The 142,134-nt window shown below is 38.2% G+C and overlaps 1 protein-coding gene and 2 pseudogenes across 10 annotated transcripts; 1 reads left to right on the top strand and 2 right to left on the bottom strand.

Annotated features, from left to right (window-relative positions):
- Nucleotides 1-38,001: 38,001 nt before the first annotated feature.
- On the bottom strand, nt 38,002-133,114 carry C6 (complement C6). Of its 9 annotated transcripts, none has more exons than XM_077896097.1 (21): nt 132,785-133,114; nt 132,226-132,495; nt 129,133-129,166; nt 103,570-103,614; nt 98,242-98,404; nt 96,521-96,677; nt 94,704-94,848; nt 90,281-90,428; nt 84,537-84,675; nt 78,506-78,706; nt 73,209-73,449; nt 67,828-67,950; nt 59,317-59,483; nt 57,678-57,903; nt 56,625-56,796; nt 56,217-56,328; nt 52,876-53,008; nt 51,760-51,948; nt 46,263-46,353; nt 43,646-43,887; nt 38,002-38,541 (listed from the first exon to the last, which is right to left on the bottom strand). In XM_077896097.1, the coding sequence occupies exons 5-21, from the start codon at nt 98,382-98,384 to the stop codon at nt 38,360-38,362; spliced, it is 2,811 nt and encodes a 936-aa protein (XP_077752223.1). In that variant the 5' UTR covers nt 98,385-98,404; nt 103,570-103,614; nt 129,133-129,166; nt 132,226-132,495; nt 132,785-133,114; the 3' UTR covers nt 38,002-38,359. The 9 variants fall into 9 exon arrangements, with proteins under 9 accessions (XP_077752223.1, XP_077752224.1, XP_077752225.1 ...); XM_077896098.1 differs by having other exon boundaries at nt 132,226-132,385; XM_077896099.1 differs by having other exon boundaries at nt 132,226-132,334.
- On the top strand, nt 113,525-141,482 carry LOC144312937 (small ribosomal subunit protein eS4-like; annotated as a pseudogene). Its single transcript, XR_013378593.1, has 4 exons — nt 113,525-113,784; nt 116,350-116,447; nt 140,546-140,913; nt 140,946-141,482. The product of XR_013378593.1 is annotated as a small ribosomal subunit protein eS4-like (transcript).
- LOC144312002 (beta-arrestin-2-like) lies at nt 119,372-129,880 on the bottom strand (annotated as a pseudogene).
- Nucleotides 141,483-142,134: the final 652 nt, after the last annotated feature.

The raw sequence follows: 142,134 nt of genomic DNA, 5'->3' as shown, positions 1-142,134 counted from the left end.
GCTATTCTCAACTATATTTTACTGTTGACCAGACCATGTCTTCCACAGACCTAGCAACTTACATCTCCTGAATTCAGGAAATAATCCCCTTTTTCTATTTTCCTTATTGAAACCGGCAGATGCTCATGTATTGGAAAGTAGAATTATTGAGTATCTAAAAACTGTGTTATTTTGCTGACCGTTGAGGAGTAGAACAGGATTGGGTACTTGGGGGGCTTAAAGGCAGGGATGAGAGTTGAGTGAATGCTATCCTGGAGCATCTGGGTGTGGTAGAGGAGGCAGCAGTGCACAAAGGGGGCAATTAGGAGGCAGGGGCTATGGAGGGGGGACTGCGAAACCAGGAGTCACAAGATATTAATACTAAAAATTTTAAAAATCGTGTGCATAATTAAAATAGAAACCATGGTGCTCTAAAATATCCTGGATAATAGATAGTCCAGAGGTGTTACTTTATTTTGTACCTTAATCTCCTGTCGGAGAAAATTTGTTCCTTTTAATTTAGACCTCGCATCTTGGCACAGCAATGGCAATTTCCCAGCATCCTCCTCAATTTCGGCTGAGCACTGGCTGTTGGGATGCTTTTAATGAGATCAATTATCATTTTGGCAACTTGACAAGACTTCCATGAGAGAAGCAGAGAGTATGGTTTGAGACAAACACATCCCTGAGCTCTTTTCTATTATTCACACAAGCTACGCAGATTTTTTGGTGGAAAACTAGACTAGAGTAAAAATTAATTGCTATATCAACAGAGTGCTCCAGGAGGTATAACCATGGTGCCTGGAAGCTAATAAGCTACTTTTCTAGGTAGCATATTCTTGAGGGAATCCCTTAGGTCTCTCCTCAAAATGGTAGATATACAAAGAGAAAGAGAGTTGATGCTAGAGTGTGAAAGGAGAAGTTTTTTTGTATTCTCTAAGGGCTCGTTTATCTTCACATCCCCACTGCCAGGGTACTGCCCTGCACTCTGTATCAACTTAATTGCCATCCATCTTTAATCATGCTTCTTTTCATGTGATTGTGTGATGTCTGCCTTCTTTCCATGAAGACTAGGACCATGTGTGCTTTGCTACCCATTTGTATCTTCCATGCTTAGCAAAGTATCTTACTGTGGCACCTCAATAGATAACCACCAACCACTTAATGAATAAATACAGGTCACCTGCCTGAGTAGCATTTGTGAAGTTCACCCCCTTTCATTTCAAAATGAAGTTTACCCAATAAACTTTCCTTTTTAGCAAAGAAAAGGCTAGATCAAATCCTTTGGCCATTTCAAGCAGTCTGAAATTACGGTTTGGTTTTAAATTTATTTCTTTAAATATCTTTCTTCAATATTTACTTATGGAAGTAAGGAGGAAAGTGGTTTTTATTAAAGAAGTGTACATAAAGAGATGTATTTATAGACTTGCATGCACTGACTAAAGTGTATCAATGTTTTAAAACTTGTCAAAATGTTTCCCCTCTATCTCCATATTACAGAGACTCTTCGTTGTCTCTTAAATACACATTCTCTTCTTCTGTAGTATTTGTAGCAATGATCTATAAAGACTCCTTTCCCCAGCTTTCCTTGCCACCAAGGAATCATGTGAAAATGCTCTGGCTTGTAGGATGTGAGTGGAAAAGTAAAGGAAATTTTCAACTTTTAACGTTTGTAGGCCCTGCTCCTAGGCTCCTAGGGAAATTATACTTTTACCAAGGTCAGAATGACTTACCAAACTTCAAAGCACCGACTCTATTCCTGCCCTCACTCAGCACACATCATACATCTGCTTCATCAGCAGATAACACTAAAAGAAACATTTCAAACTAAAGATAAGGGTAAAAGTCTCCCTAAGTTCTGTTTTCCTATCTCTGAAGCCTGCAACCTCGCATAGACTAAAACATAAGATGAAGTCTGTAATTTTCTAATAGTCCTTAATAGATGTAGCAAAAAACCTATACAACCCCCTGTTAAACATTCCTTCCCTAGAGCACTCTCTTCTTTGTGAAGATTGTATATCGCCGGCAGCTGTCCTCACTTGGGCTCAATAAAACTGTCTTCTTCTTTTTATCTTTTTAGAAATTCTAAAAGGTTTGTTCATTTTGCATCGACAGTGCTATGTACAGTTTCTTGGTCATGCCTTTAGAAGAAAAGGAGGTTGACCTCTGTTCTCCCCTGTTCCGCCCTGGGAGCTGGAATGTGGGTATGGTGGCAACTCATGCTTGTCTTGAGGATAAGGGTCTCACCTAGGGATAGCAGAAAAGCCTTGAGAAGAGCTTGTCATAGATATTGGTGAGCCTTTGTACCAGCCAGAACAGCCAAACAAAACATATATTGAGAGAAATAAACTCTGTACATAACATCTTTACTCATCTAGATTTAGGGTTGCCTCTGATTTTGACTCATCAACTTGCTCCTGTTTGTTGAAGACCACCTAAAAGAGTTAAGTCAGAAAAAAAAGAAAGAGTTAAGTCAGTGCTGGGAGCAGTGTTTCCAAATTTCTCCTCAAGAGTGCTATCTACTTTTGTAGAGTGGATATATGGAATGAGATGTGGAAATATGAGCTAGATTATTCTAGTGATGATTCAGCATACTTTACAGATTGACCTCCTCATAATCTGACTCTGGACAAGATGTTTCTGTTTTTAAAATGAAGAGGTTTGATCTAAAATGGCAGATTATTATCAAGTAAAAAATTCATTTTTTTACTCTGTGATGGACCATATGAGATGTTGTCATCATGGGGGATGGGAGATTTAAATGGAAGTACACTCACTGTGAATACCTCTCAAAAGATGCCCAGTCACGAAGGTTAAAACCTATAGGCCTGTGAGCCAAACTTAGTTACCAGAGTGTTTGTGCTTTAATTTTTTTCTTTAAATTTATGGCCAAGTGTTTTATTCAGATTTCAGATACAATAATGCTATGCAAAATACAACCCCAGAAATCCCAGGGGCATGCAACCACAAACATCTATTTTTCTTGCTCATGGATCCACAGGTCAGCTACGGTGGCTCTGCTTCAGGTTGCAGGTCAGAGTTGGGGTCTGCTCTGTGTATCTTGTCATTTTGGGATCAGAGGCTATGGTGACACATTGACTCTGGTTAAAGACATCAAGTACAACCATCACCTACTGAAGCAAGTCACATAGCCAAGCCCTTCCTTTGTGGGGTGAGGGATGCTCTTCTGCCTCGATGCAGCAGGTACATACTTCAGAACAATAGTGAAATCTCCATCATAGAGGATCTAAAAAGGGGGGTTTCATATCAAATTGGGAAATTTTACATAAGAATCTGGATGCTCAAATCTTGAAAACTGGAAGACTTATTACCTCTGAGCCTATATTCCCCTGGAAAAATGTTAGGTGGCTCCAAGTACGGCCTTCTTTCTTCAGATAGGATGTGCTCTTTCAGTTAGCCAGATTCTCCACTACCCGTGATCACCATGTGTCAGGCCTCTTTCCTCAGCCTTACCCCTCTGACCTCTGGGGGCAGTTCCGTGTATGACCTGTTGCTTCCCAGATGGGTCAAATTGCATAAAAATACCTCAAAACTCAACTGGAAAGTGTTAGGAGGTAATTTTTAAAAGAGATTTTATTTATTCATGAAAGGCACAGAGAGAGAGGCAGAGACATAAGTTGAAGGAGAAGCTGGCTCCCTGCAGGGAACCTGCTTCAGGACTCCATCCTAGAACCCCAGGATCACGACCTGAGCTGAAGGCAGATGCTCAACTGCTGAGCCACCCAGGTGCCCCAAGAGGTATTTTTTTTTTAAGTGCAAACAAATTGCCAGTAGAGAACTGTGGGACAGAGATAATTTTTGGCTGGTGGCAAATCATTAGGATAGAAAGAAGAGTTTACGGTGCTTTTACTGACGAGCAGGAATTGGAGCTGAGCCTTCCAACATGGGCAACATTTTATTATATGGTAAAAAAAAAAAAAAAGTCTTTTTCTAACCAGTGTACTGCAGGCTCTAAAGAATATGTTAGACAGGAGCATGTCCTGAGTGTCAGAACAAGGTCATAACAAGCAACATGGGAAGATGTACTTATAACTCATCTGTTTATTTTCATGCGGTCCTTTTTTTTCTCTTCTGTAAATGAGAATTAAGGAAGTTCTCCGGGGGAAGAGAGACTTTATATGAAATTATAGGAATAAAAGATAAAAATTAGTCAAACTTCATCCATTTTTTTTGTATCTATCAGCTATTTAAAAGTGTAATTTTCATAGGTTGAAATTTTTATATGTCCTCTCCTCTCAGAGTGACAGCTTGTCTGAGTCCCTTAAAAGCATGTCCTCTTTGTCCCTGAATGTTATTACATTCTGTGAAGACAACCAGCTGGTGATCTTGGGACTTAAACGTTGCTTCAGTGTGTACTGTGGCTGACATTTTAATATTTCAAGAGCTCTTACAGAATATTTCTAGGATTAATTATTTGACCAAAAGGTTTTCCTTCATCATGCATAGAAGGAATATTCAGTCTTTTGTAGGTTTTGCAAACCAGGAGGATTAAAAAGAAAAACACAATCCAATTCCCGCTCCATGCTGGGACAAGGTATGGGGTGTAGATTGGTCAGCTATTGCCACAAAACTGTTGTGTAACAAATCATCCCACAGCTCAGGGGCTTAAAACAACAGGATTTATTTTCATGGATCTGTGGATTGGCAGAGGGTAGCTAAATTCAGCAGGGCATTCTGCTGTTCTTGGCTACATTCATTCCTGTGCCTGCAGCTTGCTGGGTTCAGCTGGTCTGTGTGGATTTGTTTTGTGGGTTTCTCATTCCTCCCCCTGGGCCAGTGAGTCTTTCTCTTGGTGCTGGTGGAGGTGAAAGAGGCCAAGCCCAAACAAACAAACGCTTTCAAGCAAATGTTTGTATTGTGCCTATTAATATCCCATTGGCCAAAGCAAGTTACGTGGTTGAGACTAGACTTGCGATATGGGGGTTACTCTACCTACAGTGAGAGGGCCCTAGACAATCACATGGCAAGGGGCATGTGTATGCAGGAAGCAGTGGAGAATTGGGGCCCTTAATGCATCTACCATTAAAAGCTTGATCATCCTCTCCTTCAACAGGTGCACTGCAAAAATCAATGGTTTTGAAATTGAAATTTAAACAGACTGGGATTCATATCTTGGCTCTGTTCTTTATTTGCTCAATTTTGTCAACTCTGAAATGGGGATAGTAACAATACCTACTTCTTCTGTTGCAAAAAGTGCTTGGAACCTGGTGGGCACATAATGAATGTTAGTCCCTTTCTCTTCAAACATGCTTTCTTTCAACTCTCTTTTCATTTTGCTTTATGAGGCAGTAGTTTATTTATCAGGAGCATTTATAATCTCTATCTTTAAAGAAACCCTCACCTAATATTGTTTGGTGGTATAAATCAAATACCTTGAAGGGTTCTTTTAATCCTGCACGAGGGATACAGATGAACATATTCCACCAACATCATACCTCCCCAGGAAGAGTTCCTTCCATTATTTTTCAAAGCCTGCTCATTGAAACTCTCCCGGCATGGACATTTTTGTCAGAATAAGAGTCTAAACTGGGTTAAGATAGATTTGTGATTTCTAATGAAAGTCACACAACTCTAAAAATAAACATGAATTACAGACACACCACAGCGTTTTCTGAGCCTGCAGCAGATTGAAGTCTAAAATAACAGAGATGCTGCACGCTGAGAGCGTATGAGGTGATATGTTTGAAACCAAATTGACATTACAGAACTGGATGGAAACAAATTTGTTGTCATAGCAGAATTTTCAAGGCTGCATCAAATTCCCCTCAAATAGACAAACAAATACCATTTTCTAGAAGGAAAATGTTCAGTGCTAGAGAATATAGGCTTTGGCTAGGAAAGGATGCCAGTTTGTGTCGTTGAGGCAGAATGGAAGGATGAGCCCAAAGAAAGTTCTACTCAAACTGAAAAAAAAAAAAAAAAACAACCCTCTGGGAATATATATCCTCTCTGCTAGAATCATGAAGCCCATTGATCACATTTTCCTTTCTTGAGGCACTGAAATTTTTATTTCCTACAAGCTGAGTAGGAGCCATGCAATCATTTATTATATTAGAGATGAAAATTACCCATGATATTTTGTTTAGACTCATCAGCCATTGGAGTATATTTAGGAGTATAGAATGGAGGTCACCTGACTTTAAGCAGAGTATAGCCATTATCCAGTTAAAGTCAGAATGAGTTCTTAGCAGCTTTTTTTGTAATATCAAAGTTAAGCACAAAGATGAGAGTAAAATTTCAGCCATATCCATTAAAAAGATTAGTATTAATTAATGTGCATATACAATATTAGATAAAATTGAAAGCTGTGGAATAAGGAGAGTGCATGTGTGTCCTCAGGCCTATTCTAGTCTTAGCTCTGTAAATTAACAACTAATTGGTTTTGGACGAGTTACTAATGGGACTATCTGTCCTACCACTTCTACAGAGTTGTTTTGAGTATCAAATGAAATGATTCATGAGAAAGTTCTTTTTTTTTTTTTTTTTTAAAGATTTTATTTATTTATTTGAGAGAGAGAGAGAGAGGCAGAGACACAGGCAAAGAGAGAAGCAAGCTCCATGCAGGGAGCCTGACATGGGACTCGATCTTTGGACTCCAGGATCGTGCCCTGGGCTGAAGGCAGACACTTAACTGCTTGAGCCACCCAGGCGTCCCTAGAAAGTTCTTTTAAGATGATAAAGCGCTGTACCTATATGTGTTTAGCTGTCATGAAAACCCTCATTCTGGAGTGCTCTTGTATTTTCAGGACCTGTTGGTCTTTGAGTTTCCTTATTTATTTCTTTCAAGTCAACCAAATTTAAAGAGTTACAAGATTAGGCTGTATATACCGAGGGCTTTAGTATTATCATTCATCCTGTGTGACCTAGTTATGATTTCATAAATAAACAATAAAACAAAGTTGTCATTGCAGTGATATTTATAAAATAAAAAATTTTAAAATATTTTATTTTAAAACCCCCAATTTTTTGGAGTGCCTGGGTGGCTCAGTCATCCAACTCTTGATTTTGGCTCAGGTCATGATCTTGGAATGGTGAACTGAGCCCCACATCAGGCTCCCAGGTCAGCGGGGAGTTTGCTTGAGATTCTCTCCCTCTCCTTTGCCCCTCCCCATGCTCATTCTTTCTCTGTCTCTTTAAATAAAAGAATAAATAAATAAAATATTTTTTTTTTAAAAAAACACAGTATTTCAGCAAGGAGATAATTGAATAAATTATTGCATATTCACAACATGGACATTATAATTCTTTAAAAAATTAATGACACAGCATAATAAAGTGTTTAACTGGTGTGGCACAAGTGTTAATAGGTACAATTAGATGCACTAAGCTGGCATAGAGGCTGGCAGCATCACACATATTCTTTTCCTTTCTGAAATGTAAGGGGGTCTAAGGGCCCCAGGGGTAGAAGCCAAGGCAAATTCAAGGGGGGGATATGGAAAGCTTGGGGCAGCAATCATTTGTAACACTATGGACATATTTCAATATTTTAGTAACTGAAGTGGTTGGACTGTGCATTCCAGCTTAATATCAGCCTGTATGTAAACACAAAAGGATGGAATGTAAAAGTGTATGTAAAATATTATTGTATCAAGTTGTATATATATATGAAAAATACTGAAGATGATGTAATTATATTTTCCTCTTTTGTTTTCTCATATTACCCAAATTTTCTATGGTGAGATATTTTTTTTTTGGCACTCTGGCTATTTCCAATTTTTTGCTATTACAACCTAGAAATGACATAAACTTCTCTCATGTCTTCATGTAAAATGTGCAAGAATTTCTCCTGGCTATACCCTTTGAAGTGGAATTGCTAGATAGTAGGGTAGCCGGCTGCTCAACTACACAATATAAATCCAAAGTATTTCCCCAAGGGTCTTAATTACATCCCATCAGCAGCATAGAAATGATCCCATTGACAGCTATTCCCTTAGAATCAGTATTGCCAGATTTAATTTTTCCTAACAATAAGAGGTACATTTGTTTTTCAATGTGCTCTTGATTTGCATTTTCTCATACATTTACGAATGCCCCTTTCTATAACCTTATACAGGCAGACCTGGAAAGAAGGGGAGGACAGACTTACAACCATGTGGATTAGCATCTCCTCCTGGCTAAGCTGAGAAGCCCTATGAAAATCCCCAAGGATCTCCCCTACTCATCTGTGATGCTACTTCACAATTAGAGATTTCTTTCTCTGGGATGTGAAAGCTTTTCTGGCTCCAACAACCTTTTGGAAAATAATTAACAGCTACCTCCAAGGGACACTTACCTAGGAAGCAGCACCCGAGATGCCTTTCACACACACTGACTTGTATTATAGTCACCCCTCACACCTTTACCAGGTAGTCTTCGCTGTTTCCATTTCACAGCGAAGAAGAGTGAGAGCCAGAGCAGATGCATGACCAGAACACAAGCCTGTCTGACTCCAAAACAATGCATCTAGTCATGATCCATTGCAGCCTCCCTGTGAAGGACAGGGCCTACACCTGTATCTCCTAATCTGGTGGTTCTCAATGCTGACTGTGTTAGAATCCCTTATGCAAAGGGAGTTCTTTCACACCTTAAGCATGGGCATGGTAATTTGAAAGCAACATGCTTGAGGCTGTTGGGCTTTTCAGGACACCAGTGTCTCATCTATCAGAGGCCAAGTAGCCACCTGAGAGATTTAGAAGAGCCCTTTCACACAGCACCTGCTCAAGCCCCATGATTCTGAGGCTGCAGCTCTGTCCAAAAGGAAATGTTGGATGGGCAGGGTTTAAGTGACAGTTAAGGTCTGGATCCCCACCAGCCCCTATTATATGTAAGATTCCCCTTCCTACCTCTCTTCTTCTTCCCCTCATTCTCTTCCTCCTCCTCTTCTCTTCCTTTACGTTTTCCTCCTCTCATGTTGTCTAACCCCGTTACATTTAAAAATTCCTATCTTCCATAAAAAATCTAAAAATGTCACCTTGAAACCCCAAAGGAAAATAAAAGATCTGAAGCTCTCTAATTTCCTTTTGGTGTTTATCTTTTTTATTGAAATTTTCAAATATACACACAAGGAAGAGAGTATGTAATAAAAAACACACACATACCTTTGTGAGTTTATCAACCAGCTTCAGTTCTTATTGTTTTTTAAAGTAACTTCTACATCCAACGTGGGGCTCGAACTTAATAATCCCAGGATCAAGAGTCGCATGCTCTCCTTACTGAGCCAGCCAGGTGTCCCCAGCTTTGGTTTTTACCAACATTCTGGCATTCTAATTTCATCTAGCGCTCTCCACATATACATTTTATTTTACTTTTTTTGTTGTTTGAATATTAAAGGAAAATCACAGATATCATTTCATTTCAGTTGTAAATATTTTACTTTGTATCTGAAATCGTTTTAAAAGTGTTAAAGGGTTTTTCCTTAGGGTATTTGAACTAGTGATTGGAATGTAAGGCCAGAGAAGCAAGAACTCAGGGATTTAGGAAAGCTTTCTCAAACGTGGACTTTAACACCCTGGCAAGGACCCCAGGGAATGGGGCAATTTAACTGCGGGGTTAATTTGTTGTTGTTAGAATCCTGGAGAAAGGGCAGCCCGGGTGGCTCAGCAGTTTAGCGCCTGCCTTCAGCCCAGGGCATGACCCTGGAGACCCGGGATCGAGTCCCACATCAGGCTCCCTGCATGGAGCCTGCTTCTCCCTCTGCCTGTGTCTCTGCTTCTCTCTCTCTCTCTCTCTGTGTGTGTGTGTCTCTCATGAATAAATGAATAAAATCATTAAAAAAAAAAAAAAGAATCCTGGAGAAAGTAGTAGCCTGCACTGAATGAAACTGAAATGCTTGAGTTGCTGAGGCAGTTTGTAGAGAAAGCAAAAACGACTGGGGGATGTGAGCATCTTGGAGGAGATATATGTTATGTGAGGTCAGCAGACCCAATGGAAGATTGTATTATGTGGGCCACTCCATTCATTAAGACCACCAATGGTGGCCGAGAAGAGCAGCCATTGAGAATGCTATTTATATCCACCATCAGAAGAGGGCATGAATAGAGGAGCAAGAGGCCGGGGCAATTGCCCAATAAAATGTCATCATGATCCCTTATTCAGTCAATTTTTCCTCGCTGGGCCAATTTTCAGATCTAGAATTCAACGAGTCACAGGGTGGCTAGGTCAAAAGGAAGGATCTTACAATGTCATAGCGAATATATTACTGTGAAAATACCTCTAGTCCTAGTGGGACTGACAGTCGTTCACCTGGGTTACTGCATGCTGGCGAAATAAGAATTGCAAAATATTTTTGAGGATTCTAGGACACAGAGTCTGAGTTGACATAGAACCTCATTGGAGCCCTTCCGTTAGATTGGAGACACAGGGGAGCTAAGTAATAACTGGAGTCCTGGCCAAAGCCTGCAGTACAACGGGTCTTTTTCTTGTCACTGAGTGTATAATTGGTGTTGACACACTTGGCAGCTGGAGTAATCCTCATATTGAGTTTTTGGACTGTGGGTTAAGAGCTACAATGATGGGCAAGGACAAGTGTAAGACTGAAACTGTGTTAAACCCCAGAGGAGATATTAAATGTAAGATAATCCTGGGGAATGAGTATAGATACTGGTGTCAAACTTAAAAATCTATCCACAGATAGCGGTTCCTATCATATCCCTCTAACGAGTCAGCCTGGCCCTTGTAGAAACTTGATGAATGCTCACGAATGTAGGTTTCTTCACTGTCATCTAGGGAGCAGTCCCACTTGCAGCTGCCAGCCAGATGTGGTGTCTTTGGGGGAGCAGAGTCATAATGTGACCTTTTATCAGGCAAGTACGTTCTCTTCCATTCTCAATAAAATAGAAACAATTTGTATCCAGGTAGACAGCAATTCATTCCAAGTTTTGTCTCAGGGCTGTTAACTCTCCCATCTTCCATCATAACACACTTCAGAGATCTTGACCACCTGGACCATCTGGATATCAGCAGAACCCCACGCTAATCCATTACACTGATGTGCTGCTTGGGCAAGATGAGCGAGAGATAACTGGCATGGGAGAGATCTAGGTACTCCAGAAGGCAAGAGAGAAATACATATTTTCAGGGATCTGACACCTCAGTAAAGTTTGTGGAGGGGGTAGTCAAGGATATGTTAGAATATCCAAAGTAAAAGATTAATTGCTGCACAATGCCTGATGGTCCTCCTCAGGTTCTGGAGCCAGAGTATTTGACACCTAGGAATTGTGCTTCGGCCCATCTACAGTAACATGGAAGGCTATCAACTTTGACACAAACACCCTTGCCCCTTGGGCCACATGATCCAGTCAATGTTGTGTCCTTGAAATGTCTGAGTTGAAAAACAAGATTCATTATGGAGTTTGGAAGCCCTAGTGGAAGAATTACAATGCAAGCCTCTGGTGTTGTGGAGCAAGACCAAGCCGTCTGCAGTGGAGAATTATACACTTGTGAGAAAGAGCTCCCGAGAGTTACTGAGTCCTGGTAGAAGACTTGACCGTGAGTACCAAGTGACTGTGCACCCCTCATTCCCTACTACGATCTGGGTTCTGTGAGATCTGCTGCCTCCAAAGCCAGAGAGGCCTAGCAGCAGTCGGAAATGGTAGATCCAGAATTGAGACCGTAGGGCTCAAAACGATACATCCAAGATAGATTAGGTGGGGCTGCTTTTATATGATGGGGGCAAGAGAAATATGTGTAGGATGCAAGTGATCCAACTAGGTCTGCTTTTTACTCCTTTACCCGATTATCATTGTGAGTGGGCAAATGCAGCAACACTGTCCATAAGTCCCTAGAGAATAATATAAATTAATACATTTACCTGTTGAGGAGGGTATGATTACCAGGGTCTCAGGCCTCTCAGGAATGGGTACTATTAGCAGGTAAGCACTAAAACCTGCAGAGGATAGTTGAGGGGAAGGGGAATTGAAAATGGATGGCGAGGGGTGCCTGGGTGGCTCAGTCAATTAGCCTCTGACTCTAGATCTCACCTCAGGTCTTGATCTTGGGGTTGTGAGTCCATGCCCAGCATGGAGCCTACTCAGAAAACAACAACAAAAAAGGATGGTGTAAAAAGGAGCCAATGAGCACCAGTTGTGGCTCCAGATTAACCGTAAGGCCAGAGGCTGCCATTGGTCCTCCTCCATGTTTTACCTCAGGACGCAAGGCCCACAGGAGCTGCTCTTTGAACATGTGGGGGGATGTGGATCCATACAGGACGAAGGTGGATTGTGGCATCTCAGACACATTGCTCAGATCTCTCTTTAAGAGAGAAGCTGCTGCAAGGAGCATAGTTAGCAGACAGCCCCCAACTACTTGGGGATGGGTCACTGCATTTAGCCTAAGGCCGTTCTTGGCCTAGGCTGCTCCCAGCCACAGGTAAGCATGGCAGGGGTACAAGAGTGGAGCCTCTTCTGTCCACCGAGTGAGTCGTGGAGTGGGCCGTGTGCTCTGGGCCCCCCTCAGCCCAGCTGACTTCCTCAGAGGGGCTTTGCACATGGAGGGTCTTGTGCATCCCCCCTCCCCCCGGTAGGTCTTCACAGGTGTCAGAGCCCTACTGTGAGCAGATTCTCTCCACACTCTGGTTCCCTCTCCCCTTTTATTTTTGCCATTGACTCTTTGTACTTCTCATTTCTTCTTGGTGCCTGCTTCCTGGAGGACCCAAACTGACACAACATAGTTGTTTTATATTTAATGTAATTCATGATAGGCTTTAAAATTGATCTTGTGATTAGCCTTCTAGTTGTCCTTGTTTTTATTCTTGATTCGTTTTTGCTCCTTTTGACTGCCTTTATGTTATATTTTTAATCATTGCACCTCCATGACCTTGTTAGTCATATGGGTTTTTTTTCCTATTAATTAGTCAGTATAGATTTAGAGACTATAATCTGTACCTTAAACCATTAAGTATGATACAATTTGATACCTTTACCAATCTCTGGATACTGCAAGGACTGTAGGACATTTTAACTTCATTTATCCTACTCGTGAATCATGTAATGGTGTTTTCACATACTTTTCTCCCCATTTTTCCTCATATTTTTTAATCTTCATGCAAATGATTATGTAGTCCATATTCATTTACCCACATATTAGCCTTGCCACCTCAGTCATGTTCTTTCTAGCCAAAGAACAACATCTGTTAAAAAAAAAAAAAAAAAAAGAACAACATCTGTTATTTCTTTGAAGGCACATCTTCTAATGCTGAATTCTTGGAAAATATTTTTTTTATCACCTTCATTTTCAAAAGGTATTTTTGCCATAGAATTCTAGATGAGCAGATGTTTTCTTCCTGTCTTTTCAGAATATGACTCTTATATCACTGGCTTCCCTTATTTCTTTTCAGGAGTCGGCTCGAAGGTTGATTGTTGCTCCTTTGAAGGTTTTTTTGGTCTTAACAACATTCAAGATTTTTTTTTTTTTTTTTTTTTTTGGTCTTTGCTTTTTAGTCTCTTAACCGCAATGGACCTCCATGTCGTCTAACTCAGCATTATTTTTAGGGTGTAAATCTTAGAAGCTCAACCAAAACCCTAGGGTATTTATCAGGGCCCCTCTTTTTGTGTGGTCTTGGAACTCAACTTGTGGTAACCTCCCTAACTGCCAAAAAATTTTTGCTCATCTTCTCAACTTGTCATTTTCAGAGCTGGCAATTACCTCAAAGAGAGGAGGTCACTTCTCTCTGCCTTTCCCCTCTGCCTGGATCTGGGTACCATAGATCCCCATTCCCTTTTGGAGCTCCCTGTTGTTTTTATACAATTTTTTTTAAAACAAATCATCCAGATGTCCTAGCTCTCCTCAGTTGGGAGTTTCATCTGATAAAACCCCACTGGCATTGCAGAAGCAGAGCTCTCACATGAGACCCTCAGAGTAGTGGGTGGAGCCATGGAAATATCACTCTTCTGAGAAGAAAGCTCCTTGGTGTGGAATTGTTTTGATTTGTTCTGTTGTAAGCCACAAGTTTTCTTTCTGATAATTCTTCTCTTCCTTTAATTCAGGAAAATCATTAGCCATGTTCTCTATTCTTTAATTTTAGAACCATTAAGGTATACATTGGAGCTTCTTATCGATTAATGTTATGTAAGGATCTATTCTCCTTATGATATTTTCTAAGTTTTTATCTTTTGTTACGCTCCACATTATGCTCTAGGTAAATTCTTAACTACTGTCCTCCAATTTGCCAATTCTCTTATCAGTTAGATACTTATTCTATCTTTTCTTATATCAGTGATTGTATTTTTCATTTTTGTAAGTTTTCCTTTAGCCCTATTTACTTTTGATTTATATCTTCCTGCTTTTGCTACCTAATTATTTATTGATTTTGCCTTATAGACATGAAAGGAAGCCTCAGGGGAGATAGTGGGAGTTCACAGAAGAATAGGAGAGACCTAGGTACTACAGAAAGTGAGAGAGAAATTTGGTACTATGTTTTTTCCTTTTGAGGTGTTTGATGATTCTAAAGCCAAGAGGTTGAGAAGGTAAGCAGAACTTTTATTGGATTAATGGAGGCCAGGTAAAAATGGCAATTTCCCCCTTTATTTTCCTCACTGATTTGTTGTAGTAAATGAATTAGAACACTTTAGAATAGTGACAGGAGTGCTCAAACTATGGACCAGCTATTATTTTGTTGTTGATATTGTTATTAATATTACTAACCTCCTTTTTCTCTTCCTCCTCTTTCTTTTTCTCCTCCTCCTCCTCATCTCTATAGGGATTTTAAAATCCTTAGAAGTGTGTTTTAATATTTGATGTTATTTTGGATATATCAAAGCAATACCTACTGTTTGGTGAGCTTTATGATATTTATTTTTCTCATGTGTTTTTTTTTATTTTTATTTTTTACAAAGGATTTATTTACATTGACATATAATCACCTGAATTTACCCAATCTACCTTAGAGTCATGTGGTGTTGTATATTCTGTGGATTTGGATAAATGAGTGATGGCATATATCCATCATTATAATAACATACAGAGTATTTTCATTTCTTTAAAAAGAAATGCCTGTGCCCTGCCTATTCGACTATTCACCTGTCTTCCCTCTCCCCTCATCCCAGCAGCCACTGATCCTTTCACTGTCTCTATAGTTTTGTCCTTTCCAGAATGTCATGTTGTTGGAAAATATATGGTATGTAGCCTTTTCAGATTGGCTTCTTTCACCTTTTTGGCTTCTTTTATTTGTCAATTCACCTACCGAAAGACATCTCAGTTGCTTCCAGGTTTTGGCAATTGTGCATAAAGCTGCTATAAATACCTGTGTGTAGAATTTTGCACGGACATAAGTTTTTAAATCCTTTGAGTGAAGGAGTGAGGTTGCTGGATTGTGTATAGGGAGCATATGTTTAGTTTTGAAATAAACTGCCAAACCATCTTCCCAAGTGGCTGTGCCAATTTGTATTCCCACCAGCAATATGAATGAGAGTTCCTCTTGCTCTATATCCTTGCCAGCATTTGGTGTCATCAGTGTTCTGGATTTTGGCCATTCTGATAGGTATGTAGTAGTATCTTGTTTTAATTTGCATTTCCTTGATGATATATTACGTGGAGCATCTTTTCATATGTTTATCTGCCATCTGTATGTCTTCTTTTTTTTAAACTAGTTTTTCCAGATTTCTGTTTAAATCCAAGATAGTTAATATATAGTGTAGTATTAGTTTCAGGTGTAGAATTTAGTGATTTAGACTTAAGTGATCACTTACATATAACACTCAATGCCCATCACAGAAAGTGCCCTCCTTAATGCCCATCACCCAGTTACTCCATCCTACCACTCCCCACCCCTCCATCAACCCTCAGTTTGTTCTCTATAGTTAATGGTCTCTTATTGTTTGCCTCCCTCTATGTTTTTATCTTATTTTCCCTTTTCCTTCCTCTATGTTCATCTGTTTTGTTTGTTTGTTGTTCTTAAATTCCACATATGAGTGAAATCATGTGATATTTGTCTTTCTCTGACTTATTTCACTTAGCATAATACCCTCTAGTTCCATCCATGTCATTGTAAGGGGCAAGACCTCACTTTTTGATGGCTGAGTAATATTCCATTGTGCATATGTGTGTGTGTGTGTGTGTGTGTGTGTGTGTGTACACACACCACATCTTTTTTACCCATTCATCAGTCAATGGACATTTGGGCTCTTTCCATAATTTGGCTATTGTGGACATTGCTGCTATAAACATTGAGGTGCATGTGTCCCTTTGAATCAGTATTTTTTTTATCCTTTGGATAGCTACTTAGTGGTGCAATTGCTGGGTCATAGGGTCATATTTTTAACTTTTTGAGGAACTTCCATACTGTTTTCCAGAGTCACTATACCAGTTTGCATTCCCATCAATAGTGTAAGATGATTCCGCTTTTTCTACACCCTCTTGTGTGCTTTGAAATTTTTATTTGTAAATTTCTCTTGTGTAGGATTTATGTGTATGGGTGCAGGCACTTGTATGTGTTTTCTTTCTCTTTTGCTATGCACATGTCTCTATGTTAGTATTTTACAGTTGGCTTTACCCAATATGCTGGAGTCCCCATTGTGGAACCAGACCACCTTATTTTCGTAATATGGATCTATTATGCTGGGAGAATATCGAAGATTTATTTTCTAAGCCAGTAGGTTGGCTTGACCCAAGCTTGGGATCTTAAATGTGGCTGCTCTCTATAGATAGGATAAGCTTTTTTAAAAAGGCTTTGTTCATGGCAAGAAATCTCTGCTCATCTCTGTATTCATTTAGATCCTAGTTGTCTAAAATGTATGTGGCATTATTGTTTCTAATCAGCCACCTAGAAATTGGTCTAGATGTTTTTTTTCTGGTTCCATCCTGAAGCTCAGTCAGCCTTTGGTCCTAACTCAAACTTAATTCTCTTTCTAGTTCATGAATATCTGGTCAAGACCATTTTAAGCACAAATATAACTTTAAAAATATATGCAAATAATTTATCATTGTTATGCATTTATAATGAAGTTTTTTAAAAATGGGTAATCTTATTAATACTACTTTGATTAGAATGGAGCATTATTATTATCAACGGTAGCTATAGTAACCATGGAAATGGGGGAATGATTACCATGTTGGCTCACGTTAAGCTTGTCACCACCAAAAAGCCTCAGATTTTTTCACATGGACTGTTGCAAAGTCAGTAATTGATTTTCTACACACACAAAAATACTTTTGATGTCCACTCATATATTTTTGTAAGCAGATGGAAGGAAACAGCCATATTCATGTAGTCTCATTAAAGCTATTGTTTATAACAAAATAGGAGAAATAGATCAACCAAATTGTTCACTTTTATTAAGAGATGGGGAAGTAAATAAATTAAGTCACAACGGATGTCTTGAGAGCCATAAATAAATAAATAAATAAATAAATAAATAAATAAAATGTTATGAAAACCACAGATGCAAAAATGATAGCAAAAATTCTGAGATGTTAACTTGATAATGATTGTACTGTGGGTCCTATGCTTTCAAGATATTTCATTGTTATTTAATTATTTTGTTTTGTGGGTTACATAATGGATGGATTTTTATCCTTTCATTAAATACATTTTCAAAAATTAAGCATATAAAAGACATCAGGCATTTTGTCAAAAGTACACTACACTCATACTGTGCCAAATTTGGTTCTATATTAATGCATTTATAAATTACAAAACTGGCAAGAAACATTTAAACTGAATGGCTTCCCAGCTGAAACATAAACAAAATAAATATTTTCTTCAAGCATTAAGCAATTTCAGGAAACAGGTACAAATAGTTTTTTCTATACAATAATTTTTTCCCATTTTTGTTTTTTTGTTGAATACCCATATGTTCATACATCACTGGCAGCTTCTACTTTGTGATCATCTTTTTCTTCCTCTTTCTGTTGTATGTTCCTTAGGTGATGAGGTTGAGGGTTCTTGGAATGTATCTCAAGGGAACAATAAATGTATCAACCAAGGTAATCCAATTACTTTATTCGGATTTTAGTTGTAAGAGGTTGGATTAACCATAATTCCTGAGTCACAATACATTGTCATCGTTGGTTTAGGCATGGCTTTCCTTTTTTTTTCTAGGAAGAGTGTGCATGTGAGGTGGAGGGAGAAAGGGGAGGGTGAGGAGCTGAGGGAGGGGCAGAGAGAGAATCCTAAGTGAGCTCTGCACCCTGCATGGTGCCCAAAAGGGGGCTCAACCTCACAATCCTAAGATTATGATTGGAGCTGAAATCAAGAGTAGAGAGCTCAACCAACTGAGCCACCCAGGCGCCCCTAGGCATGGCTTTCTTTTAGCACCTTTTTTCTTGCTTATGGAATAAAATTTTGACTTCTATTTCGCATACAAATTTTTGCAATTAGAAACATGTTGCTATTTGCGCTAAGTAGCTGAATGATAGTAGAGTCCTTGAACAAGGCTTGCTTATTTTTTGCTTATGCTCAAAGGCAAAATAAGGTGTATTAAAGAACAAAAATTCAACAGGTTTATTTAAAGATCGAATTGGCTTTATTCAAAGATTCATGGATTGGTTAGCACCAATCTGACAAATAAAAGGGTCGTACAAAATGGAAGTTCTCTACAGGCAGAGGGATGCGGGACAAGGAAGCTGCTAGCAAAAGAAAAATGACTCTATTTTGAGCCTGTTGTTTCTTTTTAATGGGTGTTAGCAAACATATTTGCATCTAATTAGCATGAGCTGGTACACTGCATATAAATATGTTCTAATTGGCAGGGGAGCGATTAAAAATGCTTTAAAAATCAACTCTGAATGCCTTTCGGGGTGATGAACCCTGCGGGTACATCAAAAGAGCCCTCCTTCCCATTCTCCATGATCGTAAAGCTTGGTCTCCACCCATATTTCATTTCCTGGCTTTGATGGCATTTGTATTTGCTACCCATATTTAAAGCCTCAAAATTAATACTTGACTACTTCTGAAAATTGGGCTCCTAAACACAAAATACATCTGTGTAATGTCTGTGTGGTGCAGGCAGACATAGTACTATTGACAAGAATTCCTAAAGGAAGTTCATTTAGTATGGTAGAGAGTACTGGAATGAGCATCAGGAGACTAGTCCTTGCTTTGCTACGAATGAGTTGGTGATCTCAGCAAAGCCTCTTAACTTCTGTGAGACTTCCCTTGACTCCCTAACCTATTTTATTATCATTCGACCCAATTTTGCTCAAGTCTGAACCTTTGGTGTCTTTCTCTGGTCAGTTAGAGTCAAACTATCAGCAAGTCCAAATGATTCTACCTCCAGGTCCTAATGATTCTATCTTGAATCTAGCTACTTCTCTCTCTATTTTCTACAACAATCCAGTCCGTGCTTTGAGAGAGGGAGGGGCTGTGTACCTGAGGCCATTCACCTCTCCAATTGTAGCCCCAGCGTCTTGCACAACCCAGAGATCCCACTGGTTGCTCTGTCCCCCAGCAGTGACCCCCTGTCTGCATCTAGCTCTGACTCTTGGCCTCTCTGTAGCTGATGTTGGGACATCAGCATGTGCCCCCAGGGACGGAGGCAGGACCTCAGCTCACCTCTGTAAGATTTTCTTCTCTGAAATCCTCCTTTAGTCCTTGTGGCTTCTATAGCCCTTTTAGGCCTTGATATATGATATTTAAATGTGTTTCATTTTCCTTTGATTTTCAGCAGCGTATTGGTCTCCAAACTGCTTGAAAGTAGAAGTCAAATGAGCCTCATGTTTTGGAGAAGCTCCAGACTCTTTCTTACCTCACTTCCAGACTCTCACGTTACCTCTTTCCCCTGGGGGGCTCACACTGTCCACTACTTTCTCCCTAAGACTTCACATGTCCTCTGGCTTCTTACAGCTCTTCAGAGCTCATCATGGTCTGTAGTAACCTATTTATTAGTAATTAAAAATTTATTTTTTGTCCCTTTCATAATAATTTATGCTCCATGAGAATCAGAATCATGTTTATCCCTAATAGTGCTTTTAGTAAGCTCTCAATTGAATGAATATATAAGTACCAAAATGAATTAGTGAATGAATAATTCAAAAAAGAAAATGAGGCTTTATTCTCTTAGGGAAATTACTTACATAGTTTTTTTGTGTCCTTGTTGATGACTCCCAAATTTATACTAATCCAATATTTTCTTTATTTCTCCTATGCTTCTATTTTAAACAAATATTTTTTGATCACTTGCTGTATAAATAACTCTGTACCAGTTATTTGAGGTATACTAAGAAGATTTTTTAACATAGCTCCCTTGCTCATGTATATTGTGATCAATTTTAGTAGACAAAATTGGTAAAGCTTATAATATCCTTTAGACAAGATGTTCCAGCATACAGTAAATGCTTAGTAAATGTTAAATATATTATTATTACTTCTGCTGCTACTGTTGTTATTATTTAAACAAGTACCCCAGGTCAGGAATACTTAAAGTGCCTTCTCGGAACTGGTTTGGGCTGGTTTTCATGGGACAAGGAGCCTATGACAAAATGTGTATGAACTTTGTCACTAATTACGCTGCTTTGTTTAGCCTATTTTTTTGTTGTTGTAGCAGGACTTTGTGGATGAAGGAAGCAATTTGTTGATTTGCACCCTGGTGCCAGTTCCTCATCTTCTTGGAAACCACAATAAGTAATTCACAGACAAACAGCGTGGCACTGTGTGAGGTGATTTTGCTACAGGTGACCAGGGCACCATCTCTGGGATCTCAGGATCCACTGCCTACCCTTTCGCCTGGCACATCGTTCTCTCTTTCCACAGTGCTCTCGTTTTCCTCTCCTTATTTTTCCTCCATTTCTCACTAAGAGCAGTAAACAGTCTGAAATAATGGGTAGGAATGAAACACTTCACTTACAAAAGCACAGTTCCTGAGCTCAAGGCTAAAGTGCAGTCAACCAACCTGGAGGATGTGGTCATGGTGTCTAAAGGAGCGCACCTGCAGAAAAAGGTGCAGGTTGCCATGCAGTCTGATTGCACAGGCATGAACCTGGGAATGGGATGGAGGCAGTCAAGCCTGTAGAAGGAAAGCATAGGGCCTGGACTAGAGCCAGTATTCAAGGACCCAGGGCAGTATGATTACTGATTACAGTTGTTTGCCTCAATTTAGATCTGAAACAGTTTTCTTTTTTAAAAAATATTTTATTTAAATTCAATTTGCCAGCATATAGTATAACACTGAGTGCTCATCCCATCAAGTGCCCTCCTTAGTGCCTATCAACGAGTTACCCCATCCCCCCACACTCTGCCCCTTCAGCAACCCTGTGTTTGTTTCCCAGAATTAGGAGTCTCTCATGGTTTGTCTTCCCCTCTAATTTTTCCCCACTCAGTTTCCTTCCTTTCCCTTAAGTCCCTTTCACTATTTCTTATACTCCACATATGAGTGAAATCATAGGATAATAGTCTTTTTCTGATTGAATTATATCACTCAGCATAATACCCTCCAAGTACCATCCACGCAAATGGTGGGTATTCATCCTTTCTAATGGCTGAGTAATATTCCATTGTATATTAGACCACATCTTCTCTATCCATTCATCTTTCGATGGACACCAAGGCTCCTTCCACAGTTGGGCTATTATGGACATTTCTCCTATAAACATTTGAGTGCAGGTGTCTCAGCTTTTCACTGCATCTGTATCTTTGGGGTAAATACCCAGTAGTGCTATTGCTGGGTTATTCTTGAGGAGCCTCCACAGAGTTTTCCAGAGTGGCTGTACCAGTTCACATTCCCAGCAACAGGCAGGAGGGTTCCCCTTTTTCCACATCCTCTCCAACATTTGTTGTTTCCTGTCTTGTTCATTTTCACCATTCTCAGTGCTGTGAGGTGGTATCTCATTGTGGTTTGGATTTGTATTTCCCTGATGGCAAGTGATGCGAAACATTTTCTCATGTGCTTGTTGGCCATGTGTATGTCTTCTTTGGAGAAATATCTGTTCGTATCTTCTGGCCATTTCATGACTGGATTGTTTGTTTCTTGGGTGTTGAGTTTGATAAATTCTTTATAGATCTTGGATACTAGCCTTTTATCTGATATGTCATTTGCAAATATTTTCTCCCATTCTGTAGGTTGTCTTTTGGTTTTGTTGACTGTTTCCTTTACTGTGCAGAAGCTTTTTATCTTGATTGAGTCCCAATAGTTCATTTTTGCTTTTGTTTCCCTTGCCTTCATAGATGTATCTTGCAAGAAGTTGCTGTGGCCAAGTTCAAAAAAAATTGTTGCCTGCGTTCTCCTCTAAGATTTTGATGGATTCTTGTCTCACATTTAGATCTTTTGACCGTTTTGAGTTTATCTTTGTGTATGGTATAAGAGGATGGTCCAGTTTCATTCTTCTGCATGTGGTTGTCCAATTTTCCCAACGCCATTTATCGAAGAGACTGTCTTTTTTCCAGTGGATATTCTTTCTTGCTTTGTTGAATATTAGTTGACCATAGAGTTGAGGGTCTATTTCTGGATTCTCTATTCTGTTCCATTGATCTATGTGACTGTTTTTGTGCCAGTACCAAGCTCTCTTGATGATCACAGCTTTGTAATACAATTGAAGTCAGGCATTGTGATGCCTCCAGCTTTGGTTTTCATTTTTCAACATTCCTTTGGCTATTTGGGGTCTTTTCTGGTTCCACACAAATATTTTTTTTAATTAATTAATTTATTTATTTATTCATGAGAGACAGAGAGAGAAAGAGAGGCAGAGACACAGGCAGAAGGAGAAGTAGGCTCCATGCAGGGAGCCCAATGTGGGACTCGATCCTGGGTCACTAGGATCATGCCCTGGGCTGAAGGCAGCGCTAAATTCTGAGCCACTGGGGCTGCCCATTCACACAATCTTAAGATTATTTGTTCTTACTCTCTGAAAAAATTCCATTGTACTTTGATAGGGATTGCGTTGAATGTGTAAATTGCTCTGGATAGTATAAACATTTTCACAATATTTATTCTTCCAATCTTTGAGCATGGAATGTTTTTCCATCTCTTTTCATCTTCCTCAATTTCTTTCATAAGTTGAAACATAAGTTCAAACATAAATGTACTATTATCTAAGTTCCAGAGATTCTAGTTTAGTAGGTCTAGGTGGGACTTGGGAATTTATATTATTTATTTTATTAAGTTTTTAAAAGCTTGAGTATAGTTGACACACCAAGTTATATTAATTTCAGGTGTATACATAGTGATTTAACATCTTTATACATTATTCTGTGCTCAGCTTAAGTGTACCAATGTCACCATACAACGTTATTACAATATCTAGGAATCAATATTTTAAAAAAGCTCTCCAAATGATTTTGATGATTCCCAGGTTTGAGAATCTCCTATTGTTTCAACAATGTCTCCACTATTTGAAGGAGGTGTCATTACTTTATTCCTATATGCTTCAGTGTGTATTTCCTGAGAACAGAGACATCCCTCTCCATAACTACTTTGGTTGTTTATTGCTGTATAACAAACCAGCCCTAACTTCATGGTGTAAAACAACCACCATTGTGTATTGCTCATGGCTTCTGTGGATCAGGAATTTGGAGTGTGAACAGTGGAGATTGCTTGCCTCTGTTTCATGCTGTATGGAGCCTCAAGTGGGAAGATTCAACATTTTCATTCACATGTCTGGTTTAGGGGCTGGGATATCTCAAAATCTGGGCTAAGTTGTAACTATTGCCCAGGGTCCCTTTACGTGGACTCTTCATGTGCCATTGGTTTCCTCACAGGTATGGTGGCCTCAGTATCATCAGCTTCCATCATGGCAGGCCAGTGCACTAAGAGGGACTGTTTTTATGAATAAAGTAAAAGCTTCGAGCTTTTTTTGGGAGGCTCAGGAGGCACATATAATGTCACTTTTGCTCTATTTCACTAGTGGAAGCAGTTCGGAGCCTGCCAGAATTCAGAGGTATGAATTAGGACTGACATCTCAATGGAAGAATGTCAAATAATATGCAGCCACCTTTATAATTACTACAACAACCTAGTTTAATTAGAAAATCAACAAATCTAGCATTGATTACATTTCAATCCTCTCTTGAGTTCTTGACTTAGTCTAGCCAGGTTTGACTTCTGTCTGCTTTTTACAAGGTGTATGAAATATGTAAAGTAACTCTGGTCTCTGATCCTTGATTTCCTCATCTCTAGATGAGGCCAGTAATACCTATGTCTCTTAGAGTTTCTGTGAGGACTAAATAAAAATAGTTATGTGATGAGTCTGGTGCCTACTAGTAGATGTCCCTAATAAGCTTTAGGTCTCCCTTTCGCCTCTGAGAATTAAATGTGACTTTGAGTGCTCAGTAGGTCTGTTACTTGGGAAGCTTTAGAGGTGACTTTGGCTTTCTAAGAAATAATGAGTAGATTCATCATGAACTTAAATTCTTGCCTTACTAGGTTTCATTTCTGAAGGTTCACCTTTCCTTTGTTAGATGCACAATAAGTATATTCAACCAAGAGAGGAAACTTTCCTTTAAAAAAAATCATTTTAAAATAGAAACCTATTCTACCAATCTGTCAATATCATGAAAGTACAAACCTCAAGAAGATGATTCATTTCTGAATCAGGATACCTTTGGCTACAGGTAGCGGAAACCCCAACTCACAAAATAGCTTAAACAATAGAGAAAATGTATTATTTTATAACATGAAGACCAGAGCATAGAGACACCCCTAGTTAGGTAATTCAGTGGCTCAATGATTTCATAAAGGGTCCACAATTGGTTCTATGTCTCTCCTGGAGCCTCTTCCATATATTGGCTTAGAACACAAATGAAAATCCACTCATGATGGGAAGCTGGCTACAGTAGCTCCAAGCATCATGTTCAGACATGACGACATTCAGAAGGGACCATTTCTTCCTGCAGGGATGACTTCCTGCAGAGTGAGTCATTTTTTCTATGAAACACTGCAGAAGATGCTCCTCACCAGTCATTCATCAGCCTTGCATCAACTGCATGTGTCTAAACAACACAGGAAAGGAGATAGAACCCCATTGGTGGACTTAAATAAAGTGCTATACTTTTTCAGTCTGGTGTTAGGACTAGAACCAGCCTTTTCTGAAATTCTGGTCATTGGCAGGGGGCTGAGTAGATTTTTGTAGAGAGAGGGACAATAAATAATACCTGCTGTTAGATTTTAAGTTATATCCAAGCATTGGAAATTGGAATGAAGGATCCTTTTTTTTTTTTTAATATCTGCATCATTAGTAAATGCCAGAGGTTATTTAGAATGCAGTTTTGATAAGCAATTGGTGTGAAATATAATAGTAATGATTTGGTAATCAAGAAATATGAAGCAGATTCAATTAACTTTGAACAGCTCTTTAATATAGTAAATGTTTCAAACAACTCATTAACATTTCTAAGATTCTAAAAAAGTCTCAAATATATTAAGGAGTTTCTTATAGGATTGTTTACCATTTTTACATTTATATTCCTTTTTAGTATTAGCAGGTAAACTACGTAAGAATGGATTTTCTTTGTAACTTTTTCTTCTAATCAATTTCTCTACGAAATGATGGATGCAATTAAGAATGTATTTAGGAACCAAATATAATCACTTTCCTTTCCTAATTTTAGTTTGTTTCTGTTTTTTTCCCCAAATATAATAGTACTAATAGGCTATGTTCAAAGCCATAGCAATTCCCATTTGCCTACCTATTCACTACAATTACCATAGCAATTCCTATTTACCTTCTATGGTGTATAGAAAACTGAGTGTTCTGGAATGCAATTTGGGGGGTGAAAGATACCAACTTCTAATGTCATCATGTCATCTGTTACAGTTAATATCAGACATATAGGCTAGGTAATGAGGTAACAAATACCTTTCACACCCCCCCCCCCCCCAATCTCAGATAAGTTTGTATTTTGCTCATGCCACATACCCGTAGAAGTTTGATGGAGTGAAGAAAACCCTGCTCATGTTAATGACTCAGGGATTCAGGCTAATGGAGCAGCCACCACTTCAAATGTGCCACAGGGAAAGGGGAGTTTTGGGGAGAATTCCAGCAATTACATGTTTTGTCCAGAAGCTGCATATGTACTTCTGGTCACATTTCATTGGTCAGAACCAATTACATGGCACCCCAATCCATGGGGATCAGTATGATCCTACCAAGTTCCTGGGAGATGGAGAGCCAGCAACACTGGTGAGCAGTAATTTTGACAACTGCAAAGATATACCAGTGTGTATCACTACCTTTCAACAGAAGGGGAGACATGCCCCAAACAACAATTCATTTTTCATTATAAACAAAATGGAAATGCCTCAGTCAGGGTGGTATTCTACATCCTGATATTACAAATACAGCTTCATGAAAGACAACAAATTCTGATCTTAGGCCCTTGAACTGTGATATGGCTTTACCCTCATGTTAAGGATTATGTTTTAGGTTTTCCAAATCTACTATGTCATGGCATACTGGGAACGTGGATCAAGCGAGGAATCCTTGGAGTGTACTTACAGCTACCCAGTCTAATTTCCTCCTCGCTTTCTACTCCTGGGTATTCTGTTCACATTGCTTTGATATCATAGATTGTTAGGTTTTCAACTGCAAACACCGGGCCATCTCCATTTATTGGCATGAAGGGTGATTCATTCTAAAGAGAACTAAAGCCTTTATTGCAGATGTTGATTATCATAGTCATGCCTGCATGAACTCAGTGAACGAACAAGCAGCTATCATCAGCTTAGTCAGATATGTAGTCTGAATACTCCAGCTATTTCTCTTTTCTGAGCACTCTAAGGAGCTCTATGGCTCCTTAATAAATCAGCCTTCATGGCAACATGGGCAATAGAAAAAATGACTCGTGATAGGAAATAAAGGGTGAAGTCTAGCCATTCTTCTCCATTAGTGTTTATGATCATCATCATAATAATATCCCCCAAGTAGTTAAATACACATTTCATTCTAGACTCCTTAGTAGTTGTTTTGTGTGTGTGTGTGTGTGTGTGTAAACTCCGGTAAGTTGGCTGAAATTTGTCCCCATTTTGACATAAAGACACTGAATCTCAGAGGTTTGTCCAAATTCAAGTAGCTACTCAGTGTCTCCAAGTGTTATCAGACTTTGATAAGTTAAGTCTGACTTTATTTTATTAACTGTCCAGTTTTTCAATTCCCTAGAGATGTTATTTGTACCTGTAACTTTCTAGTACTAACTCATTGCTTTCTATTTTGTATAATACTGCTATAAAATATACCTTCAAAATCTTCCCAGTCTACTGTAAGCACCTCCAAAATCTCTGCATGATTATTGACCTAACTCTTGAGACTTAGCAGGTACTCAGAAAATGCTTGTGAATGAACAAATGAATGCATGTGAGGCCCACATATCTGGCTGAGAGCTAACACCTGCCTCTTGTAGAGAAGTCCAGACCCATGGGGCTGGCTTAAACTCCAAAGCCAATTTGCCACCAGTATGTCTATATAAACAGAATTACCTATCTTTTCACCTGAGAAGAGAAAATTTTTAGAATGACTTTCATGCCCAATTATAAAAGAAAATGCATGCTAATTGTAGATGGGGGATGGGTGACTGGGTGATGGGCACTGAGGAAGGCACTCGACGGGATGAGCACTGGGTGCTATACTATAAGTTGGCAAATCGAATTTCAGTAAAAATATATATATAAAAAAATAAACTAATGATTAAAAAAATAACTCCATATTCTAAAGGTTTGCTCTCCCAATCACTGTTTTAAAGACATTTTATGCACACACAATTTCTATAGCTGGAATAATATGTAGTATTATAGCCTTGTTGTTTACTCTTTATCATGTCCTTTAAAATCTTTTTAAAAAGAAACTTGTCTTTGGTCTCCAACTGTTCCATCATATGGAGGGCCATAATTTATTATTAGACATTTAGGTGCTGTCATTTTTTGCTATTATAAATAATGTTTTTTTTTTTTTTTTTTTTTTTTATTTTTAAATTTATTTTTTATTATTGGTGTTCAATTTACTAACATACAGAATAACACCCAGTGCCCGTCACCCATTCACTCCCACCCCCCGCCCTCCTCCCCTTCTACCACCCCTAGTTCGTTTCCCAGAGTTAGCAGTCTTTACGTTCTGTCTCCCTTTCTGATATTTCCCACACATTTCTTCTCCCTTCCCTTATTTTCCCTTTCACTATTATTTATATTCCCCAAATGAATGAGAACATATAATGTTTGTCCTTCTCCGACTGACTTACTTCACTCAGCATAATACCCTCCAGTTCCATCCACGTTGAAGCAAATGGTGGGTATTTGTCATTTCTAATAGCTGAGTAATATTCCATTGTATACATAAACCACATCTTCTTTATCCACTCATCTTTCGTTGGACACCGAGGCTCCTTCCACAGTTTGGCTATCGTGGCCATTGATGCTAGAAACATCGGGGTGCAGGTGTCCCGGCGTTTCATTGCATTTGTATCTTTGGGGTAAATCCCCAACAGTGCAATTGCTGGGTCGTAGGGCAGGTATATTTTTAACTGTTTGAGGAACCTCCACACAGTTTTCCAGAGTGGCTGCACCAGTTCACATTCCCACCAACAGTGTAAGAGGGTTCCCTTTTCTCCACATCCTCTCCAACATTTGTTGTTTCCTGCCTTGTTAATTTTTCCCATTCTCACTGGTGTGAGGTGGTATCTCATTGTGGTTTTGATTTGTATTTCCCTGATGGCAAGTGATGCAGAGCATTTTCTCATGTGCATGTTGGCCATGTCTATGTCTTCCTCTGTGAGATTTCTGTTCATGTCTTTTGCCCATTTCATGATTGGATTGTTTGTTTCTTTGGTGTTGAGTTTAATAAGTTCTTTATAGATCTTGGAAACTAGCCCTTTATCTGATATGTCATTTGCAAATATCTTCTCCCATTCTGTAGGTTGTCTTTGAGTTTTGTTGACTGTATCCTTTGCTGTGCAAAAGCTTCTTATCTTGATGAAGTCCCAATAGTTCATTTTTGCTTTTGTTTCTTTTGCCTTCGTGGATGTATCTTGCAAGAAGTTACTATGGCCGAGTTCAAAAAGGGTGTTGCCTGTGTTCTTCTCTAGGATTTTGATGGAATCTTGTCTCACATTTAGATCTTTCATCCATTTTGAGTTTATCTTGGTGTATGGTGAAAGAGAGTGGTCTAGTTTCATTCTTCTGCATGTGGATGTCCAATTTTCCCAGCACCATTTATTGAAGAGACTGTCTTTCTTCCAATGGATAGTCTTTCCTCCTTTATCGAATATTAGTTGCCCATAAAGTTCAGGGTCCACTTCTGGATTCTCTATTCTGTTCCACTGATCTATGTGTCTGTTTTTGTGCCAGTACCACACTGTCTTGATGACCACAGCTTTGTAGTACAACCTGAAATCTGGCATTGTGATGCCCCCAGATATGGTTTTCTTTTTTAAAATTCCCCTGGCTATTCGGGGTCTTTTCTGATTCCACACAAATCTTAAAATAATTTGTTCTAACTCTCTGAAGAAAGTCCATGGTATTTTGATAGGGATTGCATTAAACGTGTATATTGCCCTGGGTAACATTGACATTTTCACAATATTAATTCTGCCAATCCATGAGCATGGAATATTTTTCCATCTCTTTGTGTCTTCCTCAATTTCTTTCAGAAGTGTTCTATAGTTTTGAGGGTATAGATCCTTTACATCTTTGGTGAGGTTTATTCCTAGGTATCTTATGCTTTTGGGTGCAATTGTAAATGGGATTGACTCCTTAATTTCTCTTTCTTCAGTCTCATTGTTAGTGTATAGAAATGCCACTGACTTCTGGGCATTGATTTTGTATCCTGCCACGCTACCGAATTGCTGTATGAGTTCTAGCAATCTTGGGGTGGAGACTTTTGGGTTTTCTATGTAGAGTATCATGTCATCGGCGAAGAGGGAGAGTTTGACTTCTTCTTTGCCAATTTGAATGCCTTTAATGTCTTTTTGTTGTCTGATTGCTGAGGCTAGGACTTCCAGTACTATGTTGAATAGCAGTGGTGAGAGTGGACATCCCTGTCTTGTTCCTGATCTTAGGGGAAAGGCTCCCAGTGCTTCCCCATTGAGAATGATATTTGCTGTGGGCTTTTCAAAGATGGCTTTTAAGATGTCGAGGAATGTTCCCTCTATCCCTACACTCTGAAGAGTTTTGATCAGGAATGGATGCTGTATTTTGTCAAATGCTTTCTCTGCGTCCAATGAGAGGATCATATGGTTCTTGGTTTTTCTCTTGCTGATATGATGAATCACATTGATTGTTTTACGGGTGTTGAACCAGCCTTGTGTCCCAGGGATAAATCCTACTTGGTCATGGTGAATAATTTTCTTAATGTACTGTTGGATCCTATTGGCCAGTATCTTGTTGAGAATTTTTGCATCCATGTTCATCAGGGATATTGGTCTGTAATTCTCCTTTTTGGCGGGGTCTTTGTCTGGCTTTGGAATTAAGGTGATGCTGGCTTCATAGAACGAATTTGGAAGTACTCCATCTCTTTCTATCTTTCCAAACAGCTTTAGGAGAATAGGTATGATTTCTTCTTTAAACGTTTGATAAAATTCTCCTGGGAAGCCATCTGGCCCTGGACTCTTGTGTCTTGGGAGGTTTTTGATGACTGCTTCAATTTCCTCCCTGGTTATTGGCCTGTTCAGGTTTTCTATTTCTTCCTGTTCCAGTTTTGGTAGTTTGTGGCTTTCCAGGAATGCGTCCATTTCTTCTAGATTGCCTAATTTATTGGCGTATAGCTGTTCATAATAGGTTTTTAAAATCGTTTGTATTTCCTTGGTGTTGGTAGTGATCTCTCCTTTCTCATTCATGATTTTATTAATTTGAGTCTTCTCTCTCTTCTTTTTAATAAGGCTGGCTAATGGTTTATCTATCTTATTAATTCTTTCAAAGAACCAACTCCTGGTTCTGTTGATCTGTTCCACAGTTCTTCTGGTCTCGATTTCGTTGAGTTCTGCTGGAATCTTTATTAACTCCCTTCTTCTCTTGGGTGTAGGATCTATTTGCTGTTTTTTCTCTAGCTCCTTTATGTGTAAGGTTAGCTTTTGTATTTGAGTTCTTTCCAGTTTTTGAATGGATGCTTGTATTGCGATGTATTTCCCCCTTAGGACTGCTTTTGCTGCATCCCAAAGATTTTGAACGGTTGTATCTTCATTCTCATTAGTTTCCATGAATCTTTTTAATTCTTCCTTAATTTCCTGGTTGACCCTTTTATCTTTTAGCAGGATGGTCCTTAACCTCCATGTGTTTGAGGTCCTTCCAAACTTCTTGTTGTGATTTAGTTCTAATTTCAAGGCATTATGGTCCGAGAATATGCAGGGGACAATCCCAATCTTTTGGTATCGGTTCAGACCCGATTTGTGACCCAATATGTGGTCTATTCTGGAGAAAGTTCCATGTGCGCTTGAGAAGAATGTGTATTCAGTTGAGTTTGGATGTAAAGTTCTGTAGATATCTGTGAAATCCATCTGGTCCAGTGTATCATTTAAAGCTCTCGTTTCTTTGGAGATGTTTTGCTTAGAAGACCTATCGAGTATAGAAAGAGCTAGATTGAAGTCACCAACTATAAGTGTATTATTATCTAAGTATTTCTTCACTTTGGTTAATAATTGATTTATATATTTGGCAGCTCCCACATTTGGAGCATATATATTGAGGATTGTTAAGTCCTCTTGTTGAATAGATCCTTTAAGTATGATATAGTGTCCCTCTTCATCTCTCACTACAGTCTTTGGGGTAAATTTTAGTTTATCTGATATAAGGATGGCTACCCCTGCTTTCTTTTGAGGACCATTCGAATGGTAAATGGTTCTCCAACCTTTTATTTTCAGGCTGTAGGTGTCCTTCTGTCTAAAATGAGTCTCTTGTAGACAGCAAATAGATGGGTCCTGCTTTTTTATCCAGTCTGAAACCCTGCGCCTTTTGATGGGGTCATTAAGCCCGTTCACATTCAGAGTTACTATTGAGAGATATGAGTTTAGTGTCATCATGATATCTATTCAGTCTTTGTTTTTGTGGACTGTTCCACTGAACTTCTTCTTAAAGGGGAATTTTAAGAGGCCCCCTTAAAATTTCTTGCAGAGCTGGTTTGGAGGTCACATATTCTTTTAGTTGCTGCCTGTCTTGGAAGCTCTTTATCTCTCCTTCCATTTTGAATGAGAGCCTTGCTGGATAAAGTATTCTTGGTTGCATGTTCTTTTCATTTAGGACCCTGAATATATCCTGCCAGCCCTTTCTGGCCTGCCAGGTCTCTGTGGAGAGGTCTGCTGTTACCCTAATACTCCTCCCCATAAAAGTCAGGGATTTCTTGTCTCTTGCTGCTTTAAGGATCTTCTCCTTATCTTTGGAATTTGCAAGCTTCACAATTAAATGTCGAGGTGTTGAACGGTTTTTATTGATTTTAGGGGGGGATCTCTCTATTTCCTGGATCTGAATGCCTGTTTCCCTTCCCAGATTAGGAAAGTTTTCAGCTAGAATTTGTTCAAATACATATTCTGGCCCTCTGTCCCTTTCGGCGCCCTCGGGAACCCCAATTAAACGTAGGTTTTTCTTCCTCAGGCTGTCGTTTATTTCCCTTAATCTATCTTCATGGTCTTTTAATTGTTTGTCTCTTTTTTCCTCAGTTTCCCTCTTTGCTGTCAACTTGTCTTCTAGGTCACTCACTCGTTCTTCCACCTCGTTAACCCTCGTCGTTAGGACTTCTAGTTTGGATTGCATCTCATTCAATTGGTTTTTAATTTCTGCCTGATTAGCTCTAAATTCTGCAGTCATGAAGTCTTTTGAGTCCTTTATGCTTTTTTTCTAGAGCCACCAGTAGCTGTATAATAGTGCTTCTGAATTGGCTTTCTGACATTGAATTGTAATCCAGATTTTGTAACTCTGTGGGAGAGAGGACTGTTTCTGATTCTTTCTTTTGAGGTGAGGTTTTCCTTCTAGTCATTTTGCTCAGTGCAGAGTGGCCAAAAGCAAGTTGTATTGGGAAAAAGAGAAAAAGAGAGGAGAGAAAGAAGGAAAGAAAAGAGAAAGAGAAAAAAAAAGGGAAGAAAAAGAAAAAAAAAACGAAAAAAAAAAAAAAAAAGAAAAAGAGAAAGAAAAAGAAAGGAGAAAAAAAGGGGGTGGGGGAAGGAAACAAATCAAAAAGCAAAACAAAACAAAAACGAAAACAAAAACAAAAACAAACAAACAAAAAAAGAACCACCGGGGAGTATCTTCTGATTCTGTGTACTTTAAGTCCCTTGGCTTCTCCTGGAAGTTGTCAGTCTAGCTGGTGTTCTGGGGGAGGGGCCTGTTGTGCTGATTTTCAGGTGTTAGCAGTTGGGGGAGCTGCTGTGCCCCTGCCTGGTGCAGGGCTCAGTGGGGGTTGTTTACCCCGTGAGGCCGCAGGAGGAACAGCCCCAGTGGGGGGGCAGCTCTGGAAACCTGGATTCAGCTCCAGCAGGAACTCCGTCTGCAGGGCCTGGAGGCTCCGGGCGGGGCCGCTGATCTGCTCAGCTGGGGCAGGAGCGTCCTCGCTGTCCTGGGCCCTCCCGGCCTCTGCCTGTCCCGGGGGAGGCGGGATCCTGGGCTGTGTCCCGGCGCCCTGTGCTCCGGGGCCTGCGCTGGTGGATTCGCGCTCCCGGGCCGCGCAACCCCCTCCGCGGAGCCGCCGCCCGAGCCCCTCCGAGCTGCTCCTGGAACCGCGCACCCCCCTCCGCACGGAGCCTCTTCTTCTGCCCGAGCCCCTCCGAGCTGCTCCCGGGGCCGCGCAGCCCCCTCCGCGGAGCCGCCGCCCGAGCCCCTCCAGCTGCTCCGGGTCCCGCCGTGCGCGCTGCAGCCCTTAGGGAGCTCGGCGCACTCTCCTGGGCGCGCAGTTGCTGTTACTGTCCCGGGGAGCCCGAGGGCATCCCCGCCCTCCTGGGTCCTGCTCCAACTCCCCGCGAGCCCCTTTCCCCCGGGAAGGTCGGTGCAGCTCCTGCGTCTCCGGGACGGGGCTCTCCTGTCCTGGGGACACTCGCCCCGGCCTCAGCCCGGCTCCTCGCGGGGCCCCTCCCCCTTGGAGGCCTTTTGTTCCTTTATTTCTTTTTCCCCGTCTTCCTACCTTGATAGATGCGCGAACTCTTCTCACTGTAGCATTCCAGCTGGTCTCTCTTTTAATCTCAGGCCGAATTCATAGATTTTCAGGATAATTTGAAGGTTTTCTAGGTAGTTTGGTGGAGACAGGTGATTTGGAGACCCTACTCTTCCGCCATCTTGCTCCTCCCCCATAAATAATGTTGTTATGAACATCTTTCTATATAAATCTTTGTGAGCATGACCATCTGTCCATTGGAGTCCCTTGATTGGTGACACATACCTGTACTAACTGACATTTGACATGTGGAACTGAAGCTGTGCCGCTGTAACTTGTCAAGAAGACAAATAGGGTAACAGTGGCCTGTCTCACTTTTATAAAATGACATGGATACAACTATAATTTTGCAGGCCATTTGTGTGGTTAGAAGCTTGATGCCTCATTGATTCCATACACAATGTATTCCAAAAGAATGAAGGTGACTTTAGAGACAGCCAGCCATTTAGAATCCAATTAATCAAACTTCAGGATATTTGGTGCCCAACACCAACCACAGACATCACGATCCATCAGATTCTTGTTACTCTGAATGAGAATTTAGCAAGGGATGTGGGGATTAGGTCTGGCTTGTGGGTTCTCTTCTGAAAATAACAGAAGAGCTTGGTCTTTAAAACTAAGTAATGTTCGTGTGGAAGGCTTTTGTAAAAAAAGAGAAAGAAGAATAAAATATTCTCAAATTTAGCAAACTTTACCAAAAACTGTCAAAAGAGGAACTCCTTAGTTAAGCTTGAGTGTCACCTCACCAGAGGACTGGAATTTTAAAATCACAGTCTTAGAATTCTGCTTCCAGGTCATCTGAGGCATATAGCATGTCAACTCATCAAGTTCTTTAAACTGGGATTTCATTAATTTTGTCAATTTTTGGCAGAATTGACAAAAATTAAAATCCATATATAAAAGTTCAGTTTCCAGTTACTAAGGCTACAAGCATGAATGCTTAGTATTCGTCTCCAATAGCCTAAGAGGATAAGCTTTTTACCTTTGATCAGGAATTTATTTAATCTTCTAGGACAGTATTGGACATTCTAGGTCCAAATTCCAGGCACTTAATGTTTCAGTTTTGCTCTCTGCTGCATGATGACAATTTAATCTCTAGCTTTTAACACTTATTGTACTAAATTGCTATATTAATATTAATATCAGAATGTGAAAAATTCAACTGATAAATGGTATGCAAATATGCCTAATGCAAACTTTAGTGCACTCAAAAAATCCATTGCAACAAAGGTAACTAAGTGGTAAAAAGACCAATTAATCGTCATTAAAAGGCAAGATAGTTATAAGTAAAAGAGTGACATACTATAAAGCAAACATGACTGATTTTAATCAAGCCATATGAATATAATAGGTGGTATAAACCTTTGATTATATTATGGGGTGTAAACAGGGAACATCCCCCCGCCCTGCCCCACCCCCAGTCACTGGGCTACCGGTTGAATTGTATCTGCAAAAAAAGATAATGTTGAAATCTGAACCTCTGGTAGCTGCTCATGTGACCATATTGAGAAATAGGGTCTTTGCAGATGTAATCCAATGAAGATGAGGCCATTAGAGTGGGTCTAGTCCACATGATGGGTGTCCTCACAAGACAATGCAAATTTGGGTAGACAGGCACAGGAGGAAGACAGTGAAGATGGCCATGTCCCTATGGAGGCGGAGACTGGACTGATGCTCCTTCAAGCCAAGCAATGCTGAGGATTTCGAGCAAACATCCACAGCCAGAAGAGGAAGGGAAGAATTCTCTCCCATCAGTTTCCGAAGTAACGTGGCCCTACTGACACAGCAATTTCAGATTTCTGGCCTCTGGAACTGGGAGACAGTATATTTCTCTTGTTTTAAGTCACCCAGTTTGTGATGCTTTGTTACGGCAGCCCGAGCAAACTAATACTCCTAGCTTTCACTTTGCTCTGCCAAATTCCATTTTTCTTTTTCTCTTGTCTTAATTAAATCTGGGAAAGATCACATAGATTTCTGGTTTCTGTTTTTAAAAGTGAGTTCAGTTTAAGTTTCCAATCTCATATCCAATTTACATCTCACCTTCCCTGCCTCCAGTCAGCCAGGTTCATGCATCAGAGGACCTTGGGTGGGGAAGGAAGGTGGGTTACTCCGGCACATTTCCAACCCCTCCTAAAGGTGATGGGGAGAGGCCTGTCTCAGTCTAGGACACCTGTGTCCTCTCCATTTGCTGGGGCTGGGTCTCGTGCTCGGAGCAAGGAAGTGGACTAGGATAAATAGCAAGGGTTGTTTTCTATAATGGTCAATGATGGGGTATCACCTTTGACCCGTTCTTTCTAAATCTGGTTTTGTGCTATTGGCACCCCTGTGTTTCCTTGGTTTGGTGTTTGGCTTTACTCCTACCCACTCAGGCCCCCAGAACTTTCTATGAGAGAGGCCACTGTGTATCCTTTTGGTGCTTTCCATAGAATCACATCTAAGATGCTGGATGGCCTCAGAGTGCCTGTCTTTCCTCTTCTCTGTCCTTCCTGAGGAGGCATGAGAACCACCAACATCCTCCACTCTCTCTGTCTTGGGACTCTGCTGGAAAATGAGTGGTACTCATGTTTTCCTAGTCATGCTCCCTCCCCCCTTCTCTGAAAATGGTGACAGCCACCCTTGTCAGAACTCTGCCTTCAGCACCCTCTAGGCAGGAAGTGGTCTCATGCTCAGGAAGGAAGAACCCCTCCACACCTGCCCTCATCAGGATCCATAGCTCCCAGAGATTCCTCCTGCAACCTGTTCACAGGGGTCAGCTCTAAGACTGCACAGCATCCCACTAACCAGCAGGGGCAATACCTATATCCTTGCTGAAGATGCCCCACACCCTACAAAAGATTCTTGAGAGTCTCCAATAGCCTGGCTTTGGTAGATACTTTCTTTTTTTTTTAATTTTTATTTATTTATGATAGTCAGAGAGAGAGAGAGAGAGAGGCAGAGGGAGAAGCAGGCTCCATGCACCGGGAGCCCGACGTGGGACCCGATCCCGGGTCTCCAGGATCGCGCCCGGGCCAAAGGCAGGCGCCAAACCGCTGCGCCACCCAGGGATCCCTGGTAGATACTTTCTTCAGCCTCCTCCTCACTCAGAGGAGGGAAGGGACTTAGCAGGGGTAGTAGGACTCTCTCTATGAACACTGTATTCACCTGGATGCAGATTTCCATGGCCTCCTTCCCACCTCTCCTGCCCCCCTCCCCTCTCCAGGAAAGGTATGGGGCAGGTGTGAGAGCTGGGGAGAGTGGCTCCAACTCAGTCCAGAGGAAATGTTCTTGATTCAGTTGTTAGTGGCTTTCCGTAGAACATGGGAGTATTAAATGCCTCTTTGCCCTCATATTTGTTTTACTAACTGATCTCAAAACCTTAGCCAGCCGATCTCCAAGCCTATTAGTGGAAGATTTACTTCCTCTAAAACTCAATGGGATTCCTACCTAGTAGAAGGTGGCCATATCTCTTCATCCTCACTCTTTGTCTTGGGGGTGCTGAAGGCATGATGCTGACAAGGTGGCCTGCATTATTGTGAGACGTGGCAGGGGGGTGGCATGACAGGAGAAGATGGTTACTGACTCCTGGGAAAAGAAAAGGTCCCACTCAATTGCCATTACACCAGGAAAATGTTTCTGGTCCGAGGTTTTTTTTTTCCTTCATCATATTTGTCCTTTGATATTGCAAGATGTTTTAGATTTTGTTAACATGATGAATGAGATGGAAGGAGAGTGACATTTAATGTGTCGGGTCTAATGAGGGTGCTGCAAGTGGCTGTTCTTCATGGAGTATTTTCTGGCATAAGATGATAGGACTCACCTTTCCTTGCATTATTTTCTCCATAGTAATTATCCTCATCAAACATACTATATATTTTATATGCTTATTTTATTTTTTTATGCCTTCTTCCACATGAATGTGAGCTTCATGAAGGCAAAGGATTTTGCCTTTTATTCACTGCGAATTCCCAGCATCTTAAACAGTACTTGGCACATTGTAGGCATTCAGAATCGTCTATTGAATGAGTGCATGAAGGAAGGTTAGGTTTCAAGAATGTCTTTTACAAGTTGTTGTAGGTTTTTGTTTATTGATTAATTGAAGACAATTGTGGTTTTTGTTCTTAATTCTATTTGTGAGAATGCTTAATATTACAGGTTTCATAAGATCCTTAGAAGTCCCATCATTTTAGTGCAATGTGAACAGAAGAATTTACTGGATTGATGTGAAAGTTATCGTCTAGGTGTACACTATAGAACATCATGGGCTGGAACTGGATAGGAAAGGCTAAGGCAGGAGAGGCAGGGTGAAAGTAACACAAAAGAATCTATGTCAATAACCTATGTGCACACCAGTCTGCTGTTTGTAGCAGAATGCCCTTTTGTAGGGATTATTTTTGAACAGTAAATCTGTTTATCAGTTATTGTTTTAGGCTGAACACCTTCCAGGATACAGTATATCCACTTTCCTGTTGGCACATCGTATAGCTCCTACTTCACAGATGTTCACTGTTTTCTCACTCAATGATGATCCCATTTTGACACAGTAGAGTTGGCTTCCACCCTTGAAGCACTGGGGAGGCAACAGGCAGACACATTTGGAAACGGAGGCTGAAATGAGAGGGAGACAGTGTGACTCACCAATGTACTTTGGGGTTTGATTTTACCTAGTTTGTCCCCAAAGCAGCAGGCACTTTGGTGGCAATGAATTAGAAAGCTGGAACAAAGGCAATGACCCAAAAGACCCAACTGTGGTCGAATGGAGTGATCTGGATGGAAGAGACTAGAATGCACTAGTAAGCCAGTAAGATTCAGGAGTTGGGCTGTCCCTGACACCTCCTTCTCAATCAGTGCCCATATCCAATAGGTCAATACATCCCATCAACCTATCTCCACAATGTCTTCAGTCTGTCCTTACTGTTATTTCTCATTGGCACCATCTGAGGTAATATTTAGTTATCTTCCATTGAGGTATATGATTCATAATTCATATCAATCTTGCATTCATGAAATTTTGAAAAATTATCACTTGGGATAAACTTACCAAAGCCAAGAATATTAAATAAATTTTGAGTAAAGGGATAGAGGCTTATTTATATACATGCAGTTTCAATCAAAGGTCAAAAATCCTCTATAGTTTGACCTCAAAATCCCTTTGCAACATTGTCTTTTCTGATTTCTCCATTCCAGGTAGGGTAAGTCCCTCTCTGCTTCCCAAACAAGACCTCCATCGTGTTCTAGTTTTTGTCCTCTTGTCCATGCTATCCCCTTCTTCTGCTACACTGATGTGCTCTTTCCTACCTTCCCCTACATGTCCAGCTTCCACAGGTCTTACCTCCTCCAAAAAGTATTTCATAGCCACTTCCCCCCATACCAACTCAACTGTAACTAAAATTTTAACTAAACTTTAATAGTGTAAATTTGCTAGTATTATATCCGACATTTTTATACTTTCTTGTTAGTTAGCTTTTCATATACATCTTTTTCCCAAGTCCTAAGTGGTTTGTTTGAGAATGCAGTCATCTCTCTATCCCACTTAGCTCTTGAGGAGGTGCTCAATTAATTCTACTTCATCAACTGATTTCAATTATGAATTTGGGGGTATAGGTATAAATATTCAAAAAGAAGTGTCTTGACTGATCTGGGATAATTCATGTTGCCAGAATATCTGAGTCAGACTGAGAATCAGTAATGCTGTCATTAAGAAGTAGCTTCTTGGGGATCCCTAAACCGCTCAGTGGTTTAGCGCCTGCCTTTGGCCCAGGGCACTATTCTGGAATCCGGGGATTGAGTCCCGTGTCAGGCTCCCGGCATGGAGCCTGCTTCTCTCTCTGCCTGTGTCTCTGCCTCTCTCTCTCTCTCTCTCTCTCTCTGTCTATCATGAATAAATAAATAAATAAATCTTAAAAAAATAAAAAAAATAAAAAAGAAGTAGCTTCTTTTAGGTGGATGGCAGTTCTTTCCCATATGTCTCAACCAATGGGAGAAAATAGGGAAAGGAAGTAGGAGATACTCATAGGCATGTAGACTTCCTGTCTTTAGTAGAAAACATTTCACGGAAAAGCATGCATTCCCTTGTAAGCCCTGTCGACCAGCTAGAGAAGATTCTAGTTGTGGAAGGGCTTGCTCATTGTTGTCAACAATAGAGTTTGGTGAAGGATGGGAGACTGCTCTGTCTTTGCAGAGGATATCAGTTCCCCAAGCTTGTGGAAAGGCCATGGTCACCATTCTTTTAGGATGGTTATGGTTTAAATGCTCTTAGCAAGATTATTTTTTAGACTACCAGCACCAAAAGACCCTTCCCAAGACCTCTCACAATGCATCCTCAAGCACTCAATTTTCATGCTACCATCCTTATGAAACACTTCCAGGCCAGAAGATTTTTATCTCTCTCATAGTTCTTATTACTTACTGGCTTGCATTAAAGTTATTCATGCAATTATCATGAAAAGTTACTCCTTCAGCTACTATGAACAATTTGAAAGTACAAAACTCCTTTATCTTCAGAGTCCTCATCAGACCTTGTGCAGTGACTTCCTTATCTTGGATACTAAGGGGATGTGTGCTAAGTGGATTTTCCCTTTCTATTAGTTGATGGTGGATATTTTTAAAATTTAGGCAAAACAGTCAATGTCCAAAAAAAAAAAAAAATAAGGATAAAAATAGTTTCTTTAAGAAGCCATTTGTGTTCTAACTTTTGAAAAGTGAACTTTGTTATTTTGAAGTTTCCATTTTAAACTTTTTCTTATTTCATTTTAGACAGAGAAGGAAAAGAATAGCAAAGTACACAATGTAATCAAGAACACAGTTTAACCAAGGTGACCTTCAGTTTAACTCAAAATTAATATCCCAACTTGCCATGAGTGGGTTGGGTACAAAATACATTTTTTAGCTTTCTCTTTCTTCATACAATGCTGTGATTTGTGTATTGACAGTGCCCTATAGTGCTACTGAACAGAATTCTCTGTGACATTGACTTTTGCTCACCAATTAGAGAAGACTGGCACAGGCAGACCATATCTTTAGGGGGAAAAAGGCTTTCAGTATTCTGATTGTGTGCAGAATCAAAGAATATTTTAAATGACTTAAATCTTATTACAAAATGTTCATGTATTAGTTAGACTACCCCAGGACATTCTGCTAACTTGAGCAATATTGGTTAAGTATTCAAACTTTTCAGTGTTCTTTTCTACAAACCTAAACTCCTTAATACTGTGGGATTTAGATACATGCACAGCAAAGAGCTAATGGTAAAGGCAGATTTTGATGAAATTGTAAGCTGGAAATTATTTTTTACTCAGACCTTAAAAGAATAATTTGTGGAAAGATAGCAAAAAAAAAAAATGGATTGCAATAGAGAGTTCCATGAATATCTTTTCTCTATGACAAATATGGAAGGATCGCAGCTGACACAAACACATTCCCAAATACCTAATCTACCTATTGTAGTATGGACAGGGACCATTTTAATCTCTCTGTTTCCTTTATCTTCAGTGTGTATTTTTGACAATAATTTTCCTACACTACAAATTTCAAAGAAAAAGTTTATATTTTTAATATGAATTGGTATTCCGTAATACTTTCGGCTCTTTTCTACTACAAATTATTATTTCTAAGAGACATGTTTGTTGGGTGATGGTGTTGATCCAGCAATGAAAAATGAATGGTAGTGTTTAGCTACAAGATGATTTGATACTGATCAAAATTGAGCAACGGATACATCAGGCCCTGGGCTGCTGTCTCTTTTGTGGAATTGCCTAGTTCAGATATGTCACAAAGTTTGGAAGCCTGAGTTGCCACCATCAGATGGCATATGGGCTATGCCACCTGTGTCTACCCTCTGTCATGAATTCAATCCTGACACCTCCCAAGAGAGCTAGATCTTGATAATCAGCTGTAAGTGGATCAAGAAGGAAGTGGATTTGGGTAATAAGAGCTCTCCTCTTTTCCAGGACTGAATTAAGAGCCAAGGGGAAAAATAAGGATCTGTGTTTGTTTTTGCAAAAGTAAGGTGGTTTTAGCAAAAGTTAGATATAACAGTTCAACAAGTTTCCATTGCATATTTCATGTCTCAATCTAAGATAGTTTTTTAAAGATATGTCATAAGGAAAATCTAGCTGCCTATTTAAGTTCTGCTAAATCCTAATCTTCAGCCCATATTTATGTGTTATATAAAGCTTGGTTGAACTATTTCAGGGTCAAAATTCATCTTAGAGCAAATGCACTCACTGCTGTGAAGTTTCCTCTTCCAAGCAGTTCACAAACAAAATGCCAATAGCTAATTCATTTACCAAAAATAGAAATGCAATACCACTTCTTAAGTATCAAATTGACAGAGAAATAGAGAAGTAATAACTCCAAGGTTTGGTGAAGGTATGGAAGGCAGTCTTAATTATACATTGTAGATAGGAATATAATATGGTAGAAACATTTCTGGAAAGAAAGTTGATACACAGTTCCAGTGAAGACTTTATATTTGAAAATAATATTTACCTAGAAATTTCATTTTCTAAGGTACATCCTAAAGAAATAATCTTAGATTAAAGATTTATCTGTGATAGATTTATCTATTATAGCACTGCTTATAATAGCAAAATATTGGGAAAAATCTAAACACTTAACAGAATATTGGTTAAATAAATTACAGAATGTCCATATAGGCTTTGGCAGACATTGAAAATTACATAGCAGAAAAATATATAATGACATGAAAATGGTTTCATGATACATTAAGTGAAAAACAGCAATATATAAAAAAAGATGTAAAGGATGATACTTTTTAAAAACATTATAATCAGGGCCATCCCTGAGATGTATAAGGCCCTGAGGAAGTTTTGTTTTGTTTGTTTTGTTTTATGATTATGCCTCTCTACATAATTACAGTCACTCTGAATTAGAGTGTCAGTACCGTACTAGCAGTCTAATCTCAAGCAATCTTGGCAAAGAATATCCTGCTAGATGGTGGCTCATCACGCTGCTTTCTGGGAATGAAAGTCTAGTTCTGAGTCACGGAAGACTCCACAGGCATGGGTCCCAGAGCTACTTGGAGTATTTGGTTGACCCTATGCATGGTGAGAGAGAAGCAGTAGGTCAGAGAATGTTCCACAAAGGAGAAACAGTGCCTGAGCCCATGAGAAACCCTATCTAGGCTCAGAGTATCCTGCCTGATTAACACTGCCAGCTTGGGCTAGTCCCAGGTACTGCTAGAAGACTTAAAAACATTGGAAGAAGACGCTTCTGGTAAATAGTATCCACGAGGAACTTAGTCTAGGCTCAGGGCACTCTAGCTATTTTGTCCTAGCCAGTCCCAAATGCCAGAGGAAAATTTAGACAATTTTGCTAAATGTCCTCCAAAGCTAGGGGTGGGGAATGGTGCCTGAAGCATGAAACTGGGACAGGTGATTTTCTACTGCGGTCCAAAGGGTAGTACTGATTATACATACATAGAATGATAATTAGGAAGATTCACCCTTAAAAATGATGAAAGTAGTTATTTCTAATAGTGGGTGGGATATATTTTTATTTCTATTTAAATAACTTTATAAAATTTTTTACAATGTAAAGGAATTATTTTTGATTAAGGAAAGGTTTTTTTTTTTTTTTTTTTTTTTTTGGTTGTTTTTTTGAAAGAGTGTATAAGTGCAAATAAGTTGAACTAGCTGAGCTGAAGGTTATGTGTGAGCATTTCTAGTATGTGGTCACCACTGGAGCTTACCTGAACATTTTTCCCAGTCGTAGCAGGTGTCATAGCCACAAGGTTCTTTCTTTGTGCTATTGGATGAAAGTATTCTCCTTTCAAGACCCCATTCTAACTGTGGACCATCTTGACAGGAACCAATATGTAGAAAATGGAGTTGTTGATTATTTAAACACTTCTCAGCCAAAAACTTACAAGCTGACAAAGTAAAGTAATGGCTGGTGTCTGTATCAAACACACAGAGATCTTCTGAATAATGGCTGCCCAAGAGAGGAAAGCAAACATTTATATATAAAGACTAGAAAAACGAGATGGCAGGTAGCCAATATAACATGTAAACTTACCACTCAGTTTTCTTCCCCCTAGTACCCAGTGCACCCAGCTTCTCTTTTTTCAGTTCCTCATATCATCTTGCATGCTCTGGGGTTCATCTTACTAAAATTTCATCTTAATCTTGGTATTACTCCCAATTGTCGTCAAATCAAAGTCTGAATTCTTAAATTTTGGTAATCAAGATCTTCCACAATTTGGCTCCAATTAACTTTCCTTTCTAGAGTTATTTTCCTTTCTTTCCTAATATTCATCACCTGACAATTGTATTGATCATTCGAAAATGATACAATTACTTCTCCTTTGTTAGCATCCCATGCCCTGTTCAACCAGTGTTGCATTGTCTTCCCTGTCTTCTCTGCCTATGTGTGTTCAATTCAATTCCTGGCTACATTTTGAAGCTAACCTTGATCAACCTAGCCCATAGAGTCTGGATCCCTCAACTCTGTAACACTCATTAATTGCAACACAAGAGTCTTATATCATTAGAGAGCTTTGCAAGTGTGTTTGTACTGTGATTGAGTGCATGAGCTTTTATGTTATTCCCTGGGTAACTTTAATCTCCCTAAGTAGGTGGGTCTTTCTCCTAAGAGGTAACCAATGGCCATAGTCCTTTTGTTCCTTGATTACTCTAGATTTGAGTTTCTTCTTGGATGTCAGTTTTTGAGTTTACAATCAGGGTATCAATGTGTAAAATCATCTCTAGGAAGTAAAGGCCACTCTCTATGTGCAGAAAACTTAAGCTGTGGGGCCAGTCATTCCCACAAACACCTTCAAAGCTGTGTAAAAGAGAACTGAGGACTACAGAAAGAGGCTAGGTAGGTAGGGAAGAGCTGAAATGTAGAGAGTTCCAGAGGACAATCAGCATTCTCATGACTTGGTATCGCAAAGATAAAGACAGAAGTTTCTTCCACATTAAGTGGGCAATATGAATGTTGCATGTATTCCCCAGAAGGTCATCTGTTAGATGAGAAGATTCTAGCAGCAGGAAGCTACACGGTGGATCACTTCTGGTGAAGACTGAGGGGGGCAGAGAGGACCACATTTGCACTGAATTATGCCTGTGGAATTATACAGATAAAGACCCTAGAGTGTTCCTAAATAAATAAATAAATAAATCCCTATAACTGTTTGTTCACCTTCAGCACAGAGGAACATGAGAGCGACTTAGAGTCAAAAGTGAAGGGTAACAACTGGGCACAGTCTGTCGGCTTCCTATTTTGATGTTCAATCTTTCTCCCCCTCAGTAATTTGACTCTAACTTTATTCATAGTGCCTATGCATCCAGCAAAGAACTGCACTTCATAGCCTCCCTTGCAAGCACATGTGGCCATATGAATAAGCAAAGATTAATGAGATGGAAGTGAGTGATGGGTCTTCCAAGAATCCTCCTTAAAAAGAGAGAAAAATGTCCATTTTTTGGTCCTCTTGCTTCCTGCTCCTGCAGAGCAATCTCGGACCATGCAATAACTTTAAGGATGGCAGAACAAGAGCAGGAATGAGCCTCAGTCCTATCTGCCATGAGAGCGGTGCTGTACTAGCCCAGATTGCCTACCTCAGCATTTATTTTGTGAGATATAGAAATTAAATGTTACCTTCAGCAACACTGTTTTGAATTAAATTAAACTGAATATAGCCCTTAAATTAAGAAGCACCTTCGACTTTCCTCAGTTTGTTCATGTAAAGAGAAGGCAGTTCGGGGTGCCTGTCTGGCTCAGTTAGAAGAGCATGTGACTCTTGATCTCGGGGCTGGGATTTCGAGACCATGTTGGATTTAGACATTACTTTAAAAAAAAAAAAAGGCAGTTATAATAACAACAAAGAAGAGATAGCCATCTAGTTATGGCAGTCACAAGAGGATGTATCATTCTTCATTCTTTCTACCCCAACATGAAAAAATAAACTGACAAAGGGGTGTGTATATATGTGAAGTCCATGCTTATACCACTGTCTCTATTCTAAGATTTTGGAGTCACAACTTTGTCCTGCATTTAGGGGGAAGAGGAAGGAAGGCTTTGAGATAATTGAGTCTGAAACTAATTATGGACTGGAATAAGTCTTCACAAACAAAACTGAGTTTCGCAATAAACAACTGCCATGCAAACTTAGGGAATGGGGCTGAGAGATAATTAAGAAAGCTTGCTACTCAGTGGGGAAGAAATCAACACAGCACAGGGGGTATCAGTTATGTGAAAAATTAATATGTTCCATGTTTGTGCTTCAAGAAGCCCAGCTCCTCTATCAAGCTTGTTACACTAGAGTGGTTTTCCCATTTTCCAAATACAGTCCGTAGAGTATCTCTCACCTACAGTCTTCTTCTGGTGACATGCAAATGCATTCAGATCCCAACTGTTTTTGTCCTGGTTGACAATGGCCCTTTAATTTTGTCAAAACATCTGAAACAAAAGAAAAGGGGTAAAGAACAGTGCACAGCATGGATTCCAAGTGGTAAGTTTGGATTTAGGAGGAAAGGCAGTGGTGAAAAGTTCTCACTCAGCACCTGCAATTAGAGCACTCATTTTGCCTTTTCCAAATATGTTGTCATGAAATATTCCATCTGAAAGGTCCTTTCTAGCTCTCATGAGCTGTCATTTTCCAACCTAAAATTGCTGTTTAGTTCAGAGAGCTGAAGAAAATGGAATTGCTGAAATTTCTATTCATTTGTTCTTCAAATATTTACTGGGCTACTAAGATACTCTCAGCACTGTGTTTGGTTCTGGAAATAGTGGGTTGAGTAAAATTTTACCCAGGTCCTATGCTCACAGAGCCTAGAGTTTTATGAGGGCAGAGTGACATTAATCAAACACACAAATACAAATAGAATTGCTCATGTTATTTGTGTCATTAAAGAGAAAGCATATAATCAAGAAAATTGACGTGCAAGGAAGGTTACAAATGGCAAAATGGCAAGAAGAAAGGGAAAGTGTTTATAGCAGAGGAAACATTAGGTATGGAGGTTCTAAAGAGAGAGGCTAAATAAATAAATAAATAAATAAATAAATAAATAAATAAAGAGAGAGGCGGCATATGATTTTCCTTGAACTGCAAGAAGGCCTGCATGGTTTAAGTACAGAAAAACAAGAGCATGAAACAAGATGAGGCCAGAGAGGTGAGTGTGTGTCAGGCTGTCTGGGGTCTTACAGGGCTTCTGAAAGATTTTGCCTTTATTTTATAAACAATGAAAATGCTTTGGTGGGTCTTAAGCAGGGGGTCATATGACAAAATCAGGTCTGGATCCTGAAAAAGAAATTAATTCTGGTTGTTGTGTGGAGAATGGATTTGAAGAGGCATGGTGGCCAAGAAAGGTATGGGTAGACAATCAATGGGAGTTCCGGTGAAAGAGGATGGTAATTTGGAGCAAAATGTTGAGTTGGAAATGGAGAGAAGTAGACAAATCAGTGACATATTTAGTAGGTTAAATGGATCAAGCTGCATATTGTGGGTAAGTTATGAGAGCGGCAAAGTATGATTCTTAGGTTTCTGGTTTGCATTAGACAATAGACATTGGTGCCTTAACTGAAATAGAAAATATTGTAAGATGCTTAGTTTTAGGGAAGGGAGGGTAATGACTCAAGAGTTCTGTGCATATGTTAAATTTGTGGTATCTGTAAGACAAACTAGATAAAAATAGATACATAAAAATGTGGCTATTTGGGTTTGAGCTCAGTGGAGAAGTCTGTGCTAATAATTTAAATTTGTTATAATTCTATGGAGAATCATTGAAGCCATGGGCTTGGGTGAGATTCTCCAGTAGGAAAATGTAGCATAAGGTGAGGAGACAGATATGAGCCTTGAGGAACTCCAACATTTAATGTCCAAGCACATGCAGGAGGCTGCCAAAAACAGAGAGCAACAGCCAGGGAGGTAGAAGCTAAACAAGATGATATATATATCATATATACATATGATATATATTATCATCATCATATATGATATATGATATAAATGAAGAACACGAAGAGGAAGGTCAGCGCTGTTGGATGTTGCTAAGAGGTCAAAGGAGATGAGGATCAAAATAATATCTATTATTTTAGAAGTATAGATGTCAGTGGCGATGGTGAAAATGTTTCTTTTGGGGTCATGGCTTGAATGTCAGATTTTCTTATAAGAATTGATGGAGAAATGCAAGTCCTAAATGAAGCAATTTATCCCTGCATGATATTCTAGGTACTAGGATATTATGGTGGGGGAAAAAAAAGATAAAAAGAATGAAAACAGCGGTGGTCCCTTTTTTGCATGAATGTAAAAGGACACTGTGAAAACAGACATTACTCAAATAATCATAGTAATGGGTTTATACATAAAGGCTGTAATAGGTATTTTGAAATAAGGGAACATGGCTCCAGAGACCAAATAACAAAACCCCAACTGAGAAATATAAGGAAGGATCCAGGAGGAAATGAGACTTGAGCCAAGAATAGTGTGTATGTGAACAAGGGGGATTAAAGCAGAGGGAGTAACACTTGGGTGTATTATATGGAAGGGGAAGTCTTGGTTGTCTTGGTTTACATTAACATCCATCCAGAGGACCTCTAGGCTCGTTGAACTGGACTCGTAGCTGACTCCCTGAGCCCACTGTGTGAAACAAACTTTCCAGGACTGAATCTGACTAATCAGGCATCCACAGAACCACGGTGGCTTCCAGAAGCAAGTAATCATCAAAGGGTGACAGTAGGCAGCTATAGCTAGATATTTTGCCACATTAGATGGCAGAACAGGAGATGGAGCTCATGGTTGCTCCTGTTGGCCTACCAGACAGAAGGTTTGATGAGGGAAGGGGTTTATGTAAAAGGCAAAAATAAAGATTTGGTAGGTTTTAAGAATTGGTAGGTTTTCATAGCAATGAATTTCATAGCATTTCCTATACTCCTACTCTGTCAGGAACCTCATTCCTTCTGGTGAAATCTGGCCCAGAACCTTCCTGGACATGGAGAACTACAGCTGCTGGGAAGGCCTCAGATGCTAAGCTTTTCCAGTGTCATGGGATTGTTTTCCTTTGTTTTGCTGTAGAGCTATACCTCTTTGCCTTTTGTAACTAAATCCACACTTAGGTCAGGGAAGGACCCCGAGCTGTACATTGTTTCCAAAGAGAATCAATTCTCAAGCATTTGGCTGATGTGAAGTTGTCATTGATCACATCCAAGGAGTCTGCTCCCTCAGTGTGTCAGGTGGAAGTCAGAACTGGCTGTCAGCTGTCCACACTGCCTGGCAGTTTGTGAAGGACATGGAAATAACACTGTGATCTTTGGAGTGCTGTGGTCAAGGGGATCTTCTGGAAGTGTCCATTTCTCAGAGGAGGAAAAAGTAATAACGGAAACATATGTCATCTCATTTCCTCAGGAAGCCAAACCCTTTTTCACATTAAAAGAATTAAAAATCTTTTCCTAACCAAGGTTGGCTTGAAAGCCTCTTTGTCTCATAGCTCTCCACACATTGAGAGGAAAGAGTGTTCAGTTTTATTGATGATTTTCTCTCTCTTTCTGACTACCCTTATTGATCTTTTTGCCAGTGTTGTTGGAGAGAAAATATATGAGACAGGATGTTTAGTTACTTTACCTAGATATAGAACATTTCATTCTCTCTCTGAGTGGATTAAAATTTAAATTTCTTCTCCAAACACAGAATCATGGGTCTGTGTGATGTGCCTCTGTGTGTGTGTGTGTGTGTGTGTGTGTGTGTGTGTGTGTGTACAGTGCTGTTATTTGTATAGAGAAGATGCTACGTAAGATGCCCAGAGGCCATCTGAAGCCTGTGGTTCCCCTCTGATATATATGATCAGGAGTCAGGTGAAATCAAGCCACAATATAAACTTGAATTTTCATGATATCTCTTTTTCAATAGTTTCAAGGTTATCTTAATAGGTTAGCTTTTGCCCTTTTCTTCCCTCAGTTTGATAGCCTAGAAGAAGATAAAGAAGGCCAGATGGTAATGAGCTTGGGGAATGCTCAGTTCCTGTTGACCCAAACGCCTGACCTTGAGTTTAACTTAGTCTCTCTACGCCTCCTGCTTTTGCATAAGCAAAATGGGCCTAATTATAGCTCATCTCAGATACATCTTCCAGTATTCTCTGAATAAAAACGAGACATGCTTTGAAAAAGCATGCTGAAAAAGTTGGACGATATGAATTAGTAGAAGCCCTTAAGTGTCTTCCAAGTAACTGACTTGCCAGACTATTTTCTCCAGACCCTCTACGGCAGTTGCCTGATGTTGAACTTCCAGGTTTGTGGGTTCCTCTTTTAGAGTAGACAGTTAGATAGTAATGAGTAGGACAGGGATGGAGCAGAAAGGCACCTGTTAGGCATAAAAGAGGGGTAAGGACACCTGAATCCCAGGCCAACAGCAAGCTGAGGCTATCTGGTATCCCCAGATGTCTTTTCCCCTCATTATAATATCATTCACATTACCGTTTGGAAAGCTCTTCATCCATAAAATCACCATGACAGTTCTGATCAATCCAAATAAGAAAAGGAAAGGGGTGGTACCTGGTCCTGGAAAAAAAGCAGGCTCCACCAGAAAGGTCCCACCTACCCCAGTGAACATTCCTCCCTTAATTACTCAAAATGCAATAAAAGCTTGTAAATAGAAGCAATCCAGGACATTTGCTCACTGGAGTCTGTCCATTCTTCCTCTAAGAGTGTAATTTCACTTTGATAAACTCTCCTGACCTGCTCATCTGCTCTGTCTGGCCTGTCCTTGAATTCTTGCAATGAGACCAAGAGACCAAGAAGAGACCAAGAGCCTTTTGCAATCTTTTTTGGCAACACACTCTCTCACAGCCTCATGCTTCTGTCCTGACCAGCTGAGCTACAGGTTTATTAGTGTTATTGGTCTCCCAATCTATATATGCCAGTTGCTACTGTAATTGTGTAAATTGATGAAATATAGCAAGTGATAAATAAAGGAGGGAAGGAGTTGTTTTTATAAAAAATTGAGAATTTTGAACAATTATAAGTTATTTGCAAAAATTTTGCATTAAGTAGGGATGAGAATACTGTAAAAGATTATGATTATATATATATATATATTTAAAATATTCTCTAGTCAATTTGTTTCAAGGTGCATTTATGTTTTTACCTCTCTTCAAAATAATGGTTCCCAACTCTGCATGCATTCTGGTTAGCTAGCAGAGATTTTAAACAACACCAAATACCAGGCCCTCCCCAGCTCAATGACCTCAGAATTGGGGGAGGGGACCTAGGCAGAGGTGATTTTTTTAAAGAAGTACCCCACCAGGAGTAAAAAAAAAATTATTTTAGGGGAACTGATATGGGATAACATAGATGATGAATTATGTATTTGTTTTATTTGAGGAAGCAGTCTTGGGACTCAAATCAGAAGACCTTTTAGAAAATAAGAACTTGGTTTTATGTAGAAACTGGTTGAATAATTGTGCATTTCTATATTTGAAGTTAAAACAAAAATGCTTAGGTAATTAAAAAGTAGTATGCATTACCTTTTTATGGCTCTCCGCTTTACCCAAATTTTTAGTTTACCATTAATTCTCATTTTGTTAGATGAGAGAGCTTGTACTCCCTCAAAATATTGAAGCATTATATTGGAAAAGAAAATAAACCTCACTCTCTAAAATTTGAAGATACGTACTTGACCAATAACTTCTTATTTGCTGCCTGACCTCATCATGACACAGGTTGAAATATAAAACCTAGTCCATATTGGAATCTTCTGCTTTTTCCTCCCAAAACATGCTCAAAAAATAGCACCACTGTGGATGCTATACCACCAATCCTGGGGGGTACCATCTTAGCAGACCGCAGAATCCTGAGCTGCCACTCACCACTCACCTTTTTCACAAGTGAGTGAGTTTGAAATGGGAGGTGTCCAGGAATCCTCACTGCATGTGTACCTTGATGGCCCAGCAACAACAAAGCCTTTGGGGCAGGTTAGCTCAATGGATTCTCCAATTCTATATAATCTCTGAAATGGTGAGATCGTCAGAACTTCCTGCACAACAGGCTTGAGGCATTGTGTCTCTGCAGGCAGAAAAACAGTTCATTCAGATTGACTTAGTGGAGCAGAATGCTTGATAAATGTAAGCAGATTTTAGGCAACGCAAGAGGTGATTTTAAGGTGACTTACTGCATTGGTGCAGCTTTAATGCCATGTTTTTGATCAGAAAACTAGGGGTAGAGGATCCCAGGCTTCCTCTGAGAGACTCCTCCACTGAGGCACTCTCTTTAGTTCCATTATCTAAGGTTCTCTTGCTAGGGATGTGACTCCAGAAACTTCCAACTTTCATTACATTACTGGGACTTTTTCCTTTCAAAAATATTTTTCCCCTCTTCTCCCTAGCACTTTTTCCCCCAAAGCAAGTCACCACAGTGTGAATGACTCAGAGGTAGATCTAATAGACACTGATCTCAACTCTGCTTCATGGGGCTCCCTATTAACTCTTTGGGGTGCCTACTTGAACCTTCTTGGAATCTTATTTTGACTTTACTGTAGCCTACAAATATAGGGAGCCTACAAATGTCTCCTCTCTTCCTCAGTAAAGGATGTGAAAGTGCTACAAGGAGAAAACTGCATTTCACATAAAATCCCATTTCTGATACATAAAGAGTATAAGTATCATCTTCCTGGGACTCATCAATTTGCATTAATTTGCATATCAGGCAAGCAAAAGTCTTTTCCAATGTAGTCCTTGGACTTTCCAGATTTCTTTGTAAGCATATGCTTTATAGTCCTGCATCTATGAGGCTAATGTACAGGGGCACCAGAACTGAAATAGGAAGACATTTTGAAATCAAATTTTACCAGATGAATCCTATTTTCTGCTTCACTAAATATTTTCACGAAAAAATTGTGTAATGTAGTGATTTAAAGGTATGATTTTGCTCTAGTTATATGGGGGCACGTTCATTCTTTAGAGCAGTCATGCAAAAAGTCTGCCTTGATCTCACTTCTGCATTCCACATCTCCTCGCCTCCAGGTCCTGTCTGGTAAACATCTGAAGTACTGGTATCCAACAGTTTTAAATCCAGTAAAGCATAAAATTTCAACTTCTTCTCCAACTGAGTATAGCTTCTTTTCATTCTAGAATTAAAACAGAAGCCAACAAATTATTGATGCCATGAATGATATCTCTAAGCACCTCGGGGTAGTCCTGGAATCTCTCCACTCCTTCACTCCTGTACCTTACTCAGTCACAGAGTCCTCTCAATTTCTACTTCTAAACATCTCTCAAAGTTCTTTCCTTTCCTTTGCCATCATCACTGCCTCTGTTCATGGCATTTATGATCTCTTACAAGGACAACTTTCTAACCAGGAGTTCTTCTAATCTACCTTCCATATTGCTGCTCTAAATTGATTAGATTGATTGATCGATTGATTGATTTTGCTTAAAACTTCCTCCCCACTGGATAAAGCATGGCCTACTACTGCAAAAGTTAAAAACCTATATGCTTACCCTATAGTGGCCATAAAATAAATAAATAATATATTCTACATATGCAGAACATGCATGGATTTGCTGTGGTGGCTAATCGACCATAAATCATTTAGAAGTGTTACTCAATTCTTGGTAACCCATTGGTCATTATATATTTTCCCAATTTTGTGTAATTAAAGTGCAACTACTGTCATGTGGGAGTTTACTAAAATCTTCAAGATAAATTGGGTCTCACACTTCTTAGTGTGGAGTATTAGTTTTAACCCATTTTACCATCCTTACCTCTCATCATTTGCTCCTGTAAAATCTACCTCTCATAGAGGTAGATTTTACATAACAAAACCATCTACCATTCTTTGAACAAAATATTCTCACTCATGTCTCCATGTCTTTTTTCTGGCTATTACCTCTAAGCTCCACACCTTCCCTCTACCCTTCTCTCAGGACCTAACTCAAATAGAATTTCCTCTGTGAAAACCTTCTTCACTTTCCCAGCTTCATGAGATGCACCATTCTTTCCACTCTGGTGGAAACTTGCACAAAGTCGTATTTTTTTAACGTGTACTAGATTGCAGTTCCATTCTTGACCCATGACTGACACATCTGCTACCAGATTTCCTCAGAAATCTTTACAAAGCCTTCATAACTCTGCTGATAGAATGCAAAACACCATCCTTCTCAGGAGGGGCAGTAATATAACACTCTTTTTCCTTACTGAGCGGAAGAAATGCAAAGAATTGACTAGGAAGTTATACCCTGAGAACTGATATTGTGTATTTTGAAAAAATACAGCTTAATTGTCAACTTTTGTTATTATTTGGCCATACGATTCAGCTTGTCTCCTAGAAGATGATTAATTTTCTGAATACAGATTATTCTGCTATCACTTATTATGGATGTGGCTTTGTTTCTAAGGGAAACAGACTAATGAATGAGTAGCATTAATGATTCGGATGATTTATTCAAAGGCTGCACATTTCTTCTTGCATTCTTCCCCAAACAAATTATGTTCTTAAGCTTATGTTTCTATTAATTTTATGAAGCTGTAACCTGTAAGTGTATGTGGAAAACATCAAGCTTTCACCGACGCATCTACTAGACTGACGGGACAAGGAAACTTTACCTAAAGTCACTGTTCCTTGCCTCCAGGGGTAATAGGTAAATATTTTCCTGTACAATAACATGGTTGCTCTAGATTAGAATGAGGCATTAGCTACCTCTGTTTGTATCACTATTAGTGGTATTTTGCTACTTAGAAATCTAGAAGATACTCATTAGGAAAAAAATCAAAATTGTATTACTTTTGAGTAAAACTACTGTCAGTAGAGATTAAGTTTTTAATAAAGAGCAAAATAGGACAAAAAGTAAATTTATTCATAGGATTGGAAACATATGATCTAATTATAAAGAGTCATTAGAATAATGAATCATTGTTTAAACCCTTTGTGTGCTTTTAAAATTAGAATGTTGATCATTTTAACAGTTTTTGTAAGCAGCTGGCAAAAAGAGGTTAAAAATTCTTTGGGTATCTGGATTAGACAAAATGTAATTTTGAGGATTATGTTCTAGGGCAGAGACTAGAATGTTTCCATGATAAAGGGCCTCCATGGTCCAGTGCAGGTTATACAGTGTTTGTGGCAACTATTCATCTCTGCCATTGTTGCTATCATAGATAATATGTAAATAAACGAGTGTGATTTTATTCCAATGAAACTTTGTTAAAAAAAAAAAAAAAAAGAAAAGAAAAGAAAGGAAAACAGATGGCAGGCCAGATTTGGACTGTAGGCAGCATTTGCTGATCCCTGTTCTAAAGGATTCATTCTCACAGTGTGGCTCTGAAACTAGCAGCATCAGTATTACCTATGAACTTGTTAGATATGGCAGTTTCCGGGCCCTGCCCAAGACCTGTTGAATGAGACCCAGCAAACTGTGTTTTAACAAGCCCTCTAGTGTGCTGTAGAGTTTGAGAATCTCTGTTCCAAAGACTAAGTGACATTACCTCCCTCCAAAATATTTCCTCCCTTTAAAATCTTTAGGCAGAAGACAAATGAACACAGAAGTTACATTAGCCTGGACTCTGCTCCATCGATATGTATTTGCTGAGACTGGAGAATTGAGGGTTATTGATCTTTGATCGTAAATATGATACAGTTAGAAAAAGATTAAAGGCTTCACTGAGTTTAAGAAAGGTAAAAAAGGTAAAAAAAAAAAAAGGTAAAAAAAAAATTTTAAAGGTAAACTTGATTAGGGAGCATGAGTTCTGTGATCACTTCTAAGTATTACATGTCTCTAATTTATACCTAAAGCCACAGACCTGACAAACATATTTAGTTATTTTAAATTATAGAAACATTGTGGCTCAATGAAAAAAGATAAAATTAAAAGTAATTAGAACTATATTGGCTCTTAAGAATTCTATAGGTTTCTAACCCAAGGTATTACAGACTCCACACCTCCTGTGACTAGGTTTCTCTCAGAAATCATGTCTTAGGGGATTCGTTTGCTCAGACTCAGAAATAAACAGTCAGATCCTAGGTGCAGATTCTCACAAGTCATCCAAACCTATATTGTGGTCAAGTTCCACTTTCCATTCACATAAGTGGACCCTTAGCTTAGGAATTAGTAGTGCCAAGGAATGCAGGCAATCTGCTGCCTTTGGTCTAACGGCCAGACATCAAGATGTCTCCAGAGAATTCAAGACAGAGGAGTGGTAGAGTGTTTTTAAGTATTAATTTTTAAGTCAACAGAAGATGATTAAACTGGGAAAACAATAACCTTAATTAAAAGAAAATGCATACTTTTTAAATTCTATCTTCTGGATTCCAAACTTGAAGTGAAGGTCAGGATGCTTACCCGGATAAATCCATTTTCTGGAGAAACTGGCCGAGGACACCCTGAATCAGATTCTATCTCAGGGAGGTCTATTTCTTTTACTTCTTCATCATCACTGATACATGCTTGTCCACTAAAAGGGAAAAATAAAGAGGTGTATACATATATATATATATATATACACACACACACACACACACACACATATACACTCATATATACATTTATACACATACACACATACACATACACACAATCTATTTACATGCATATGTGTATGCATATATATAAAGAGGCAAAATATTCAAGAGCAATGAGTAGCGCCAGATCCACCAATACCCCACTAACAAACTGTTAGAATAGGTAAAATTCTGATTATTTCTTTACTTAGCACTAAGAAAATAAATATTCCCCATCACCCATCCTTACTTGTTCTCCATGACTGAAAATGTGCAGTCTTCCTCTTGCCGCTGCTCCCCTTCACATGGTTTCCCCCCTTGTTGGGGGGCAGGGTTGTTGCATTCTCGGGTTCTTGATCTCTTATAAGTAGCATCACACGTGCTCCAGGAAGACCAGCAGCTCCAGTTCCCATCCACTGCATCTGGAGCACAAGAAGCCCACCCACTCAATCCTGGTGCAGTTGAGAGAGCAGGGGTCTGAAGCCAGGCCAACTTGGTCTGGTCTCTTCGCTTTTCAGCTGGGTGATTCTTTGATGAATAGCACAGGATTATCGTGAGGATTAAAAGAAATTACCTTTGTAAAGGGCCTGACACCTTGCCTGATTTCCCTTTCCCATTCCCACAGCCTGAATAAAATGGCAACAACCATGAATCATTTTTAACTATCAGCAACATATCACACACACATGTATATGCATACATATATGTATAAATATGAATTTCTTCTGAATAGAGTATGTATCAATTTACTTTTTGAAAGGTAATAGAATTTATTCTTACCCCCATGACACATCCCTTTTTAAAGGAAGATTAGAGGTAGCCATAAACATTACTTAATCCTGTAGGGAAACTTTGGTGGGGGCTTAATTTATCTCTGACTACAAAGCCTTCTTCATTCTACATTACATAAGAGGCTTATAACCATAGTATCATATATTTAATTTTATATTATGGCTTATTACTTTATTTATTTTATGTTACAGGCACTGTACTGCCTATCATATATACATACTTATGGATATATGTAAAATCTTCAGGTACATACTGGCATTTTCCCCATTTTATGGATGAATGGGTTGAAGCATAGAGGGATTGGGTGACTTTCCCAAGGTTATACAGCTGGTAGGCTACAGCTGAGCCTCACTCACACCAACGCTGTCTGACTTTAGGGTCTATTTTTTTACAGGTTTCTTTTCCTTGTGAGTTTGCATAAGATGGGTAATAAAAATGTTATTTTGTTTTACTCCACCAACCTTTTGGAGGGGAAACCAGGCCTCCCTTACAGGAAGTCACAGATACTCACTAGACTTATAATCCGGGGAGCGTCTCTCACAGTTGTCTCCGTAGGTGCCACTATGGCATACACACAGACACTCTGTCCCCGAGAGTGTGGGGCGGCCGTTATTAGGGCATGGAGCACACCGGCAAGGGTCAAACTTGGCTGCATACTCTCGAAAAGCCTTTCTGAGGTTGTTCCGTCTTGTCACCGCACAAGGGATGTTTCTCACCAAGTCTGTGATGGGAGCAAGCTAAGAGCAGATGGTAGAGAGATCTGGTCCACCACATCTCTTTGGCATATGTTGCCATCACTGCTCAATTCTCACGGACTGAGAGGAAAGGTCTGGAGAATCCCACACTTCAAAGGGACTATTACACAATATAACATGTCTACCTGTTGGACCAATGGGAAAAAAAACCTTCTCTATGAGGATAGGGGAGCTTCTTTTCTTTCCCTTCTGGAGTGAGTAGAGCAGCTACCTGCAGGATTAGCTGGCTTCTCTTGTCCCTAATGTCATGTCTCTGGAACTTATCTTCCCTGGAATTCTGCTAGGAGAGAAGCCTCATGGGAGGTGTTGCTTACTTGGACTTACATCACGTTATTCACTAAGCATCAAATGCAAGCCTTAACTCACTGAGAGAGGAGACTGGGAGTCGGGCGACTCATGCATGCTCTGCCAAAACCTCATTACATTTGATTCAAGCAGAAAAACCCAGAGAGGGTGAAGAGAGGCTTTCTGTGTTCTTTTTTTTCCCCAGGGACAGGATTGGCTTTTGGTAGGACCAGATGAGAAAATATGGAGCAGGAGAAATGAACTTGCCCGTAGGATGAATGAGAAAATTATGGTAACAAATAATGGAGCTAACACAAAATCAGAGCTCATTTTATTAACATTTTAAAACCTCAAAGGAATGACTCTTTAGTGCAGTGTATGAGTCACAGGTGCCCAAATGGGCAGCCAGATTTCATTTTCCCATCATAGCCTGTAGAGCTCAATGTATCTTCACGTTGCATGTAAATTATCCTGCTTTCATAATGATTGAACTCCTTTATCTTTATTTAAATGAAATAAGCAGAGTAGCTTCTCTGAGGGCTTTAAAAATGTTCTTGTTTTAGTCAAAACCGTTTTTAAATGGCATATGACTGATTTGCGGGCAAAGTATTCCACAAATAATAAAAATCACCTTTTTATGTAATCACAACAAATACAGGACAGGTAATTTTAATCAATGGTGATAGAAACAGAGAGCCAAATGGGACTAAGATTCCATTTATCCCACAGAACTATAAATGAAGATTTAGGCATGTTCATCGAATAAAAAGTTGCAAGAAAAGTACACAAATCAGAATTATTGTATAGATGAGAAGCCAAAGAGCTCTACTTAAGGCAAGTTTTGAGCAGTTATATTCACTAAATTCCCCGTCCTGGTATTTTATGTATGCTAAGAATTCTAAATCTGTACCAGAGAATGCTCATTTGAATAGCAAAAACAATCGATGTGTAATTTAACATTTTTAAAAAGGTACATTGTGCATGCACACTAAAGAAAGGCATTTCCTCTATCATCTGTGGGGGGAAAATGGAAAAAGAATTGCATGTGCGCAATTTGGGCTGCTAGAGAACTACTTTAGCTCTCTTACCCATAATATTTTTGACTCTTACCTCAAAGTCAATCACAACGGGATTTTCCTTCACTGATTCTAACCACTCAGAAAATTCCTTCTCCGTAGGGACAGAGCTCCCTTTCTCCCATGCCAAGGCAGCGGCGTACTTACTTCTCCCGCCTTGAATCAGGGATATGGATTTCTCTGCTCCCTGCAAAAAGGAACCTGCAAGGTGTTTCAAGAAAATGACTCACTTAATTTTACTGCACATTCAAACTTTAAAGAAAAGCCTATTCACACAGGAAGAGAAGTAGATGGTAGTCATGTAGCTCATTAAATAAGCTAGTGGAAGGCGAGAGAGCACTCCTCCTCATCTCTACAGGGAGTGTAATAATAGAAATGATAGCAATGTTAGCAGTTGCCATTTATTAAGCAACTCGTATATGCCAGGCACTTTGCACTGATTGCTTTAAGTTATTCTCATGACAATCTTGAGAAGTAGGTATTATTATGAACATGGGCACTGAAGCTAGAGATAATGTAGCCTGGAGCACATGTGCAGTTACTGGGCAGGGTGGAGGGGAGGGGAAGAGTAGGAGACTGGGGCATAAGTACAGCTCAAGGCCGGGCTCCTCTGCTCCCTGCTCTTTAATGCCAAAGCTCCCACTTTTGATGTATATCAGTATATGTCTTGGGTGTTCAAAATAACAGGAACTACCAGGGGATTCTGTTATCCAATCAGTTGACTGCCAGGCTGGAGATTTCCAATTAGAGGAAAAAGTTGAGAAAATGCTTTTAAGCTTAAAGACAGGTGCAAAAGCACAACTAACAAAAGAGAAAAGAAAAGTTAAATCTCATGTTAAGAGGTGGTATAGTGTGTCTTTAGAAGCAATGACATTTAATGTACACAGCTCAGATCTTTTCTTTTAAGATTTTACTTATTTATATGAGAGAGAGACAGTGCACATGAGAGAAATTGAGAGAGCACGAGCAGGGAGGAGGGGCAGAGGGAGAGGGAGAAGCAGACTCCTCGCTGAGCAGGGAGCTCAGTGTAGGGCTCCATCCCAGGATCCTGAGATCATGACCTGAGCAATGGCAGATGCTTAGCTGACTGAGCCACCCAGGTGCCCTACAGCACGGATCTTTAACACAAATTTTCAAAAACAATTCCCATGAGCTAATGGTGTCTTTTTTTAAAGATTTTTATTTATTAATTCATGAGAAACACAGAGAGGAGATAGAGAGAGGCAGAGACACAGGCAGAGGGAGAAGCAGGCTCCACGCAGGGAGCCCAACATAGGACTCGATCCCGGGTCTCCAGGATCAGGCCCTGGGCTGAAGGCGGCGCTAAACTGCTGAGCCACCCGGGCTGCCTCTAATGGAGTCTTTAACTAATAAGGGCAGGAACTGAGTAATAGGAAATCATAGTGAGAAATAAAAGCAAATGAAGAGGAGTCTAGTGATATGTAAGGGTTAATGGCATTAATTTGGTGTCTATTCTGCAGTACCAGTAAGGATTAGCCATGTCTTCACTGTTTAGAAATTCTATAAAAAGAGAGTCTAGAATGATCAAAACAATGGGTGAAATCTCTCTGTGAAGAAAGTAGTATGATCCTTTTCATAGTGAGGTTGCATAAGGGGTATAAGAAGAATATTTTAGAGGTTTTTGTATTTATTTTTCATATAAAAAAGGAGAGAAATTCGTATTTGCCAATATATTGTGTACCTATTGACAGTAGCTCTGACATGTTAGTTCACATTTGATTGATACCAGGTATTTCATGAACGGATTGACACTAGTAAGAGTCAAAAATGACAAGCGTGGGATCCTGAAGGAGTGAGTATTACTGTTTACTACTCCATTAGCTAGTTTGAACAAAACTAACTCTTACAAGTGAACAAGTGGTTTAAAAAGATTTCAGGAAGAAATGCTTATTGAAGATGATACCAATAGTGCAAACACAAGCAAAACAACTAGTAGGAGGAAGAACAGATGTTTCTATTTCTTATACAAGTTTCTCATGAGCCACAATATGGGATTGACATCAAAGCTGCCCAAAACATATCACAAATTTCAAGGAGTTTTTATGAATATATTAATTTGTCATTATAATATGAGTAAGACAATAAAAATTCTATTTATTTCATATAGGCTATCTTAAAATTTTTTCTCTTTTCTACATTTGCATATATTTTGTGTGCATAATATGTTTTTAGAATACTACATTTATAAAGTTTGTTAGTATTTTTTTACTCAGTATATTAGGGATATATAGTAAAAAAAACTTTAATGATATTATTACAGATTTAAAAAGTTTGGAGTGGGATGCCTGGGTGGCTCAGCAGTTGGGCGTCTGCCTTCAGCTCAGGGTATGGTCCTGGAATCCCGGGATCGAGTCCCACATCAGGCTCCCTGCATGGAGTCTGCCTCTCCCTCTGCCTGTGTCTCTACCTATCTCTCCCTCTCTGTGTCTTTCATGAATAAATAAATAAAATTAAAAAAATAAATAAATAAAAAGTTTGGAGTTCATTTGATTAAATGAGTTCAGGATTAGAAACAGACAAATTATGCTCTTGTGTGTGCTTTACTCTTTTGAAAAACTTTATTGTTTCAAAAGTTTATTTAAATTCAATTAGCATATAATGTCTTATTGGTTTCAGAGGTAGAGGTCAGTGATTCATTATCTTATATAATCCCAGTCCTTATTACATCACATGCCCTCCTTAATGTTCATCACTTAGTTATTCTATCTGTTACCCCTCTCTTCTCCAGTGACTCTCAATTTGTTTCCTATGATTAAGGATTTCTTATGGTTTGTCTCCCTCTCTGATTCCATCTTGTTTTATTTTTTTCCTCTATTCTCCTATGATCCTCTATTTTGTTTGTTTTGTTTGTTTTTTTTTTTAATTTTTATTTATTTATGATGGTCAGAGAGAGAGAGAGAGAGGGAGAGAGAGAGAGAGACGCAGGCAGAGGGAGAAGCAGGCTCCATGCACCGGGACCCCGATGTGGGATTCGATCCCGGGTCTCCAGGATCGCGCCCCGGGCCAAAGGCAGGCGCCAAACCGCTGCGCCACCCAGGGATCCCCTCTATTTTGTTTTTTAATTCCATTTATGAGTGAAATCATACGACAATTGTCTTTCTCTGATTGACTTATTTCACTTAGCATAACATCCTCAATGACATTCATCCACATTGTTGCAAATGGCATTTCATTGTTTTGTTGATGGCTGAGTAGTAGTCCATTGTATATGTGTACCACATCTTCTTTATCCATTCATCTGTCAATGGACATCTGGGCTCTTTCCATACCTTGGCTATTGTGGACATTGCTGCTATATACCTTAACGGGCAGGTTCCCGTTTGGATCACTACATTTGCATCTCTGGGGTAAATACCCAGTAGTGCAATTGCTGGGTCATAGAGTAGCTCTATTTTCAACTGTTTGAGAACCTCCATACTGTTTTCCAGAGTGGCTGTACCAGTTTGTATTCCCACCAATGATGTAAGAGGGTTCCTCTTTCTCCCCATCCTTGCCAACATCTGTTGTTTCCTGATTTGTTATTTTTTAGCCATTCTGACTTGTGTGAGGTGGTATCTCATTGTGGTTTTGATTTGTATTTCCTTGATGCCAAGTGACATTGAGCATTTTTTCATGTGATTGTTGGCCTTTTGTATGTCTTCTTTGGAGATGTTTCTGTTCAATGTCTTCTGCCCATTTCTTGATTGGATTATTTGTTCTTTGGGTGTTGAGTTTGATAAATTCTTTATAGATTTTGAATACTAGCCCTTTATTGGATGTGTCATTTGCAAATATCTTCTCCCATTCTGTGGGTTGCCTTTTGGTTTTGTTGACTGTTTCTTTTCCTGTGCAAAAGCTTTTTATCTTGATGAAGTCCCAATAGTTCATTTTTGCCTTTGTTTCCTTTGCCTTTGGAAGTGTGTCTAGCAAGAAGCTGCTGTGGCTGAAGTCACAGAGATTGCTGCCTGTGTTCTCCTCTAGGATTTTGATGGATTCCTGTCTCACATTTAGGTCTTTCTTCCATTTTTGAGTCTATTTTTGTGTATGAGTGAGGAAATGGTCCAGTTTCATTCTTCTACATGTGGCTGTTCAATTTTCCCAACACCATTTGTTGAAGAGACAGTCTTTTTTTTTTCCTGCTTTGTCAAAAATTAGTTGAGCATCCATTTCTGGATTCTCTATTCTGTTCCATTGATCTATATGTCTTTTTTTGTTCCAGTACTGTACTCCCTTGATGATCACAGCTTTGTAATAGAGTTTGAACTCTGGAATTGTGATGCCACCAGTTTTAGTTTTCTTTTTTCAACAATCCTTTGGCTATTCAGGGTCTTTTCTGGTTAAATATAAATTTTAGGATTATTTGTTCCAACTCTGTGAAATAAGTTGATGGTATTTTGATAGGGGTTGCACTGAATGTATAGATTGCTCTAGGTAGCATAGACATTTTAGCAATATTTGTTCTTACGACCCATGATCATGGAATGTTTTTCCATTTATTTGTGTCTTCTTCAATTTCTTTCATGAGTGTTCTATAGTTTTCTAAGTACATACTTTTGCCTCTTTGATTAGGTTTACTCTTAGGTATCTTATGGTTTTAGATGCAATTGTAAATGGGATTGACTCTTTAATTTCTTTCTGTCACATTGTAAGTGTATAGAAATGCAACTGATTTATGTGCATTGATTTTATATCCTGCCAGTTTGCTGAATTCCTGCATGAGTTCTAGAAATTTGGATTTTTTGGGTTTTCCATATAGAGTATCATGTCATCTGCAAAGAGTGACAGTTTAACTTCTTCTTTGCCAATTTAGATGCCTTTTATTTATTTTTGTTCTTTTGTTGTCTGATTGCTGAGGCTAAGACTTCTAGTACTATTTTGAATAGCAGTGGTGATAGTGGACATCCTTCCTGTGTTCCTGATCCTAGGGGAAAAACTCTCAGTTTGAGAATGATATTACTGTGCGCTTTCATATATGGCTTTTATGATATCAACGTATGTTGCCTCTATCCCAACACTGTGAAGAGTTTTCATCAAGAAAGGATGCTGTGCTTTGTCAAATGCTTTTTCTGCATCTATTGAGAGGATTGTATGGTTCTTGTCCTTATTATAAATGTGGTGCATCACATTGATTGATTTGTGGATGTTGAACCACCCTTGCAGCCCAGGAATAAATCCCACTTGGTTGTGGTGACTAATCCTTTTAGTGTACTGTTAGATCCTATTGGCTAGTATTTCGGTGAGAATTTTGGCATCCATGTTCACCAGGGATATTGGTATGTAATTCTCCTTTTTTGGTGGGGTCTTTGTCTGGTTTTGGGATCAAAGTAATGCTGGCTTTATGGAATGAGTCTGGAAGTTTTCCTTCCATTTCTATTTTTTGAAACAACTTCAGTAGAATAGGTATTATTTCTTCTTTAAATGTTTGGTAGAATTGCCCTGGGAAGCCATCTGGCCCTGGACTCATCTGTTGGGAAGTTTTTGATGACTGCTTCAATTTCCTTGCTGGTTATGGGTCTGTTCAGATTTTTTATTTCTTCCTGTTTCAGTTTTGGTAGTTTATATGTCTCTAGAAATTGTGTGTTCATGTGTGCTTTATTCTTAAATGTGGTTTGATTTTAGGTAAATTTTCATCATGATTAATAAACATTTATTGAGAATCTGCTATATGCCAGGTACTGAAGACTGAGAGAAATATAAAATATGCCTTTTGTATTTGAAGGACTTAGACTCTCAATGAGGAGACAAAACAGGTACATAAATAATACTAGCAAAATTATAGAGCCATAAAAAAGGAAGGAAGAAAGATAAGAAGGGAAGGTAGAGAAGGGAAAGAAAGGTACACAAAAAGACCAAGAAAATAGTTTGGCTAAGTGGTACAGAGTGGTACAGCAATTTGTGATTCCTGAGTTAGGGCAGGGGAAGAATTCTGCAATCTTAGGCACTTAGGGAGGGTGGCACTATGAAAAGACTTTGAGGCAGAGCTAAGTCATGGTGGGGGGCAATGCCCTCCCAGCATGGGCAAAGACCTGGAATGAGGGGCAGATGTGCCATGTTCTGGAGACAGTGCATATGGACATCTGCTTGAGTTGAAGTTGAAGGTGCAGGTAGGGGAAGAGCAAACAGCAAAACAGAGAGGATATGGATGAGAAGCCAAAAAGATTGGACTCCATTCTGTAGGTTTAGAAATTACTACATCCCCTAGAAACCTTTCATTTCTGCGTGGAGAGTTCACCCAGTTCAGGGGTATTAGCAATAGCAATGTAACAATGGGTAACAATGAATAATTAAAAAAAAATAATAATAATTGAAAAACCAGTTTGGAGACCATTCTAACAGTCTCTGACTTTGCAGTGTCCTTATTTGACATTTTCTCATCTCTTTGATGGATGGATTTTATAATTAAGCAGGTTTTTTTTTCTTTTTCAGTAAGTACCCAAGAATGTATATTCTCAGAATTCTCTCACATTTTTAGATGTCTTCCTGTTACCTTCATATAGGAAATTACTTTTCCCCCCCTCTCTCAGAAATTTGTGGTCATTATTATCTTATAGCATTGAATTTAGCTATGAAGAAGTCAGAGGCCAGATTTTGTTTTTGTTGTTCTGTAGGAGATTTGTTCGGTCATTCAAGGTACCTGAAGAATTTATTTTTGAAATCTTTGTATTGGGCAGCCCAGGTGGCTCAGTGGTTTAGCACCGCCTTCAGCCTGGGCCATGATCCTGGAGACCTGGGATCAAGTCCCACATCGGGCTCCCTGCATGGAGCCTGTTTCTAGCCTCTGCCTGTGTCTCTGCCTCTCTCTCTCTCTCTCTCAAACAAATAAAATCTTAAAAAAAATAAAATCTTTGTATTTAGTAAATTAACTATGTCTTGTCTTGAAGTTGTATATTTGAACAGTATTTCTAATGCATGTAATCAAAACAAATTTCTTCCTTTATTTCAGGCAGGGATGTATTCATAAATAGCTGTATTTTGTTTTGTTTTTTTCTTAACAGTTTTCCTGTTTGAGTTCTTGGGATCTCTATTTCAGGAACACAAATTCTCACAGATTAAATTACATTTGTCATTCCATTTTCATTAGATTTTCCTTAGTAACTGTTAATATCCAAATTTTTCTCTGCATTTATTATGAATTACTTGAAGTCCGTCCTACATGTGATTAACTGTCTTGGTTTTATTTTCAGGCAATTATATTTTGTTCTTGCAGTATCGAATTTATTTAGAACTATAATGGTGATATTTTTCAGTGTTCGTTTATCTTTGTAACTTAGCTTTGAAATCTACCTTTTCAATTAATTCTTATGATCTTTTTGTCTCTGGACACTTGATTTATTGAATTTACATTCTTATTAAATTTATTTATTGTTTGAGAAACTGGTATAGAACCTATAACCATTCTTTGGTTTATATTACTAGGCTATTCATCTGTTATGCATGTTCACTTTTCCTTTTTCCTTTTTTTGCTATAACATGAATGCATAGTTATCAAATCAATTCTTCTTATTTTGCTTACGCTTAACATGGGCATATACATGTAGATGATCTGTATGCTCCGATATTCAAAATTATCTATTTATTATTATAGTAAATATTTTTGTTTGTTCCTTATCGGTCTCTCCAGGAGAATATGAGCTTCATATTTTAGGAGTTTCGGTGATTCTGCTTCCCTTCATTGTTAGCAGAATGAGTAGCAATCAGTAAGGCAGTCAGGGAACAAGAGAACATTACACAGAGGAAGGAGTTATTTATAATGGCAAGGCACGAGAGAGAGCATAACTTATTTAGGAGTCTCTAGTTTAGCTAAGCAGAGAGAGAGAGAGAGAGAGAAAGGTAGGAATTTTCTTTAAGGCCATGACATGTTTAAGGCATGAGAATCGCACCATAAGGTTCACCTTGGAAAAGTTTCCTGTCACAGAATATGTGTTGAATAGATTGGCAGAAGGCAATGGGAGAGGCAAGGGGACAGTTAGGAGGCTTCTGTGGTAATCCAGGTTGGAAATAATGAACAGAGGACATGCTGGTAGAAATGAAGAGATGGGGGTCACTGGGAAAAATATCAAGGATGTAGAGTGATTACTTATTGGATGTGGAGGCTAGAAAGAGGGAGAAATTGAAGACAATACTGAGGTTTCTGGCATTGTTGCTGGAGCTTTTATATATCTCTCTTAGTCTCTTAGCAGTCTGTATTTTTAATGGCTGCTTATTCATATAGCTTGTAAGCTCCTTGATAGGCCTTCTCGACAACCAACATCACAATGCCTAATATTGAGTTCAGCCCATGGGAAGAATCAATAAATGTAAAACAACCAAGTATGAGATTACAAAAACCTTAGTTATTTCCCTTTTAAGTAGTGCTAATGATATTTTATTTTCACTCTCTCCTCCTCCTGCCCACCCCCTCCCCCAACCCACCATCACCACACAAACGGCTGTGAGGTAGGTAAATGAAATAGAGGAAAGTTAAAAATAGCACAGTCAAGTATAATATGGTACTGAAATCACTGCAATCTCAGGACAGGCTACGTTGCTAAGAGAATACTCTTACCTTCGTATTTCTTGGACATCTTGTTAGTGGTACACCTGTGTTCCACTACTTTTTTCGAAAAAAAAAGCACACTTTTCTTTGTTTCAGTCGAGACACAGTTTTGGATTTCTTTCTCTGTTAAACCTAGGAAGTGGGGTACAAATAAAACATCCTGAGAATGTACCACTGAGGATTGAGAGAAGAGGGGTGTGAGGATCTGAGCACTTGGGAGCTCCAGATACTCTATCAGCTCCATCTTTTCCAATTCCTGTAAGCTGGGATGATTAATAGCTTTCACCTACAGATTCAGTCCCTTTCAGGCCCTGGGATGATCCTGAACAGAGGAAGAATTATGAGTCCCTCCCTTCAACATTGGCCCTAAGAAGCAAATATAAGGGGGCTCATGTTGGCCTCTCCCCTGTTGCCTACACACTATGAGCCTCAAAGCCTGCCTGTCCTACTGGTCATGGCCACTGTAATACCTGCAGATCAAGAGATGAACACATGTTGTCTGTGTACCCCTGTCATGCCTTCTTTCTGGGTCATAGCTGATATTGTGAGGCCTGAGTCTGAGTAAGGCTTCTCACTGAGTAGGTGGTGCTAGGTAGGGAGAGATGGGGGGGCTATGGGATCACACTCATGGAATTGCCCAAAATGCTGAGATGAAAGGAAACCAGAAATTAGGAACACACTAGACAACCCTGCCTTAAGTGTGGGTGGAGAGGATATTTTTTTGTTTTTGTTTTCTTGACAGTCGCCTGTGACGAACAAAGAATCACCAGACCCAAAAGGAAGCCATTAAAGATGTAATCACCAGTACTTACTGGAACCAGGACATCACAAGAATGATAAGGCCACAGGCTCCCTGGTAAGTTCTATTTTTTTAAAAAAAATTTTATTTTTCCTGGGAAGTTCTAAATAAAAGTTCTAAATAAAAGTTGCCCACACTGGCAACCCCACTGGGACCCCTCTCACTCCTGAGAGCTTTCTCTGTATCCTCACTTAATAAAACTCTATTGCTTTACTCACTCTCCTTCTCCCACGAGATTCATTCTTTGACTCTGTGAGGCAAGAGCCTAGCTCTCCCGCCTCAAGTCCACCTCATTTACTCCTGGTCATCACCTAAAAAGGAAATCTTGTTGGTCATCCCTCCTTCTCTGAACAGTCATTCTCATACTTGTCCCCCTGACTCAGCTGCTCATTCTACCTGTATCTCTCCACAACTTTGTTTTCTCTCCAGAATTCTGACTTCCAGATCTATGAACTCTTCTCAGTGTCCTCATTAACTGTTGTCTTCCTTATCTTCAAACAAGCCTGTACTCCTTGTTTCTCCTGCTGTCTCCAAGGGAGGTGGACACTGCCTCACTCCCAGCCTTGGATAGCTGGGGTTGGTATCTTCTCAGCTTCCCAGTGCTGCCATTGGATGACTCTCTAGGTTTACAAGTCTTGTCAAAACCCTGATGCTTTAAGGCTCAGATCATTCAGTTCTAACATCTTTAGTCTTCATTGTTCTTGTCTTTTACCAAACTTCTAAGCATCATTTGTTAAAGAATTTGGCATTTGAGTCACTCTTTTCTACCACCATCCTTGCCTGTATTCTCAATGACATCTAAATCGATGTGACATCAGGGATTAAGTGGGACACAGTGTAGGGAAACAGGTGTGGCTCTTTGTAGGCTGAGGTGGTGCTGCCCATCTGGGGTAATTTGAAAAGAATCAGTTTCCTTTTTCCTAACAGTTTCCTAAGCCTCCTGACCTGCCACCTGAGATACCAAAGTTAGAATCCAGATTTGGTTTTGTTTTTAATGTAACTTATGTAAATTGAAGTATGGTTGACATAAGAGTTCTGTTTTTTTGATGTTTAGTTAAAGATGGCCTTGCAAAACACATGCACAGGAGAGATAGAGTTGTTACTATCTGCTCCTAGGCACCTCAAAGCAAAGTAGTTAATCAAATACCGATATTTAGGGCTGTAGATTACAATCAGCAAAGGACTGTTTTTAGAGCTTGAGGCACAGTTTGGGTGTGATGCTGAAACTGAACTCTAAACCCACAGATCACTGAGAAATGAGGCCAAGTAGAAGGGGCTGGGGTCTTCCTACTTCACAGTATTTTCAATAGTTTGACACAGTTGAAGAGATGCATTATAAGTTGGTAGTGAAAAGTCTTAGTTTGAAGTCCTTATGTTTACTATGCATCTTTAACCCCCCCCCCCAAAAAAAGGTCTAGTTTCTTTTTTGGTGAGGCTGAATAAATATGAGTCATTTTCTTCTGGTAATGTTCTAATAAGTAGGTCGGTCAAATGCTTTGGTCATGTTAGGAATTTAATGCATCTATAGTGCATAGTTACCATCCTTTTTTAATTTTCTCATTAGGTTTTTATTATTTATAAGTAAAAATTAAATTTTATGCATCCAATTCATTAACTATAACATAATTAATTGACTATCAACTTGGTTAATTTCATTTTCCGAGGGCTAACAGAGAATGTTTAAAGATTTGAACGATGAATCCCTTATAAGAACCATGGTGTCAGTCATGCAGTGATTAAAATATCAAGGCTTTATCAGTGATTTTCTGTATAAGCCTTTCTTCCCCTGCATGTCCTGTAGCTTGCTTCCTGACCTCTACCCAGTTGCTGAGTGATGCAACACTTGGCCTCTCAAACCTGCATGTCCCTCTGATGTGGCACAGAGACAAGTATTTCAGAAATATCCTGAGCTACTCTGACTGGGCAAAGGTCAACAGTGTTAGTCAAAAATGTCATAGAGATAAATGATGGGGGCTATAATTGTTCTCTTCCAGTTCAGAGTAAGAAATGAGTTCTCAACAAAAAGAGTTTAAAATTACTATCTTGCATATTATGATATCTTAATTGTTTAATGTTTTTACCATATTTCTGAAATTCTTTTCACCTAGCACACTGAAGCAATGTCAACTTCTATTCAAGGTTTTAAATTGACTATGGGACATGGAACAATAGAGGAGTAAATGAAGGATGCAAATAAAAAGCAATTTAATTTTGTCTTCCTCTTCTTGGGGGAGAAAGGGTACCATGAAATATTCAGGTTATGTTTTTGAAATTAATGACAAGGGATACAATTCTATTGAATAAAGCAAATAAAAACTAAGCCTATACTCTAGTTTTATGGCTAAACAAAGGGAGAAGAAATGGAAAAAGAGGAGGAGGCCTGAATATATATTCATCTAGAGAGCAGGCAAAAACAGGTAAGCATACCCAGCAGAGAATTCCATTTTATTGAAATATATTTCTGTCTGGATGTGCTTCATCTTAACCATGATTAAAACTGTGCACGATATTATTATTGTGACTCAGATATAAATACATATATACTTATTGAATATAAGAATACGTATTACATATATTAAATATAGAAATATATTTAATTGAACATATATATACACATTATACAGTGTATATAAATGTTTTATATATATATTATGTGTGTATATGAAGATGTAAGTGTATATGGTCATATATTTCTAGTTTCCTATCATATCTCACATTCCCTTTCTTTCCCTTATTATATACATCTGTTTCTACCTCTATAGAGAAAGAGATGGAAGGTGAGAATGTTTTAGTAGGAAAGTATAGCTCATCACTTCATTTTGGTCATGGGTCTTCAACCATTAAAATGCTGGAAGGTTAATTAAAGATTCAAATAGTTCTTTAACTGACCTGATCTCTAAGCCTTTAGAGGCTTTGCTCTGAATGCATGATGAATATAGTTGATCAAGTGAGAAATTATTTTCTGGGCTACAGCAGTAAGTGACCAAAATAATTTCATCCTAGGGGTGAGACAAAAACCAATCAAGGGCCAGAAATTTCCCCCAACCATTTTTGCTCAGTATTAACGTGGCATTCTCATGGCAAGCAATATCAAATTCATCATACAAATAATGCTCCAGTGGAAAGGATAACTGAAATGGAACATAAGAATTAGGCAATATGGTAAGCCTACCACAGCATAAATCTTTTGGATTTCAGTAACTCTGTCAGATAAAAATTTGGGGGGGAGGGCCCTCTTCCTGAGGGTCCTTCTCAAAGACATTTATCCCGTCTTTGCTCTTAGGAAAGCAGATCATGAGGGATATCTGGTCACTTAAAGTCTGGAATAACTCAGAGCAGCCACATTAACCATTAGTATTTGCCATCATGAGATGTAAGAACAGAGGGCCTGATACTCTGTTGACCCCAGGGTTGGCTTGATATTGTCTTTTTAAACAAATTCCTGATTTCTTTTTTTTTTTTTAAAAGATATATTTATTTATATGATAGAGGAGAGAGAGAGAAAGAGAGAGAGAGAAGGTGGGGGGAGGGGCAGAAGGAGAGAGAGAGAATCCTGAAGCAGACTCCAGGCTGAGTGCAGAGCTGGTCGTGGGACATGATCCCAGGACCCTGAGATCATAACCTGAGCCAAAACCAAGAGTTGGCCACTCAATGGGCTGCACCACACAGGCACCCCCTGATTTCTTTTGTATAAAATTACAGGATCAAGAATTCTTATTTATCTGGGGCAATTGGTTAGTTAAGTTCTGGTTACCATACAGTTTCCTAACCGTGACCTTAAGAGACACGTGATAGAATCATTACAAGGGCCCTGTGTCATTTCACAAAAGGAGTCTGAAAGCAAATTTATCCAAGGTGCTTAAGCTGTAATAATAACTAATATTGGCAATTTAAGTTAATAGTTAAGAAACCAAGATTTATTTATAAACCAAGGTTTATATTGTTATTTCACATGTAAGCAGAAAAAATCCTTAATTATATCCCAAAACATATAGTTGCAAACTTTCCTTGAAAGAGTGCTTCTCATCCGGTTTCAAGTTTTATCACCAGTTGGTGCATATCTAACCCATATTTAGTCCCTAGTCAAGTCCTTAACTGTTCTTTTATCTTATGCCCTTGGCTTTTACTTAAAAAATCATTAAAAGAAAAAGACTACTAGCAAATTTGTTATAATTATTGTTCTATAAAATGTATTATCTCCTATAAAATTGCTATAGGTAAATTATTTTTTAGAGTTTAGTTCCAGAACAAATTTCATTTTTCTTGAGATAGTAGCATGCATCTGTCTTTTAGGTTACCACTACAGTGTAGCTTATGATGTTTCTAGATGTCAGGAAATACAGAAACAAATCTAATGTCCAATCAAAGAGGTTAAGTATATTTACTTTTTCTTCTTTTTTGGTCCTAATTTTCTATTTTTGTTTACTTGAATATGTACCTTTTGGCTGTTCTCCCTATCATTTTGGATATAAAGTGGAGTCTAAAAGTCAATAAAGAAGAATTAAAATGATAGAATAAGAGAAAAATGAATTGCATGTAATCTAATCAGAAAAATGGGTTGGGGAGGGGGTGGTGACTGCAGAAAACCTACCTGAGTTCCTGAGTTCCTCAGCACTATATTGGTAGAGGAGGTCATACACACCACCCAGGGAGCCAGAGGTATAATAGTGAGTTCCAAAGTCATCGAATATCCGGCTATACAAGGCAAAGTTGTATTCTAGAGGCAGGTGGTTAAGTGCTTTCAAAAAGACGTCAGAAAGCTGCAGATCTTTAGTTTTCATTGTGAAGTTTAAAACTTCTATCACTTTATGGATCCTAGTAAAACTAGAATCCTAAATGGAGAGGAGAAAAGAGGGGGAAAAAAAAAAGAAAACAAGATAATTAAAGGTAATGAAAGCTTGAAGTGTCAAGCATTTAAATGTTATCTATTTATCACTAGCTTCATCCCAACCATAGCACACTAACAACTTTAACTCTCTATGGCACGTGCTCACACACAAAATTAGAATTTTCATTTTATTTCCTCAAAGTCCTGAACAAATGAGATTATCTCAGTAATGTAAACTCTGTGGCTGAGGCATAGGTTTGGTAGACAGATCTACCAAAAACTAATCAATTATCAGAAAAGTAAATCTTTCACTCTTGATTGTCAATCATGGTTGTGTCCCTACTGAGTGTTTATTTAGAAATCCTTGCTAACAGGAAACCTTGGAAAAGGACTGCATAAAGTTTTAATTGGAAGTTTGCAACTGAGATTCAAGTCACAGCTCTGTTCCTAACTGGGAAAAGGTGTTTACATTTCTGAGTCCCCAGGAGTCTGTGAAATGTGACCAGGTGCACAGATGAGTGCATTGGGTCACATACCACATCCCTTTCAACTCTAAAATGCTATGATTCAGAATTACTTAGGTTTAAAACTAAACAAAATTATTTATATTCTTTCTCCTCTAAGCATAAACAGAAATATTTGTTTGAGGGTTTTTTTTTTAATCATTTCTTGTTATGTCTGGTTAATTTATGATTTGGTGGTTGGTATTGTACCCAAATCTTGTTCCATTAAATTGTCCTTCTATATACTCACTGAGTTTTATGAGTGTATCCATATGTACAGTACTTTTTAAAAATTTTTATATACTTTACCTCTCAATTTTAGCAAACTGTAGTGTTTGAGTAATAGCAGAGAGAGAAGCATATTTTAGCAAAAGAAATTTATCACAGCTATAAATTATTAAATAGCTATTTTCCTGTGTGCTATAATTATGGGATAAAATGGCTGCTAACACAAAAGAAAAGAAACAATCACAAGGATTGAAAAAGAGTCACCATTCACTCTCTTCCCTCTCTCTCCCCTACCCTTTTCCAACCCTGCCCTCTTCCTGCCTTTAACACATTTATCGCTCAGCTACCTCAGATGCTATGGACACAGGAACGCACAAGATAGACAAAGTTTATCCTTTTGAGGAGCTTACATTTTCAGTGTTCATTAATTCTTTTTCAAGTTTAATACTTGAATTTTGTCATAGAACCATGGCTTTGGAAGTTTGGGGGGACATTCTGTTTTTAGTAAGAAGTACACTCACTTCCAGAGTATCTGAACTGTCCATGCAGACACGGGCATTGAAATGCATAGCCCAAAATTTCCAGGTTGCTCTACAAACTAAATTGTAAAAAATACAAGCAAAACTTTGTATTTATATTGTAAAAAATACAAGTGAAACTCAACTCAGCACAAGTACACACACTTATGAAGTACATGCACTCATGCTGGGAAAATAAGACTAAAAAATGACATGGCAGTAGGTTATTAACCATGTATGATCTGTTTTTATATTCTGAGAAAACTTGCTTTATTTTCATCATCTTTTTGTGGGTTCAGCTTCAAAAAGTAATTCAGAAAAGCACTGAATCTTACTAAGACAACTAGTCTTTGAAACAGAATATTTGCACAACAAATGTTTAGTCAGATCTGAAAATTATGTATTAAATAAATAAAGCATTAAGCTCCACTGAAGGGCTTGGATTGATTTTCAAGTGTGTAGTGACTTGTTTTCATTATTTGAAGACTAAGAGAGGTTATAGTAGCATTTTCTACTTAACCTGAGATTCCTTATTTTTGTGGAGTCTAATCAAAGATGTTGGGTTGACCTCGATGAAGTTGACAATTTTGTAAGTCAAAAATGGTTGTATATCAGCAATTTCATAAGTTCCAACAGATAATATGAATAGCCTAAAATGTTTCCACTTTGGGGCAGACTATAGAGGATCAATAACAACCGTTTATCCACAGATAAGGGTTTTACAAGTGTTCTCTAGCATGTCTGAAACATTTATAAACCAATTCTGTGAAGCAAATCTTAATGTTGAGACTGATGTATATATCTATGTCCCTTTCAACATCTCCGTTTCCCTGTTTATCATGAACTATATTTTAAAGCAGTTGTTTCCAATCCTGGATATGATATTAGAGTGAGCTGGGGGACTTAAAAAAAAGAAAGCCAGAATCACATGACCAATCCCAGATATTCTGAATCAGTAAGTTAAGAGACGGGCCGCGGGATATATTTTTACTTCCTAGTAATTCTGATTCTAACTTGTTTTAAGCATGGGGGGATGGGCTAAATGGGTGATGGGCATTAAGGAGGGCATGTGTTGTGATGAGTACTAGGTATTACATGTCAGTGATGACTCATTATATTTTACTCTTGAAACCAATACTATACTAAATGTTAACTAACTTGAATTTAAATACAATCTTGGAAGAAAAAAAAGAATATAATTGGTATTGCTCAACCATAAAAAAGGATGAAATCTTGCTATTTGCAATGATGCGGAATATGCTAGAAGAGTATAACTCTAAGTGAAGTAAGTCAGTCAGAGAAAGACAAATATCATATGATTTCATATGTGAAATTTAAGAAACAAGACAAATGAGCAAAGAGAAAAAGAGAGAGAGATCAAAAACCAGACTCTTAATTATATAGAAAAAACTTATGGTTGAGTGGGGGCAGAGGGGGCATGAGTAAAATAGGTGATGGGAATTAAGGAGTACACTTATGATGAACACCAGGTGATGTATGGATTGTTGTATCACTATATTGTATACTTGAGACGAATATGACACTGTATGTTAACTAACTGGAATTAAAATAAAAACTTAAAGGAAAAAAGAATATAATTTGGTAAGTCTGAGGGATACTAGGCTACCTATTACTTCATGTGATAAAAAGAAAACTTGACACATGGTAGATATCTGATAAATATTTCTTGAGTTAAAAATAAATATATGGACTAATTTACTCCTCTGTAAAATATTAAAAAGATCTACTCTGATTCCCTTAGAGTTCTTTTGAAGATAAATGAAATGCCTAGGAAAATTATAAAGTGCTATAAAATATCTTATTTATGTAAGCATATGAATGGATGACTAAATTAAAATATGAAAGGCACTATGATACACGCATAGGAGGAACCTTAAAATGGTGCCCTCCAGCTGCTGGTCCCCTTTGTTCCAGTGTTGGTAACTTTTCTCACCTCCCCCTTCAGGTTCCATGATTCAGGGCTCAGTCTTCCCATATATCTCTTCGGAAAAAACAAATAATATACAGTGGTGGTTGTAGTGAGGAACAGATACTATTTTAAAAGACATTTGTAAATGTCTGAAAATGTCTAATAGAAATCTATCTCCTAAATCATTTAAGAGTTGAAAAATACGTCCAGGAGTTTTAATATACAAACAATAAAAGAAAAAGGAACAGAAGAAGAATGGTTGATGGATGAAGATGTATCTTTACATATTGAAGGAGTTTCACTGGTTCCTGGTAAGACTAATGGAAGAAATCTATTACTTAGATACAACCTAAATTCTAACAACAATAAAAATTATAAATTTCCAGATAGAGGAAGTAAAGGGGAAAAAAATCAGCTTTGCACGTGATTTTTCCTATGCAACAATGAAAAGTAGAAGATAGTGGAATAACATCCACAAACCATCAAGAACAGAAGACTATGGTCCAATATTCCTATATTTGGCCCAGATATTCCTTTATTGCTCAGGGGAAATGTATGCATTTTAGATATATAAAGATTTAAGGAGTAAATTTATAGACACACACAATATATATATATATAAAATATAACATAAAATACTATGAACTTAGAACTTGTGTTATGTGAGGAATCCCCAAATAGAGAAGAATCAGAATAAAATAAAATTAACATATGTAATATAAAAATGAACACAAAAAAATCCCAATGAATACCTTAGAACACAAAGGTTTTGAACTATCCAAACTGACGTTTTGGAGGCCTGTAATGATAGTGGTGGGGGAACAGAAAGCTAGATACATTCTCAAGGAGATAGTGGGGATGGGGTGTAGGGAACTTAAACATCTTTTGGGGGGTTATAGATATTACTTCATGCAATAAAAGGAAAACATAGGTTTAATTATGCGTGTTAATTAAAGAAAGATAATCACAAGCAGAATTTAAAAGTTTAGTAGAACTTTGAAAATGACCAAAAGGACAGAAAGCAATAAACAGAAATGTGACAAAGACAGCAAATTAAAATAGGAAACAGCAACAAAATAAAATGAGTAAGAAAAATTTGAAACGGAAGAAATATGATCAATTATTTCAGTATATTAAATCGAAGAGAGCAGGATTTCCCTAGCAAAGGCCTGTCAGATTATGTTAAAAAAGCAAAGTTCTGGGACGCCTGGGTGGCTCCATGGTTTAGCGCCTGCCTTTGGCCCAGGGCGTGATCCTGGAGTCCCTGATGGAGTTCCACATCGAGCTCCCCACATGGAGTCTACCACTCAATCTGTCTCTCTGCCTCTCTCTCTCTCTGTCTCTCTGTCTCTCATGAATAAATAAATAAAATCTTAAGAAAAAAAAAAAGCAAAGTTCTGTTACATGTGGTTTATAAAATATACATCTGAAACATTAAGTACAACTTTAGAGAGACCGCAACCATAAATACAGCCAAATAGATGCATCATTATTTGTATTACTTCTATAACTTTTGAAATCAGATATAACAAAGTAAATCTATTTATTTATTTTTATTTTATTTCTTTAATTTTTATTTATTTATGATAGTCACACAGAGAGAGCTAGAGAGGCAGAGACACAGGCAGAGGGAGAAGCAGGCTCCATGCACCGGGAGCCCGATGTGGGATTCGATCCCGAGTCTCCAGGATCGCGCCCTGGGCCAAAGGCAGGCGCTAAACCGCTGCGCCACCCAGGGATCCCCAAAGTAAATCTATTTAAATTTGCATTAGAAATCTTACTGGTTTGATGTAATAAACTCTCCCGTTCTAATTACATGATTGCTGGAATTGGAGTTAATTTTTCAAAAAGAATAAAATGATTTGGAACCATTTTGATTACCTTTTTATGGGAGGCTTGAATGGCTTGTTTGAAGGCAGAGTTATGGGTGGTGCTTTGAGTTTTCTTTGAGGAATAAAAAATTGGTATATAAAGACTGCTCTGCTCTTCGCCCCCAAATAAACCTTGTTGATTTTCATTCTTTGTAAGAGAAATTAAGTCCTTGTAGAAATCTGTTTCCAAATCATCTTCTTTAGTTTGTACCTGGAGAAAAATCAGTATAAAATAAGACATAATTTAGGAAATATTAGAGCTACTTGTTAAGAACTAATGCAATGATCCTTCATTCCTTTATGCATTCAATAAATATTTGTTGAAGACCCATTTTGCTAGAAATAAAGGAAAAGTTAGTTCCCTGCCCTCAGGGAGTTAATAGCTTAGTTAGGGAAATAAACAATCACAGACAATACAATGTGGGAAGTGCTGTGCTGCTAATGGGATTGGCATTAATAACCATAAAACCCAGAGAGGCCACACCAGGTAAACCTTCACCAAGGAAACTACTAAACTGAGACTTAACAGGGTAATAAGCAACAAGGGCTAGTTTTAGTCGGCTTGGGAATTTGATGCTCTTCGAAATCTAATCGAAGGTATCTTCCCCAAAACTGAGGCCTAGAAAAGGGAAGGACAAATGCTGTCCTTCCTCACTCTGGTTCCATTCCCACCCACTTAGCCTCCTCCTAGATGTTGAGCATCAGCACGCTACTGGTTATGTCTGTGGGACAGAAGATAAAGAATCAATTGGCTTGGCCTGGTGGGTGGTTATCAGCCTTCACTGCCTAGGTCTGGAAAGTGGAGAAAAACACAGCCCGTGGGACTTGACTTGAACTAGGAGTGGAGCAGGAATTTTCCAAGTACAAGTTAAATTTCTATTATGCTTATGCTGGTAAAAAGAGACAATAGATGATTAAAAAAAAAAAAGAAGAAGAAGTTGCAAAGTAAATTGATTTAAGAGTACTTTATGTTGGAAGATGCTTGGGTTTGCAATGGAAAAATTTCTTGTTTTAAAATATTCAGTATTAAAATGCACTGTGAGGCAAACCACATGTCACAATCAAATAGCTTGTACAATTAGTGAAGAAAAGACAAAATAACCCAGCTGCAAGAGTCTTGCTCAACAGTAAGATGCAGTCAAAAGTTCAGTGCTTCTTTCAGATAATACAGTGCATGCTAGTTAGCATTTAAAGGGCCCCAAAATGAAGCTCTTCAGTTAGCAATGAAGCAATACAATCCTATTGAAATATAGCTGCTGCCATTTCTTTACCATTTCTCTAAAAAGCTCAGACTATAAATATTTTGTTTTATGAATTAGCTTTTACACAAGAAAAGATGTGTCAGCTTAAAGGAAAAGATACTAGCTTGGTAGTTTTGGAATGTAGGTGAGATTTGGTGGGGTGAGGTCCAGAGCCTAAGAAAAAATTATTTTTTTTCTAAGATTTTTATTTATTTATTCATGAGAGACATAGAGAGAGAGGCAGAGACACAGGCAGAGGGAGAAACAGGCTCCATGCAGGGAACCCAACGTGGGACTCTATCCTGGATCTCCTGGATCTCCTGGATCTCCTGGATCTCCTGGATCCTGCCCCAGGCTGAAGGCTGCGCTAAACCACTGAGCCACTGGGGCTGCCCTCAAGAAAGAATTCTTGAGACATCTTTGATGCAAGTGGTGGATTTATTAAAGCACGGGGACAGGACCCTTGGGTAGGAAGAGCTGCTACCCCTGGGGTTATGAGGGGTGGCTGATTATATACTTGGGAATTGGGAGAAGATAAGGAAAAGGGAGGTTTCAAAAGCATTTTCGTATGTTAAAGACTCAGTGGATACTGGAGGCCTTGCCATTGTCAAGTTAAGATTGTTTTTCCTTCTAGCAAGGCATTAACATTAAGACAATTGGGAGCTATGTGGAGGAACGTACTTTCTGTCAGCTTCAAGTATCTGTCAATGGGCTGCAGGTTAGAAGGACATTTAATTTTATCTACATCTCCTTCTGGAAGCTACAGTTATTGATAAAAATGCTCTGTTCGTGTAAATCACTAAGACATCTGTAAACTGAGGGAGGCTCTTGTCTTGCAGAATTGTGGTCTCCTTAAGTTAACCATTTGTTTTTCCTTTCCTTAGCCTTAGGGCAGTGAGGAGTGCCTGAGGAATATCACACAGATCCCACCTGGGGGGAGTGTGGATTGTAGGGTGTCAGCTTGTGCTTTGTCCTCAGCTAGCCTTCTGCTCCCTCATCAGAAGGTATCCTGGGCAGAAGCTAAGAGAAAATCTGCCATGTAATTAAGTTGGTGGAAGAACAGGTTTATGGGGAGCAGGGATGAAAAATTAGACTGAACTGGGAAACTGGAGCCAGGGCTTTTGGGGGGCCCTGAGAAAGTATTTGGATTAACTTCTAAAGGAAGATTTTGCATATAGTAGATTCTTTAAAAATGTTAATTGAATGAATGAAAAAGTGGAAGTGTTACCATCACTTTTGTGTTTTGTAAAGATCACAGTAAAGTATAGTTAACTAAAGTGGAGGCAAGGAGAGCCATTGCAAGAACTGTTGAAATGAGCCCAGTGAGACAGGATGATGGCCAAGGCTAGGGGAGCTGTGGCTGGGTAGAGAGAAACTGGGGCATTTGCAAGATATTTGGGAGGAAAGTTCACAGAAGTCTTTGAGGGAGTAGATATTGGGGTGGAGCGGGGAGGCTGGAGAGATGATGGGAATGCTGTTCCATGAAAGGGAATATAGAATGACAAGGCAACTTTTGAAAGCATAGATTTTCCCAGGAAGATGTTAACCAAACTGGGGGGGTGGGGGGGTGGGGGGGGTGGGGAGGTTTTAATCTTCATTTACATATATTACATACATCGCAGAGCCCATCCATCCTCACCATCTATAGATCCGGTGGGCTGATGACCTAGGATTCAATGTGTGTCAACACTTTTACTTTTGTGTTTGAAGAAAGGAGGTGGGTTTGCAGAAAGGAGCAGAGGAGAAGTAAGAGGAACTAGGGGAATGGAAAGGATGAGGTGGCACCTGGTTTCCTGTGCTGTGAGCCTTAGAGGTAGGACCTAAGGTTGTGATTTCATACGGGATTTGGGGAATTTTTGAGGGATTGCAGAGATATGAAGGTTCTCAGGCTTTGGGGCGCAGTAAGAGGCCACATCTAGGTAGGCCAATGCATTGCTAAGTATCAAAGTCTAGCAGTAACTGTATTCTGCAGTTTGCTGCTGACAGCAAATGCTTAGCACACAGCCAGTAGCAAAGCAGTGCCACCTAGAAAAAAGGAGGAATATTCTTGAGTAAGTGGTACAACTCTGGGGCCTGGTGCAGGGATCATATGGTGACTGAGCTCAGCAGTTAGGGGCTGGGGGTCCCCCGGGAGCAGAATTCTTCCTATGGTCTTCTAATCTGACTTCCCATCCAATGCCTTCTCTTCCCTTCCTTTTAGGAGCCTCTCTCATCTTTGCATACCAGCCACCCCATTACTTCATTTATCTTAATGAACGCCAATACTATAAGAGAAAGGAAGTCAGATGCCTGCTGAATTTCTTCTCTGTTGTTTTCAGTAAAGCACAGCTTAGATTTGCACAGTTGCCTGCTCACAGCCTGAGCAAAGTAATACAGAGATCACTGAAAAATCAACCAAACTCTTGTGACCTTGGATCTGGTTATTGACCTTCCTCAGGAGTTGTCTGTTACCTAAAACTCAATGACATATAGTTAGAGATCAACTCAGGTAGTTTCTTAAGGTTTGACAAATTTTAGATCTACATTGTTAATGAAAGGACTCTTTTTTATTCTGAATGAGGATTTTTAGACTGTATTTCCTGATGTAACTAGCCATCCAGACTTGGGTTACCAAGTTATGTGAGTGGGTCCAGTGGTCTGCTGGTAAATGTTTAAAAACCAGTGCTCTGGGAAGGTGAAAACCTGTGATTTACTATAGCACTTGCCATTGGTTATAGTGCATATATCCCTACCATAGCTGATTCAAGCTACCTCTGTGGTACCTCCTAATTCAAACTTGGAAAGAGATGTATGGTAGCAAATTATTATACAGCATTTTCATAACACATATACAATAGATGTAAGTAACCTCAAGAGCCTCGATGGGAAAATGTAGCAAAATAATGAAGAGTTGATAAATTTTGAGTAATTATCACCTATGTTTTTAATATTTTAATTGTAAGGCTACATATTTAATATTTAGTGATGTCTATGTTTATAAACTAGCTTGCAAAGTTCCTAAAAATTCAGCAATTGGCTCTTGTAATCTGGAAGAGCTTGCTCTAGCACAACATTGGTGAACCTCACAGATGATACCTTTTAAACGACCGTTTATGAAAGGTACTCAAACCCGGCATGTATTGCATGGTTGTTAATATCTTTCTTGCTATTACTGTCAAGGTCTCATCTAGCTCAGGCAGCAGGGCAGTAGGAGCCAGGAGTTCTAATTCTGATGTGCCATTTACTTGTTGCATAACTCTGAGAAATTTGTCTAACTTGGATCTTCTACTGGTACAACAGATATAAACAATCTTCTATTTTTCTGGGAAGGATATTATGGGAATTGAGTAAAACAATACATGCAAAATACTTTCAAAACTCTAAGTATAAAATGTTTAGATAACAAATTTGCCCTCATTCTCATGAGCCTAATTTAACATGTGACTTGTAAAACTGCATGAAATAGATGCTTGCTGAGAATATAGGCAGTATTTGCAGGGGAGGATTACTGTATTTTAAAAGTAAGCATATGGATTGTTTAAGTGCTAGAAGACATCCTCCAACATAACAGTATTATATGTAAATGTTTGCATGTTAGCTCTGTCTCCAAAGGTTATTCAATACGATACATCTCAAGAGTAATGGTATTATTGACAGAATTACTATCTTTTTGGAACAATGTCTCATCCGAGTTCCTATTTAGCATACCAGTGACACCTTTTCCACCTTCCTTGGTAGTGGTGGACCCTCTGGGATTAGCATCTTCTGGATCTGTGGGGAGATGGTGGGCAGTTTCTTTACATGGTCAGAAGTCACTTGTTACCCTTGTCACTTCTATCTTCAGGCAGAGATCAGACTCCTCAGGGTCAGCCTCCCAGAAGGTGTTTGAATTAGGCAATTGGGCCCCAAAGGCATTCCCTTTGTCCATGAATACATATTAAATGGCTTTAAATTGAGCTGATCAAATTAGAAAACTATGTGTATTTATATCTATATCTATATATCTATATCTATCTATCTATCTATCTATCTATCTATCTATCTATCTATATAAAAGGTTTTCTAAAGGAAGGATTGAATGACTTTTGTTGAATCCAGAGAGCAGTCTCAGAAATCACTGGACCCCCTGAAATTCACTCTAGCATGTCAAAATGTTATGCATGGGTATTACCATTAAAATCTTGGCTTTCCTGTTTCTCTTATCATACTTTAAAAGAAATAGATTGTTTACTTTTAGTTCAACAATTTTGGAGTACTTATCATGCATAAGGCAGTAGGCTAGATCTGGGAGTATTGCTCATTTCACTGAGGAAAACAAAGAGAAAACCAAATCAACTAATAAAATAGGAAGAAAGGTAAGAAGAACTACCCCTGTGACATTTAGCTTCATCTTGATTTTTTTAAGAAGCCAGGCACTCTTTTATGTCTAAGTATTGTGGCTCTCTGAGAGAATTAGCTATGGTAGGAGAAAATTTGGAATCAAGCAAACCATTTTGAGCGGGAGAAGGTACAGCTAAATATTCACTGGAGAAAGCACGGACTCTGGAGTTTGGGAAACCAGAGCTTGAATATCTAATCCATGACTTACGCGCTGCTTGACTATGGACAAATTGGTTACATTAGTTTTTTCATCGGTAAAAGTGATGATGACAACACTGACCTCACTGGGTTGTGGAAGGATCAAACACCAACCTAGAATGGGTGATTTAAAATGTTCATTACCTTTGTATTTTCTCGTTTCATTCATCAATAACTTTTCATTGGAAATTTAGCTTATAATCACTGTCAGCATTGGAGTGCCGCCATGATAGGTTGTCATACCTCAAAGTTGACATTCTCCAAATTGGCCGGAACTCGGTATGGATTACTTGCTTTACTGCTTTTGACAGTTTTACATATTCCTCCAGTGAAAGAGTTATCAAGGACCTCTCCTCTGGGCTCTCCTGCTAGAAAATGAAACCTGCAAACAAAGTAATTTTCAAGAATTCAATAGATGTAGAGCAATCTTTAAAATTTACCATACTTTTATATGAAAGAAATTCCTTTCTTAGACATTTTTGACTCATGACAAACGACTTGAAGAAAAGCCCATTTTTTTCTAGTTTATGGTGAGGCAGCAGAAAGGGTTGGAAGCCAAAACCTAGCCCTTCTGTTAGATTTCTTGTATTCCACTCACTTAATTGTTCTGGGCTTTTAACACAAAATAAAATTTAGGTTTATTTTTATTTCATGACTTACAAAACCAGTGCAAACTTTGGAAGCAGATTATAAGATAAATTATTACATGATTAATGCCATTCTGGGTTCACTTCCTTCAGTATGATACAGCAAAGGAATTCTTAGAGAGAGTTAACAATTAAATAGTAATAGCAGTATTTTAATAAAATTATAATAATACTATTGTTTTTATTAATAACTGTAGTAATATTTAAAATTTATTTAATAAATGCCTACATACTATTTACTTTATGTATTTTTATACATATATTTACTATATGTATATTTACACACATTACATACATTTTTATAATATACATACATATTTACTATTTGTAAATACATATACATATTTACTGTATATATATATGAATATAATAAATATACATATATATTTATACATATACATTTATACATATACTTGTATCAAGCACTGTTTGATCTACACTTAACGTTACTATTTAAAAAAAAATTTTTTTTTAGATTTTATTTATTTATTTGACAGAGGGAAAGAGAGCACAGCAGAGGGAAGTGCAGGCAGAGGGAGAGAGAGAAGCAGGCTCCCTACAGAGCAGGGAGTCAATGTGGGTTTCAATCCCAGAACCCTAGGATCATGACCTGAGCCAAAGGCAGATGCTTAAATGATTGAGCCACCCAGGCACCCCTAATGTTACTGTCATATTTATTTAATATTTATGATAACCGGGATCCCTGGGTGGCGCAGCGGTTTGGCGCCTGCCTTTGGCCCAGGGCGTGATCCTGGAGACCCGGGATCAAATCCCACGTCGGGCTCCCGGTGCATGGGGCTTGCTTCTCCCTCTGCCTATGTCTCTGCCTTTCTCTCTCTCTGTGTGTGACTATCATAAAAAATATATATTTATGATAACCATGTGATGTAGATATAGATACAAATATTTCACCAATTTTATAAATGAGGAAACTGAAGGACATAACCATAGCACAAGTCAAGTATGTAAGAAATTATGGAAATCAGGAAATTGTTTTATAGTAGATAAAAAACTTCTCCAAGATGCTCCAATAGATTTCCAAATTCTTATAAATATTCTGTGAAAAAACCTTTGTAAAAAGCTTGATAATGCTGGCTTACATGTGATGAGATAATAAAAAATATATATAATGATCTGTGCCCCCAGCTTCTGGCACAGAGCCCCTAAAATCCTTGTAGCTTCCTACGTAGTAAGAGCACTAAGAACATCTTTTGTTCTAATATTTGATCTTTGACCCCAGTTTTTGACACAGAGCTCCTAAACCCCTTGGAATTTCCTCGGTGATAGGAGTGTCTTGTGTTCTAATAAGGTGACTCTTGGTAGGCTCCTGGGTGGGGGATGGCCACCAGAAAGACCAACCCATGTTTAGAAGCTTGGAATATATTCAGCCTTATTTCCAATCTCCAGAGAGGGGAGAGGGACTAGAAATGGAGTCAATGATCAATCAGGCCTACATGATGGAGACTCCATAAAAATCTGACAACTGTGAGGTTCAGATTACTTCCGTTAAATACATGGAAAGTACTGAGAGAATGGAGTACCTGGGAGGAGGCGAGTCATGGAAGCTCTGTGCCCCTTCCCACACAGCTTACCTTGCATATCTCTCCCAACTGGACATCTGTATTTTTTTTTAATATTGTTTTATAATAAACTGGTAAACAGTGTTTTAAAAAAGAAACAACAAAAGGAGTCACTTGGGCTAAGCTTCATGTCAGCAAACCAAGCCTTAATGCCTAACCTAATTGCAGTTCTTTATCGCCTCTCCCAAGAATGTGAGCTTTAACCAGCAATGTCGAATACTTGGTCAGCACTAGTGAGCTAATCTGCCTGACTGACTCCTGCTTTCCCTCAAAGGAAGGTGACCTTGCCTGAAATAATCCACTCTTGGCAGAAACTTCCTTGCTCTGCTTCCTTCTGCCCATAAATGTTTTCCATTTTTGTAGAGCTCCTTGGAGCTCTTTTCTATCTGCTAGATGGAAGGCTGCCTGACGCGAATCATTAGAAAAAGCCAATTAAATCTTCACTTAGTTGAATTTTGTCTTTTAACAACCAGTAAGTAAATTGTTTTACTGAGTTCTGTGAGCCATTCTAGCAAATTAATCAAAGAGGAGGGGGTCCTGAAAACCTCCTAGGTATCAGAGTCACAGGTGATAATTTGGGCTGGTGATTAGCATCTGAGGAAGCTGGGTTGTGGGACTGAGCCCTTCACCTGTGACATCTGACACTACCCTTAGGTACATGGTGTCAGAGTTGAATCAAACTATAGGACACCCAATTGGTGTCTCAGAGATTGACTTGGAAAACCCCCGCACTTCTGGTCAGAGCATGGCGACAAGGGTGGTCGTGTGAGAGGAGAAGAGGTACAGAGCAGGAGAACTGGTAGTGAATTATACCTCAATAAAGCTGTTTTTAAAAAAGGTGTGGTTCCTGTGGCTTTTGTAAAATGCACCTCATACTCCAATAGCTGCAAGCACAATTTGAGGTTTGTTCTCATCCGTATTTGAATTTGCATCAATGGGTATTTTGAGGGAGAAAGTATGAGGAGTTGGTCTGGGAAAAACTTTCCAAACTACTCATGGTAGCAAGACAAACGCAGGTGTTTTAAGACTCATTCATTTTTGTTTTCGGAGTTGAGAGGGATCAATGAGATAAAAGAACTGTTGACCTTACACTGTTTTATACAATGTACTTATGAGTTTGTCACAAACAAGAAAGGGCTGGGGAAAAATGGCTCATGGGTCATGAGGAATTTATGAAGGTAACAAAGAGCTAGAAGGTAGTTTTCTGGAGATAGCTCTATTAGGACATGCCCAAGGAGTCTTTTAGGTGTTAAGTCAACTACATAGTGATTTTCAGCTTTATTCTTTCTCCTCCCTTCTGTGGTATTTAAGTTGACTAAATAGTTTGGTCTTTCAAATATATTATATGGTCTTTCATATTTTAAGTTTTAAAGTGTTTTTATCTAATTTGGCCTTAAGTGTCATATTTTATACTTTCAAAATTTAATAACAAATTACACACATATATAAATCTGCATGTGTGTGCCTGTATGTATATGTGTGTGTATGCATTTGTACCTTGGTCGAACCTGAGAAAAAATGAATAGCATGCTATTATTGCCCAATTCTTGCTTTAGATTTAAGACTTGGTGACTGGTGCTGGCAATGTAGGAACGTTGGTATGTCTTGTTAAATTCTTTCTTGGAGAGATGCTACTTAAAAACAGGTACAGCTACCCAGGAGGCTACCTTTTTTAGGTAGAAATGTGCTAGAGAGGGGGCAGAGATTCTAAGGCCAACAGATAAGAAAGAGATTCCAGTAAGCAGCTCTTAAAATTCTTGGTCCCTGGAGAGGCGAGGAGAGGACTGGCTGTCCCTGAGCCAGCAGGTTTTGCTCATTTCTGAGAAACCTTGGGATAACAGCTCTGGTTGGCAGAGGGCCACATGGTCCTTCTGCCAAAGTACACATAGCATGTGGTCCTCCCCATCTGTAACTCTAGAGCCTAGACCAACTGAGCAAGAGGTGTTTGTAATGTCACCCCTCATCAGTTGGAACATTAGGAAATGTGATTATCAGTAGGACTTTTGGGCTGAGGTTTTCTTCCAGGGAAAGGAAAAGAAGAAAACCATTTCTGTACGTTGGTAAGAAGATGTTGTTGAAACACTCTCATTGAAATCAACACTAATTAGGAATTCTTAGGACAGAATGTGAAACCAGTTTGTAGTCATCTGATGTATACATGAGGAAATTGCAGCTCAGAAATGTTCGATAACTTAGTTATGATGTAAGTGAGCTAATGCAGAACTAGTTCTAGGACCTGGCTCCCCCACCTCCAGACTCATAGTGGCTCCATTTTACTGCTATCAGAGTTTGGTTCAATAGCTTCTGGTTTTTGTTCTAATTAAGTGAGGTTGTATTTGTAACTGCTGCTGTTCATCTTTGGTGCCTCAAGGTTTCATATTATGCAGGTCTGGCAGCATAAGTGAAGACTTAGAAATAGAGCCCAATACAAAGCAGCAAAAGCCTATAGCAAACTATTTGCTTTCTGGCCAAAAATTGATAGGAGAATTCTTTATCATGGGATCAAGAGAGTACAGGAGATTATCTTTACTGATTTTCTTATGCTTCCAACTAAGGCTTAGTTCTCTTTTCATTGACTTCTCTTATATTTCCTGAGATTTTCTAAGACATTGGCGCAGTTTAATGAATGTAGAATCCTTTGCCAAATCTCCAGTGTCCTCATGACCTAAAATAAGAATGTTAGAATTCCTGAGCACTATTTAAAGACTGGAAGGAGGTTTGCATGGTTTACTGACGTTTCCTCCAGTATGTTCTCATTCTTAAGGTGGATATTGTCCTAAATCAGAATGTAATGGTGGAAATCACCTGGGTTTTGAAATCTGGATTTGAATTCTGGTTTCACCACTTACTGGTTGGTAGGACAGGTTATTTAACCTTTGTGCATCTTAGTTTCCTAATCTATAAGCTGAGCAAGTAGACCAGATGGTAATGCATCTGGTCCTGAACTACCCATGCACTGCATGGTCCATGTGAGAGAAGGTTTGGATACCTTAGCCAGGTTCAGCTGACCTCTTACCCTCTTACTTTTCTTACCATTATTATTATTTTTTTATCACCTCCCGTTTTTTTTTTTTTTTTTTCATGTTTGCCTCATTCCTTTCCTGCTGTCTTTATCTCCCATCATTGACTCTGACTTTGCCTCTCGTGCTTGCAGACTGGTTTTCCATCCTTAGTGTTTTGGGTTTCAATACAGTCACAAGCATACTTTCCTCATACCCTCTTCTCCATTATCAGTGGGAGTTTGGGGCGGAGGTTTTTTTCCAGGGAAAAGAAAAGAAAGAAACCATGTCTGTACATTGATAAGATGATATTAAAGCACTCTTACTGAAATAAACTCTAATTAGGAATTCTTAGGACAGAACTTCAAAGCAGTTTGTAGTCATCCAACATACAGATGGGGAAAGTGTATTTCTAATTGGTTACTCACCCAATCAAGACCTAGCCCCAGGAATCCACCCTGATTCACTCCAGAACTGTCAGAAGGATAGATGAGAATGGAAACAAACCATGGTTAGGAAGCATTGGCTGGTAGAGGCTAAGTGTGAAGATGCTAAATTCTTCTATACTGCAGCAGTGAGGATCATGGCCACATAATGCCAGAGCAGGGCCACCTCATGTGGGAGACAGGGCTGGTGGGAGTCATAAGAGGTTAATGAGGAAGGTGGACAATCATGTGTCTCATTGCTTCACTGCTACTTCCACTCATTCCTCCTGAGATTCCTTTACTCCTTCAAAGGGTGAAAAGACAATAATTACAAACCCAGCGCCCATCAGCTGTACGCTGGGGATGGGATTCCACTGCCGCTTCCCCGGGCACACTGCTTTTGCTCTCCCGCAGTTCCTTTCATCCGAATTGTCCCCACAGTCATTTTCTCCGTTGCATTCTAACTTGTTGGCAATGCAGCGGCCTGGTCAAGAAAAGCAAATGACGTTAACAACACGTGATTATTTAAGATATTTATTGCTTTGAAACAAGTGAGTGCTTTAAATTTCAAGGGAGAGTTGTGAGGAAAATTTTCACTATTTTTGATACAGATTTAGGAAATATGGAAATGGATACCAAACTGATATTTTCCCCTTATTTTTGTAGGATTACAAGAGTACTGTAGAATTTAGTTACCATTGGGCTGATTGTCTTAATAAGAGAAGTAATTCTAGAATCCCAATCCCATGACAGTGAGCTTGCTGCAGAAACCATGTTCTGTACGTTCAGGCTTTTGTTTTGATTCAGAACAACAAACTCAAGGTCACTATTCTTATTTTTTAGAAAACCCTATAATTTAATATATATATATATATATATATATACACACACACACACACAGATACACATGATAATATCACTGTATCTCTAAAATTTTATGTTGAGTGAAAGAAGCCAGACATATAAGAGCCATGCTATGTGATTTTTTTATCTTATGTTCAAGAACATAAAATTTATTATATCTAATTGTTTTTTGAACAAGTTAAAAAAGCAATTCTTTAAACCACTAGGTACTACAGGGTTAAGTAGCAGGTTAAGTGAGTGAATTTACAAAATAGTACAAACTCCATTTACTTAGATAATTCCCTTCCTTTTTAAATTTCCTGAATTTCATAAGGATCCTTAGAATCAGTGTATATTAATCTGTTACAGAAATTGAAATGGCTTATGTACAAGACAGCCCCTCTCCTGTCCCTCAGCCTCTTGTCTATAATCAGGGATGCTGGCATCTATACGATTATGTACAGGTCTCACTGACAATGAGATTGAATTAAATGTTTTACTCAAGATCATCTGATTAATTAAGTTGTAATCAGCATCTCACTGCAGCTATGCATAACTATTTTTTTAAGATTTTATTTATTTATTCATGAGAGAGAGAGAGAGGCAGGGACACAGGCAGAGGAAGAAGCAGGCTCCATGCAGGGAGCCTGATGTGGGACTCGATCCCGGGACTCCAGGATCACACCCTGGGCCGAAGGCAAGCACTAAACTGCTGAGCCACCCAGGGATCCCCTATGCATAACTATTTTGACTAACTGAAATGCTTGGGGAAATTTGGTATTCTGTTGAATTAAATTTTTTTATTAATAGAAAGTTTTCCAGAAAACACTTAGTTTCAACTCTTTTGGTAAATAATCTTCAATAAGAAGGTAGCGAAAAATGGAAGTAATTAAGTCTCTTTCTCTGATTATTCAAAATTTTGTATTGTATCTGGACCATAATTATAAAGAATTATAGTTGTGAGCACCATAATCAAACAAGACTGAATATATTAAGGGAACTGGATGTCTGCGAGTCCCAAGATATTACCTGAAAGATGGTTTGTTTTTAAAATAGCACATCTCTAGTGTTTTGTTTGTTTGCTTTTTTTAGGGCAGAAATGAGTATGTAATTTAGTTTGAAATAGAGATGCTTTTTCCAAAGGAAAAAAAGAACAAATATTACATTTTTAAAAAGTTTTGAAACTCACCCTTTTAAATTTGAGCAAATCTAATTTCTGATATGGTTACACTAAAAAAAAAAAAAAAAAAAGAAATCCCATTTTATCAGGCAGAGGTAGGGACATACGTGCAGGGTATCGTTCTCATTAGCCTAGCTTTGTGAGCAAGGAAACAGTTGTGTATGAATATAAGAAATTCTATTCATTTGGTACTTCTGGGGATATTGAAGGAGTGATTAGCAAGGGTAGGGATGAAATCCAGAGGACTTCTTTTGAGTGATGTTTAGGATTGGGTGGCAGGAGTGATAGAGGTCAGATAGGGCACAGCTGAGAATGGTTCCAGGCCACAGAAACTCAATAGAATAGGAAACACAAGGGGAGAGATATTGTAAGCCATAAATATATCCCATACCAAAGAAGGAATGGGAAAGGTGAAGGGCAGTTTGGATAGTGCAGGATTTGCAGAAGTCAGCATGCTTTAGCCAATGCATGCATATATATATACTTATACCTGGATATATGTATCACTTAGAAATCGTACATGTTTTTCCTATTTACTTGAACATTTGTGTTACTGCGATGGTGTAGTATATGTATAACAAGCTACAGCTTCTCTTGTCTTTATGCTTAAAATTAGGAGTTTGAGAGAGGAATTGGTATAGTGTGAGTTGGGATTATTAGTCTTGTGGGTAATTCTCAAAGATCCACATGTGCATTAAAATCATATATTTAGTCTTGAGGGACTCGAACAGCAATCATGAGGGAGGAAAGGGAAGAGGGAAACTCACTTTAGGATAAATAGTTCTTTGCTAATTGAGAGCCAGGCATCCTATTGAGTCCATACAAGCTTTTATTTCTTTTGAGAGGGGCATTAGTGGATGATTTTACACTTGGTCTTAGCCAAAAGGCTGAAAAGCAATAGTGGCTGATTTTAGAAGAGCAAAGCAAGTATATAATCTTCAATGAAATATTTAACAATCAGTAGGCCATGGCATTGATCAAAACGAATGCCAACCACATCTGTGGCAGGGATCATGCACTTAATGGCTGGATCATGGGAAGAACTAAGGATTCCTGGTGAAGGGACCTGAACAGCAGAGCAGGGGTTACCAAGAGAGCTCAAGGTAGCAGCTGCTTACCATACATTGCATACACATTTCAATAGTCAGGTTTTTTTTTTTTAATCACTTGCTGGATTATATTAATGATGAACTAGAGATCACCTGTCCTTATACCACTAGCTTTCCTGAAATCACTTCTTATGAATGGGTGGGCCATTGATGTACCTAAAGGCTTCTCAAACTTGTGAATATTTTTGGCCTAAACAAAACAGACCTTCTGTAATAAATTTCATAGATCCAGCATCCATTGTATAAAGGGGTTCTTTCTGGTAATTAGTTCCAAAGCTATCTTTCAAGCTTCAAATAGTTGTATCTCAGTTCTAAACCTTTATCTTAATACTCTGGATTTAATGCCTAAGTCTGAAAAAAAAATGCCTCAGTCTGTATTTCACTCAGCCATTGCCAGCAAGGTTGTTTTCACATTCCTTCTTTTGTCAACTTGTGACCTGACCTTATCCATGTAGCCATGAAGTGTATCTTCCTACCCATGTGCCACCCTCATATCCCAGGTGTGGGGGGTACAGTGGGAAAATTCCAACACCAGCATTCCTGTCCAGCTTTCAGAAAAGGTCAACAAAGCTAAAGGCAGGAAGCAAGGAGCAAAAGGAGAGAAACACTAGATCTAAGGTCTGGAGTCAATTTTTCTATGGAATTTGAAATCTGCTACTTAGTTATAAATACTGTATTTTTCATTGTATTCCAGAGTACATAAAAATGATTTGGATCCCAATTTTAATGTCAAATTGATTATTTAAGTAAGAGGTTAGTGAACTCTGGTGGAAAGCAGGAAGCAGAGCCAAAACTCACCTGCTGCCCGACTTCGTAAGTAAAATTTGACTGGAACACAGCCATACCCATTTGTTTACATGCCGTCTATGGCAGCTCTGATGCTATAGTGCCAGAGTTGAGTAGTTGCAACAAAGAACATATGGCCAAAAAGCCTAAAATATTTACTCTCTGGATCTTTACTGAAAAAAGTTTGCAGAAATCAGATTTAGAGAGTTCAAAATGGTGGTGTTGAAGAGCTATTAATTAGCAAGAGAATACATAGGATTAAGCAGTATATTCAAGTATATTGATTCATAATCTAGTGAAACTTAAATATCTGAATGAATAATGGATGTGACTGTTGCCATCATTTAAATCATTTTCAATTTTCCCTTTGGAATTACCTTTGGAGCCATTCAATGGACCATAAGAAAATCTGCCACATTATCTCTAGTCACTTCTCTGACATAATATCTTAATCTTAATATTCTTATCTTAATAAACTATATTGAAGATCTTTTAAATCTGTCACTCTTCTTCAGCTGCTTGTTCTCATCATAGATTTGTACTCATTAATAGCTGATTTTTATGAGTATCTGCCTTCTCTTCATCCTGCTTTATCACAGTTTAGGGACCTGGGCACCAGTACTTGGAGAGCAAATGGATTGGGTGCTGGTCAAGATAATTATAGCCTGAGAGCTATAATTTCATACATGAATGGCTTGGCAATTGGGACCATAACACTCCTGTCTCCATGCTTAAAACATGGTGGGACTTCTCTGTCATGGCTTTTACTGGTAGTCAACTGGAATAACTTTATTGTCAAGTCATTTTTGGTAGAGATTGAACATCTCCTGAAGTACATTACCACTGTCACAGCGGAACTTATTCTTGCAGTCAATCTCTTCAATTTTGCAGAGCTTAGATGGAATGCATGGTTGAAAGGTCACCAGGGGCTCAGTACATGGTTGTCCTCCAAACTGACTGGGGCGCAAGATGGATCTCACCTTAAACTGAAAGGAAAGAAGAGAAAGGTGAGGGGACTTGGAGGCAGGGTCCAAGCCAAAAGTGTCTAAGAAAACTGGGCTTCTTCATCACAGCAGTGATTCCTCCTCCATTAATGTTTCCTAAATTAACTAATGAGTTTTCCAGTTCCATTATTGTGTGCCCTTAGGGAAATCATCACTTCTCTGGGCCTCAGTTTTACAAATCATGAAATGAGAAATCAGGGCAAAAGATTTCTAAGACTTCTAACTCTGAAACCATATGAAAATAAATTAATTAAATCAAATGCACAAATATTTATGGAGTATCTTGCATGCAGTAAATCTAGGCAGTAACATTAGCACTTTTAAAGATTGATTTATTTATTTTAGAGAGAGACAGAGTACAAGCGTGAAGAAAAGAGGAAAGTGAATTTCAAGCAGCCTCCATGAGTGTGGAGCCCAATGTGGGGCTCAATTCCATGACCCTGAGATCATGACCTGAGCTGAAACCAAGAGCCAGGGACTTAATTTACTGTACGACCCAGGTGCCCCACAGTAGCCCTTGTATATCTCAAAGGTCCTATGAAGTAACCAATTTGAAAGGATTTGAGGGTTCCTCTGCATAAGGAAGTCAGCATGGAAACCCAGGTTGATGGGACCCCTGGGTGGCTCAGTGGTTGAGTGTCTGTCTTTGGCTCGTGTCGTGATCCTGGGGTTCCAGTATCAAATCCTGTGTCGGGTTCCCTGTGAGGAGCCTGCTTCTCCCTCTACCTGTGTCTCTGCCTCTCTCTCTCTGTCTCTCATGAATAAGCAAATAAAATCTTTTTTTTTTTAAAAAAAAAAGGAAACCCAGTTTAACACATTCATATTTAAAGGATTTTAAATGGTGAGTAGTAAAACAGGGAGTCAGGGAAGGATAAGAATAGGACAGGATAAAAAATTACTGACTTTCAAGTTAGAAAAATCCAAGTTCAAAATATAGCGCCTCTATTCATCAGAGGTATATTCTTGGGAAAGTTACTTCTCCCTAAATGAGCTATAGCTTCCTCATCTGTAAAGGGAGTAGGAAAACACACTCTGATGTGAAGTTTGAATAAGATGATATAAGTAAAAAGCCTAGAACAGTTTCCCTCAGAGAGTGAGTGCTCCACAAAGTTTCTTTTTCTTTCCTAATGTGAGAATGCTCAGCACCACTCTGACTTCGATTTATGTGGGCCAATGCCCTCATAGGAATGAGCTAAGATGGGTAAATACTACAGCTAGGAACAACAAACAAATCAAGGGACTTTCCTGCGGGGAGAGGGAAATTAGAGGCAGGGCCAGGAGTCAGCCTTTTGATTAATGTCTCTCATTTGTATCTGATTTTAAATCTTGGACTGAAACCCCCATTTTCTAGCATCTGCTTTTACTTTCTGAGCTCTCAGAGGAAATAGGCAGTAGAATTCAGAGCTCACTAAGTACTATACCAGCACTGGGGGCAAAATTTCCTCTTGGTCCTCCTATGATAGTAAACCATGTAAATGAGTTCTGTTCCCCCCCCCCCCCCCAGAATAAAAGATTGCTAAATGGAATTTTCCATCAATGGAAGCTGAGATGGCTTATTTTTAGACATTGATGAACCTAACCTAACATTGATGTTAGGTTATCCAAGTCTTTTATTGTGATTCAGATGTCCTGAAGATATCCATGGGTCACCTACCTGTTTTTCAACACAAGGGTCACAGTCAGACCATGGTCCATAATCTCCCAGGAGGCAGTTGATGGGACAACGTTGCCAGTTACATTCTCTGGTCTCCGACTTAGTGCAAAGCTGGTCACAGAAGTTATCCAGATAGTACTGATCAACTACTATTTTTCTGTAATAGTGAGGAGAAAGAGGTTTAGATTGAATATATTCACTGTCCTTCAAGCCCCATAAGAAAAATATCATTGACACTGGGGGTTATTCTGTATGTTAGTAAATTGAACACCAATAAAAAAAAAAAGAAGAAAAAGAAAAATATCATTGAACATCAACCACTATTAATGAAGGGAAAAGTTTTCATGGAAAATCAGGCAGGTTGGCTTCTGCGCAGTTCTTACCACTTAATGGAACTTAGGACTGGATTTTTAATTTGTGAGGCCAAGGCAAAATGAAAGTGAGGGGCATCTTATTAAAAAAATTATTAAGAATTTTAAGACAGTAATGGCAGAGCATTGAGCCAAGCATGGAACCCTTCTAAGTAGGGTCCTGTGTGACTGAATAGTTCACACATCTATGAAGCTGGCCTTCAAGGAATTCTTGGAAAGGACTGGATGGAAAAGAAAAGAAAGTTCTTGCAAATTCCTTAAAATATGACAACACGGTTTGATAAGTATAAGGATTGAGACATAGAGTGCTGTGGGGCCAAAGATTCAAAGAGAAAGTAATAGAAGATATACACCTTGAAAAATTCACATGAGTCCCCCAGACATCAAAGAAAAGGGCAAGTGGAAGGAAAGGCATATGCCAAGATTAGAGGTGGAGGAGCATGATGGGTCCCTGGTGGAGCTTGTGGGAGGGACCTGGGCAGCACTGGCTGAGAGGATCCTGATATGTTGTTGTGCTTTATTTGGTAGGCAGTGGAGAGCTACAGAGGGACTCTTGAGTGAAGGAGTCTTAAAAGCTTTAACATACTTAGAGGATGGTTTATTGATGAAGTCAGTTGATGATTTTAATGAGACTCACATTGCGCGTGTAAAAATAGTTTTCTAAAGTAGGTCTCTAAAAAGCTGTAATAATGAAAAAACATTAAATATATGCCTTTGTTCCCAAGTTATGTGAGCATCTCCATGGAACAGAGACATCTAACAGATTTAAAGCAACTGTGGGGGATAAGTATTCTGAATCGGTGAGAAGACTGAATTATTAAATGTTATCAAGTAAACACAGTTTTCTTGCCATCTTGTATTTGCCAACAATCAAGCTAATAGCTAATAGTGCTGCTCAATTGAGGTCCTGTTAGACTCAGTTTAATGAGTAGAAAATTCTCTATAATTAACTCACTAACTGTAGGCAAGCAGTTATACACTGATTGAAAAAGGCTTGAGTAGTGATTCTTAGTAAGTTAAATAGTCAACAGAAAATATTGCACATATTCTTAACTAAATTTCTTTGAAGCCCCTTGATTTTATGGAGAGAACAAATGTAGACTTCAATTCAACCTTATGCAGAAAAGACCTCAAATTCTATCCAAATCAAATTCTATGATTTCTTAACTTTGGGATTGCTTAGTGTGGGATTTTTGATATTTTTAAGTCTGTCTGTGAGGGGGCGGGGCAAGATGGTGGAGGAGTAGGGTCCCCAAGCCACCTGTCCCCACCAACTTACCTCTATAACTTTCTAAGTCTGTCTGTAAGGTTTCCCATGGCACAAACACAATCTACACAGCTCACACTCACCTCTGTCTGCTCTGGGTTCCAAAATTGCAGGTTTTTGAGCAGCTGGACCACTGACTCCATGGGTAATGATCACAGAAACAGGGTTGGCATTTGTCAATCAGAGCACTCAGGAGAATGAAATACAAGATGGATTGTCCAGCCATGCCTTGAAAGCCTCTAAGCCCTGAAGAGGAATGATGTACATCAAATGCCTTTTGGAGGTAAAACTTACAAGTCATTCTCAGTTACAGACTCAGATGTTAGAAAACATTTGCATCTCCCTGCCTTCCTTAAGGCTAGTTAATACATATAAATTCACATACTTATGACTACAAATCCTGCTTTTAAATATTTTTAGAATGGATATTTCCAGAGTTACAACTCCCAGTTCTAGGAAGTTTCTCTGAACTGTCAGTAATAGCCTATAAGACAAGGTACTGTAGTATGCATTTGTAGCACATTTCATTCCAAAATGGAAATTCTTGGGCAGCCTGGGTGGCTCAGTGGTTTAGCACCACCTTCGGTCCAGAACGTGATCCTGGAAACCCAGTATCAAGTCCCACATCTGGCTTCCTGCATGGAGCCTGCTTTTCCCTCTGCCTATGACTCTGCCCCCCGCCCCCTCTGTCTCTCATGAATAAATAAATAAAATCTAAAAGAAAAATTCTTATATAATCTTATACTTTAAAAAAAAATTTATTTATTTATTTATTTATTTGAGAGACAGAGAGTGAGCATGCAAGTGGGGGAGAAGCATAGAGGAGGGAGAGAGAGAGAATTGATGCTGAGCACAGAGCCCATTGTTAGACTCCACATGGGGCTCTCATGGTCCAAGATCATGACTTGAACCAAAATCAAGAGTTGGATGCTCAACCAATTATCTCTACCTATGGAGTCATAGAAATTAGAGCTGAAATGAATCTTTAACATCTCCAGGTTAAACCCCCTCATGGTATGGATGATGAAACTGGGTCTTCAGGAGGGGCAATAATGCTGAGACTACATAACAACTTAGATCCCGGAACTCCTCATTCTTGGATGAGGTGCATCCCTTCATTGAATTTCTGATCACACTAACGATGTGTTACTGGAGCATCTAGATGCCTTGAACTCCACCACCTAGGCCACAAGAGCATTTATCCAGATGTAGCTGAATGATAGAGAAAACTTTGATCAGCGGCTCCCCTGTGTGCTGTGGAGCCTTGAGGATCTGCCAGCTATTGAAAGGAACTTGCAAAACCACCTCTTGCCCCCAGTGTTGCTATTTTGATCCTTATATCTTTAACAAAACATGTAACATTATTAAATACACAGAGAAAATGCTGTTGTATTTTATTAATATAGTAACTGTCATTTAAAGAGCCAAAATGCCATTCTTTTAATTTATTTTTTGTTTTTAAAGACTTATTTATTATTTTAGAGGGGGTTGGAGGAGCAGAGGGAGAGGGACAAGCAGATGTGGGGCTTGATCTCACAACCCAGAGATCATGACCTGAGCTGAAACCAAGAGTTGGATGCCTTACCAAGTGAGCCACCCAGGTGCCCAGCCATTCTTTTAATTTTTGTGTCTCAGTTTCATTATCTATAAAACCATCAATAACACTCTACCTTCTTTATAAGACTTTTTTGTTAGGCTTCAGTAAGAAAATTCATGCAAAGTGCTTAGAACAATCTTTGGCAAGGAATCATCACTCAATAAAAATTAGTTTTTCAAGTTAGTAATAACATTTAAGAGTGTTACAAATTTAATGGTAGCTGTTGCTCATGCATTTTTCAAAATTAGTGGCTACTTAAGTGAAGCAAGGATCATGTGAAAGCCAAAAATGTGTTTTGATATTAAATAAGGCTATTTGCATTCAAAACAACTTAGAGATATGGCTTTAGTTGCTTTTCATCTTACAAATAAAATCAGATCTCTGACCAATTTATTTGAAATTGTAATTTCCCACCAGTGTTTCCTATGCCCCTTCAAAGCTTTATTTTTCTTTGTTATACATCCCCTTTTGATATATAAATTATTACTTAAGTTTAAATAAATATCTCCTCTTCCCTCTCTCCTTCATCAGCATGTAAACACGCTGGTTCTTGGTCTCTTTTGTCTGTTGAATTCATTTCAGCATTTAGAAGAATGAGAGCAAGCATAGCATATAATGAATAAATATTTTTGAATTGGGTCTTGGAAATAGTTTAGAAATGGGTTTTTATGAAATATGAATATCATAATTTGAGTCCATAATTACAGCCACTTTTGTAACACTATTCTCAAAGTTTCTGCCAAATTAAAGATATTTCATAGACCTCAGAAATGATCTTCTCTCTTCAATTGTCTTCCATTGTTTTAGCCAGAGTGATAGTTTGTAACATAACTGCTTTATCTCAGCTTTGTTGTAATAGTTGATGGAAATAAAAAAAAAGCTACAGCTTTTGAGATTCAGAATTCTTTTTAAAGCACCTGTAATTTATTTAGTCTACCTCTTATTTATTTGATAACATTTATTAAGTTCTAAACTGTATCAAGATGTATGAAGAAAATTAACATAGCTTATAATATAATCAACCAGAAAATTTCTGCTGACATTCAAAAAAAGTAAAAATAACACATGTCTATATTTGAAAATTTTGAACAGAACAGAAAGAAAAGTGTAAGCCAGAGTTCTCTTCTACCTGAAGCCATGACCTCTTCCCACACATAATCACTATTTTCTTTTTTTTCATTGGTATCCAACTGAGGGAAAATTCTTCCATATATTATCTTATACATATACATGTATGCATGTTCTTTAAATATATACACAAAAAGAGGACATATGATGTGCCCTACTCTGTAGTTTGCTGTTTTTACTGAGTAATATACTTTGAAAATTTTTCTATATTGATAGATGCATATCTACTGCATCTTTTTAGTGGCTGCATAGTTTTATACCATGTGGATGTATTACACTGGACTTAACTATTTCCTAATTTTAGACATTTAGTATATACACACACTGCAATAAATATCATTGCACTGTATACTTTCGTAGTAGATCCATGGGATCAGTGGGTGTGTTCCTAGCAGTTGATGGCTTAGTCAAATGATATGAAATTTAAAATATTAATAGATATTGCCAAATTGCCTTACTGAAATATGCCTTCCTCAAATGTTTCAGAGGGTAAGTTTCTGATTATATTTTAATGTGGTCATTTTCTTTGTGTCGCAGTAAAAAAATTCTTCAGCAAAAAAAAAAAAAATGAGGATCATTTTATAAATCTTCATTCAAACCAAGAGTGTGAGATCAGATATAAAAATTATTTCTCCAATATGCTCAGACTTGACAGCACTTCTTCTTAATAAATTAGTGAGATTTTTGCACTTCCCTACAAGCCCAGAGAAAAATGCTAGAATAAAAGCAACCAAAATCGTTGACATGTGACTGAATGTCCTTCAATTTAAAATGAAAATGACATACATTTGAGTATCCATTGTAAACTGCTAGGCATTGAATAAAATGCAAATAATAGAATCCATTATCACTGTCTGGGGAGGGTAGACAGAAACTGAGGATTCTTCCCATGCTTTTTATCCAAGCTTTTTTTTTTTTTTTTTTTTTCTTTTTAATGCAACTCATAGGCTGCTACTTATCTAAAAGCTGTTACTTCCCTGGGCTATTTGAATCCAAAAATTAAAGATTGCTGCATTTGCCTACTGATTTTTGTTCACTGGTAAGTAACTCACCTTTCCTGGTTTTGCCAGGCAGCACAGAACTATAGGACATTGAGCCAAAGAGTGTCCAGACAAAATTTAGCCTGTGATCAGGAGAAAAGTGTGTCTTAAATAATCAGACCCAAACTCCAGATTGGGTGGTTTTTCGCCACTTTCATTGGTGGTTTTTCACTGGACCTTCGTTGCGGAGACTCCTAACAATGTGAAATTTCCCCGTTAATCAACCACCTGACTAATCACCTTCCTACCCTCCAACCCTCAACGAGGGATCCTCTCATACAGGAACTGCTTCAACAAAGGAGCCTAACAGGAGAGGGTTTTGTTGTTTTTACTGTTGCTGTTGTTTATTTATTTTTCTTATTAGATTTTGAAGAGATCATTTTCTTCCAGAATAATTCCTTCAACTGTAGAGAAAGCAAATTCTTAAAGTATTTTGTTGAATCAGCATGTAGATGATTGAGAGAAGTTAAATTACCAGTTGTCAATTCTCAGCAGATGATATCTGTTTCCACTTCCAAAAACTCGAAAAGCATTGATGGACTTTATTCCAACTAAGAGCAAAAACTTCAAGAACAGAACCCTTATAAAATTATTCCAACCTCTTCTCTGGCTATAACTCTTCTGAGGTGATTTGGAAAATGCTATAAATTAAGATGATAGGGTCTAAGCTTCTTATTTGAGGAGTTGGTAATAAAATAACTAATTGATATCTTCTCCTTTAATACCATTTGATTGTTATGAGGAAAAATTGATTTATGTTAAAAGGATAATTTTCATTCCAATAAAGATAATTATTTCTCTAAATTTGTTATTACCATGGCCCAGCATAAAATATCAGATGTTTCCTTATTTATTAATTTTCAACATCTCTAGCCTTTTTGGAAATATCTACAATGACATATGGGCATTTTACCCATTACCATACAATTTTCATAGAAACATGGAACAAAAGAATGTTCAGTAAGAAGAGAAGGCTGGAAAAATCTGCTCTGGTGCCATGGTGGAAGAGCAGCAGCCATACATCTCTCTTGAACTCTAAAAATCAGTGATCCCACTGAACCATTGAAGATGGCTTTGTGAGCATTTGGAGAATTCTAGTGTAGAGTGAAGTCCATTTCATTCTGATCTGTCACCTTCTAATGTACTTGCCTCACATGAATGTGTCTATAAGGCAGTTTGGCATATCTTACCCGACAGGTTAGAGGATGCTCTAGTTTGCCCTCAGCTGCAGGTTCTTTCTTTCTGTCTTCTTGTGAATTTCTTGAATCTCTTTATTTAATGTTTTTTCTTCTATGCATGCCCCAGAATCTCGAGAAATGATACTTACCATTGCTAGGGCAGGCTAGGGAGTCCAGGCACATGACTCATCTTTTGGTTAAAGGGTATGTTTGCTTTACTTTTTAACTCTAGTTTAACTCATAGAAAAAACTTGATCTCAACAAAGTAGTTCTCTGGAAGGATAGTTCTTTAAGAAACATGAAGCTTTAGTTCTCATGATATTTAAGCAAAGTAGTTACTTCTTATTTTAAAAGAGAGGCAAATGATCTGAGGTATGTATTTTCGTTCATGAAAGGGTAAGTTTGTTGGAAACATGATCCATGATTTTGAAATAGTAAGATTATGAATGAAATCATTATATCACTCACCTTTAAACAGAGTCTTTGGTGTCCAGAGAGCTAATCCTCAAGTGGCTGAAAAAAAAGTAGGTCACGATGAAAATGGTTTACATGATAATCCAAACAAAATTCCCTCCTATTGCTAGCTAACACAAGGCCCTATCCCACAGGTCTAACAATACCCAGGGTGTTGTCAAAATAAATACTCTGTGGAAACTCTGGACTTTGTAAACGATTACTTCAAACAGCAGTAACCCTGAAACTCTGGGATTCTGAATTTTCAGTGATTCTCCCATTCAAAGAATATTGTAATAGGTATTGCTCTTGCAAAAAAAAAAAAAAAAAAGAAAGAAAGAAAAAAGAAAAGAAAAAGAAATCTCTGACTCTATTTTAAAAACCACTTAGAATAAATTGCTTTAAATTGTCTTCTCCTTTAGGAATGTGTCCAGTTAATTAAAACATGTATTGATTTTTTTTTATTGTAGAGTATTTGTTGAGGAAGATTTAGGAAATATGTAAAAGTGTGAAGGGAAGATTAAAATCATTTTTAATAACCAGACAAAAATTACTCCAATATTTGGAGTAAATACTCCCAGTCATATTATATGTATGTACTCTATGTAAGTATACACATGCACAGGAATATACATACATATATAATTTTGTAAGTGATATCACATATTTTTTAAAGATTGTTTTTTAAAAGATTTTATTTATTTATTCATGAGAGACACAGAGAGAGAGCTAGAGACATAGGCAGAAGGAGAAGCAGGCTCCCTGTGGGGAACCTAATGTGGAACTCTATCCCAGGACTCCGGGGTCATGACCAGAGCCAAAGGCAGATGCTCAACCACTGAGCCACCCAGGTGCCCCTATTTTTTAAAGATTTAAATACACAGAATAGATTACATTCCACAGCCTGTAAAACCATATCATCATTGGTCTATGCAAGATCTTCTTTTATTTATTGCATGATTTCCCCCCATGATCTTGTTTCATTTCTTTCCCGAATTAGTTACATGTGTTAATGTATTTGAAGTTTGTCCTTATATACTATTATCTAGATATATGTATACCCTTAAAAATATAGTCTCATTATCCATGTATATTTTTGTAATTTACAGAAATGGTACTTTTCTAAAAGTTTTATTTGATTTCTTACTTTTTTCATTTAGCATTATGCTTCTGAGCCTTATTCAAGGTAAGTCTATTGAAGCATAGACATTCATTGTATCAACCACATTTTACTTATTTACTCTCTCAGCGCCGACTTTTGTTGACTTTGACTCCCTGCAACTATAAACACAAGATATTTTTCACTGTAAATCTGTGAGAAAATTCCTAGAACCTCCCACGTTACTCTTCAGAAAAACTGTACACATTGACACTCTTAGCAGTAGCCCAAGAGAGCTCCTAACTAGCAAGTTCTCAACTAGTATTTGTTGTTGCCAACCTACTGACCTTATATCTGACATGTAATAGGATATCTCACGGTTGGTTAAGTGGGGTGTCTCTGGTCAATAGTGAGCTTCAGCATCCCTTTGTTCTCATTGGATATTCTGATTTCCTATCTGAAAATTGAAAATTAATATTCCCCCATTATTTTTCTATTGTGCTTCTTTGCTTTCATTGCCTGACTTTTAGATATGCTCCATGCATTCTAGGTATCAATGATTTTAAGGATTTTTAAGGGTCTCTTCTTTCAATCTGTCACTTTGCTTTGGATAATTTTTCTTTTGCTTAGGAAATTACTTTGTTTAAGAAATCTGAAGTCACAGATGCATTCCTAAATTTGCATCAGTTACTCTTATAGTTTTATATTTCATAAGGAGTCTTAATCCTCTGTGGTCACATTGTATTTTTATAAATGGTGTGAGGTGGAATAAAGTAAGTAAAATAAAACCCAAGAAACTTATAATCATTTAATAAATGAATAAAAACATTTATGAAAACTTAGTGACGGGGGATCCCTGGGTGGCTCAGCGGTTTGACACCTGCCTTTGGCCCAGGGCACAATCCTGGAGTCCCAGGATTGAGTCCCGCATCAGGCTCCAGGGATGGAGCCTGCTTCTCCCTCTGCCTGTGTGTCTGCCTCTCTCTCTCTCTCTCTCTGTGTGTCTATCATAAATAAATAAATAAATAAATAAATAAATAAATAAATAAATACATAAATACATAAATACATAAATACATAAATCTTTTTTTTTTTTAAAGAAAACTTAATGACTTTGGTGACAGGCGGTAACTACACTTATTGTGGTGAGTATTTCATGTGTGTAATTATTGAATCCCTATGTCACACACCTGAAATAATATATGTCAACTATACTTCAATTCAAAAGTTAAAAAAACTCAACAATTATGCATGATTAAAACTTCCTTCAGGGGCACCTGGGTGGCTCAGGTGGTTAGGCATCTGACTCTTGATTTTGGCTCAGGTCTTGATCTCAGGGTCCTAGGATTGAGTCCTGCATCAAGTTCTGTGCTCAGCATGGAGTCAGCTTGTCCCTCTCCCTCTGCATACCTCTTCCCCATCAAATTAATATCTTTAAAAAACTTTCATCAAAATAGAAACAGAAGATAAATTCTTAATCTGACAAAAGATATCTACAAAAAACTTGTAGCTAACATCGTAGTGGAAAAATATTGAGCATTTTTTCCTAAGTTCAGAAAAGAGAAAAGGATGCCTACTATCACTACATTTATTCAGTATTGTACTGGAGATCCTATGGTATTACTTATAGACAACATGATTATGTATATAGAAAATCCAAAGGAATCTAGAGACATATTGAAATTAATAAATGAATTTAATAAAATTGTTGCATACAGTTTATTATGTAAATGTTTATTATAGAAAAAGATGTCTCTATAAACCAGCAAAAGCAAATATAAAATTTAATCTGTAAAGTTTTAAAATAGCATCTAAAAGTGTACTCTTTACGTCTAATTATGATTTTACTTCTATGAGAGGTTCACAATAGTTTGAGATTGGCTAATATGTATATTATGCTAAGGTGAAGCAGAACAAAATGGTGCAATGAATAAAGAAAACTATGGCAATGGAGAATGTGGAGACATATTTTCTTCTTGATTTTGCAATAACCAACTATATGATTTTCAGCAAATCACTTCACTTAAATTTTTTCCTCTTTTGGAAATAAGTATTTCTCAAACATTTCTCAAAACAGTAGAAGACTTTAAAAAATATTAATTATCCCAAATATAGAAAACAGCTAAAACAAACATTTCTCAAACAACTTATATTTTTACCATGTGGTGGGAAATGATTATCTGAGCAAGTCTAAGGATTCTTTGAAGTACACCGGGAGACCTCTGCTCCAAGGTAACATGCTTTAACATGCATGGTAGTAACTTACTCAGAGTAAGTCAGAACCAGAATACAAGTACCTGGTTCACAGTCTGCTTTCTTTTTCCTATACTGTGCTGAGGTTTTAAAGATTGAGATTTCAGGCTAAGAAGAAAAATAGAGTAGTGTGCCTTAGATCTCTGTTGAATACACATTGGGGCTGTGGGACATGAGTTTCACCCTTCAGGATCTGAGAAAGTTAACAGGAGGAAAAGATACATATGGTAATGGGGCAAGAAAATAAGTATGTACACTTCTTTTTCTAGTTGGTTCTTTGAGGCCCTAAAATTAAATACATTTTTTCCTATGGTCATGGTATTTGAAGCAAAGGGCAAATGCTAGCAGTCATAACCTAGAGAGATAAAAGTCAGAAGCCAATAGGATGAGCCTAAGAAGTGTTGTTAAGTAACGTGGGCTATGAGGAGGACAGAGAAATGAGAAGATTGTGTTCCATGGCACCGGAAAAACAGGTGGTGGGATTTAAATGTGGTATGGAGGAATTGTTGAGATGGAGTATCTTTTCAGTGATGTACATGGGTTCTCCATCTTGAGTCTCTGTGGATGGTTAAATGACACATCCCACTCAAGGTCTTTTCTAGATCACTGATTGGCAAACTACAGCCAAGGAGGCAAATCTAGCTTGTTACCTGTTTTACAAATAGAGTTTTATTGAAATGAAGTCACACAATTAGTCATTGTCCACAGCTCCTTTTGTACTATAACAGTAGAGTTGAATAGTTGCAAAGGAGACTATATAGCCTGCAAAGCCTAGAGTATTTACTATCTGACCCTTTATAGAAAAAGTTTTCTGAACCCTGAAACCCAGAGGGAGAGATTTCTGGTCTGATCAACACAACCACAATGTCCAATTGGCTTTGAGAAATAGGTGTAGAAATAGGTTGGTTTTGTTTGTTTGTTTGTTAATGATGAATGAGTGGTTGTTCCAGAGCTACAAATTGGATGTGTGCAATTATGCTCAGGTGTGTATCTGTGCAAGAATATGACTACTCTCTAAACGATATTTGGACACATACCACCGAGAAACAAAGTATACTATGAAATTTGCAGTTGAACTATTTCAGCTACTGAGGTCTTCTAAAGTGTTGGCTGGTGACATGGAATACCTTTTTATTTATTTATTTTTTAATTTTGTTTATTGGAGTTCAATTTGCCAACATACAGCATAACACCCAGTGCTCATCCTGCCAAGTGCCCCCCTCAGTGCCCATCACCCAGTCACCCCAACCCCCCGCCCACCTCCCCTTCCACTACCCCTCGTTCAATTTCCAGAGTTAGGTGTCGCTCATGTTTTGCCACCCTCACTGATATTTTCACTCATTTTCTCTCCTTTCCCTTTATTCCCTTTCACTAATTTTTATTGGAATACTTTTTTAAATAAAATGCTCTATATCTGTATAATGCAGAAAGTTGCTAGTGAGCTTAAATGTGTAGACTGACCATCGGAAAAGGACTTTCTTATAAAGGAACAGAAAGGAGTATAAGGAAATTAGAGCCAGGACATGGAAAGTTAAAATGGACCAATTATAATTTTTCCACACTAGAATATGTATTCTGTTAAAAATCTTCATTCCTCTCTTAATGATGATGGATGCATAGCCAAATGGTATTTTCTGCCAAGAAAATAACCCCAAACATAAGATAATGAACAGTGCAAGCTGCTATCTGAAGGCTTTTTCGTACGTTAAGTATCCACATGCCAACTTATCATTATAGGAAAAATACTATAATTTCTCATTAGAACCAAGGCTAATGACCCCATCTATTTCCCTGGCCCTTTAGAGTGTACTTTGTCAGTCAATGTGTAAGTAGATAAAGTAAAATTACAAATTGAATTATTTCACTCAGAGACTTAGAGAACAAAACTCTCAAATGGAGGATATAGAGGTTTACTTCGGACCTCAGGCTACCATGCTCTTTCTGTCTTTTCTTTTACTACTAAAATTATTTCAGGGATAGTCTAAATTGACTATATTTGATTTCTTAACAGCTATTCTTCATTAACTTAACTCTTTGGTATCAGAGTTACAGACACAACAGCCTACATGAACTATTCTCTCAATGACCACCAGGAACCTCCTAATTGCCAAACTGAAGGATCACTTTCAATCTGCTTATTGGCTTCTGGGATATCTTACAATACGTATTTTTCTCAGGAAATTCCTCTCTTTTTTTTCCCTCTCTTTCTTTTTATTATTCTCTTCTTGCTCCTATCTGGAATTCTATCCTTAGTCTCTTCTTTCATATTTCACCTACTTCCATGGACTTAAATTTTACCTTTCTGCCTATTGCTTCCTAGCCTACCTATTTCTGTACAGCTGACGCTTGAACAACACGGGAATTAGGAGTGTGGATCTCCCATGCAGTCAAAAATTCATGTATAATTTTTGAGTCCCTAGAAACAACTACTGATAGCCTATTGTTGACTAGAAGCCTTACTGTTAACACAGTGAATTAACACATGTTTTGTATGTTATATGTATTGTATACTGTACTCTTACAATAAAGTAAGCTAGAGAAAAAATATTATTAGCAAAGTCATAAGGAAGAGAAAATACATTTACAGTACTGTAAAAAACTCACCGATAATGGACCCAAGAAGTTCAAACTCATGCTGTTCAAGGTCAACTATATTCAAATGTTCACTAATAGTATCCAAATAGAACACCACATCACAGCGACAGCATTCTTTCTTCCCCATTTTCTATAATCTACTAGCTGCTAAATCCTATAGCTGTACTCTCTGAAGTGTCTCTTGTCTATGCACTTTCATCTTTTCTACCTCTTCTGCATGTCTTTAGCTATAGCTCCACTTCCAGCCCCGACGAACTCACAACTAGAAGATTCCTTCAGTGGCTTAAGTGGTGCTATAATTCCTCCTAAACTACCCTTTCAGGTTAGTCAGTCTACAGCTCACCTCTCAGTGGCACAGCTCTACTCAAAACATCAATGCTGCTCTTTTCTGAAGATCACCAAATTAGGGACAGAGTCCTAATGCCTAATATTTGAAACCCTGAACAATTTGATCCCATATTATCCCTTTAGACTTATTTTCTCTCCTTCTTTTTGCATACTTCATCATCCAACCAAATTGGACAATTTGCTCAAAATAGCCTCTCCTGACATTGTCCTTTCTTGAAACTTTTTCTTCCCCAATTTTGTATTCTGAAGTATTAGTGTATTATGTATCTGTTCTTCAAGGTCCATTCCAATGTATTTCCTTCCTAAACCTTTCTGTATTTCATAAACACTTTCACTCTTATGATCAGAAACTACATGATTCCTCTATCCTTTAAGCTTACATAACTTTTTTTATCTTTTGTATGGAAGGTATTATTGCAGGCATTGTGATTATTTGTTTGCTGTATTATCACCTACTCTCTCTTACTCTGTATGATATATTCAAATTTCCTTAGTAACAGGGCCTGAATAATATATTCATCTTTACAATTGACTGAAAAGAATTTAAATAAATGTTGATTGAATTGAGTTATCTACACACAATGAATTTGCCAGAAAATTGTTGATTTTTACATATGCTTTTACATATATGCCCTTAGCTAGGATTCTGCTATGCAGGTTTTCATTGATTTGGTGTAAGAGGCAACAATCTTTCCTATAGCAGAGGGCTTCAAAAATTGTTTTTACTTGCATAGTTACTGACTCGTTGAGCAATTCATAATGATGATATTAAATTGAATAAACCCTTTGGCAATTCTTTGGAATGCAAAGAAAATCAACTATTTAGACTCTTAATCTAAAACTGTTTTGATATAGATAGGAATAGAAATAAAGTTTGAGATAAAACAAGTCAAACCTCTGCAAATTTCTGTGCCTTTTGGGGTCATAGAAAAATCTGGATTAGGTTTTAATTCAGGGCTTTCTGGGAAAAGGCAAGCAAAAAGGTAACTGAGGTCAAAGGAGTCTTACTCAAACTCTTGAATCAGCTTCCTAGTTTACTCCATGACCTACAGTTGTCCCATGCATCTTGAACTCTATTACCCAGTTTTCTATCTTAATCTGTTCTGGCTGCCAAAATAAAAATGCCATGGACTGAGTAGTTAATCAACAACAGAGATTGTGTCTTCATAGTTCTGGAGGCTGGGAAGTCCAAGGTCAGGATGCTGGCAGATGGACAGTCTGGTGAGGGGCACTCCTTGGTTCATAGATGGCTGTAGTCATGTTATAACTTCACATGGCAGAAAGGGCAAGAAAGCTCTCCAAGATCTCTTTTATCTTTTAAGACACTAATCCCACTCATCAGGCTCCACTCTTACAACCTAATCACCACCCAAATCCCCGCCTCCAAATACCATCACACTGGGATTAGGTTTCAACGTATGAATTTTGGGGGATGTAAACATTTAGTCTAAAGCTCCACTATGATGAAAGTAACAATTTAATATTTGGGTAACATTTCATGGCTTGCAAAGCACTATCAAAGTGCCATAAAAGCAATAATATCTATTCACCCATTCTGATCAATACATAAATATTCACTAGTGTATTCACTTGTTACACACCAGACATTATGTTGAGACTTAAAGAGAAAAAGATGAATACATTTGGTTAATTTTTCAAGAACTTTAGTTAAAAGATAATAATAGTTGGATAGAAAAAAATGAATATGAGAAGTACTGAAAATTATAAGAAATTTATCACAGAAATCATAACTTCTCTTGTGTATGCAGCCATTTAATCTCTTTTCTTTAGCTCACATTTATTATAGTTTCCACCATTATTATTATTTAAAGCCTTTTGTTCACTCATTCAGCAAAACTTTACTGGAAAGCACTGTTCGAAGCACTACAGTGAATGAGACAGGGAAAAAAATCCTGCCTTCATGGACTTTATAACTTATTAGGTAGAAGAGAGAGAAAACAAACTAAATGAGCAAATTTCTTTAGTATTTATTAAGATATTGTATCCTTCTAAAAACGCAGTTCATTCTCTCTGCGTCTTTTCTCCTGCCCCTCTGTTTTTTAGAGGAAACCTACCCAGTCTTGTCTCAGAAAAGCTAATCCTCCAGGACCTGCTTCAAGTCTCATGATTCTGCCTCTTGAGCAAGGCTGGTAGGCCAAGATGGGGCATGAGTCAGTTCAACTTTATGTGCCCAGGTTAGGGATGGGAACTCCAGTGAGACATAACATGAACCTTACTTCCGCCAAATGCTAGGAGAAGCAGAGAACACCTCTTTGCAGAGGGGAAGAAGAAGAATGGAGTGGGGACTTGAAAAAAAAATGTGCCCAGGGAGTATAAATGTCCCTCGTGAGGCTCAGTTACACTTCCTTCCCTTGAATTCCACAAAATACACCTGTTCCCTTTCCTAGCACCTCACAATCATTTTTCTACCCTCTGCTTCTAAGAGTTTGCCTTTTTCTTTTTACTCCACATATAAGTGATAACATGCAGTATTTGTTTTTATCTGGCTTATTTCACTTAACATAATGCCATCAAGTTTCATCTACATTGTCACAAATGACAGGATTTCCTTCTTTCTCATGGCTGAATAATATTTCATCACACACACACACACAGACACACACACACCTTCTTTATTCAATTATCTGTTGGTGGACACAGGTTGTTTCCATATGTTCATTATTGTGAGTAATGCTGCAAAGAACATGGTTGTGGAAATACCTCTTCAAGATTCTGTTCTCGTTTCCTTTAGATTTATATAACCAATCAGTAGTGGAACTGCTGGATCATAGAACTGAGTAGTTCTATTTTTAATTTTTTGAGGACTATCCATACTGTTCTCCCCTGTGGCTGCTCCAGTTTGCATTCCCACCAACAGTGCACAAGGTTCCCTTTTCCCACATCGTTGTCAACACTTATCATCTCCTGCCTTTTTGATAATAGCCATTCTGACAGGTGTGAGGTAATATCTTGTTGCGGTTTTGATTTGCATTTCCCTGATGCTGAGTGATGTTGAGCGCCTTTTCGTGTGTCTGTTAATCATTTGTACAGCCCTCATTTTTATGCAGGTAAAGTATCATTAATAAAGGAGAATCTAAGTCTCTGGGTACATTAGCAATTAGACAAGTTAATTCAACAAATAAATGGTAAAGGGGAATTCGAGGTCTTCTGCTCTCTAGTGGAATTTATTTCACTTTGTTTTTTACTAGCTTTCAGTACTCCCATGGCCACCCAAAACCATTCTGTTATGCTTCTTTTGCTTCAATAGACTTACTAACGTTTTGAGTAATCGGAAAAAAAAGTCTTTCTATAAACCAGATCTAAAGAAAGAGCAAGAATGTAATAAGCATTCTTGGCAGTTTAAATTTAATATTTAGTTAAAGGATTCTCTTTATTTTATTAAGGTAATCTATTTATATTGTTTAAAAAAACAGAACTCAAAGTTTTAAGGCAGCAAAACAATGCCACTACTTTACCCTTTCCTGCTTCCTCATCTTCCTCCAGGACCAGTCACTTTCAAATTAGAGCTGGTTTGTTTTTCTTTTCTTTTCTTCTCTTTTTTGTTTTTTATCTTTGTATTTTCTTAGGATTTGTGCCCATACAACTCCATTTATCTTAATCCCATGTCTCTTTTTTTATAGCTTTCAAGTATACTCCTGAATACACTGTTAGAATTTTTGCTGTAAATTATGCATTCACAAGAGGGATAACATTGCCCTCAAGAGGATGAAAATTGATTGTTAGTGGGGGTGGTTAAAAATTCTTAGATACTACAATAGTCTGTGGTCCTGTGGAGCTTAATCCTACCCAATAGAACCTTATTCCTTAGAATGTAACTCCTCTTATTGGGTTTCTTGGGAATCACACAAGCAGCATTGACATGGAGTTTATGGAAGTTACCCTGAATGTATACAAGATTAGCGCTAAAATCTACGGTGAGCAAGTGACTTCTTTTCTTTGATTATTTGCTCTTTCTGGAGGGATATTGCAAGAGGAGGCATAATCATGAGACGTTGTTTATGTGTGATCCTCAGTGTTTTTATGTGTGACATAGGCTTTAGAATGAAATAAAAATAGTTTATACTTTTTATTCAATTCAATAAGTTATTCAGTCTATTATATCAAGTGCTGAAAAGAAAGAAATGTTGACAATATCCAAATGAACATCTAGCAGTTATTTAAAAGTTATTTTCTCATATCAAGCAAAAAGTAAAAGTTGAGTTCACTAAAAATAGTTTTTAAGCAATTTAATTTTTAAATTACAGCTAACTCTTAAACAACATAGGTTTGAACTACATGAGTCTACTTACATGCAAATTTTTTTGATAAGTACAGTACAGAACTATAAATATATTTTTTCTTCCTTATGATTTTCTTAATAATATTTCTCTAGTTTACTTTATTGTAAGAATACAATATATAATATATATAACATACAAAATATCTGTTAATCAAATGTTTATATTATTGCTAAGGTTTCTGGTCAATGGTAGGCTCTTGTAGTTAATCTTACAGGAATCAAAAGCTATATGTGGATTTTTCACTGTGCAGGAGGCCAACACTCTTAACCCTTGCATTGTTCAACAGTCAATGTAAATTACTTTTTAAAAACTCTAATGGGTTCAAAACCTCTTATTGCTGTATATTATATATGTTGTTAATTTGCATACTAATTTCATACATTAAAATTTATAGAACTAAATAAGTTACATTAAAATTTACTGTGCAATAATCACACAATAATGAAATTGTTACATAACAATAACTTTTTAACATTTTAACTTTTAAAAATGTAGTCATTCTGAAGCCTGTGTTGAGCAAAAAAAAATGAACTTTATGTTTTTTCTTTTTATGTGTAAAGCACAGATATGCATATTACATATAAGCAAGCATACAATATATCATCATGGGTATTAAAATTTATTGCAGAAGATGAGCAATTAGAAAAAAAGTCTAAAAGTTTCTTAGGGAGTGATAATGAAAAAAAGGTTGTGAAACTGATTTAAACTATCATATGTGTTTCAGAGCAATTAAAAGGGAAAATAATGGCTTTTTAATGTATATCCACAATTTTTAATTTTTTTATTATTAATTTATTATTAATTAATTAATTATTTTTTAAGATTTTATTTATTTATTCATGAGAGACACAGAGAGAGAGAAGCAGAGGGAGAAGCAGGCTCCATGCAGGGAGCCTGATGTGGGATTTGATCCCGGGTCTCCAGGATCACGCCCTGGGCTGAAGGCAGGCACAAAACTGCTGAGCCACCCAGGGATCGCAATACCCACAATTTTTTAAAAGATTTTGGGATCCCTAGGTGGCACAGTGGTTTGGCGCCTGCCTTTGGCCCAGGGCGCAATCCTGGAGACCTGGGATCGAATCCCACATCGGGCTCCCGGTGCATGGAGCCTGCTTTTTCCTCTGCCTATGTCTTTGCCTCTCTCTCTCTCTCTCTCTCTGTGACTATCATAAAAATTTTTTTTAAAAATTTATTTATCTAATTGAGAGAGAGAGATAATGAGTGATGAGGAGGAGCAGAGAGAGATAGAGAGAGAAGCAAAGCAGACTCCCCTTTGAGCAGGGAGCCAGATGGAGGTCTTGATCCCAGGACCACCTGAGCCACCCAGGTGCCCCTGTATATCCATAATTTTATCATTTTCCGATCTTCGATCTGTGTCTAAGATTTGATTTTCCAGGCCTAGTGTCTCCTGCTGGAGAAGATGGGGAGGTGGTTGCCTGTCTTGAGCAAGTTAACCTGATGCCTCTAAGTCCTTTGCCTCCCAGGGGTTCTGCAGGTTAAAAAGTGACTCCTCTTTAGTTTTCGCCTCATGTACCTTTTAGCATATAGTTTGTTCCAAATCAGACACTATTCCTCCATCTGCTTTCTGTTTCCAAAAGTTATTGAAATATTATGTCTACTGAAGTCTCTGTTCTTGTCCTTTTGGATTTACATCTTATTTCCTTCCTCTTACAATAGGAGCTTGATGAAATAAGTTTATATGGCCAATTACTATGTTCAGTAGAAATTCATGTAGCCTCCTACATGGGAATAAATATAATCTTTTAACCGTATTCATCTAACCAGATACCTTCCCCCATTTTCCGCCCCCATCATAAAAAATTTTAACATGCATAAATCCTTTTGAATTTCTTCTATAAATTAAGCTTCCCAATCTCTTTGATACCAGATATAAAGAATACAATTCATGAGACTGTGAGGGAAAGATTTGTATTCAGCTTGAAGCTGAACTTGCCTGGGGTACTATTATGATAAATGAATGCTTTGGTTTTATGGTTTCTCCTATAGCTGACATTTAGGGATTAGCAGGTATTGTTACCTACTGGGCATTGGGGAGATATACGTCAAAAGAGGCAGGAAAACAAAGAGGGTAGCAGAGAATTAGTTACAAAACTATGATAATTTCATTATTCTGTGAGGACTAGATGGTTGAATGAAACTGTGCTTGAATAAAAGTGCTTTTTCTGCTCTTCTTTCCAGTGATGCTGGAAGAAATCCCGGGGAGGCAACATCTAGAAAATAGTCTGGGTGGATGAGCAATCCCCAGTGCAGGATCACCGAACGAAACCTTCAAGATGGTATGCAGATAGCTCTACCCTTCAGGAAAATAGATCTCAATATACCTTTTATTGACATCATGAAATATGCCTAATTGACCTTTTGAGTGACTGCATCGGCCCTATCTTTTCTAATAGGAGAAGCGAAGCAGTCTATTTTGATAAAACCAGTGTCGTCTGAGGCTTAGAAGTGTGAAAGAGAACAAAGATAAGTCCCATTATATGAATTTCAGTTTATCCAGTCTACTTTTTTAAAAAAACAATTCATTGAAGCATGATTTTTTTTAGAGAATTTTTTTAAGATTTTATTTATTTATTCATGACACACACACACACACACACACACACACACACACACAGAGGCAGAGACACAGGCAGAGGGAGAGAAGCAGGCTCCATGCAGGAAGCCTGATGTGGGACTCGATCCCGAGTCTCCAGGATCAGGCTGAAGGCAGCGCTAAACCACTGAGCCACCCGGGCTGCCCTGAAGCATGATTAACATACACAAAGTTGCATGTATTTAATGCTTACAACTTGACAAATTCAGAAATAAGTATGCACCTGTGAAATTATCACCCCAATCTATGCCATAAACATACCCATCACCTCCAAAAGTTTCCTCCCAGACTCGTTATTATTTTGTGCACCTGATAATAACACTTAATAGAAGTTCTGCCCTCTTAGCAAAATTTTAAGATAATACAGTATTGTTCACTAAGGCATTATGCTATAGAGTGGACTGCTAAGATTTATTCATCTTGTATAACTGAAACCTTGTATCCTTTGTCATCCACTATCCCTTTCCCTCAGTCCCTGGCAACTACCATTCTACTCTCTGCTTCTATGAGTTTCTATGGAGTCTACTGTTGATCTAATACAGTTACCAAATTTAGAAAAGTTAGTAATTGGTAGAGTGTTTTGATTTAATATACAGTTTATATTATTCATATTTCAATATTATTGTTCCAATATTATTTTTTATTGCTTTTTTCCTCTCCAGTACTGAATCCAGCCCACGATCACATGTTTCATTTAGTCATCACTGTCTCCCTTGATACAAGAACAGGTTTCTAAATTTTTGTTGTCATTAGTGGCATTGACAATTTTGAAGAATAAAGGGCAGCTACTTTTAGAATATTCATCACTTTGGGTTTGTCTGACAGTATCACATCTGGAGATAACAGTTGGTTTTTAAATCTCAAATCAGAATAAGTGCATTTTCAGAATAAGTGCATTCTGGAAATACCTGCATTTGATTTGCTGGTATGTATTTAGGATTTTTGTCTTTATGTTCGTGAGAAAGATTAGCTTGTAATTTTTCTTTCTTGAAATATATTTGTCAAATTTTAGTGCTAAGCTTCACTTGGCCATATTGAACAAGTGGTCTGCTCATTTTCTATGTTGGGGAAGAGTTTGTTTAAGATTGACATTCTTTTTGGGGCATCTGGGTAGCCCAGTCAGTTAAGTGTCTGCCTTTGGCTTGGGTTGTGATCCCAGGGTTCTGGGATCCAGCAAGTCCAGCAATGGGTTTCCTGCTCAGCAGGGAGTCTGCTACTACCACTCCTTCTTCCTCTGTCTCTCCCTCTGGCTTGTGCTCTCTCTTTCTCTCTCAAATAAATAAATAATTTTTTTTTAAAGGGTTGATGTTATTTTTAAATATTTATGAGTAAGTCCAATATAGATCTGAGTTTTTTGAGAAATACATGTTTTAATAAAATATACAATCAATTTAATAGAAATAGGACTTTACAGGTTGTTTTTTTAATTGTGTCATTTTTGCTAAGTTTTTTTTTCCCTAGGAATTTGTCTATTTCTTTTTTCTTCTTTTTTTGGCATAGTTGTTCAAAATATACTTGTATTTTTAGATTCTATAGCCTCTTTAGTGATATCGTTTTAAATTATTCCTGATACTAAAATTTTTATTACTAATAATTATTCTGTGTCTTAAGGTTTCTCAATTTTATTAGTTATTTCAAAACTCTAATTTTTGGCCTATTGATTTTTCTCTTTAGCATATTTATTTTCTGTTTTATTAATTTCTACTCTTTATCATTTTCTTTTCATTTAGTTTAAGTTTAATTTTAAAAAGTATTTAATAAACAAATCATTTGCCTTCAGCCTTTCCCCCCTTAACACATGTATTTTAAGGTTTTTAAATTTCCCTTTTGGGACGCCTGGGTGGCTCAGTGGTTGAGCTTCTGCCTTTGGCTCAGTGCATGATCCTAGAGTCCTGGGATTCAGTCCTGCTTCGGGCTCCCTGCATGGAGCCTGCTTCTCCTCTCTCTGCCTGTGTCTCTGCCTTTCTCTCTGTGTCTCTCATGAATAAATAAATAAAATCTTTAAAAGAAATTTCTCTTTGAGCACTGATTTTGCTTTATTCTATACGATTAATATGTTGCATTTCTTATTCAAACTAAAATATTTTCTGATTTCTATTTTTATTATGTCTTTGATCCATAGATAATCTAGAAGTGTATTACTTCCAAATATTTTATTTTTTCCTATTAAAATTTATTTTCTTTTTATGCTCAGAAAAAAAGAAATGGCCTCTGAGTCTCATGAAGGAAAGGGAGGAAGAGTGTGTGTGTGTGTGTGGGGGGCTTTTGGCATGACGTTTAATGTGGTAGTTCTTTCTCCCTACTTGCTCTACAGTCACTCCTCTTTTAAGCATCCCCCTCCAAAAGTTATAGATTTGAACACAGCTTGCCACCCACTGGGGGGTTAGGGAGGCACAGTTGGAGTCAAAAAAGTAATGCCTACATTCAAGAAGAGATGGATTCAGTGCATGTGTGGGAGTGCCTGGTGAGGGAAGGAGGTGGCTGAGGAAGCTGCTTAGAGGAGGGAGGGCAGAGAGGCTGGGATCCTTCTTCTCCCAGCATTGCCCACCCCTTTCTTGCAGCTCCCTTCTAGCAGAACTGATCCTTGTTGTCCTCATCCTTCATCCCCTACAGTGCCAGCTGGGCAAAGTCCTTAAACATGGTATCATCATCTGTGGTATAGCTGGTGTCTCCAGGGGCATCTATTTCAGGAGTAGCAATCTGGGGCCCGAGGAAGGTGATGTGGTGGTGGGACTTGGGGTGCATAAGAACAAAAGGCAGCTCCACGGAGATACCCTACCATGAGACACTGCCAGTTTCACCTTGACCCGTAGAACACCAGGATTCCCAGCACCTCCTTGTTGGCACCTTCTTTCACAATGGTGCTGGAAGCCAAGTTGGTGTCTTTGTGCTTGAGCGTCCCATCCAGGGCAAGACCATGCTTCTCCTGGTTGTCACTGAGCAGCAGAGTGATGATGTACACCTTCAGAATGTGGAATTGGGTGACACCTGGTCATTTTGTTTGATCTGAGCCACAGGCCAATTGTACTGGACAGTGCTTAGGAGGCAGATGTTGGCATACTATCTCATAGAGACTTTGATCTTCTCGACTGTTTTGGTGGAGATGTTGGTGACATGGACGTTGACACTGAGGGGCTCCCCATGGTAATATAGCTCCCTGCCCAGGGAAGTCTCAAGATGCAGGACAGGTCACACATGAAGTAGTGGGTAGTTTCTGCTGGAGGCTGGGGCCCAGTTTCTCTGGGGCAAATTGTACCTTTCAGATCACCAGACACACAGAACTCCTTTTGTGGTTTTTCTCTTCTAGTGATTTGGCAAAGAAGGGTCAAACCTCAAAGTCTGCTCCATAGGCCTTCCCGGTGTCTGCTGGGTTTGGCTGCAGTGTGACAGACTAGGGCCAATTCTGAAGTATTATATCCAGGTCCTGCAGCCATAGCAGATGGTGCAGGTGAGGGTCACAAACACTTTGTGATCCTTTAAGTGGTCATGATCCACAAGCACCGCACCATCCACAGGGTTCACTTTGTCTAGGTGGTCTACAAAGACCTGGTTGCCCAAGTACGCCTCAAGCTTGAAGTTAGAGCACAACTTCTTGAAGACCCTGGTGTCTGGTTTCCCTCCATGGGTGCGCACACCCGCTGCCCACTGGGTTGGTGGCTAGCTCGCAACCTCCCAGCCTGCTGCCAAGTCCCTTCTCCTCCCTATGCCACTGAGCATGTGCGCCCTCCGCTTCCAGCTATTGTGGAATAATTATACATAGCTAAATTCCCCTGCTGCTTGGGATTATATTTATATATCTCCATGCCTCCAAACCACTGAAACTTGCATTATGGCTCAATACATGATCATTTACCAACATACAGTAAATGCTTTGCATACACTCAAAAAATGTGTATGAAGTTTTTTAGTCTTTTATCTACTTTAATTAGGCCAAACGTATTAATAGTATCCTTCAAGTCTTCTGCACCTTTACTGATTTTTAGATGCTTGTTTCTATCAGTTACTGTTAAGAAATGCATTAAAATCTTCCCGAACAGCATTACCCACCCATCCCTTGAGCTCTGGCTATCTTCAACATCCTCCTAGCCTTTGTCCCCCCACTCCCCCACCCCCCAGCACTGTGAAGTAGCAAAAAGCTCTGATCTGCTGCTCTTTGTTAGGACTCTGGCCCATAGTGCTCATATATCAGCAAATTTTTAAAAGAAAAAGTGGCAGAGAATTTCTCTTACTAAAGTGGGTTTTCCTTTTCTCAGGCTCCTTTGTTGCTAAACTATTTCTTGCCTTTATTATTCTTTTTAATTTCAGCATTGAGAGTTGCTTTTCTAGGAAGTTTGGTTTGATAGAAAGTACTCTGCCAGAGAGAGAATCAAAGTCTCACATGCACCGTTTCTGATTAGTAAAGTAACACTCGTGTTTTATAGAAATTGGGAAAGTCAGAAAAGTAAAGAGAAAAATTAAAAACCTTCCAGCATCTTCACCTAGCTAATTCCTAGTCATCTTTCTGTTTTCTGCCTCAATTAACTTCTTCAGAGTCTAATCAACCTTTATTTATATTAAATTAGATGCTATTCATAGCACCTTGGTTTTTTTCTTTACACTTTTTTCATGATGTGTTATTATAGATTTGTTTTTGTATTTATTTGATTAGCATTTGTCCCTTTCACTAGATTATTAGTTCTAGTGTGGCATGGACCATGTCTGCTTTTCTCTGTAAACATAGTATCTATTATTGCCTATTTGATATTTATAAAATGTACTTTTTGAGCAGTATTTCTTTTTCACACGCATATATGTGTATATTTTCAATTAATATTCTATTATGTATATAATCTTTATATGTATTTTTCCATTTTATGTATTTTAAAAATTCATTTGACAATATATCATAAATATTTCTCCATATGAAGATTATAATAGCTCAGTTACCAATTATTTGACCTTGGGCATGTCAGTTAACATTTTTAGGGCTCAGTTTCCTCATCTGTAAAATAAAGAAATGATAATTGTTCTAACTACTCCTTCATAGAATTGTCAAAAGTAAATAAGCCCACAGATCTGCAAGGAAATTATGGCATAGAAGATACTAACATAAAATAGTTAAGCAATGAGGGATTAAATTGTTGCTAGCATTGTTGCTCGATCCATTGTCTACAAAAAAACCACTGGAACCATATGTGATATGACAGATCCATGTTCACCTCAGTTCTCTAAGGAAGATGTAATGCTTTCTATTGACCACAGAGATGGAGAAACTCTTCACGTGTGGAATGTTTGCATCATGGCAGAGGGATGAGTGTCATAGAGCAATTAGGTAAGAAAACAACATAGAGCTAAAACAAGATGCAGCTATTTCTATTACAGAAAAGTAGGCAATTAGCTTTTTGTAGAGCACTTTATTAGGAGCCAAACATCTGTATGAATGTAATAAACAGTTGCTTCTAAGTAAGTGCATGAGCAAAAAAAAATAATAATAATCGCAGTTATTAATAAGGGATGAGAAGGGAAAAAAAGCTCTCTTATCTTAGAAGATTTGAAAGAAAATCACTGTGAGGGACACCTGGGTGGCTTAGCGGTTGGGCGTCTGCCTTCAGCCCGGGGCGTGATCGTGATTCCTGGGATCAAGTCCCACGTCGGGCTCCCTGCATGGAGCCTTCTTCTCCCTCTGCCTGTGTCCCTGCCTCTCTCTCTGTGTCTCTCATGAATAAATAAATAAAATCTTAGAAAAGAAAAGAAAAGAAAAGAAAAGAAAAGAAAAGAAAAGAAAAGAAAAGAAAGAAAAGAAAGAAAAGAAAAGAAAGAAAAGAAAAAAGAAAAAGAAAAGAAAAAAGAAGAAAAGAAAAGAAAGAAGAGAAGAAAATCACTGTGAGACAAACCCAGAGGAGACCAGATCATTTTTTCTAGCTATGCTGGGTTATCAACAAGTGATGTGCGAACCTTATCAATGTGTTTTTCCAGTTTAAGTCTTTCATTAAGTTTATTTCTTTTTCTTTTGGTTATCATACATATACGGCAGCATTACTGCTACTAAATATTACTTCAATCATTGCCACAAATATTTCTGTTTTCTCAATAAATTGAGATTAAATTAAAACCTTCAAGAATTGCTACATGTGACATCTGGATGTGTAAATTCTGCTTAACCATTAGAGTCAAGGTTTTCATAGCCAGAGTTTGCAAAACTAGGTGAAGAGTATCACCTATGTAATATTCTATCTCAAGAATGATCCCTTCTGGGTAAATTTTACATTATTATTTTGAAGAATAAAGGTAAAAAAACACTATACAATTGCAAGATATCAATATAAAAACACTCTAGAGTAACTAGATTCCTTGTCTCGATAATAGAAATTCCACTTTCCCTTAATGTTCCTGAGGAGCGGGTTGGGGGAGGGGGGGATTCTAGCATTTTCCCAGAGTGAAACTTTGTTATTCTAAGTTTCTTTTGTTTGGAAAATGTTGCAATACTCTGCAATTAGAATCGTTTCATCAGAAAATGTGGCAATAAATATATTTCCCAAATGCTTGTTCTTTTAAATTCTATCTGGCAAAGTGGCCATTTAATCAACAGAGTGAGAAGATAGAGATTTAGTTTAGAGTTTAATTGGACTAGGACTGAGTGTAGAAGCGAGAAGAAGCTGAAAGATTCATTAGCCTATGGTCTCTCCAATTTTGTAAATGATTATTAGTGACTAAGGAAGCAATCTTCTACATCCTCCATACCATTTGTGGAAAAAGAAGCACAGAAAATCCTCTGCTTTGACATTGCTGTGCTTAAGGTGTTTCCATTTGTTAAAGATGCCAACCGAATACAATTACTCTTGTTCATTAATTACTAGTTAAATCAGATTTATTACCATGAGAAACCTGGAAAGTTATGAGAAATCCAGAATGCTAAGATAGTAAAATATGGAAGTACATTTGCAATCGTGGATTATTCAGAACTCAAGATAGACAATTTATTACTACTTGTTGCTATAAGTCCTCACTAATGGAACTGTATTAATTTGGAGTTTGGGATGATTTGGAGTCTTGGCTTAGATCTGTCCTTTTATTCATTACAAAGACAGGGTTTAGAAAGCAAGTTAGCAGTTAAGCAATAAGGATCATATATATTTTTAAAATCCAGGCTCTCCACTGCCCTTCTTTATTAATAAATAATAAATACCATTAGTATATCTTTTGACCCAGTAAAAGAGAAAGATGCAAAAGCAAGTCTTGTCACACATGAAGAAGTAGTAATATAACCCTTAGACCACTGTAAAGAAGAGAAGAACAGATGAAAAGTTTAAGGAAGTAATAGGCAAGAGACGCTCATCAGCAGTGTGCTGGTATATGTATAACAATTATAGCATTTGTCAATTTCTGTTGTGTAAATACTTACATTATGAACAATTTCAAGCTGCCAATCTGATATTATTGAGTGCAGAGTTAGAAAGAGAGAATAGACATAAGTAACTTTAAGGGCATAGTTATTAGTGAAATCTTTTTTTAGTAAAATGTTAATAAAATTAGTAAAAATGTATTACAATTTAGGATGTAATGATTTGAAATATTTATTGCCTTTGTTTTTAATTAACTTAAATGAAAGTTCATATAATTAAACTTAAAATAAAGTCTATGTTTAACAGCTAGCTGGCAACAATTCTGAACTTTTATGAGCTGGTATAAATAAGCTGGCTCTAGGCCACCATTAAATTTTGGTACCACTCTCTCCCAGACTTAAAACCTAGGTGATAGAAAAACATATCCAGATAAGTCATGGGGAACCCAAAAATATTGGACCTTGAACTCTGATACAATGGACATAGACTGAAAAGATTACAAAGCTTGCAGAAAAGTCCTGGATTCAGAATGGTGTCACAAACAATATGGCGGTTGAACAAGAAAGCAGCAATGCTGGCAGAAGTAAATGGACTGGGGATAATTTTACTAATTGTGGGAAGCCTATTTGTAGTATCCACAACTCTTACGTGCCTTGAGAGAGGAACAAGAAAATATTGAGAAAACTGATGAAACCAAAAATGTCTTGATTAGATACTATGACAAGGAACACACGTTTTATAGTGGGTGTCCACATAAGCCTTAAAAGGCTAAAGGAAAGACTAGATCAAAATTAATACCAGTGTTAGATGCTGAGCACATCAGTAGGACAAAGCCCTTCACAGTGGCAGCGAGCACGGTATGACAGTCTGTGGATTAGAGGCCCTACTTCACCACCTTTTTGAATATTTGGATGAATCTTGAAACACAGAAGGTAGAATAGAAATCCTATGACAGAGTAAAAGACAATATTGATGGAGAACTTAAATTTTGAGCTAATTGAATGTTTTCCTTGATCAGTAATACTAATTTTCAAGTTTAAGATGTTTTTCTTCAATCACTGAGTTAGGGGCAGAAAGGCAAGAAGAACTCACAGAAAACAAAGTTACATTTTTGAGGAACATCTGAGTTCTAGTAGGTAAATATCAACTTACTCTTGTAAGGAGAATGTTTCCTTAAGAAATAAAAAAAAAATCTACAATCTTTTTATTTTTTTATGATCTGTTATTTAAAAGAATAATTTGTAAATTGTGTGTCATTCCCAAATACATTTCTAGCTAAGATTTTACATTAAGTTTCTTTCTCATGTTGCAAAAGCCTTCAGAAATCCCATGCTTATTCTTTCAGTCGCCTCCAGAGCAGTGTATCTAAATATGAGCTTCTAATTCTCCTGACTTCTAGCCTTGATGTCACCATTTATTTCTTCCTTTCTGCAGACCCATATGCCCTAGTCAGTCAACAGGCCCTTTCAATGCTGCCTTCATAGGCTTCCTTACATCTCTTTATTCCTTCTGTCTTATTTTTTTCTTTAAAGATTTTATTTATTTATTTATTCATGAGAGACCTAGGCAGAGGGAGAAGCAGGCTCCCTGCAGGGAGCCCGCTGTGGGCCTTGATCCTAGGACTCCAGGATCGTGACCTGAGCTGAAGGCAGTTGCTCAATCACTGAGCCACTCAGGTGCCCTTGATTCCTCTTGTCTTAACTAGAATCCAGGCTCCTTTCACCTCATGTTTAAGTAACTGTGGTAGTCTCCTAGCTGATCTCTCTACTTTCAGCCTCTGTTCTTCCTTTATCCTTCTAAAAATAATGTTGGTTTTATTTCCTAGTAACCTCTGTTTAGTGTCCACACTCTGCTCTTAATCCACAGTGGCTCTCTATGTTGAGTCAAATGCTCAGCTTGGCAGTCACACTCTTCCATCAGCCAGCTGGTTTCTAATAGAGCATTGTAATTCTTTCCTACCATAAACTGTTTTTACAGCAAGCAACTTGCTTGCTGTTCTACTCTCCAACTCCCCACTTGTCTGCTCACTTCTCTATCCTTTCCTGCCCTTGTCCTAAAATCCCTTCAACCCACTCAGGAAAAGCCTGTATTCTCTCAGCCAAAGCCTATTTCCTCCCCTAAACTGTCTTGACCTCTCCATCTCGCAGGCACAAGTTCCAGCTCAGAATATCTGTAATTGTTACAATCTGTGTCATATAAGATATCATTGATTAGACATTTTCTTGGCCTGTTCATTATGTCTCACATATCAAACTAAAGCACTTAAAAACAAAGTTTAGATCTTCTCCTTTTATATTCTTGATAACATTTAGTGTAATCTTGGGTATAAATTTTAAAAATTATTGGAAAAGCTTTTATTTATTTATATCCATTAAGGAAATCTTATTGCCTTGGCTAATTGCAATATACATTTGGGGAATCAAATTTTATCCCTTTAGGGATACTTCAGTAATTGAAAGTGGCCTTTTTCCATCCAATCTAAACTGAAATGTTTACATGCAAATGACAATTTTCAAAAATAGAATCTACATGCATGTGCTATGGATTAGTATGATTCTGTTTTAGTCAATATGCTCGATTTTATCATAGGAAAATAAAATGACTGACCCATCACCAACCTATCAATTATTCCTTCAGTTATTTTGCAATGTAGAATTGGGTATCAACTGGTTCATTCATTTATTCAGCAAATGTAAATCAGACACCTGTTTTGTGTCAAAAATGAGTCCAGGACCTAGGTTTGTGGCAAAGTACATATGATCTCTTTTTTCAAAAGCTTAGAGACTTTCAAGAAGATGAACAATAATGAAAAACAAGTTAAAATACTATGGAGGAGTGAAGCAGTGTGGGCAGAAGAGCAAGTTCTGGAGTTGGGCTACTTGAGTTGACACCGGGCTGGCTCACAGCCTTCTACCTGCTGGATATTGGCAAGTTTCTTAACTTTATCAGCCTCACTTTCTTCATTTGTAAACTTGGGATAAAATTAGTTATCATGAAGATCAAATTAAAAAAATTTAATGGAAATTGCTAGAATTCAGAGGGCCATCTAAAGTACTGACAGTAAATATATAGAGATAAATTTAGAATTTTATTATAATCCCAATCATTCACAGTGTAATGAAGGCGAGGTACAAGATGGAAGTGCAGGGGCAGAGAGTCTGGAATCAGGGAGGTTTTCCTTGGGAAGTGAGAAAAGAAACGGCCTAAAAGCTAATCTGTGGGATTAGAGGCTGAATTAATCCCCAGAGAAAAAGAGAACTTTAGAAGAAATACAAGAGTTATGATCTAGAAGAAGAAGATAGAGGGTCAAGGGTACAGGAGAGGAAGAACACTAACTTCTATTTCCTGACCTTCTGATAAGCTTGATAAGTAGCAGCTACTACTGGGGAAGGTCAGGAGAGAGCCTGGTTTTATAAAGGACAGCAGACAAAGAAGTGTTAAGGCCTTAAGTGGGTTTGTTTAAAGTGGAGCATATTTTACCTACAACAAAAGAAGTATTAATCTTTGAGTACAATATGTCAAAGAGTGATGGAACAGGAAGTTGCTCAAGCTTCTGGCAAACAACTAACTAGACTAAGCATCATTTAAAAAATAAGGAAGTTACCCCGTTAGTGCAATAGGTAGCACGTTAGTCTCATAAACAAAAATAAATATATTGCATGGTTTTCATGTTGACACATCTTATGCTTTATGGGAGCATTGTTTTTCTCTTGGTTTGTGGCATTACAGATATTACAAATAACTATTCACTTATGTTAAAGGAATTTTTGTTCTTGGCCTTTTTAAGCTTGTAGAGGGTTTCATAATAATGCATTAAGCTTTTAAAATAGAAGGTCTTGAATTGAGTTGGTATATACATATTTTAGTTCTTCTTGATTTATAACTGGTTATTGAACTAGATATAACTGTTATTACTTAGTGTATCCCTTATCTAGAGTGTGGATGTGACAATAGCTACGAGTGGCCAGCCATATCCTCATAGCTCTCCTCTACACACTGAAGCCTCCTTAATGAAATTTCTGCTACTCCATACCTGAGGCCCTTTAATGACCCTGGGAAGAATCAGCCCATGCAAGAGTCAAGCCAGAAATGCCCAAGAGTTAATGCTATTGAAGTAGCCCTCAGTCTTGGACAGTTGGGGGTTTGGTAAAAAAGATATGCTTTCTCTCCCCTCAGTTGGAATAAGTCTGAGATATGCTCCACATTATCACCTAGAAGTCTGGAGTGGAATTAAGTGTATTAGATCATGTCTGCTCCTGTCTGAATCAGGAATATTCCCCTGACATATCTCCCTTCTTTTCGTGTATCGCCAAAATCTCTTTCTCTATTGGATGGCTCCTATCAACTTATATGAGTGCTCCCATTTTTCCCATCTTAAAATCAAACCAGCAAAAGACAATTATACCCCCATTTCAACCTCTAGCTACCCTCCCATTTTTCTGCCTATGTTTTCAGCAAAACTCAAAAGATCTCCTATTTGTATGCCAGTTTTTCTTTTTCGTCATTCTTTCTTTTCCTGTGATTTTTTTTTTAAAAAAGAAACACGTATAAAAACCATCAGCCTAAAAACTTTTAAATCAGATTTAAGAGTTCATGTAGGGGGGATCCCTGGGTGGCTCAGCAGTTTGGTGTCTGCCTTTGGCTCAGGGCGTGATCCTGGAGTCTCCCTGCATGGAGCCTGTTTCTCCCTCTGCCTGTGTCTCTGCCTCCCTCTCTGTGTCTCTCATGAATAGATAAATGAAATCTTAAAAAAGAAAAGAGTTCACGTAGGAAAATATTTCACCATGTATGTTAATATCTTTTTCTATAAAGCACCGTGTTTCTACTAAATCATAAAATTCGACATGACTTTTAAAAAATGAAGAATAATACGAGGGATGGTTCTCACAGCAAAAAATTAAATTGCTTTAATTCTCCTGATCACTTTAGAACATATCTATAATATCATCCAAATCTTGATTTAAAGTTTTTATTATTGTATTACGAAAAGAAATGATAGAAAGATAAAAAGAAAAATAAAACAAATTTGAAAATCATTATTTTTACCTTCTCTTGCAGAGCATAAAGTCCCAAAGGAGACCTGTAAAGTAAAATTTTATAAATTTCTTTAATCTACATGGGATGAAAAAGGATTCTGCCCAGACCCTTATTCAAAAATTTTTTAGGTTCAAGTTAGAGCACTGTAGTAGTTTCAAGATTTTATTTAATGTTTTTATTAGCTAAAATATGAGGCAATAATTGAAATGAAAATAGGAAGAATATATACTGTTATAGGAAGAGCTTCAGACTTGAAGGCTCCTTTCCAGATGTTAGATCTTGGGACCCAGTTATGTCAGTGCTCTGCTGCTGTAGTTTGGGAATAATAGCACTGAACCTAGATGGTTGTTGTGAGGATTATTTTAGATAATGTCAAAGAGTTTTCTAACACAGAACTGTAGTACAACTAACTGTAATGTAATAGCTTAAACTTAGCCAAAAGTCAAATGCAGTTGACCCTTGAACAACATGTGTCTGAACTGCTTGGTCCACCTATATGTAGATTTTTTTTTCAATAAATATATTGGAGATTTTGGAGATTTTCTCTCATGATTTTCTTAATACCATTGTCTTTTCTGTAGTTTACTTTATTGCAAGAATATAGCATAAATACTTATACAAAATATGTGTTAATTGACTGCTCATATTATTGGCAAGGTTTCCAGTCAATGGTCAACTGTTAGTTGTTAAATTTGGGGGGAGTCAAAAGTTATACACAGATTTTCAACTATGCAAGGTTTGGCACCCGTACCTCCATGTTGTATCAGGGGTCAACTATAATTCTTTTTTTTTTAAGATTTACTTCAGAGAGAGAAGGAAAGACCGAGAAAGAATGTGAGAAGGAGCAGAGAGAGGGGAAGAGGGAGAGAAGCAGATTCCTCGCTGCTCTATCAAGGGGGCTCTATCTCACAATCCTGAGTTCATGACTTGAATGGAAATTAAGAGGGGGATGCTTAATCTACTGAGCCACCCACACACCCCAAGGGTCAACTGTAAATAAAAACTATTATCTCTTTTGCTTTCCAGCAATAACTCAAAAAGTTGAGAACAGAGAAATACACAACTAAAATCCAGCCACACCACAGAAGATTAAAAAAAATTTTGAAGGCTCACAAGTATCTTTTTTATATTAAAAGGTTTTAAAGCTAGGGACTTGTTGCATGAAAGTAACCACATCTACACATATACAATGAGATTAACCAAGATGTTCATGGGTTTTAGTTTAGTAAAAAAAGAACTGGAGCCTGGGTCATTATCAAGCTGAGAAATCACATCTTACAAACTTAAAAAAAGAATGTAATAAAATGGTGTTACCTTTAGGGAATATTGCTCTAAGGGACTTGAAAACATTATTTATTCAACTTAAAAATTATTAAATTAAATATTTGATGAAATTTTTAAGAAGAAATTAATACAGCCATAGTTCTTCTTGATGGGGAAAACAAAGAATAAAAATATTTAGCTGGCCAGGATTGAACTGAATACATAGCTTATTTCATCCTATTCTTTGGTATTTACATAGGTTTCTAGAATTTCTTATGTTTATCCCATCAACGATGTAGGCAATGATGTCTAGGCTCTTACCAGGTTCAACTTTAATTTTAAACTCTATTTTTCAGGTCCCCAGTGATTAAATCTCCAGTTGTCTGAATTTTGAGCACTTGAAATTACAAGAAATCTTTTGTTTTCCTAGATAATAGCACTATTTTCCTACAATAAGATTTAAACTGTTTCCAGTTTAAATTACTGTTTCCAGTTACTACGTTACATAAAACCATCAAACCCCATGGCACAAACATTGAGAATTTAAATGACCAATTGTTTATGGTGGGTGTTAACTATAATTTTAGAAAGAAGAAATTTATTTCCTAATTAGTTCATTTTACTGGCCTGAGTCTACACTGGAAAAAAAAAAAGAAAATTATCCAGTCTAGTTTCCTAATATTTCCCATATGTCATACCTATTAAGAATAGGGACACCATCAGTTCTCAACAGGGGTGCTGTTGGCATCATGATGCCAGAGTTCTTCATTAAGCCAGAACGTCTACTATGCATTGAAGATTATTTGGCATATTTGGCCTTGTACTCACTAAATGCCCCCGGGCTGTCCCCAGTCATTTTGACAATCAAAAACCTCCTCCACACATTTCCAAATGTCCTCTAGGGAGCAAACCACCTCCAGCTGAAAACCTAAACCTCAGAGGAAGAACTAATTTTTTTTAATGCGTCTGTTTATTATCCATTTTCAGATAATGATTTCTAGGTTATTCACAAGTTATAGCCAATGTTTTCTATAGTTTAATTTCTTTTCAAAAGTATCAGGCTAATGCTTTCTTTTTATTCCACCACGAGCTTAATATAAGTTCTAAAACTCAAATATATTTTATTTTATTATAAAACTCAAATATATTTTAACTTCTCAGTCTGGGCAAATGAGGTGGTTACCAAGTGGTAGACTATATTGGTGCATGTACACACACACACACACACACACACACAACACAACAGCTTTGTGACTTGGTTACAGAATTTTCTGCAGGAAAAGGATACATAGCAAATTTTTGAGAAACTAGTCTTCACACATAATAACATCAAACGGCTTAATCAGTACTTTCAGGCTTTCTCTTTCAGTAAATCCAGATTTGTTCACTAACACAAAACAAATCCTCCACAACTTCTCTAGTCTTTAATACCAGTCTTAAAGATGAACAATATTAATAAGTAGAAATAGAATGAACAAATAAAAATATTAATGTTAGATTTGACAACAAGATTGGACTTTAGTTAGTAATGACAAGCTACTAGGAGGAGTTTTGCCTTTCCAAGTGCATAAATAAAATCTCCACTCACCTCACATAGACCTTTTTGGTGTAGTCATCTCATACTACTATATCACCTCACATAGACCTTTTTGGTGTAGTCATCTCATACTACTATATGTTGATGTACTATAAAACAGTCTATAACACTTGGTTACTGACTTGACTTAAATCTAGAAACCTTTTTTTTCTTTTTTTTAAGCAAGCATTCCAAGAAACACAAACCTCACAGGCATGCCCACCAATACAGGAAAGAGAATAATAAAAAAGTAGAAAACTTACCATTTCCCCATGACTTGGAAATACTTCAGTAAAGACAGGACATACTTCAGCTCCACAGCCAAGCCCCCCTTATGCGCTCCCATCAGGAATCTCAATACATCCTGAAATGCTTAGGTAAGATGTACTTGTCTTCAAAAACATTCCAGTTTCTAAGACTCAGCTTCAAAATAAAATTTGATAAGGGGCCCCTGGGTGGCTTAGTCAGTTCAGTTAAGCATCCAACTCTTGATTTCAGCTCTGGTCACAATCCCAAGGTCATGAGATGGAGCCCTGGGTACAAAGTCTGCTTAGGATTCTCTGTCTCCCTCTGCTTCTCCACCCTCCACCCTGCACCTCCCCCTTGCACATGCTCTGTCTCTATAAATAAATAAATAAATAAATAAATAAATAAATAAATAAATCTTAACAAATGTTAAATTGAAGATAAAACTAAGAGAGACTCAAACATATTTTAGCAAGAAATCTCTATAAGCCCTAAACCTGAGTAAAACATCTACATGTTTAAGTGGCATGGGAAACAAAGGCAAAAGAAATGTAGCTTGAATTAAACTCTCCTTACAGCGTGCAGGCCACAGAGACATCCCCGAAACACGCGGAGTGTTACCCTCTTCAAGGAATTCGTGGCTGCCCTAGTGCCTTCATGTTTAAAAGTAGCGTCATCTTGGCAGCAGCTGGCCCCTCAAGGTCCTTAAAGCATTGCTTCCAGATTCCTTGGAGATTTGCACTATCTCTCACCCCCACTGGTTAAAAGGTATACAATCTGTCACTCCTCACAGTCCCAGTATGACTTTCTGTCCACAGGTCCTGTCCCACGAGTAAGGAAGGGGTTAAAGTGTAGGCAGGAGAGAGAGGAGGCCCCTGACTCCCCTGACAAGGCTCAGGCAGGAGGCTATGTGACCAGGCTCACAAAAATCCCAGATATGGAGAAATGCGGAGGCGGACAAAACCAGAGATAAGGGAACATAACGAGATGACTTCGTTATGTCTTAAATGTCAGAGATGAGATATCTCTATGACAGTTACAGCTGGACCACTAAATATCACCAAACTTCAAAGAAAAAGTAAACATGGTACTACCAGTGGTAGAGATGTCAAGAAGATTTAAGTTCCCTAGTCAGTTCTCAATAAAAGACTGCCACTAAAGCCCTCAGTGGCAACCCATTCCCGACCCCTCTCACTCTAGGAAGCTTTTTGTTTTCCTTTCTGTTCTCACCTTCACTTAATAATTTGCATTTCACTTCACCCTTTTGTGTCTGTGAGACCCATTCTTTGACTGTGTGAGACAAGATCCCTGCAATCCTGTAACAGAAGTTTCTTAAAACTTTTTTTTAATGTGATCAAGTTGCATTTATTTGAGAAGCAGAAACAGAACTAGGAAGGAGGGATGAGAACAAGCCAGGAGTCCCTCTTAACAGGCCAGACGGAGCCCAGGCTTTGTCTGTGTATGTGATCTGGGCCACCCAGCAGCCTCCACCAGCCTTTTCCTAGGAGGACAGGATGTGAGGAAAACCTGGGCAGAGATGAACGTTCCATGGAGGGGGGGTTGATGGAATGAATTGGCCCCGGGCCCCTCTGGACCAGATGAACAAGCCAGAGACCCCACAGCACTGTTGGCGATGTAGATGGAGGCACCACTCTGTTGTTCTGTATCTTCTTTCTACCATTTTTACTTCTGTTTTAAACAAATATAAATTAAACATGAAATAACTTTTTATTTAAATTTTTAACAATCATTAATTCAGGAAAAGGACATTGGAGTTGCATCTAAATTTTTACAATCTATCTTACAATTAATATTTTTCAAATGGTAAAAACAGTCGTTTAAGAACTGTTTGATGCTCAGGGTGCCTGGGTGGCTCAGTTGATTAAGGGTCCGAATCTTGTTCTCAGTTTAGGTCTTGAGTTCAAGCCCTGCCCAGCGTGAAGCCTACTTAAAGAAAGGAAAAGAATTGTTTAATGATCACTTACCAGTCCAAAAATTATTAACATCTATTATTTCATTTTTTAATTAAAATTTTAACTTTAGGGACGCCTGGGTGGCTCAGTGGTTGAGTGTCTGCCTTTGGTTCAGGTGGTGACCCTGGGGTCCTGGGATCGAGTCCTGCATTGGTCTCCCCACAGGGAGCCTGCTTCTCCCTCTGCCTATGTCTCTGCCTCTCTCTGTGTCTCTTATGAATAAATAAATAAAATCTTTTAAAAAATAAAATAAAATAAATTAGCTTTAATTTCCAGTATAGTTAACATACAGTGTTGTATTAGTTTCAGGATTTTTTATTTAATTTTTAATGAGATTTTAAAAAATAACAATATCACTGCAACACAAGGGGTGATTTTTCCTGCTTTCAAAAATACTTTTCAAATTCTGTTTTTGACTGTGAGAATACAGAAATTCAATTGAATAAAATATGCCAACTGCTGTAACAAGCAAGTCATGTTCTTTGGGGGCAAGAAAACAACGGTGCGGGGGGGGGGGAAGTATTCTCAATATACGATGAGTAAGCAAATTCTGCTCTTTTCTTCCTTTCCTCCCTGCTTCCTTCCTTTTCTTTTTTTCCTTTTTTTCTTCCTTTTTAAAAAGTTCTTCTTTTGTCATTCCTTCCTTTCAGAGTCCCTTTTCCTAAAGCGTATTTCACCAAACTGGAATTGAGGAACTAGGGTGGACAGGGAGGAGGAGGAAAATGAAGACAGAAAATAAAGAGAGCTAAGTTCACAGCCAACAGAGAATTTGCGGTCTATGGTCCCACTCCAAGGTGGGAAGCTGCTTGACATAAGTTAAAATGGAGCAAGAGCTCAGGTTTGTACTATGGGGTGAAAATCAGGAAGGACTTCACCACCAGAAACCAATTTGCCTTCCCTTAGGAAGGGCCTCTGTCCTATTACTATTTCACTCTCCTGGAGGATTTCTGAGCACACAGAGCAAACAGGAAGTTTGAATTTCCTGGGATGATATAAAAGACCATTTTCAAGACTATGCATATTGGTGAATAGACCCCTATACCTCATTTGCCAATTTAGGGATGAAATTCAATCTTTCTTTATGTTTCATTCTTAATTATCACCAAAAAATTGGAAGACATTCTTTGATTTAGTTCAATTGATATTATCAGAAATTTTACGTGTGTATTGTGCTCCATTTGGTCATGACTGAACCTTATATGTCACTGCTGTTTGGAGTCACTCTGAAAACAGGAACTACAATATTGTGAAAAGACTTTAACTAGGTCATATGTTTGGACATCCAGTAGAAGGCTTAAATGTAAAACAAATTAGTCATGCCCACGGTCTGGAAAGCATTTATTCAAATGGAAGTACATTCCTCTTATGCCCTTGATTCTTTATTCATGGATCAGGAAGTAAAATAACAAGTTTTATCTTTCAAATCATCTTAGCTAAAGTGTTTTCATCTTGGCCGCAATCTGAGGAAGAAAGTTATTGCAATAAGAAATGTTGGAGTATATAAGTCAGTGTGGTTTTTATTTTTATAATTGGGATTGAATTGAAGCATGGAGTCATTAACGAGGGAATAAAGTGACCTGGATGGAAAATTAGCAGTGGAGCAGAAGGCTATTTCATGGAGTTATTTCCCTCACATTGACCATAGAAGTACCGATCGTTCTTGCAGTGACCAATAGAACAAGTGACCATGTACTGGTTGGTAACTTATAGGCCAATAGTTCCACTGTTTCATTTAAGAAGGATGAATCAAAACTTTAAGTATGTTGACTACAAAACATTTGCTGTTTTAAGATGATCTGACTTTTTTTTACAAGTCTAAATACAAATTTTAGGCCATATATCTGAACAATATTTACTCATTTTAAGGTCATACAAATTCCTGCAAGTTCACATTCAAATCAAAGGTAAGTTTCCCTCAAGGTTTACCTTTGGTGCTGTCTTATCTTATTTCTCATCATTGTCATCCTCCCAATTTTACCTATGGCTCCCCTCCTCCTGGATCTCTTAGCTGTTTCTCTCTAAATATTGTCTGGGGATCCAGATCTTGTGTGATAGTTCCTCAGTGTATAGTATCCTTATTTTTACAACCTACAAAGATCTGAACTTCTAATAAATCTTTCTTAATTTCCTCCTCTATCAAAATCTCACCTCTCTTTATGTCTTTGGATTCAAGCTACCTAATCTTTTTTTTTTTTCCAAGCTACCTTTTTTTTTTTTAATTTTTATTTACTTATGATAGTCACACAGAGAGAGAGAGAGAGAGAGAGAGAGAGAGAGGCAGAGACACAGGCAGAGGGAGAAGCAGGCCCCATGCACCAGGAGCCTGACGTGGGACTCGATCCCAGGACTCCAGGATTGCGCCCTGGGCCAAAGGCAGGCGCCAAACCACTGCGCCACCCAGGGATCCCCCCAAGCTACCTATCTTAATCAAAGCTGTTACGGTGCTCATTAGGGGTCTGTATGTCCCATTTCCAGGTTATATTCCTATGTTTAGCAAAGGTCATCTGGAGCCATAACACATAAACTGAAATACTGATGGGATTGCCCTCCCTCGATATCATGGCACAAATGCGTGCCATTGCTCCCAACAAGGACTGAAAGAGGCAATATAGATGGTTCTGGTATTCATCCTCATCACTGGAAAACAGCATGAAACACCTGTGTTTTCTAATGTATGCTTCTGAGGTTATGGGGTAGGGGTTCAGCAAAAACATTCATAGTAATGACAGGCAGACTATTCATTTCCTTCTCATAACATAAACCAGAATCAAGTCATTGGAAGCCAATTTTGAATCTGAGGCAGATAATGTTTCCTGTATCCTGCTATTATTTTTCTCCCCAGCATGTGCTCAATGAAGATAAGTCCTCTGAATAATTATCTGACTGCAGAAAACCATTAGGCCAGGTTCCAATGAGGTACCACAGCTGTGCTAGGGACCAGATAACAGAGAACAGCGCTCAGGGCTTTTTTCATCATGTATCTCCACCATGACTAGTACAGTGGAGAGAAGACAGGACCCAGAGTGAGGTGGTCCCAAATTTTCAGGGAAGGTCATGAGAAACCAAGGGTATGGGAGCCAGTAAGTAAAGTCATCTAAGAAAAGAACCAAGAGAACTGTTCTAGGCTATGTATCTCCTAAAATCTGGAGATTGAGACAATTCTTTTAGTCTTTCCTCATGTGGAAGGAATGCAACCAAGATGTTACGGTTAACTTTAACCTCTAAACCAAAGTGCAAGAGAAGCTTGTTGATTCCTAAACTTATAATCTGAAGTTCTTCTTTCTGGAAGTGATTGCAGTAGGTTAAACAAAACCAACTCCTTAGAACATGAGTAATTCACTCCTAGAAAGGGCTGGGAGTTGGCTGATGTGCTGCTACCTATATTGCTCCTCTGACCAAACTGCAATGTTTTGTTTATTTAATTAATGGCTTTCTTCTCATTAGGCTTGCTGCCACAACCAAATGGAAGTTTTTCAGCCTGCCAAAGGGATGAGTCTGGACTGTTTGCCTATGCCTTGAGGCTAGCTTTTTGCTTTCTCTCTAATTTTTTAAAAGCTGTCTTAAAGACAGACTTTAAGCTACATTAGAACCAGAGGAAAATATCAGCAAATCCCACTGAAAAGAAGTGAATAGCCTCAGGGGTTTGTGCCCCAAAGGTCAGATTTAATCCAATATCAGTTCTGTTTGGGAGTCAGAATATTTTTGAAAAGTCTAGGCGTTTTCTTCATAATTAGGTCAAAAGAGGTGAGCCTGTTCAGTGGGGGCCTATTTTAAAAATAAACTAAAGACTTCCTATTCAACTCAAAATATAGGTGGAGTCAAGGTATGTCTATATAATATCAATACAGAAAGAATAAAAGTGAAAGATCCATTCTTTCCCTTAGATGATTTGCTTCTTTTCTTTCTTTCTTTTTCTTTCTTCCTTTCTTTCTTTCTTTCTTTCTTTCTTTCTTTCTTTCTTTCTTTCTTTCTTTCTTCTTCTCTTTCTTTCTTTCTTTCTTTCTTCTTTCTTCTTTCTTTTTTTTTTTAAGATTTTATTGATTTATTTGACAGAGAGAAAGAAAACACAAGCAGGAGGAAGGGCAAGCAGAGGGAGAGGGAGAAGTAGGCTCCCTGCCAAGCAGTAGCCCTATATGTGAGGTTCAGTCCCAGGACCCTGGGATCATGACCTAAGCACAAGGCAGGTGCCCCAGATGATTTGCTTCTGTGACGTAAATGCTTGTGATACCTGAACATAGTTCTGTGTTCAAGTAGATTTGGACCAATACCCGCAAAAAAGGAAAACACAGGAAATACCACAGTAAGATAAGAAGTAGATATTTAGAGGGAAGCATGAACAAAGATGAAGAAAACTTAGGAAGATTTGATGGTCTTTGGGGCTAAAGGAAGAGAAATAGCAGAAAGACGGATGCGCCACTACCAAGCACCAATGCACTCAGTGCCGCTGTGAGAGGTGACTATCTCCTACTCTCCTACTACTTTCTGTTCTAGTTTATAGTATATCTACACAAACCTTCCCTTAACTTGGAAAATTTTGAGGAAAACATCTGTGGGAAGAAAACATTGGCTCAAGGAATTTCCATAGCAAACCATTTTGATACCAACAAAAATCACTGGGGCAAATATGGAAGTCTCATCCCTTTTGTCTGACTTTCATTAAGACAAATTGATTGTTTACTGGTTATCCAGGGCATATCTATATAGAACAATCAAACTGCTTGAGGAGAAAATGTCTTTGTGAATGAGAGGGCAGGAGAGCTTTTGGAAGCTTTTCTCTGATGTATAGCAAATATCGGCACTTCTTTTTGGAGGAGAATAGGTTTAATTGCATCCTTACATTCATCAAAAATGAAAATACAATTTTCTGAGAATATTTCAGCAAAGCTCTTTCATTTAGACATGGGCCCTGCCTGGGAATCAGAGAGCTGAACTCTGGTTTAGTTTGGGGAAGGCTGTCTGGGACCTTAGAAAAGGCTGCCGACCCTTTGGCTTCATCTTCTACATCTGTAAAATATGGAGATTCACATAGAAGTTTTTTTTTCTTACTTAAAAGTATTTTAAGATCCCTTCTAGTGCTAAAATTCTGGAAATCTATGCTTCTTCCAGACAACTCAGAGAGAGAAAACCATATCTTTAGTACATCTCTTGTTGATTATGAGTAACAAAAAAAATAGGATACTACATGGTTTGAGTAATAAAGAAATCTTTGTATTTGTAAACAGCTGCATTATTTAAACTCACTCCAATTAAAAATTGTAGAGCAAATGGAAATTGAACTTGGAATAGTATATCTTAGTGTTTATATAGTTCAACTTTCTTCCATGGCCAAAGAAGTGTGTGTCAGCATACTACTATATAATTTCCAAAAGTTGTGAAATAGACAGATTAAAGTTCTTTTTATTAAAACTGCACAAGAGTTCTGGAGAAGATAAACAAAATGCAATAAATTTGACAAGAGCTCTGGAATTTAGCATCTCAGTAGGGAGAGAGATGCTGGACTAAAATATCTTTACAGGCAAGGAGGCATGTAAAGTGTGGGACATGTTGGCCTGGTCTGCCTTTGCCAATAACAAGCTGTGTGATGGAAGACAAGTCCCTCTGTTTCCCAGATTCTTTGTCTGTAAAAGAAGGAATTGGAATGAATGCATGCCTGACCACTTTCAGTCTTAGAGTCTTATGATTCTGTAATAAGACATTAAAATGCAGTTAATTACAAATTAATAATGCAAATAAATTGCACAGATGCATATTTTAAATCCTTAAGACAATAAATTCTTCCAAGATACTCATTTATATATAATTATTTGTAAGTTAATTAAAAACTCATAGGGTCACATGACTTTAGATAAGAAAGAGACCTTAGCAGTCAGTGCCAACTGTTATAAAACTGCATCATAATTATTTGTGAATGTGTCCCTTTCCTTGCATTCTTTGAGGAAATAGTCTTGTGTTTCTTTGTATCATCAGTACTTAGATCAGTACAGAGAGAGTAGACACTAATTAAAGATTAATTAATTTTTCAGGTAAAAAACCAGGAACCCTAAAAAGGCCAGCTAAGCTGCCTATACTCACACAGGTAGCTAGACTGAAGCTTCTGCCTCTGCTGAGACCCAATCCAGGGAGGGCTGGTTCTTTTTTTAAGGCCAAATTTAGATTTTTTTTCCCAAAAAAACTGTCATTAGCAATGGCATCTTTTCCATGAAAATGGGTCTTTTAAGGACTCTAATGGAGGCCAAATAAAAATTAAATGGAAAATAAGGCACACAATAGATATTCAATAATTACTCAGTGATCTATTTGAACTTGAATCAAATCACTCTATCTTCTTAAAAGTTGTAAAATTATCTTTTTGTGCCTACTGCAGCTTTGGCTCTTGACCCCAAAAAGCATGTGAAGTGTGTAGCGGTTCCAAAGCATTGGATGCTGGATAACCTGACTGATGTGTTTGCCGCTCATGCATCTACTTACGAGGTCCCCATAAGCTGAGAGAGTGTCTCCCTCTCATCATTTTCATAAAGAACAAATTTAGGTATGCCCTAACAGGGGAAAAAGTAAAGAAGATCTGTATGCAGTATTTTTATGAAGAATGATGGCAAGGTCTGAACTGATACAACCTACCCTGCTGGCTTTAAGGATGTGATCAAGCACTGACAATACTGGGGAGAATTTCCATCTGATCTATCACACCAAGGGTCACTTTGCTCTTCATTGGATATACCTGAGGAGGCATAAGTTGTGCATAAGGAGGCATAAGGCATAAGGAGGTATAAGTTGTGCAAAGTGAGAAGGATCTTTGTGGGGACAAAAGGAATTCCTCATCTGGTGACCCATGATACTTGCACTATCTGCTATCCTGATCCCCTCATCAAGGTGAATGACACCATTCAGATTGATTTGGAGACTGGAAAGATTACTGGTTTCATCAAGTCTGATACTGGTACAGACACTCTCTATATGGTGACTGGAGGTGCAAACCTGGGAAGAATTGGCATGACCATCAACAGAGCGAGACACTTTGGTTCTTTCGATGTAGTTCATGTGAAAGATGCCAACAGCAATGGTTTTGCCACCCAGATCTCCAACATTTTTGTTATTGGCCAAGGCAACAAACTGTGGATTTCTCTTCCCTGTGGAAAGAGTATCTGCCTCACTATTGCTGAAGAGAGAGACAAGAGCCAAACAAAGCAGTCAAACAAAGCAGTGGGTGAAATGGTCTCTAGATGACATGATTAGGAGTCTTTATACTTAATTAAAGATAATACAACACGATAAAAAAGTAATAAAGTTATATTTCTGTGGTAGCTGTCCCCAAGGTGACCACTTTTATTTCTTCTTTGCTTATATCACATTCTATCAAAGGATGAAGTCTATTTCTCCATCCCTTGAATCTAGCCTAGCCTGTCACTGCTTTGAGCAATAGAGCACCATGAGAGTGATACTCCATCAGTTCTGGTCCTAATCTTTAGGATGATGGTGGCTTTTGTCCTTGTCTCTTGGAGCCTATAGCTGTCATACATAAAGTTCAGGTTCAGTGCTGAAGAGGTCCTGAGACTACATAGAGAAGAGAGGAGCCCTGCTGTCCCCAGGCTTCCAGAATACCTATCTGGTCACCAGGTATGCGAGAAAGTTGTCCTGAACTGTCCAGAACAACTCAGTTTCTAGCTAAATATCACAAAGTGACCACAGTGGACGACCTATGCAGCAGAAGAATCACACTGTTGAGTCCTACTTGAATTTGTGGTTAATAAAATATTGAGATAGGGGCAGCCCGGGTGGCTCAGTGGTTTAGCACCACCTTTGGCTCAGGGTGTGATCCTGGAGATCCAGAATCGAGTCCCACATGCAGTCCCATATGCAGTCCCACATGTAGTCCCACATCGACATCGAGTCCCACATGCTCCCTGCATGGAGTCTCTCTCTGTGTGTCTCTCATGAATAAATAAATAAAATCTT

Source organism: Canis aureus, chromosome 4 (assembly GCF_053574225.1).
Source record: "Canis aureus isolate CA01 chromosome 4, VMU_Caureus_v.1.0, whole genome shotgun sequence".
Classification (NCBI taxonomy): domain Eukaryota; kingdom Metazoa; phylum Chordata; class Mammalia; order Carnivora; family Canidae; genus Canis; species Canis aureus.
The sequence above is the reverse complement of the archived record's forward strand: the minus strand, read 5'-3'. Positions and strand labels throughout refer to the sequence as shown.

Excerpts from the sequence above, each read along its gene's own strand:
- C6 (XM_077896097.1), bottom strand. The coding sequence starts at position 98,384 with ATGGCTGGACAATCCATCTTGTATTTCATTCTCCTGAGTGCTCTGATT. Across the intron at positions 94,849-96,520 it reads ACCCTTGTGTTGAAAAACAG|TTTAAGGTGAGATCCATCTT; the intron begins GTAGGTGACCCA and ends CTTTCCTTTCAG. Across the intron at positions 67,951-73,208 it reads TGAGGAACTCAGGAACTCAG|GTTTAACAGAGAAAGAAATC; the intron begins GTAGGTTTTCTG and ends CCCACTTCCTAG.